Source organism: Schistosoma haematobium, chromosome ZW (genome assembly GCF_000699445.3).
Source record: "Schistosoma haematobium chromosome ZW, whole genome shotgun sequence".
In the NCBI taxonomy this organism is placed as follows: Eukaryota; Metazoa; Platyhelminthes; class Trematoda; order Strigeidida; family Schistosomatidae; genus Schistosoma; species Schistosoma haematobium.
The window spans coordinates 2,976,134-3,110,213 of record NC_067195.1 but is presented as its reverse complement, the minus strand read 5'-3'; the positions used below and the strand labels follow the sequence as shown (position 1 = coordinate 3,110,213).

Sequence of the window (134,080 nt, the reverse complement as noted above, 5' to 3'; positions counted from 1 at the left end):
AATCACTGTTTTACTCGACTTCTCCCTCTTTCCCTTAGAGAAATGAGAAACAATCACCATAGAACTCATCAGTGAAGTATGTTCGACAATGAACAGTGGTGTTATTCAACAACGAGCAATCATAATCATCATCAACAATCACCGATGAATACGGGAGACAGCTTTTATCGATTTCCAAGAGATCTCAATCGATTTATAACTGTTTAAAGAACGCCTTCATAATAAGGGATTAATATATGAACGAAGACTATCCTTTATGCCAATTTTTCTTCAGGTCCTACACTTGTATATCGAAATGAATAATCGGAAAAATGGTTAGGTTATGGTGGAAGTACATCGTTCAAAGTTATGATGTGTGAATTTCAGATTTTCTGACACTGATGGTCAGTTGTGCTCGGACATGTGATTTTCAACGTCTTTGACTACGAAACTGGGTGATACGTGATTGATTCTGTCGATGAGCATCAATTCGCTCACGCTTACAGGCACACCTTATTGAAGAGTGCTAATTTGCAAGAAACCTATGTGCAGGGTTTTCTATTTGCTACTACCAAACACCATGGTAATCTGCTTATTGTGTGTTTAGTATTCACGAGTTGAATGCTTGTGAAACAGTAATGTTGCCTATCTTGTTCCGACGATCGTTTATTGTAATCGAGTATATTATTATTATTGTTATTATTATTATTATTATTAATAGTAGTAGTAGTATTAGTGTTATTGGTAGTAGTAGTGCTAGTAGTAGTAGTAATATTTGTTGTTGTTGTCATTGTTGTAACTAGGTACCATTGTATTATGCTTAATAGACGACAAATTTGAATTTCATCACCTAATACTATAGTTCTATATATACAAGCTTGAGAAAAAGTACTTTTCCATCTTCCTAATGAAACTGATTCATTTCAATGAACAACCAAACGTGATTGAAACCATGTTTCACAGTGGGAAATCGTTTGCTCTTTCTCTTTTCATTATTTTAGAAGAAAACATTTTGCATAATAATGAAATAGGTTTATTACTGAATAATCAAAATGATTGAGAAATGTTATTTATATATACCAAAACATTCTGTAAGGAACATGTTGATTCAAGTTATCGTTTCATGGTATTTGTATTTTATGGGAGATCATTCAACCAAGATTTTAGAAATTGACTGAGTTGTAGGGCCTGAAATATAAAAAGTACAGTTTAGTTTTTCAAGCTACTTACTGAGAAGAATAAGTAGTATAATTGATGTTGGTATTATTTCTTGTGATATCCATGAACTACCCCTCATAATTTCTGATTAGTCTGTAATGTATTCATACGGAAAATTTACCAATCACTTTCTATCGTGCTACTACATCTATGGTTTACCGACAGTTGGGATGAGGAATCGAGGCTACTTGATATTGTTATTTAGAGTACATGATATATGTAAATTGACAGTATTTCTATGTAAGATAATTCTATGATACGATATACATATATGCTTAGATGATCAAGTGTAATATTTGTTTACAGAATGATGGTGATGTAGAGTTTTGAGGAGAAAATGTTGACGAAGCTTTGAGAAGCCTTATTAAATGGAGTATTTCTGATGAATAGAAATTGCTATGATTATCGTTTTGGAGAATTCATTACCGGTGTTGCTAATGGAGTCCGATAAAGTGCCAGCACTTTAGTATCCGCGACACTTTTCTCATGCGCTTTAAATCATTCTTTGATCATTAACACATTGGCAATGTAGACTCAAAGACGTCAGCATCTAAGACGGTTTCAAGTGGATGTACTCTGGTCTTTTTTCTCTGTGATACACACCAACATTAGTGGCGGTCATTAATTCGGAAGGGCCCTCTTGTATGCTGATAACTTGAAGGTACTCTACCTATACCACAGAGATGAAGTACATAACACGACTAATTTTATAGAGCAGAAATTGAAAAATCCGACAGTATGTTGTAGGTGACAACTTTTTTTAGTATAAAAAAAGTACAGCTGGATTAGTGTTGGATGCAGTGGATGGCATGTTAATATACTAGTGCAATACTGTCTTAGAACCATGTCAATCACATTGTACTCAAGTAAACCTATGGGTTGTATGTCTCGTAATTTTTACGTGTAAGATTAGGTGCATACTATATATAAGTTTTTTATCCGCCTAGTACCTGAATACTCGGTAGCCTTTGTAGAAGCAACATTTTCAGAATCAGATGAATGCAGAGATACTATACAAGAAGGACCTTATTAATGTATCGTGGAGAGAGTTACTTTTCACGATGTGGTACATTAGGGCTGGAGAGTCAGGTCTAATCCTACATTTCAATTCAAGCTCATACACCAGTAATTACACTCTTTAAACCTAATATTAGGCTTTACCAATATGCCCAATTCCAAACCAAGAAATCACAATAGGTTAGCCAAAGTAATTCATCGTAGATCCAGCGTACAACAGAAATTCTTTTTACATAAGTTTTCTGTCACTTCAAATAAGCTACCAGATGGATTACGGGAAAAAACACAATAAGCCTTTTTGTTCATGAGTCAAAAGACTTCCAGACGACTCCAAGGCACTTCGACTTTCGAAAAACCCGAGATATTTAAGAAGGACAGTGGTATTTTTCCTCTCTGGGTAAATTTTGTTGGTTTGATCGTTTATCACGTATCAAGACTACTTTTCAAACTTTAATTGAATTCATTTCAGTTAGAGTATGCGCTAAGAATATCGTTTTTGTTTCCAAAGTATTTTATCCTCGGTACTTTTGAGTACATTGTTTCTAGTGTATTTGTTAGCACTTTTGGTCCTAAAAATTTGGTTCTTTACCTTTTTGGTCATAAATTACTTTTCTATCTGATTATTATTGTGTCTAGTTTCTTTTTGAAAACCTGTTTGATGGCTGAACAGTGCAACAAAAGCAATTGCCAACACCCGGGCTATCGATACCCCGTCGAAAGCAGTATGCACTATGATGATTGCAAAGACTGGTACCACGAAGTTGGCACGAATCTAACGCCTTTGGCTTTCAAACGGTTTAGTAAATATTGTTACATTCGGTTTTGTCAGCAGCGCTGCTCAGACGCAAACAGCTTGTTAGCCGAGACCATTTCAATCGTTGCTACTCCAATGGAAGTTGATGAGTAGGCACAGGTCAAGAACAAGAAACGACATAACGCTATTAAAGAAAATCCAACCTCCCAAAAGTAGCCGGGAAATCAAAGACTGATCGCAGCGACAGGTCAGTTACCTTTCATAGAATCAAAGAGAGTGAAAGCTGAGAACCTAAAACTCGTTTTGAGCATGAGAGTGGGCTGATAAAACAGCTACTGAATCAACTTAAACCTAAGGATATCTTCGGAGTCATTTTGGTAAAGGTGTATAAACTAGATAGCCAAACGAACTTGAAACAAAATCAAACCAAGCTTCTGAACGTAGCACTCAAATCTCCCAATGAACGGGACTTAATATTACAAAATGGACATAAACTAAAGGGTTCAAAAACTTTTGTCCGTAAGAGTTTGCAGCTGCCAGACCGTGTAGGAAAATGAGAAGCCAAAAATGAACTGAAGCGTAGGTTAGACGCTGGCGGGGAGGACCTAAAATCATAAGTTTTCGAGTTGTGAGGCTTCGATAGAGCAGAAACTAGTTGGTGCAGTTGACACAAGTGCCTTAGGGCAACATGTGAAAGAAGTGACTAGGTACGACCCGGGCTATGAATCATCCTTACTAGTTCTTATATTGACCCCCTATGAACATGACGTCATGAACCCCGATTATATGCCACCTCTAGGTAAAGGTGATCATGCAGTTCTAGCCTATGACTTCCATATAGCCGTCAGAACCGAGCACGCGCCATATCAACCCAGACCTAACGTTTGGGAAGCCAATATACACTCAGCATCTTCAGTAGATTGGAAAATAGAGCCAGTCCCCAATCAAAACAGCTTGGGGTGTGTTTCGAAATTTATACCTAAAAGTTACTGCATCTCATATCCCTTAGACTATACCAAGGGGTCTGAAAAACTATCCACCATGGTTTAGTGGGAAGGTTTGCACCCTTTTCCGTAAGCGGAGAAAAGTGTGGAAAAGAATTAGCCTACTGGGTACTGATGAAACAAAATCTCAATATCGAGAAGCTAGGAATACTTTTATCTCGACCCTTTTCAAGTCTAGAAGGTTGTGCGAAGAAACAATTGCTAAGAAATCTATAGAATACCCCGAACGCTTGTATTCATATACAAACCAAAGGACTAAAATAAAAGGGAATATTCCTGCAGTAGGGGAGGCAGTAATGTTTCATCATTAGTAGAGGATGACCATGGTAAAGCTCAAGTATTCTCAAACTACTACTACACTGGACAACGTAACCATTAAAGAACTCTATGTATTTGGTCCGCTAAATAAGAATGATATGGGCAAGTCTATATAAGTTAAGAAATGTCGTGGTTGAAGGCAATCTATTATTGTGGATAAAAGACTTTCTAGTTGTGCACCAACAAAGGGTTCAGGTAAACTCCAAGTTGTCTACTCGGGAAACTGTGCTTAGCAAAGTGCCTCAGAGTTAAATTTTCAAGTCAGTGTTATTCCTCTTGTATGTAAATGACCTTCCTTGCCTCCTGTCATCACCGGTCTTGGTACTGCTGGGCCCTTAGTCACGATGATACTAAAACAGTCTTGAATTTGTACACAGTGCCCGTACGTCTCAAACTTGAGTACAAGCAGCTAGCCCCTGCTTAAAAAAGGACAGTGTGCTTTTGGAAAAGTTCCAAAGAACAACAAATAAACTGATTGTCGGAATAGCAAAGCTTCCATATGATGCTCCACTGGCTAAACTAAATCTACTCCCGTTGCCATATCGGAGAACTAGAGGCGACTTGATTACAATTTTCAAATTGCTTAGTGGTAAATTTGCACATGATATACACTCATTTTTCTTGTCTTTCAAAAACAGAGAATTTTCGAGGACACTCTAAAAATTTTAAAAGCCCAGAACAAATAACTTGTCAGCTGACTATCGACTTCCACATCAAATGATGAGCGAGTGGAATTCATCACTTCAACACGTGATCGGGGCTCCATCTGTCGACTCTTTCTAAGTAAAATTGGACCAACTAAGAGATCATCATTGTCAACACTAACACAGGCCGACAAGCCTATATTTCTTTCGAAACTGAAGACAGTCAGTCAGCCGAAACTGAAACTTGATAAGCCAGCAGTGTACTCGAACCACAGCCCTTTTGAAGATATGCTTGACCCAAGCTATGTATAAAATAACCTTACAAAACCTTTTCAAATATTAGTGCACGGCTACTAATCACCTCTAGAAAAGCTCTCTAAGAAATTCGTTAATACTTCGCTCCATATACTATCCAAACAAGCACAGTACCTAGCATGAATCACTAGCTTACCAATATCGAAATGACAGACTTTATAGAAAAACCAGTCAGAAGAATATGATAAATGCATAGTATGTTTTATGAGACATCCGAATACTTTTGGGCACTTGCTGTTATCGCTTCTTTTTTTATGGACGGATATACACTATAAACGGAAAAAAATCGAACTAAAGCATATCATTAGCTTTGTCACTCCGTGGTGTTGGTATAACAGTGTCCCACAACATTGGGCGTTTGGCAGACTACAAGCGGTATGCAATCGTCGGCGATACTAACCTCCCGGGTATAACCTAAATTTAATACTCGTCAACAATACTGCTCCTGAACTGTTAGGCCCGTTTTTCATCCAGAAATTAAACGTTTTTACTGCAATAAATAACATAACATATATGACAATTTGATCATGCTCGTAAATTGCCACTCCTCAACATTCACAAGGGGGAAAGTGAGATTCAGAGTTATGGCGCAACAAACAGGCCAAATAGGAACTGTTGATGAATCTCTCCAAGAGTTGTAAACTTTTAGTTACTCGGTAGTTTCGTCGATAAACAAGGATGATCGGATATAGATGTGAACTCACTAAAAAAATGCCACAATTATTCGAAGTTTGACAACACCTTAACCAGTAACGTCTTTGTGATTGAAGTATGCCAACCCAACCAAATCAGAAGTTAGAAATGAAGTTCAAAGATATATTTGGAAGGCTATCGGTCTGTTGGGGAACGTTTGTTCTAAGCTGACTAATGGTTGAAAGAGGTGTGTAGAATGGCGTACCCACTAGTGATTCGGTGTGGATGCGTGACCAAATGCTTACAGCCAGGTGAGTTCAGTAAAACTAGTGAGGTCAGCCGCAAATATCGTAGACTGGCAAAGCCATTGATTTTGAAGATATGTTTACCGCTACAGCAAGAATTTTTAAAGCAAGAAAAGTATTCCTACAATTGAAGAACATCTGGGAATTAAAAGAACTGTTACTGAAGACCAAAGAATTATCAACAACAACGTTAAAACAGTGATATTGCACTCAGCTGAAAGGTGAGAGTCTCCCAACACAATAATCAAAAATACACATGTACATATATTTAGTTACCTGTGTATGTCGCTCCGCGTCCATTAGCCAGAGATCATCAGCAATAATTTACTATGGCTGGGAACCAACTGGCTAGCACCTGGGAAGAAAATTAGGAAGGGAAACTGAAGGTGAAAATCATTTAATTATATCACAAAATATGCTTTGACACGGAATCCTTATGATAAAATGAAAAGAAATTAACCAATGGACCATTATAGTCAGGATGTGAAAGTGGACAACAAGAGTGTGGATAGCGGTTGACAACTCATGGAAAGGAGAGGCCAGTTGATGGTTATTAGGAGATCGCCTGTTGGCTGATTGTTCTGTAGTGTGAGTACCGGGCCCAGTTGGGTAATTTTGTAACCCGGAGTATATTATTAAGTCACTGGAGTTGCATCATTGTAGGTTGTATCTTGAAAACAAGTTTAAAATATAAACCTTAAAATCACTGTCGTAAACGCACGACCCATGCACTCGTCAAAACTGTAAGAAACATTACTCTTAAAGGGTTATTTAAGTACTCAAATGGTATCGAAATGCTCTCTGAAAACCTTCACAGTATTGTGATGTTACTTATGTCTCACAGATTTATTGATAGAAAGCGAAGTGTGATGTGCTTTTATATATCGGACGATATATATACAGCCTTCACTAAATTCGGTAAGCCTTCAGACACAATCCCATATTACAAGATCTTAGTAATGTTATGTAATATCGCAGTCAGTTGTAACTGGCTTTGTGAGTACATGTGTAAGATCCGTTTTGAATGTTTTGTGTGTGTGAAAATCCGTCCATGTACACACTTGCACTTTGTTTCTATTGATTCCCTTAGTTGTACATTGTTAGTCTTTTGATTACATTTGAATTGTTAATATTTGTATTTTGTATTATAGTTTTTATTTTTCTTACACCTTCACTAAATTTTTGTGTTTCTTCCAGAACTGCATTTATGTTGTTTTACTTGATACTTGTCCTTGGCGGCAGCCATATTGATTTGCTCCTCCTTTTGTGCGTGTTCTATCCAGTCAGGATAGAATAGCGTTCATTCGTTGTGACTGGTAATTTTTCCCGCATCTTTTATCAACTTCTTTATTTATTGTAATTTAGATTTGGTTGGTTCAACAATTATTGGTTGAATAGCCGGGTGGTAATAATTGTTTAGGTAACGATGTACATTTAAATTTATGATGAATTATAGAACCGCTATTTACCCGATTACTTGTTTTGATTTTGACGGGCAAGGGCGCGTGTCTAACCTACCTGAAAGGCTATTCTTCAGTCCAAACCGTAGTTTGGATTCTACAACATGATCTGTTAATTGTAAACCAACCCAGGGCATGGATTAACTTTAAGTTATATAGCTGGAAAAATGCACTTAGTGAAGTGTCCTATAATACTGCTTCAAATTTAGAATCGTTCTTGCGATGAACTTAGCTTTAAGATCATTGGTCGTGCGAAGCTCTAAGGATATAAATGTTATATCTTACATATTCCAGCTATGGAATTGAAGCTGTTTTCAGCCATCTTTATTTGATGGTAAAGAAAAGCCGATTGCTCATATATCCCGAACTCTTGACTCAGCTGAGCGAAAATATAGTTAGATTGAGAAAGAAGGATTAGTTTTTGCAGTAAAGAAAATTCATAAAACTATTTATGGTCGTCGATTTACACATCCAACGGATTATAAGACGCTTTTATCTTTATTTGGGTTGAAGTCAGGTATTCCTGCATATACTGCGAATCTATTGCAACGCTGGGCTATTAAATTACTTGCTTATGATTTCTAAATTCTATATAAATCAACTGAAAAGTTTGAAAAAGCTGATGCTTTATCTCGACTAATTGAGAATCAGAAGCAGGAAAGCGAAGATTCTATTATTGCAACAATATCGCTGGAAGAGGATATTCACCAAATACTACAAGTTACTATAAAATCACCACCGTTATCCACTGAAGATGTTAAACGCCATACTCAAGAAAACGACAAGCTGAAGCGGATTGTTAGTTACCTCTAACATGGTTGGCTCGCTCATATGGACAACAAAAACATTGAACAATATGCTACCTATCCATTGTGGTGGGGTGCCTGATGTTTAAAAATCGAGTTGTTGTATCCACAAATTTAGGCCGCAAGGTGGTGTTAGAACTGCATGCTGTACACGCAGGTGTGACACGGGTGATATTGGCGGAATATTAATGCCCAAGTCGAAGAATATGTTGCGAGATGTTCCACGTGTGCAAAAGCCATCAAGGCACCTCGCAAGACAGAAATGCAGAGCTGGGGAACACCGACAAATCCGTGGTCGACAGTGCATGTAGATTTCGCCGGTCCCATAAACGGGAAACAGTTCTTGGTGTTCTCTGATGCATTCTCCAAATGGCCAAAGGTCCACTACATGAAGCCTGTCACAACAAAAGCTACTATCGAAAACCTGAGACAATTATTCAGCTGCTTTGGGTGTCCAGATATATTGGCGTCAGATAATGGACCACAGTTTACCTCTGCTGAATTTTCGAAGGTCTGAATCGCCAATGCCGTTAGGCATATGAAGACACCGCAGTTTAACGGTTTAGTCGAGGGGTTTGTGAACACGCTTAAAATAGCACTACTTAAAGCCGAGGGAAAAGGAACAATAGAAAATATGATTCAAAGATTTTTACTAACCTAGAGCGCAACACCAACCCAGCAACCAATAATCAATAAAGTCCAGGAGAAGCAATTTTTGGAAGAAGGTTTAGAATACCTATAGAACAAATGAAACAATAACCTGGAAACAGCCTCCGCAAAAATAAATGAATGGAACAGCAATTCAACAAGTGGTAATAGCAAGAAATTTTTCAGGGAGTAAAGCCAACCTGGAAGTTAAGCATCATGATCCCAAAAAAAGGGAAGTTACCTATGAAGATATGGGTACGACATGCAGACCAGATACAGCCGGCAAGATAAAAGTGGGAGACAGGAAGTGATATAAAGCAGGATATACCATTAAATATATTGCTTGAATCAGATAATGGAATTAGAAAGGACCCGAACAACGAGAGAACGTACACAACAAATTAACGAGGGGGATTTTGCGGAAAAAATATACCACAATTGGTGAAGTAGGTTTTGGAAAGAAACAAGCTATAATAGTTGCCTATGGGTTTTGGAGTCAATATTTTTATTATTATTAGCAGTAAAAATGGAAATTTCTTTAGAACAGTCGCAGTTATAATTACAGAACCAACAGCAACATTACCAGCAGATGTTAGCCTTTCAACAGCAACTACTTAAAGCAGTTTTAGGCAGACTTTTCACTCAACCAAAAAATAAGGAATCCATTTATGATGCAGACAATGGTACAGTAATGGACATTTCAGAAGCATGACCTGTAGAGGGTTTAAATCTGTTTATACCTGAAGCAAGTTGTAATATTGGTAAATTACCCGGCTCACAGCAAGACAATATCTTGCTAAATGCACAAGAAGCTGTGACAGTACCAGATGATCAAGAAACAAAAGATCATGTAGATGAAGCCCTGGATCCAGAATTAAACGAAGCACTAGTGGCTCTGTTTAACTCTGAAAATAAACTCCAACCAGGAGTGATATTGGTCGATACTTATACCCAGAAAATAACTGGAGCAGTACGACGAACGCAATTGTGCAAAATAAAACCGAAAATTAATGAGAGACAGAAGCTTATAATGAGCTAACTTCTTGTCCGATTTCTCATGTCAATTTACCAGATATGGGTTCTCATAATGATTCACATAATTTCGATCAAATTTCTTATAAAAATGGGTTAGCTATATCAGCTGAATCAAATTATGGCTCAAAATCTAACCCCATTTTGTTAGATGCTGATTTTCTTAGTGACACTTTACCCACCAATGAAATTCTTAATGAATTGGAGGAAAGTGTTTGAAAAGAATCAAACCGTAATAACTTCAAATCAAATGTCGTTCATCATCACCATCTAATCATTTCTAGTGCATCTTCATTCAATATGAGAAATGTTTTAAATGAAGTCATACTTATTGTAAATTTGAGATATGAGGATCTAACATTATTTCGTTGGGGAGGATAATGTTCAAGAATTTAAAGTTAAAGACAATTTTTTTAAAATCAGGATCTAAACTTCGGATCTTCATAAAAGGGGAGGTGTTGTATGCTAGCGATGATCAAATTACGAGTAACTTCTGAGAACTATTAGCGATCTAATATTATCTACATATTATTATTGTATAACTATTCAGTAACTACATTGTGTATATTTATATTCATCTTATTATAAGCTTCATTTTGACCTATAGATTATTATTGTACAATCTACTGTTCTTATGTTCAGTTTACTGATTACAGTCTCCCACGTTCACGGCCACATTTGGCTTTATATTGTATAAATGTTATTTCTAATTTTATTATGCGGTGCAGTTTGTTTAGCTGGTATATAAACCAGGTATGTCTGAAATAAATGATTCGCATAATGGAAGCTGTTATTGGTGTTCTGGACTCAAGTGGACGGGTTAGGCGAACAAAGGACCAATAAGTACGCTAGGCTGATCAGACCGGTCGAACGTCATTGGTTTAATACAGTACGGGAGTGAATAAGTCACATTTCGATTGGCGAATAAATCACGTGACAACTAGCTGGACTTAAAGTCACAACAATAAAGATATGAAGAGTGACACAAAAAATGAACGATATAGTCAGAACCCTAGAAATGTCTATACAAATTAATCATTTCAATTCAATGCGGATACAAATCTATTGAGGAATCTCAAAGCAGGTTATAAAATTAAGCAAAAGTTCAGTAAAATTTTGTCCTATGACCAATTTCTTTCATGTAATTCATGTGTATTTCTTAATGCTAAATACTCTGAATCTGGTACATTTGGACACATATAGGCGCTTTGTAAAACTGCTGTAAATTTTACCACAGGCAATACTAAATTTTATCATTCGGATCCTATTAATTAGGTTAGTTCTAATGATCATATATTATCCATATTTACAACCAACAATAATTCACTTTATATTCAGAAACGATCATATCTGTCCAGTGGTGCTATTCATGATTTTATAGTTGAAACTAGCAGTAATAAGTCCATTATTTTGGTTGGTAAGATTAGATCATTAAGTTCTGACGCTACTATTATGCTTACCGAAGTTTCCATTTTGAGTATAACTGGTCATAACCCTTCTATTCTTGGATGTTGTAGTCTGTTGATCAGAGATAATAGATCTTCAACTATAAGTTATGGATTTCTCATCATTGAGTCTGGACCGTCTATACTATATGTAGAAGAGTTAAGAATGTTTCAGGGTCAACTTTCTTTATTGACTACTGGAAACGATTCTAATGAGGTGTTTAATAGATTGCTGACTACGGAGTCCAAGGGGAGAAAATTACTCACAACTTCAAAGTCCCTTCATCCTCATTTGCAAGCAGCAGATTTCAAAACTTTAAAAACAAACGTCATTTCTATTACTGCTAAAAAGTTCAAAGACCCGGAGAAAGCATAGAAAGGTTTTCAATGAAGAATTACTAGATTGTACTCGAAAGAAAAAATGATAAAATTGATTAAATGAAATAATTTTATGGAAGGACTTCTTTTCAATAATCTATGGAAGGTCTGCTAAAACAGGCCAATAAATCTGTGGTTCATATAAGAGCTCGTCACAACGACCTAATGCGTCACAAGGAACCAGGTCAGTCTGTAGTGGCATTAATTAATAACCACACAATTCTGGAAGCTCGACATATAATTACTGAGAACATTGATATTTAACATGTAGCATTTGGAAAAGGTCCGTGATTGTGAATGCGGAAAGATTCAATCGAAATGGGTTGTGTCGATCATGCAGGCATGGTCACATTGCCTCTTGCCTTTCGTATCAAATATATTACTCTCTTCCCAGTTCAGATGTGTTCTTCAAAAATGCTAAACGACGTATTGTTGATGGTCATGTAGAATGAGTCAGTATATAGAACAATATAACTTCCACCTGAGATCTTATAGATTAGGTAGTCACACCATGATAGGTCTAAAATTTTAAGATTATTTCTATTATTATAGTAGCACTAGTACCAAAGCAATTAATAATTCTACGAATCTGTTTCAGTATCAGTTGTTAATCCTAATACTAATGAGTATACTCTAGGTAATCCAGAGTGTAATCCAATACATTGCCAAACAGACACGATGGACCTAAGGGTAAGAAATACAGTTGATTGCAGAAATTTTGATTCTCAAGTAAGCTGTGGCGGATGTGGCATTTGTACAAAACAAGAATTCCTTTGTACTTAATTACTCACTGATTACGAATCCCAAAGACAATACGTTCGCTTGTGCTCAACTGGTTCTGCAGTATTTCAGAAATTCCTAGTTATTATCAAAATGGCAGTTTGTGGAGAATGTGGTAATTTTAACAGTTGAATTCATGAGTCGATATAAGCTAGATCACCACTGAAAACCTGGAAGCAATGGATGGCCATTTCATCATGGTATGGGCTGCTTCAGCGCGAGACCGAAGGTCCTGAGTTCGAGTCTCGCATGCGGTATCGTGGACGAGCGCTGCTGAGGAGTCCGGCATTATTTTACATAATTCTAACAACCAAAAGTACATATTGGTTATCGAGGTAGAGATGCAGACACAATGACTAGTAATGAACTGTTCGTTGTTCGGACACAATGATCTAGATGTATTTACTAGCCTGGACTAAAAACTTCTGCGTGCTACCGTACAATAGAACCCTTTGGTCGTTACTTTTGGCTTTCATCCACTTTCATGTGAAAAGATTTTCTGGCTTTATACATCGTTCTAGTCCGGCTAAAACTCAGGTACTGCGTACAACAGCGAGTTCCTCTCTAATCGAAGATGAGTTCTCAGGAAAGATTACAAGAACATCAATTAAGCTGGTTTATGTAATATGTCAGCTAACTTATGACGAAAGACTGACCGAACCCAAACTAGTTTGCTCCAGTATCATTATACTGTTACCGAACGATAATGGAATATATGAAGTATAAATCTTACCTAACTTTGTATACATTCTGTCGATTGAGTCAATACAACGTAGAGATGGCGATTGAATACGAGTAGTTTCGGAAAAGCATGTTTCAAACTTCCATTTATGAAGTACACTGTAAGGGGAGCAGAGATATTAAAAGCTTTCCTGTCTGTTACATGCGTTAACATAACCCAAAAATGACAACGTACTGTGTGACCAAGAAGGCAGGCATTGGATAAAATAATAAATGTACAGATATAGGCAAACTAACACAAGACGTATGTGTGTGAAACTACAAGGACACGAAAAGAAGAGGCATATTTAGTGAAGGTTGTAAATTCTTATGGAGCGAACGAAGTTATTATGAAAGGCGAGAATTAGTCAGCGGTTACACTCTGTCGAAGTTACAAATGTTTATGTTGAAGCTATAATAAATCATGTTGGCGTATAATGGGAAACAATCTGCTAAACGTACTTCACTTGCCACTTGTCTGCTAGGACAAAAATTCACGGACTCACTCGATGATCATTTACTACCTCTGAATAAATTACTTATCAGGCGACTACCGACTATGTCGTCGCACTGTTAACCAGAGTTAACCTCTTCCCCAAAGCATAGTCATAGCTCCGTATTCCGACACACTCGGATCAATTTGGAGGTAACCAACCGTTATTAATATTACAGGCTATCAATCCAAATCAAATTAAATCTGTCTACCATACACAGGTCGCTCCCTACAGGTATGCTATCCACGGAGTTTAGCAATCTGGTTGTACAAACCTGTCAACGACCGACGTTATACAAACATAAAAGTTAATAGGGATTCAAGCACTAAGCTCATTATGATTACAAGTTAAGTACATAAGAAACAATAAATTACCGTAGTATGACAGAAGCTAGCTTTTTGAATACTGGCTCGATACACGCTTGATGTTTACGTCACCCAAGCAATCTCCAGTACAAAATTACAAATGACATAACATAAGACTGTTAAATACCATATACGCGCTGAAAACATTGAATGATAGACTTACCTTGAGTCGTTCACAAGTAAACGTGGTTTGTTTGTTTGACTGTGCGACTTTCCCCAATCAGCTGAGCGAATGTTTGGGATGTGCGGGCTTTGAACAACCGTCAAGTTAGGGTCTAGGCGGTTGTCTTACCATCTTTTGTTGCTTCACATGCCTCGTTGATATGAAGCATAAATTATCAACCTGTGATTCTCCATCATCCTTTAAACTTCGCAGGTTGGAAGGAGGATGCTCACGGATCCATCATAAGGGAAACTTAATCAACTCACTACTTGACCTCAGTGCTAGAGTTGTAGCTGAATATCTACCGTTTGAATATGTGGAACGCATGTTGGTTCACATACCAGAACCTGTACAGGAGAAAATCATTTACTACTCTTTTCCTCAAAGGGATAGTGATATTTATACATATGCATCCTTTCACTCGAAGACTGATAAAACCCGTGACAAGATTCCATATTATCAAGGACTCGAATACTTCCTGAATAACTATGTGGAAAATGTTATTCAGATCGGTATGTTGCTTACGAAATCTTATAATTTACAGGATTTCACTTGACTGGATCTGTGCGGCAACAGCCTACAACATGCATTTCCGAAACGGAAGGAAACAAATTTAAAGTTTCTATAACTTTTGACAGGTGATTTGAATTTATCTTTACGAATTAAGTGTAGATGCAAAATAATATCGGTTTGCTGCGACTGTGGTAATAAAGGGTTGTCATGGTGTCCTCATGTTGTTGCTCTCGCCTTGTTCCGAATAAGACAGCCCCATCTCGTGGATTATCGTTCACCTATTTCAGGTAATAACATTCGTTCAAGGCCTTTAAATTTAACGTTGCTTGCCACTAATTATTTGAAACTCATGTCATAACATAGAACCAACAGTTTATGTATTAAGACTAATTTAATTTTATATATTTTGAAACTAGTGAATTGTTTCTTAAATGAGATTCTAAAGTTTATTCAGAATTATGAAATAAGTATTGTTAGGGCACAAAGTAGATCATACCTTTCTTATCAAAGGTTCTTGACTTCGTTTCAGTGACTGTAGTATTTAAATTTTCTTTGAATCTATACGACAATCATTCCTTATATCATCAGTGTAGCTAGTTTTTAACTAATCGATACGAATTCTATCGGTGTACGTTTATCTCCTTCATACATTTTCAGAAGATAATCGAGGGGTCAATAATACCTTTACCCACAAATAATTTCAAGTCCTAAAGAGCTGTGTATTGTCATTTTGAAGTCTGTTAGCCAACCCCACTGTCTTAAAGTCAAGTTAATGTAAAGGAAAAAATGAGACATTATTTGCAAGATCATTGTCATCTTCAAAGTCGACACTCAGGGGGTCTTTATTTTATTAAATTAGATACATTCCTACAGCTGTACGTATCGTACTTCAAGAGCGTTTATCCAACGTATGTTCCAAATCCACTCATCGTTTAAAGAGATACCTGTAACTGACACTAAACTTTTTATGTTCGTGGTAAAAATGTAAGTGTCACTTCAGGGCGACATAACTAAGTACAAGGATCTCATTTCTATACTTCTAAGTACTTCCAGGTGCCTAAAGATACTTTAGCAATCTTTTGTGATTTTCCAGGTGTTGATGTAGTACTGAGTTTTGAAGTAAAAATTTCATTTCTAAACCTATTCTCACTATTAGTTACGTTTGTGCTGTTCAGCTGTTTGTCTTAAGAACTAGGAAAAATCGCTATGTTCATTTTAAACTAGTAATATTCTTTGTTTATACTCCTGCTAATTTCGATCCAAATGACATTATAGATTGGTTATCATAAGTATTCTCTACCGCCCTCAAGGGGCCAGACGCTCATATACTGTCGTATTAGCAGGGAACTTCGTCATTCAAGTGAGCATACAAAAACATGAAGAGACTGATGTAAGGCTTTTGACACAACAGCCCAGCAAATATAACTTTTCTGTAACTATATTTTGGCAGCCAATCATTCCTAGAAAGTAGTAACTATACTATTAAATGATGTTTCACCTGCTAATTACTGACATCGGATCAGTAATAGATATAAGTAGTCCGTACTATTCATTTATTTGAACACAAATGTTGGTAAAAAGGGGCACCGAACACATGCGCCACACAAGTCACTTGATTTGTGTTTTGGCTGTGGTACTGCTCGGGGTGCCCAAACCGAAGCATATGGTTTTCTCAGGTGGCCACACCCCGAGTCTTCGATCTAAAGGTATAGTCCACAAGGTAGTGGAGCAACGTAAGGAGATGCAATCTCATGGTAGCCGGTGACCAATAATTGGCACATACGTCGTTTGTTCCTTCAGGGTACTGGAGCCCATGTGCACCATTGGTTTGGAATGAGGATTTTCCAACTTCCCTAGGTGGATCCTCCATATCGGCCAACCCGGTTAAAGCATCAGACATTCACTTATCGTCCTCTGGATTTTGTAAACAACAGTGATGCCGCGAGAAGGCAGTAAGTAGGACTTCCCTGGCAGTAGTTTCATGCACATGGCCATGTAAGAGCATTTCGAGATGTAGATCTAACTCGCTCCACCCTCGGCAGTACCAGGGCTTTTGGGGGCAGTCCATACTACCATTAGTTACATAGAAGAATCAATAGATATACCGTCACTCCCTTTGAAACATGCACTTAAACTCTAACAGTGCTCTAGTATGAACACGTTTATTTTGCCACAGCAATCACAACAGCGCTTTATCTCTGATTTCAGATCAAGAATGCTCTTGAAGGAAGAATCGTGTATGAATTAAAATTTTATTCCAAGTTAATCTAGAATAATATGTGAACATCGCCTCGAGTTGCTATGCCCTATTAGCACAGAGGAATGAAATTGTCAGGTCAAGTTCCAGAATAGTAATAGTATGAGTGATTTAGAGAAAGGCCAGGCATCGAATATATGATTCAAGGAAATATAACTTAGTGAAATTAAGAAACTTGGTGAAAATTGTAAATTAGTTAATTAGTCTGTGAATCTTTATCGACTGAAGTATGTGTTATAAATATTCAACCATCGCCTACTCCGACCTATGGTGGTCGTTATCGAAAGCGTTGCTTCAAGAAAGGGTGAGAGCGGTCAAACTAAGTATGGTTTCAAACCTTGAACTCACTAACTTTTGACTTAAGCCAGGTTAGTAGGTACATACTTATTGGTCAGGTCTCTCAACAACTATTGGTCTTAAACGACATGAAATCTGACACATATGTGCATCGGCTCAAGTTTCACACCCCCTTCAACACAACGATATGAAGTTATCACAATAAATGCCGAAGTAGTAAGAGTAATAATGGTATCAGGAGAAGTACTAATCGTTTGATTTTCTACTACCATCACTGCTGGGATTTAGATTCTTTTGCTTTCTATCTTTTTATTTTTTTCCCTTTGTACTTATATAAAACGCAAAAACTCAAAACAATGTACATATGTCTCACGTTGCACATGGTTCATGAGTAGCTGTAGATTTCGTATGAATTTATCAGCACAGTGTATGTTTGTATATATATTTTGGTCGGAAAAATAGGTTCGTTATATTATGCGATCTTACATTACCCTAACTCGATAAGTAAGGTTAAGCTTTTTAAGTGAAAGTATAAAAACAACAAGTCAGTGACCTGTGGCAACTAAGGGACGAGTATACTGTGCGGCATTTCGTTCTGTTTTAATTTACGGCTGCGAAACATGGCCATTAAGAGTAGAAGATGCTTGTAAGCTACTAGTATTGGATCACAGATGTCTTAGAAATATTGCTCGCATCTGCTGGGGTCACTGGGTAAGTAATAGGGAGGTCAGACAGCAGGGTATTAGGGAATGATGGCGAATCAGTTGATGAGGTTGGGAATCTTCATCGACTGAGATGGTTGGGCCACGTGTTACGTATGCCTGAACACCGATTACCACGACGCGCAATGCTGACTAGTGTTGAAGACGGTTGGAAGAAAGTTAGGGGCAGTCAAACCAAAATGTTGCATCAGTGCTTGAAGTCACTGACTTCTAGTCTTAGTCAGGTTGGTAGATGCAGACTGCTTGGTTGTGGTCCGCGTGACTATCGTAACTAATGGTTGGAGACTCTTGGTGACATGGCTCAGAATCGATCACAATAGCGTCGGTGTATACACTCTCTGTCTTCCCTTATACTATGAGATTAAAATCATTTCATATCTTTCTTTCTACGAACTAATTCTTTCTTCCTGTATTATATCCTTATTGCAATCTTTCTTTTATATATTACCACCATTGAGTTAACTACTATGAACCCGGTGTTCATCGTGTCGTGCTAATGAGGTGTATCAACTTGGACCAGTGCATATATATATATATATATATATATATATATATATATATATATATATATATATATATATATATATATATATATATATATATATATATATATATATATATATATATATATATATATATGCCTGGTCTTACGTTATAACTGACTGTGGCATGTGTCGGTATAATTATCAAACTGTAGGTATATACATGATGCATTTCTAAGATTTCCAACTCTTTTTATTGATTTCATGATATAACCTCTAGAAATTATGCTATAGGCAGGAAATCTTAATATCAATTTAAATAAAATACTTATAATGGCGGTCATTAATATCAATTTTTGTGTATAGTAAATTAGTCTTTGTTCAATAGTAATAATAATAATAATAATATTAATGAAGAGAGTTTTTGTTTTCTTAAAAAACATCTGAAGTTTACACCTTATGGGAATACATTGCCATTCCTATTCTTCTTCCATGCCTTTAAACTACTGCGTCAGTCTGTTTTTGTCTTTTCCTAATGTACCATCATTATACGTAATTTAAGCGTAAAATAATTGTATTTGTAATTTTCTTTCTTTTCTAAATTGCTTAATTGTTTTATCTTTTCTTAATATGTATCTATGTGTCTGTGTATTTGCTCTAAATTCTATATATATATATATATCTATGGTATTATTGATTAGTCTAACATTCCTAATATTCCTAGTTTAGAATTTGTTCTACCATGATCATTGTCTTATATATATATATATATATATATATATATATACATATATTATTAGACACGGATAGATTCCTACATACTTGCTCTGTGTTGTCTGTATACTACTTCATTTGTGTTTTTATTCCATTCTTCATTAATACATTCTACACTTAACATCATTAGACTTGAATTGAACTAATTTTGCAATTCATCTTTTAAACGGTTAATAATGTCTTCATTCCTCCTGTTAGTAATGCTGGCAAATAATCATATATACATTTTTACCATTTTGTTGTTGTTGTTGTTGTTGTGGTTGTGGTTGTTGGGGGTCTTTAGGTAGTAAACAATTCGATTATGTTTAATATGCGTATATATGTAAATATATCACGTGTACATATCCGTTTTATTATTTTGGTGATGATCTAAAATAGACAATATTCACTTCGTGACCTATATTCATTTTTTTTGTTTACTATTTTATCTTTTGTTAATCACTAAACATTGAATAGAATGTATTAGTGGGGAAAAAAACTACTCCTCAGCACTGTGTTAAAACAACAGCATCTAGGTACAGTATATACGCACATCAGTGATCGTACCCTAAGTTAGTGTCTCTGAGACGGACATATTTTTGTGCATTATATAATTTGTGTTTTTTTGTTTGTAAATAGTATCGTGTATTAAAGGTTGATTGAAATCGATCATCTAAACCATTAGTAAAGCTACATCGTAAATGTTCGATTTCAGTAAGGTGTATGCATATGTTGTCCAAAGTATTACATTATAAAGTCAAACAACTGTCTTCATATTATTTCTTAAATGTTTGTGGAATGATTAATTCAAGCTTATAACAAAGGTCATCTTCTCTATTCACCATCACTTGCTAGCCAATAAGAAATTAAACATTCGGCTGTCATTAATTACTAGTTTTAGATTGATGAATCCTAGGACTAATCAAATTCTTTATTCTATATCAGTGATGTTTAATATTGTAGACACATAGAACTAAAAAGTTTGTTAATAGAGTATGATAAATATTCAGTAGTTACTTACTTCCTCTCCATATATGTGATGGTTCGGTAATTAAAACATTCGTTTTTCAACAGCTAATTCTCAGTTTTCTAATCCCGTTCCACCTATGTAGCCTAATAGTAACAATAACCCTCAGACTTAGTGTGACCTAAAGCCTAGCAAATAAAACTGAAGTAGTTGGGATATGCATTACATATCCAAATCACTCTACCTCGACATTCATTTATAGTTTTAAGAAAGCTAGAGGCCGTCAAACTAATTAGCATTAACCCATAAAGTCATTGACTTTTAAACTAAGCTATGTCAGCAAATACAGACTACCTGATTGGAATCAGCGTTAATATCGTTGTAAATGGTTGAAGTTGTCAATAAAATATGCACAACTCATAACAATAATGATGACAATTTATTCGTAGGTCACTAGTATTTGATCATAGGTGTCTTCGAAACATTGCTCGTATATCCTGGGACCATCGAATAAGTAACGCAGTTGTTAGGAAACGGGTACTAGGTAAGGATGGCAAATCAATTGATGAAGTAAAGAAACTTCATCAGTTGAGATGGCTGGGACACGTGTTGCGTATACCCAACGACCGATTGCCTCGACGTGCGATGTTTCATGGTATAGCAGTAGGTTGAAAGAAATGTAGGGGCAGTCAGACCAAAACATGGCTCAAGTCCATGAAATCACTGACAAGTGAACTGAGTCTTGTTGGTAGGTGTAGACTACCTGGTTGGGGACCGCGAGATGATAGCAACCGTTGGTTAGAGACCCTGAACGACATGGCTCAAAATCGTTTGCAATGGCGCAGGTGCATCCACTCTTTGTGTTCTCCCGAATTCTAATCTCCTAATTCCTCCTTGTCTCTTTTTTCTCTTCCCAAATTTATTTCACTAGATTATACTCCTTGAATAATATCTTGAAACCCTAATGTTTTCGATTACTGCTTATACTCTTACCGCCTCTATCACTACGGGATTTGAATCGACGACTGCATCTCTGTGCTAATGTGGTGTGGCAACTCGAACTGATGTACGTACGTAGGAAGTTCTACGTTGTTACTAACTGATTTACTTGTATGAATTCCTATTTTTATTTATAGCGAATTAATATTCAGCAAAAATGTCCTCAGAGGGAATCAATCACTTGATGACTGTACTATTATCACATAGTCATATAGTGTTATATAGTGATATATTATACCCATTCATGTATCTATGCTTGTATACATATATACATACATAGGTGTACGTGAAATCAATAGATTGAAAGCAAACATTGTTCTTTCATGATTTATTTTCTCATTTGTGTGTATATATAGTCATGAGAAACTAATCTCCGTTTATACATACATATTACGGAAAATGAAACCTATTCTTATTTTGTTTTTTTTTCTTTCACACAATTTTACAACTAATATCTACTTGTAATTTGTATAATTTATCATTCAATAAATTAACCGGTTTAATGTTTTAAAGGGGAACTCTTAGTACATTGTTTATTTTTTAGATATTTAAAGTGTAATTTAGTGAATTACATTTTTTAATCATTAAGTCAGTTATATGCAATGTAAAATATCCTCACACACATATATATATGTGAATTAGTTAAAGTTACTATGCTAAATTAACACACAGGAAAATAAAATTATCAAAACAAATCGTAGAGTAGTTAAAAGTAGTAACAGTATTAGTATTAATCATTCGATTCGATTTGTGTGAGGGCTGGGATACTGCCCGGATGCCCAGACCGAAGCAGGTGGTTTTCCTACGGGGCCACACCCCGAGCCTTCGACCTAAAGGTCTAGCCCACAAGGCAGTGGAGGATGGTGAGGAGATGCAGTCCCATGGTAGCCGGTGACCAACGGTTGGTTCACACGCCATTTGTTCCCGCAGGATACTGGAGCCCATGTGCACCATTGGTTTGGAATCCGGTTAAGGCGCCGAATATTCGCTTTTCGTCCTCTGAATTTTGTAAACAACAGTGATGCCGCGAGAAGGTAGTGAGTAGGACTTCACTGGCAGAGGCTATATACGCGTGGCTATGTGAGAGCATTTCGAGAGGGAGGGCAGGTCCACCCCACTCTCGGCCATACCAGGGCATTTGGGGGCATTAGTATTAGTAGCAGCAGTAGTAGTAGTAATAGTAGAAAAAATTAAATCTGTTGATTAATGAACTTTTAATCAGTGATATTCTCTCCATAAGAATTGATAATAAACATAGACTTGAATGATTACAATGTGCTGATAAACATTAAACTTGGATAAAACAATAACCAATACTATCTGATTACATAATTAATTCTTCAACTGACTACATATATATATGTATATAAGCTATAAAATCACCCCTGTATATATCTTCTCAATAAGGTAAACATAACAGTTGATAAATCAATCATTTTATAGTATATATGTGTAAATCAGCTTAAATTTATGCTTATTTTTATTCGTCCAATTGTGAAGGATATGATACCTTTTATTTATTTATATGTACACATGGTAATAGAGGAGGTATCATTGAAAAGCGAGAAATAGTACAGAATGTATATATTGCATTTTACACTTTTAAGTGATGTTTTAAAAAAAATAAAAATAAAACTAACCATAAATAGATGTGTATACAGATTAATTGTTTACAATGATTCCTATTTCCCTCTTCTTAGTTCATCTCGGTTTTTATCTACCGTATAAAAGTATCAAATATAAATAGTATTAATGGTTTTTTTTCCTCCAGTTTTATCATAGTTATATTAGTGAATCACACTTATATATAATAATCTCAATATCTTATTCTTGTTATCATCATTATTATTCTGTTTTAATAAATCTTATATTTTATGGCAAGAAAATAGCTCCCAAATGCCCCTGGTACGGCCGAGAGTAGGGAGAGTCCGCTCTCTCTTTCGAAATGCTCTCACATGGCCACGCGTATATAGCCTCTGTCAGTGAAGTCCTACTCACTGCCTTTTCGTGATGGGGGTGTTGTTTACGAAATTGAGAGAACGAAAAGCGAACGTCCGGCGCTTTCACCGGGTTCGTGGACATGGAGAGTCCACCTAGGGGAGTTTCAAAACCCTGATTACAAACCAATGGTGTACATGGGCTCCAGTATCCTGAAGGAACAAATGGTGTATGAACCAATTATTGGTCACCAGTTACCATGGAACTGCATCTCGTTACGTTGCTCCACTAACTTGTGAATCAGACCTTCAGATTGAAGGCTCCGGGTGTGGCCCCCTAATAAAACTACCTGCTTCAGTTTAGGCACCCGGGCAGTATCACAGCCCTCACAAAAATCGAATGATTTATGTAGCGGCGCATATGTATTTGGTGCTTCTTTGTACTAATATCTATGTATTTAAATAAATAAAATAGCGAGGAAAAGAACACATGCCTGTACATCTCAATTTGTCCGTCCTTAAAACATATGTTCAATATTTGATAGGACATTTATTGAATTATATATTGCTTTGTTGAATTTTCTATTCACGTGCTACTGTTTTGTACATGTTTAAAAAAATCTTTTGTTGTTGTTGTGAAAACAGTTAACATAATGATTAACAGTTTTTTTTGTAGACCTATAGGTCTTAGACTCGAATCTCGCGAGGTAGAATCGTGGATGCACACTGCTGAAGAGTCCCGAAATAGGTTGAAACGGTCGTCCAGTGTTAAAACTATAATTTCTGAACGATTTTTAAGTGATCCTAAATTGGTTTTGAGAAATTTCGATCAACTACTAGTATAAGGAATTGGAATCATCAGTTTAAAGTTAAAAGTTAATGTTAAGGATTAGAGTTAACGTTTTCATCACGAACTAACATTAGTTATAATGCTAGAATTCAATTATTTTTTTTTAATCTTAAATCTAATTAATTATAGTCCCATCAAAACTATATTCTATACCATTATTTCTCTTGAGAATTTATCACTTCATTTATAAATAATGTTTACTCCACTAGAAATGAGATAAATATTGAATAATTCATAGAGCCTCTTAATATTGGTAATATATATAGTACTTGAAAATGATTTATTTTCACTAACAAATGTAGAATATTATTTCAACATATAAATATTAGTACAAAGGGGCACTGAATACATATGGACCACAAAAGTCACTTGATACTACTTGGGTGACCAGTTCGAAAAAGATGGTTTCTTTAGGGAGCAACACTCGAAGCCTTCGACATAAATGTGTAATTTACAAGACAATGAAGCAACGTAATAAGATGCAGTTCCATGATAACTGGTGACCAACAATAGGTTCATACACCATTTGTTCCTTCAGGATACTGGAGCCCATGTGCACCATTGGTTTGTAATCAGGGTTTTGAAACTCCCCTAGGTGGATCCTCCATATCGGCCAACCCGGTTAAAGCGTCAGACATTCACTTATCGTCCTCTGAATTTTGTAAACAACAGTGATGCCGCGAAAAGGCAGTGAGTAGGACTTCCCTGGCAGTGGTTTTATGCACATGGCCATGTAAGAGCATTTCCGGAGGAAGAGCAGGCCCTCCGTACTATCGGTCGTACCTGGGCATTTAGGGACAATGTAGAATGTATTACCAACATTCATTCGTAAAACGTTTTTATCCTATGTGTTGCAAAAATGTGCACTAATTTTTGTTAGTTGGTTTAGGATTTACAGATTCTCGTTCCTGATCTCAAGCTACACTTCAAATGTGAGAGTTGATACTACTACTACTACTATCCGGTTACCCAAAGCAAAGTTATTGATGCTGTGATGTTGCAACCTGTGATTTATTGTCTGAAAGTCGAACATCACCACCAGTCCACTTTGTGCCATACCTTTTGCGTGAGAACTAATACTGCTTAGATTGCTCTATATAAAAGTTGGTGGAACGGTGGTAGTAATGATGAGCTGATAAGAAAACTGGGTGACAGTCAGAATGTTTAGCATTAGTAAATATATGAACATTGGTACAAAAGAGAACTAAAATACACATGCTCCAACCTAACCCTTACCGCACCAGGTAGCTTTCCTGGAACACCACTCTCCGAGACTTTGACCCAGATGTCTAGTCTACAAGACAGTAGAATAACGTTAGATGTAGTTTCATGACCAAGAATAAGTTCAAACGTCATTTCTCTCATGATCCTGTAGCCCACGTGGACCATTGTTTTGAAATCAATGTGTTTTTAGGCGATCGGTCTCGTTAGTTCGTTAACAAATATAAATTGAAATAATCTGTCTTCAACATACAAATGAACGTTGATAATTATGTCAAGTATTTAAGACTGTTTTAGTCATGAACAATGATATAAGTGGGTAAATGATTAATAACCTGAAAGAGTGGTAATCTACAATTACGATGCTTTCAGCATTATAAACTAGAAACTCCAAATCTTAGAGTAGATTAAAGAAAAGAAAATACTCAAATTTCACCTAGTAATTGGTTTCCTATGCGAACACTGTTGTACGTCATTTAGTTTGGACAGCCGAGTAACTATAGTGTAATTAGTCTATATATTTATACTTGGTAGAGGTAGAGTTGAGTTACATCAAGTTTTTAGAGTGAGCATGTTACTTTTAGACTACAGCTATATCTAAATTCAATAGACAATATTCAATCAATCCTATTGTATGTTATAATAGTGGCAACAACAATGCACATAATGTTAGCGTTAAAAAAATTAAATTTTAAGTTTATGCTTGTTTCTCCTAATCTTTCATCTAAGTATATGAATGAATCATGTGTTATTAAAATGTTTATTACATATGTTAAGGTATTTATTTCTTTACATCTTTTCTTCCCACTTCATCCCTTTAACCGTAAAATTGTTCAATACTTCCTTTTTGAATAATTTCTCTCTCTCTGTGTGTGTGTGTGTGTCAATTGGTTCATGTGTGCGAATGCGTGCATGTTTGTTTATTTACTAATAATCGTACTGTTAGTGGTTAAGTGCTCGCGCGCGAAACCAGTAGGTCCTGGGTTCGAATCTCGCAGGGGGCGAGGTCGTGGATGTTGATTGGCTGTAACAAGTTATTTATCTAAATATGAATTAATAAGTCAGGTAGTTGGGACATGTGTTACGTATAACTAATCACCAATTACATCGATGGATGGTGTTTGTTGGAATAGGAGTAGCTTGGAGAATAGTTACGAGAGTCTAAAACGGAATGTGACGTCAGTATGAAATTATTAACTGTTGCCCCAAGTCATTCTAGAAATAAAGACTAACTGGTTGGGGTCTGCAAGATAGCTGTAATCAGTGGCCAGAGATTTCAATTGATATGTCTCTGAATCAGTTATAGTGGCAGAAATGCCCATTCACTCTTCAATTTATCTTTTCTTCAAACTTAAATTTTAGTATCTTCTCACACATGCCTTCCCACCCCAGTCTTTCTGCACTATATTCCCAAGGTGAAGTCTTTCTCATTACCGTTGCTACCATTTTATCTCAATCTCTTTTACCATACATCTTGTTAATTTGATATTGCAACTTAAGCCAGCATAGTCATGCACCAAGGTATTCTTTGGTCATAACTGATTGACTGATATGATAAATGAATCATTTAGTTAAAGTGGTTTCAGGTGATATCGCAGTTTAATTTCATTTGTGGTAACAATGAAAGCTGGGGAGCATTGAATAACTGTTTCGCTCTAGTATAGGAGGTCATGTGTTCCATTCCTGCCAATGAGTGTGCACTGTTGAAGAGTTCCATACTAGGGCAAAACAGTTGTGTTTTCCTCTATTATTTTCAATGGCATCCCAATTGAGATCATAGTTGTTTGTTTTTTCCATCTCTAATAAACCTAGTGAGATATATATAACGTATGTTATGAAAAATGAGCTTAAGGATAGATTCTTTTTCCTAATCTCTCTGTATCTAGTCCATTAGAAAGAAAACCGGTCTCAGTTAGACAATTATTATTCAGTCTCATTTTTCTTCCATACATTTCATTTATTTAATAAAAGAAATTATGTAAACTGAATAACAATTACTCATAGCGTTCATTGTATCAACTTTATGTTGTTTGTTAATTAATTTATGTTGTCCAATCTTAATACTTAGCTATGCGATCAATTCTAGTCATATTAATTTGTTGTATGCTTTATCCGTTGAGGTGTAAATGCCTTGATATAAGCAACTGATTAATGATACATACGAAATTGAGAGGACGAAAAGCAAATGTTCGGCGCTTTAGCCGGATACCAAACCAATGGTGCACATGGGCTCCGGTATCCTGCGGGAACAAATGGCGTATGAACCAATTGTTGGTCACCAGCTACCATGAGGCTGCACCTCCTCACGATGCTCCACTGCCTTGTGGATCAGATCTTAAGGTCAAAGGCTCGGGGTGTGGTCCCCTAATAAAACCACCCGCTTCGGTTTGGGCACCCAGGCAGTATCACAGCCCTCACACAAATCGAATGATTTATGTAGCGGCGCATATGTATTTGGTGCCTCCTTGTACCAATGTTTATGTGTTTAAATAATAAATAATAATAATAATGACTATAATAGAAAATATATAATTGGACATGGTCATTTATCCTTATTTTCTCTGTCAATAATGGCAACAAGTTTTATTCATCATCCATAAGAATAGTGATGTGTTTATTTTCTCCATTTTTCTAATTTGTAGTTAGTCAAGCTTAAAATTGCATTTCATGTCTCATCTTTAAACTACATTCATTCTAGTATTTTTCGTTAAACCTTGAATCACTACAGAACCTCATTTTGATGTTCAATGGATGTAACTCATTCAGCAATTGTTTGACCTTTTACTTAAATTTGTATCGCAATGATTTTGTCTCAGAAATTGCTAACTCCAGCCGTATTATAGTTGTCAGGACGATTGATGCTTTCCAACTGCCGTTATTAGGGAAGAGTTTTCTTCCCTAGAAATTCGACAAAAAAACTGAATTAGTGAAGGCCTTACAAATATGGATGAATAACCGAAGAGCTCCTTGAAATCAGTCACATGTAGAGTCCTTTTGTTAGAGGTTTTTGATGTATTTGGTTTGGGTTTTTATAGCTTTACCACTAGTATGTTGGAACTCTGGGTTATCGTAATATAATTTCACAATTGAGCCTTCCTCATCTTCCTTGTTAAAATATGATATCGCTAAAAATGCTGGTTATCAGTGGGAAACACTACTTCCTTCACATCCCAGTAAATTTAATAGTTCATTTTCACCTTCCAACTAAAAGTGTACTACTTTTAAACTTATTACCCTCCAACTAATTTCAGCTTGGTAGGATCTAGAAGAACAAGTATTCCAGACAATATACTAAATTGGACCAACCACCTTGTCGTACCAGCTACAGTCAGTACAATGAAGTATAATGACCAACACATTGTATAAGCGCTCGTGATGTTATCCGGGCAATTACTGAAACCTATTTCAAACTGCGTTAAACTCTCTAACTGTATGTTATACATATCAGACGGGACTTAATATCTCGACTTGTTGTGTTAGACTAGACCAATAGGAGATGATTTCACTAACTGATCTCAACATTTTGTTTTCATGTCCTCAACCATGATTCCATGGTGTGGTGGACGCCTATTTATAATTATAGAATATTAACATTTACATGTTTTCTAATGAGCATTAATAGTGAACATAGTTTTTGTTATTTATTCCTTAATTTATATGAGTATTAAAACAAATGCGAATAACGGAAATGTTTCAAATCTGGTCAAGAAATAATTTATTTAGTGTACCCAAAAAGTTATAAACCGTCTTGTGCTACTGTTTTTCTCCACTGTCTAGTTCTTTCCTAATATTTGAATTATTTTTATTATTGTCGTTAATTCATTCAGCATTGTTTTCTTGTCCCATTGATATATCTATCTATCTATATTTATAGATGCTTTGGTTCGTATGAATCGTAGTCAACTGCAGAAATTCGCTCAATACTTAATTGCTTCACATCCAAATAAAATTCTACCAAGTGCACAACAATTAGCTGATCAATTACTTCAACCAGAATCAAACATCAATAAAACATCGGGTAAGTTGTATAACTGATTTTTTTCTTTCTTTTGCGTCTAATTATTTTAATCTGTTTTTCAATGCAATATGTGCTCAATCCTAGTCATATCCGATAATAATAAATAATAATCCTTTACAATCCACTTAGCTGAATCTATTTTGTATATCAAATCAGCTGTGTCTTTTAAGTGTGTAATATATGGTCTGTAAGCGATCTAAAAGTGACCAATCAGAAATGTCCAAGATAAAGCTTATTTTTAATTGGTTGATTGACACAATTATTTCTTATCACTTGGATACCGTTGTAATATTCACTGATTGTTCCTTTTTCTTACACATTGTTTATGATGATAGTTTTCACTAGTATTCTCTCTTTCAATTTTCAACTAAAACACCACTATGTTTAGTTTTTTGTTGTTGTGTATATTCGTTTGTACCATTTGAAATTGTACACAAGATGTGTTTTGTAGATGAATCATTCTTTGTTTGTGTGATTATAAACCTACCTACCTACCTACCTGTCCATCAGCTTTTATTATATTCATAATTCATGACGTGTTTTTATCACATATGTTCTTTAAAATAGTTTCTCACCCTAATATTAGATACGATATTTCCTCCTTGTCATATGTGTGTATATATATAGATTGGTTTGTGCGTGCTTCCATTCATTGTAGCGTACATTAATTATATAAATAAATTCTAAGGTTACTTATTATTTCTCTTTTGTCCTATTCCCACCATTATAATTTTATCTTGACCTTATCAGAACGCATTAAATACATATATATTCTGTTAGTGACATAAATATATATATATATGTGTGTAGTACCAGTGATAAAATCTTAATTAGATTGAATCACTTGATAGTAGTAGTACAATCATTTATTCGATGAAAAGATCTTTCATTTATTAAGGTCATAATTATTGTATTATTCAACAAAGACATCTAGAGAAGTTGTTGCTTGTCAAACATGATTGTCGTCGTAATCGACCCAATTTATATAATTCAATTATATTTGCATTCATAAAGGTGCTTTTTAGTTTTTACTTATTTTGTATGTGAGAATATACTCGATTGTTTAAAACAAAGAGATTTACTCCAGGTACCTTTAATATGACTGAGTTAAATATTAATATCTTGTGGTTGTAAAGTTGCTTATAAGCAGGTACTATTACTTCTGTTAAGTTTCACTAAAGCGTTCGTATTTCAGATTCCACTGTATATCGACAATTCGATCGCATTCCATCTCTATATGTATATGAGATCATAGATTATCATGAGTTTACCTTGTATGCTCTATTTCAGTGTTAACATGTATTTCCATTTGTCTTGACGACCCACCATTCACAAATGTACACACATAACTGAGATGTTAAGTATGAGTCTACGGAAATAGATGATACAGTTTCGAATCTGCTGATGATTGCAGATACACTTTGCTGACTAGTACCACCTAGTACGAAACCTAAGCGCAGGATATCATAATGACAAAGGATGTCTACTCACTTGAACTAGCGCCATATTACATTTTTTTTGATAGAACTCAATCAACACTAAAAGACTGGGCACGATCATGGCATTTGCCATGCATTTCATTTACTATTGATAGATTTAAAACTCAGCTACAAAAGTACATACTTTCAGAATAAATAATAGTGATAGGTTGCTCAAATCAAATGTAAATGTAACACGAAATCGATCATCATTTATTATAATAGTAGTTTTTTTTTAATTTCTCACCAACTGACCGGTTAGTATTATTGGTATCTACAAGCAGCGATATGGTCTATGTGTGTGTGTATGTCTCTTTCATGTTATTAGTTGCTATCATTTCCTTATACCTACTGATTGCTTACTGATGACAAAGCACATGATTTTATGTTTATAAAACAAATTCACTATGTGTATCCTGTCAATCATTTTGACTAATTGGTTGATTATTTATTTGGTCAGTTGATCAATCATCAGTTTAATATATTAATAACTAATTTATTTAAACACAAACGTTGACAAAAAGGGGTACCACAATATATCTGCACCATACAAAGTTTATATGAGGGCTAAGATACTCCCCGGTTTCCAAAACCGAAATAAGTGGTTGTCTTAGGGGGACACTCCCTGATCCTTTGACCCAGAAGTCTAGACCGCAAGGCGATGAGGCAAAGGAATGAGGTAGTCGATGGCCAAGTATGGGTTCGTACGCCACTTATTCCCTTAAGATCCTCGAGCCTATGCACACCATTAGTTTGAAATAAGGATTTTCCAACTCCTCTAGTTGTATCCTTCGTATCCATCAACGTGGTTCAAATGCCGGACATTCGCTTTTTGTCCTTTCAATTTTTTAAGGAACACCCCTGCTGCGCGAATGTGGCGAGTAGGGCATCCCCAGCGATGACTTTATATGCATGGCCATATGAGAGCATTTCGAGAGGAAAAGTGAACTCACCACTCTCGGCCGTACCAGGGAATTCGGGGTCAATCAGTTGTCTCTTTTATGTGTTCGGTTTTGTACATGTATTTCTTCACACAGACTACAAATGTAATGAAGTCGAAAATTACACACAGTGTGCAAATTTATTAGACAAGTAATCTGACTACCATTATTATTATTATTAAGTCAGCTAGAATAAACTCGATTTTACTGTTTAGTCAAAAGGATCCACTAATAAGTTGTATACATTTGGGAGATTTTTTTGATAATTACACTTTTCTACGTATATAATTATAGATTTTCTCTCAAGTAATTTATAGATTCCCTCTTTGTAGCGTATTTATCAGATTAGAAGTATACATGTACATCCTATTAGAGTGTTAAACACTTAGATTAGAAATCGATGGTCAGGCTTAAATGTAATTAGTTAATAAATAATTACCAATTGTCTTGACAACTCATCACTATCCTTTTTAGCCTTAGTGACTACTAGCATGCCTGTGCGTGCACACACAAAAGAAGTGCGCTTGACTAAATATCATTTTCTCAGGCTTTCAATTATACACAAATGTGATTTTATCTGTACATAACTGTTGATTTTTTTATTAAATTTGCTACCTTCAACTAATATTTAGATGATAACCATGGAAATTAAAATTGATGGTTGGTTAATTTTGCTTGACAAACTGTTGACATTTTATGGGTACGCGTCCGAATTAAACAGTGTATATTATAACTCTGAATATATAGCGGTTGATTATTTCATTCGTAGACCAAACATTGTACATGATTAGAGTAAGTGTGTTGGTCTATCCTATACAGAATTCCAGTGGTACGTTAGCATAATGGTTAAGATATTCAGCTCACAGTCACTAGGTCACATTTTAAAACTGCGCATCCATTTATTTCTGTCTGGAAAGCTGGTTAATATCAATAACAGTCGTCTATGAAGTGTAGGTTAAAGTCCTAAGTGTATAAACATGTACATAGTGTGTATAAGTTACATCAGAGAACAGCATAAATTAACTTCATTTCAGGTACCAGTTATTATCAAGTTATGTATGTGACGACTAAAAGTATTTTGGGTTTTATATTTCAAATTCTTCAACTCTCTGGACATATTCTACCCTATTCGTAGATTACTAATACTCGACCATAAGTGTCTTCGAAGCATCGCTGGTATATTTTGGGACCACTATGTGAGTAATATGAGGGTTAAGCATAGAATGCTATGAAAAAGTGATGGGTTGGCTGATAAGATAGTAGCATGCCTAACCACTGCCTGCCTCGACGAGGAATGTTATCTGGTGTAGAGAAGTCGATTGGAATGAAGCTAGGGTCAGTCAAACCAAGATGTGGTATCAGTCTGTGAAGACTGTTAATATGAACAGTTTGGGTTGGTGCAGATTATTATTATTATTATTTGAACACATAGATATTGGTACAAGAAGGCACCAAATACATATGCGCCACACAAATCTCATTTGATATGTATGAGGGCTGTGATACTGCCCCGGTGCCCAAACCGAATCAGGATTATACGGTTAAAGCGCATGCGATTACTTTGACCAGTGGTTAAAAATGTTAGTTATCATAGTTCAGAATAAGTCACGATGTCTCAAATGCATTCTTTCTTTTCCTTCGATCTTGAGTTTCAAAATCATCCTACACTTTATTTTCCCAATTCATTCTTGAATCATATTACCTATATCTAATGTTTTCTATTACGACTAATATTGTTACTATATCTACAACTCTAAGAAATATCATGACTATACGGATGTGCAGTTGTGCCTGGTTTAGTGTTCCTTATAACTGACTAACTGATGTTCCAGTGATCTTTAAAGATCTTACCAACACCAAATAAATGAATAGAATCTTATCACAAAATATCAAATGAATATTTTTCTCATACGAAAAACCTTATTGTTTACCAAAATCCATTTGATGTGTTGTTTTTATTGTCCACTAATAATACTTGCAACCATTTATTTAAATTATAAATATATGAATTATACTCTTAAAAATTGTTCTTTCAATGAAATAAAAATAATGAATAGGCGCTCCTGATCCAACAGCTGGTGGTAGTCTACAAGATGTTGCTGCATGGTATCTTGACGAAGCAGGTGTACGTGAACAACTACGTGTGGAATTAACTAATCTTGCAAGTAATGGATTATATGGAACAAATCATAATGTAAATAATTTACGATTATCATCTGGTGGACGATGTAATTCACCAAATGGTGTTTCAAACTTCAATTCTGCTGGACAACAACAACAACAGAGTAATACCACAAACAGATCATCAACATCATCTTCATTTATACAAAGATCTAATAGTTCACATCGATCATATCCTAATTCGTCCACGTCACTTGGTATCGATTCAGGGATGGGAAGTCAAAATGGTAAGTGTCGTTTTATCATTTAAAATTAGTTGTTAGTCTAGGAAGTTGCTCCCGTGGATAGTAGTTACTTTCAGTTCTCATAACTCAAAAACCCATCTTGCTAAATATTCAATTGACAAGTTCCAAGCTGTTTTTACACTCTTCTACTACAATTTATTGCTGTCAGTGTTATACACCTCGTGTTATATATGACCTTGTTTGCAGTCGAATCCTCTTTATAACCCAATATCATGGTCAGAAATGTTACTACTCCACTATTCGAACCAGAGATTCACTTTGTGTTTACTTCAATTTATCATGACTTGTTGGTTACTACTCTATGGTAGGTGGTGGTTAGTCAGTCAGGATTCGAATAGTTTAGTGCCGTGATTTTCTTTAACCGTTATAGTAAGTAGTAACATGAATTCTCTACTCTCATCAAAAGCACCACTTGTCTTAAGACTACAAATACATTCGTTAGTACAAATACTAGTTAGAACTAAACTAATGAAACAAGATATCCTACTGATTTACTCCTAACCACCATATAAGATCAAACATTGTACCCTGTAAAGTTATTTTATCTAAACTATTCATTATGTTAGAAGTCTTGATTGATAGAATTTAATCAGTATTAAAAAGATGACATTGGTTTGTTTGTTTTTTATCGTACAACAATTGAATGGATTAAATAATAATGTTATTCTTTATAAAGGGCGATTACAGTTATGTTTATTGTTGTTATCATTATTTAATAGTAATGTGTAACAAACATTAGCAACAAACTTATTCACTATATTCAACACCAATTTTATAAATAAAGGTCAATAACAGATAATTGTGTTTTCAGTTAATCAACTATATCGACAATTGCATCTCTGTGCTAATGTGGTATGACAACTCGAACTGATGTACATACGTATGAAGTTCTACGTTGTTACTGATTGACTATATACTGTTAAATGTTGCAAGCTGAACTAATGGGATATCGATTGTGAATGAATAAATGTATTTAATGGTTGTTATATGTGTGTATTTTATTATTTTGGATTAGATCAATGCTTTGTTGATGATATATAAATAAAATATCTTTACTCGACAGTGTTTTTGTAGTGAACGAGAATTCAGATATGAAAATCATACATTAAATACATCATTTGCACATCTTCCTTCAATTGTCTTTTATCATGCCTCATGATTCTTTCAATTCTGTTATTATTACAATTGCTTTCTGTGTTACCCTTGTCGTTCACTTCACTTCAATCTTCTATTGATAATAAACATTCCACTTTCGATTGGTGCTACATACTACTTATATTTGTCAACATAAGTAGCGCATACACCACAGTATATCTCTTTAGATTCTTATCTTTTATAGATTACTGATATACGCATATATTGGATAAATAGATGAAATAGTAATGTGATTATAAGACAGATTTCGATTTGAACTTTTATGTTAATGATAATTTCAATAGTTCAAGCGTATGATTTATTATCATTATTACTGATCACGTTGTCTAGACTTCAACGAATAGGCATAACTATTTAATTAATTAATTGATTAACAATAATCTAGAATAAATCAGGAACAACAGCATTATTCACTTATTTATGAATTACATAAATACACGTCTTACTGTTAATGTTTGTTGAGCAGTATAGGGTTGTGGAGATTGTTAAGTTTAGATTGCTATCATGAATAGATCAATGCTAGACCATCATTGAAAACCTAGAAGCACTAGACGGTCGTTTCGTTCTAGTATGAGACACCTCAACAGTGCGCATCCATGATCCCGCGCGCGATAAAAAGGTCCTGCGTTCGAGTCCCGTCCAGGTTTTGAACGGTGTTCTAACATCGATCCATTCATAATATCAATTTAAACTTATCTATAATTAGTGAAGATATAAAACAATAATAAAAAATACTTATCAGTCTGTGTGTTAGTAATCTCACTCTATATATTAAGTCTTTAGATTATTCTATTTTATGTGTTACACACATAACCGTATGCTTTTGAAATGATGGCGAAGATGAGTATCTAGGATTGCGAGTTTACATAGTCTACACACATCTGATTGGAGCAACCGAGTAATGGTTATACTAAAAGCCATTGTAAGCAAAGAGTCGATTACATATATTACACATTAGGTTATTAAATCATAGTAAATGAAAACGGAGTATATTTATAACACTATTTGGTTTAGCAGTGCATATTGGCCGCTCCACCTTTTAATCTCTTCATCTTAATTGATTATACAGAGATTTCTTTTTTATTCCAAACAATCTTCAACACAGCTCGTCCACGGTGTATACACGTATACATATTAGAACATATAAGCTTAGGTGGTTTGTTTGAAGGTTAGTTGGTTGTAACCTACCTTCAGATGCTCAAATTGAAGTAGCTGAAACGGTGTTCAAATATTTAACTAATCTAGTTTTTACTGTTTTATGTAATATAATCGAAATAATCAATAGTTTCAAGTCACTGTGAACAATACAACTACAATACATCATCTCTGTATGATTAGTTGTGTTACATGTCACCTGTATAAAGTATATTTGTAATTTATAAGTTTTTGTATGTTTCACCTTTCGTTTTCTTCAATAAACTATTTCTTTCTAGATATTGATTATAACGATTCAACTGAAGTTGGCTTAGACTGGTTACTTAGATATCGTCGACTAACTTTAAATCAAAATCTTCTTATTGGAGGTGGGAATAATAACACATGTACCAATTCTTATACTCTAAATGGCTTAGATTTAGCCCTTAATAACTATATACCATTATCAATTGATCATTCACAATCATCGTCTACTACATCAAATAACACTACTACCAATCTTAATACCAATAATAATAATAATAACAATGATCATAACAATAATCATACTACTAATAATAATCGTCTTTATTATTCATCAACTTCACCATTTCATCATTATTATTATTGGCCTAATTCAATAGATACACAATTTGATTCTAATTTACATCATTGTGATAATCAATTAAATAATGGTAACAATTGTAATGGAACACAAATTCCTGCTATGTTTGCTAAAGTTCGTGAATTATTAGCAAAACGTGATTCAAATGGTCCACGTCTATTAAGTTTAATAACAGAAGAATTATTAAATTGTTCTAAATTGCCAGTAAGTTTATGATTGAATGACTTTGTTGTTTTTTTTTTATTATATATATTTCAAATGAAATAAATTGGATAGTAATAATAATTCGACTAGTAGTTGTTTGTTTGTTTGTTTGTTTGTGTCAAGTTCATTCGGCCATTTAGTAATCACTACATATAAGACATGAAATGAATATGTTTTTATGTTTAAGTCATTTTATATGATATTACAAACAATAAAATAAAACAGAGAAAGTGAATATTTTGATGAAGTTTTATTCTCTGAGCTGGATGGTTTAGTCGTAGAGCCTTTCATCGTTCTTCTGAACGACATCAGCATCAGCACAAACTTCAGATAGAAGTGTGAAGTGTTCGAATTTCTCCATATGCGTTTCACAGTTTGTTCTGTACACCTCGACGTTAATTGGTTCTTATTGACCTTAAATTTATCATTGTCATTAAGAACCAATCAGCCATCCAGTTCAGAGAACAAAACTTCATCAAAATCATCCACCTGAGCTACAAATCTTCTCCACCATCTCAAAGTGAATATTTATTTATTTGAATACATAAATATTGATAAAAAAAGGGGCACCAAATACATACGCGCCATACAAAAGTCACTTGATTTGTGTGTGTGTGTGTGTATGGGCTGTGATACTACCTGAGTGCCCAAACCGAAGCAGGTGGTTTTCTTGGAGAACCACACCCCGAGTCTTCGATCTAAAGGTTTAACCCAAATGGCAATGGAGAAACGTCGGGAGATGCAGTCCCATGGTAGCCGATGACCAGTAATTGGTTCATACGGTATTTGTTCCCTCAGGATCCTGGAACCCATGTGCACCATTGGTTAGGAATCAGGGTTTTTTAACTACCCTATGTAGATCCTCCATATCCACCAACCTGATTAAAGTGCCGTACATTCACTTTTCGTTCCTTCAATTTCGTAAACAACCGTAATACCACCAGAAGGCATTGAGTAGGACTTCCTTGACGATGGCTGTATACGTGTGACCATGTGAGAGTATTTCAAGAGGGACAGCTAACTCTACCCCTCTCCTCGACCGTACTAAGGCATTTGAGAGCTCCCTAAAAACCATAATTGAACAGAATAAATATCGTTTAAAATATAACGTAAAATTGTAGTATGAAATGTATACAGTAGATTTACACCATATCACTTATTATATATGTTCAACCAAAATGTTTACACTTATTAAAAATATTTCTTAGATTATATTATGGATTTGACTTTGTTCTTTGTTTGTCTGCTTCTCGTTTCGTTCCAAAATGGCTTTCAAATCAGATAACAAAATGAAATATAGTTAGATTTGTGTATTCACTTATTTCATTCACTTTTAGTAAGTGAGGGTTTAAAGTTTATTTGTTTTTACTGAATAGCCTACGTAATATCAAACATATCTAATAATGAAGTACAGTATAATAAATATATAACTTGTCTAATTTATATTTTCATATAACCATAACACCTACAGAAAGTCATTATCCTTAACTGAAGCATCAAATGGACCAGCATATTTAAAAACTTCTAGAGCCCAATAATTAGAACCAATTGCTTTCTCTTTCTCTCTTCAAATTAATTATGGCTTCGAATTTTGTAACCGATTCAAGGCTCAATATTGATCTTCTGTTTATACTATTGAAGAGTAGTAGGTCGATGTTAATAAGTTATACTGTTCATCAATGTTTTACTTAGTTTGATAGTAGATGATCGTGTTTCCACCTTTTTCAGAGATAGTTTCACTCACATCTGTTTTTTAGTCTCAGTCTTCACAATGAGTTTAAATATTACCCAGTGTTTTCTATTACCTTTTTCATCTTAGTTACCTTAGTTCCCCATTTTTACTACAGATTATTGCCCAGGCTCTCATCATTATTGTCGTCACTCTTTTTTGTATGGGGTCTCTACCTGATCTGTTAGTTTAGTGAAACCTTTCAAAATCTACTGATCTTTCCTATCTTTTGGTTAGAATTACTAACAGATGTCATAACTGTTTCTACAAAAGATTTCGTAATATCCCAGGTTGAATATTCTTTTCATAGTCCACTAAAATACCCACCTAGCTAGTACTACTTCGAATATATTCTTGATATTTCCATTTTAACTGAAGTTGAAAAGGTTATTTGTTTTAGTTTTACGTAATCCATTGATGCGTAGCCGAATTAGTTCTCGGAGTCTAGACATATACTCTTTAAAAAGCTGTAATCGGGTAAAGTTGTTATCTGAAATGTGAAACGTATTTGTCCATGTCAATTTATGAAGTAATATTGCTCAATGTACATGTGATAAGGCAACTATTATTTTCTAATATTCCATTAGAATTGTTAAATGCCTTTTTTATAAATCACCGAATATATTCTACTTGTCATTCCTTCTAATTTCCAGGTGATAAAATCCAGACGTAATCAAAGGAATGCAACAATTGATGTACCTAGTCGACTACAAACGATTGCTACTCCTCGTGTATCTCATGGTCAACAATCAATAACTGATCGTCAATTTCCCGGCGAAGCGCTATCAACCAACTCGGTTAATACTGGTTATAATCATAGTTCATCTACTTCTCTTAATCAATCTCCACCATGGACTGTACGCTTATGGGAAGAAGTCTGTTTATTATGGACATGTGTAGTGCTAAGCCCTGATTGTAGTGTTGAAACGAAAAGACAATGGCGTTATCGATTTTTGACTTGGGCACGTGCTAATCGTTGTCCTCGTGACGAGTCCTATTCAATTCCTAGTCATTTCCTTACATCTATACATGAATTAAACGATGTAGATGATGATGTTCTCGGACAAAATCAACAATCACAGCAAAATCAACCATCTTGTCAACAATCAACTCGTCCTTGCAGACGTGCTTCAGTCTTTCGTTTGCCAATTGAAGCTAGTTATATGTCTTGGGATGATGTCTGGTGGAATCATCTCTCTATTCATGATATGAAATTAAATAAACACGAACATGAACATCGTGAAGATACAAATGGAGGTCGACAAAATCACTCAACAAGCGTCTCTGTAGATGAGAGTAGTAGTGATTGTGGTAGGATATTCCGACGACCATCTTCAATTACTCCTAGACGATCGATTGGATTCAACAGTCGATCATTTCAATCAAACTCTTCTCCAAGAGAATGTCAATGCCCTTATTGTGATCATTCAGGACCACTTAATGAACCATTTCCATTATTGTGTTTACGTGTAGCAGCATTACGAAGTAATGGTTATTTAAGTCAAGCGTTGCAACTTGCTGTGTTTATTAGTCAACGTTTATTACGTTCGGTTAAAGTGAAAACTTCATTGGCTGCAACTTCAATTATTAATAATGTTCAACGTAGTCCTCCACAAACATTTCCTTCACATACATCATGGAATAATAATTGCCATCCTAATGATATTGTAGCACGTCGTATGTTGTTCAATACACCACCAAATGGACAAGCACTTCGGGTAAATGGTATAAGTCCACATAATGTAATGCATAATTCTGGATCACGATATTTGTCTTCACGTAAGTTGCAGTTATTATTGGTTATTTTCACTTAAAAATTGTATAATTTGACAGCTGGTGTATGATTACTATTTAAGTCTGTATCTTAGTTGTAGAACGTCTCTGCAGTTTACCAGTAACAAACTCTATGCAGACAGATATACGTTTGGAATTATAAAGATGTATAGTAAACGAGATCGAAATAATGTAATTGGAATGGGAATGATGAAGACTTTACCTTTGCGATATGGTTCAGAAGTACAGGGTGGAAAGGTATGTGTGAAGGGATAATAACGTTTAAGTTCGAAGGGGTGATACAGAGTGAATGCATCTGTGTTACTATTACCGCTTCAGAGATATATCACCCAAAATCTCTAGCCATTTATTATGCCTACCTCGCTGACCCCAACCAGGTAGTCTCTATTTCTAAAATGGGTCGGTCCAACAATCGATAAGTTCATGGATTGATGTCACGCTTCATTGTAGCTTAGTATATATATATATAATTTTGATGGCATTTCATATTATTTTATTGTTTTTTTGAAATAGCAAATATGCCTCCTTCCCCGTCAATGATACCAAATCACGGGAAATTCTCTCCTTCCAATCGGCTCACATCACCGAGACCAGCATCATTATCTCCACCAGTGAATGTCACTCATCATTCACGTCCTGTCTCTACTAGACGTCATGGTCTTTCACCGAATTCAAATCCAAGTCCTGGTCCATCTTGCACTAATCATCAATCAGTTATTATCAATAATAATAATAACAGTAGTGGTGGTAGTAATAATAGTAACAATAACAATACCAGTAATAATAGTAATAATTGTTGGTCTAATCAACCGTCTTATGTATATAAATCAACTTCATCCTGTCAACAATATGTAAATCAATCGCATCCATTTGGTTCACCACATTGTTCACCTATACCGCCTGCATCAATCTCTCCAGTATCATTTCATAATCCTTATCAGCCTACGACCACAAATCATCATAGCTATCATAAGCATATACCCCATACAAATTCGCCTTATTCGTCTTATTCGTGTCCACCACCACCTCACGGTATCGGGAGTTCAATTGGTTGTGCCAATGGTAGCAGTAGTAATAATATAATGATGATGATGCATCCTAGTCATCATAATCGTTCTATAAACTCTCCAACTCCAATGAATAGACACGTTAATGCAAGACCACTTCCTTTGTCATATTCAACTAATCCTAATGTGTTTGCCGGTGAATTCTTCCCAATCACTGAAACTGATATTAATTGTGGTTTAATTTCAACAAATTGTCCTAGTCATACAGATGTTGGTTGGATTGGTCTTCCTGGTCGTCCTATACTATGTCTTGTTGAATGTTTATTAGATGCAGCTGCAATTGTTGTTGAAGCGGCAAATCATCAAACACCACCAATTGCTTTACCATCGTGGGGTCATATGGAAAAGGCATCATTCTATTTATGCTTAGCGGTTAAAGTAAGTTATTCAATGTTTAGTCTATTTTCTTATTAATTGTATAGATTCATCAATGTAAAACTCAATTCAAAAAAGGCACCAATTTGAATTTGTGTTCTACAAGTCTTATTTTAGTTTGATCTACCATTCGAGCAAATTAGAGAAATGTTTGAATTATATTATTATGCTTACAGTTCATATTATATTTTCTGTACGAATAGAAGCGAATATCGCATGATCAAGTCAGTCAACTTTTAACTAATGTAGATAGGTCACAGGTTCTTTTCCTGTATCATCATACGTATTCAATGCAATATATTGCTTGAAATCTATTATCAGAATGGGTTTTGTGGAGATTTTTAGAAGTTTCACTGGTTGAAATCTCTACAAAACCCATTCTGATAATAATCACCTGTTCACCAGTGACTGACTTCAAGAAATACTCCTGGAGTTCTAGTGAGAAGCCATTACCAATGGAGTTCAACCAGGTCTGTTGTGAGATATCAGCTCACTAAAAACAATGATGGATGTGTCGGTCAATTTTATGGATTAGTTGAAGTTAGACATTAACACCGTTGGATGCCGACCGGCTCAGTGGTCTAGTTGGTTAAGCGCCTGACGCGAGACTGATAGGTCCTAGGTTCGAATCTCGCGGGGGGGGACCGTGGATGCGCACTGCTGAGGAATCCCATGCTAGGACGAAACGGCCGTCCACTGCTTCCAAGTTTTCCATGGTGGTCTAGCTTCAATTGACTCATGATTTCAACCAGTAAAATCTATTCTCAATAAATAGATAACATTAAAGTCTCTACTATATATGCATAGAGATATTGAGTGTAATTACTTATTATTATTAATCGAGCATAAATTATAATGTCTATTGTTCATGTATACATTGTCTTAATTCTGTTCTTTCTTTCTTTCTCTCTCTCTCTCGTCTGATTTCCATGATTATCTATCTTCTATATTGATACATTTCATAGTCTATATATTGTCACTATCCTCTTTATTCTTCCTATCAATTTATTATCCTATTTATGTGTCCTAAATTCATTGACTTATCTATTTTAATGATTATCATCCTTACAACAGTATATGGATAGATACGTGTATATGTGTAGGTTTGTTTGTTTGTTTATTTACTTATTCATAGCTTTATTTATCAGTATGGGTGCTTATCTATCATATTAATAGATCATAGAAATCAATATACACCTATCCATATAGATATATAGTTTGAATGAATGTTTACATACATCCTTTATCTAAAATCACTTTTTTTTCTTCATAAATTTTACGTTTGTGAACTTTACCTCTCTCTCTCTTCCACACACACACACACACACACACACACTTGTTCTATCTATCCATGTATCTAACTGTAATTTCATTTCATTTTTCTTGATGTTATTACAATATATGGTTTCTGATAATTTAATTTGTTTATCTTGATCTTGTTCGAGAGAATGGGAAATACCTAGTTAGTTGTGCATTCATTGATTTATTCACCTTTTGTTTTTTTTCTCTCTCTCTCTCTCTCTCTCTCTCTCTCTCTCTCTCTCTCTCTCTCTCTCTCTCAGTATTCATTCAATCATTTAATTTTGTAATATTTATATTCATTTATACAGTTGAATAATACTACTAACTTTCCTATATATACAGTTCAGCTTAATCGAGCTGGATATATTATAATTGTGAAACGTTCATTGTTTTTTCCAGACATACTCCTCTTTGATATATATATATATATATATATATATATTGATGATGAAAGCTTTACAACTTAAATCATGCTACACAGAGAATACAACACCTTTCAAATTCTTATTTACAAATATTTACTTACTGCTGTTATTCCCAATGGAGCATAGACCGTCGATCAGCATTCTCCAAACCACTCTCTACTGGGCCTTCTTTTCTAGTTCTATTCAATTGTTATTCATTCTTCTCATGTCTGTCTCCATTTCCCGGTGTAATGTGTTCTGCGGTCTTTCTCTTTTCCTTTGGCCATCAGGATTCCATGTGAGGGCTTGCCTTGTGACACAGTTGAGTGCATTTCTCAATGTGTGTCCTATCCACTTTCAGCGCTTCTTCCTGATTTTTCGTCCACTGGGATCTGGTTTGTTCTCTCCCATAGTAGGTTATTGCTGATCGTGTCTGGCCAACGGATCCGAAGTATTTTGCGTAGACAATTCTTAATAAACACTTTTATGTTCTGGATGATGGGTTTCGTAGTTCTCCAGGTTTCCGCCCCATACAGTAGAACTGTCTTGACATCTGTACTGAAAATTCTGACCTTGGTATTGGTTAAAAGACAGTTGTTTTGAGTTCCAGATGTTCTTTAGTTATAGATATGTTGCTCTTGCTTTGCTGATCTACGCGTTTACATCTGCATCAGATCTACCGTGTTCATCAATGATGCTGCCTAAATATGTAAAGGTTTTTACATCCTCCAAAGCTTCTCCGTCAAGTGTGATTCGATTGGTGAATGTTGTGTTGTTTAAGAGAATCTTTCTTTTCCCTTTATGTATGTTGAGTCCTACTGCTGCTGAGGTCGCTACTACACTGTTCCCACTACCTTGCATTTATTGTTGCGTGTGCGATAAAAGAGCCAAATTATCTGCCAAGTCTAGATTGTCCAGCTACATTCTAGCTGTCCATTGTATCCCATGATTTTGATGGAGTTTTGTTGTTTGAACTGAATAGTTTGGTCCTGTACACCTGTACATTTCCCATTCGTTTGGAAGATACAACCAAATATTACTATTGCAATATACATATTTCCTGACAAAATTCATATCTCAGTCTCAAATATCAATATATACCAAAGTATATTTATAATATTCTATTTAAAAAATCCTTATTCATGCCTAATGATAAAATGTTAGGCTTATGGGAGTAAACGTATTAAATAATCATTAGTTTTGTTTATCCTAATCACTATCATCTATGGACTTTGACTAAAGAAAACTTATTTCTTATACTGTTTTCCAATAGTGACACTAATCTATCAACCTTTTGGTTGTTAATCAAATTCTATCGAACAAGATGCATTGTAGCTATAATGACATGATACCACAGTATATTGTATTTGATGTATTATATGATAGTGGTGGTAGCGGTCAATGTTTGTCCGTAGGAAATCAACCCTGACTAATTTCAATTTCTTCAATCTGTTCAGCGTTAACATGATTACTATTATTATTGTCCAAACTTAGTGATGGACGGTGCATTATACCACATTTATTGTTACTGCATCCGTCCGTTCACGTATATATGTGTGCATGCGTACTAACTGGTTATCTGGCTACTTGTACCAATGTCTTTTGAAAATTAATAACCTGATAATAGAAAAATAATGTTCAGACAATTGACCTATTTATTTTTATTTTAGGAAAAACAATAACTAAATAATAGTTTTACACTGAAGTACATTCACATTTACACACATCAAAGTATTTCATATCTCTCTCATGCATAAAAAAATATTGTTGTTGCTGTAGAGAGAATTTGTGTCTTCTTATTTTCTTACTGTTGTTTCTATTGTTATTCTGATGAATTTTAAAAGTCTTCTGATACTATTTCATTGATATAGTGATATGCCTTGTCGTTTAATATTACTTTTTATATCTGGTCCTCACTAATTGTAGTGTTAGAAACGCTTATCATTTATATTCGAAACGAGGGACCTCTTCAATTCCCACGACATGAAAGTAAGAACACAAGACGGGTATAAGTGAAGATTTACTAACTCCCAAAAATACAACGACAACGACGATCAGATATAAAAAGTAGCATTAAACGACAAGACATATCAGTGGCGATGGGCATGGGATTCGAACCCATGCGGGAAAACCCCAATGGATAGATATAATTACTAATAAGTTTTAATGTGATATTTTTTTTCTTATACATAAATTTACTAGAAACTGAATGCATAGATATTTTCATTCTTCAAACTGTATAATTAATTTATGGTTACGCTGTTATTCTATGTCAATCAAATTCCTGATTAAAGCATGTTCCCATGTTTGTTCTTTTGTGTGTGTAGTAGATAAGTTTAGGATTAAGTATTTATAAATCCTGTTTCCCGAAATTCTCATTTTTTTTTTTATTATCTTCGTTGATTTTCTACTTTACATTTAGTGATAATAATATTCATGATTATTATAAGTTTAATCAGAGGTCATTGTATTTTTTTTAATGAAGTGACCTGAAAGCTATTCATAACCTATGGATTAGCGAGCATACACGCATATATATATATATATATATATATATATATATATATATATATATATATATATATATATATGCATGAAATAATAGTCTTATCGTGATGGACAGTTAAGCTGTTGAATAATGAAAAAAGCCTACTACTTAATATGCATTGATCGTGTGGGAAAATGTTTTATATTATTAAGTATAAAAGATATTTTCAATAAGATTTATTTAAGTCTCTCTATACAAAAAATACTAGTCGATAATTATAGATGGTGGTTGGAGGTAGTCGACAGTAAAACCCTGGACCCAGGTTTCGTGCTACTTGGCACTCGTCAGCAAGGTGTACCTGTAATCTTGAGGGAACTGGTGTTCCCTGGCGGATTCAATCTCGTGTAATAAGGACTAGACACTCATGAGATTGATCGCCACCCAGTGATCAATCAATTATGACTAGTCGATAATATCAGTGTGAGGTCATCATGTAAATTGAATGATCCTGGATTTGACTAGCAAATGTACATATGCACATGCATACACAAAAAAACTCAAAATCAAATGCTTTTTTTGGCTTTCATCATGTTTTTATTCTGCAACAAATAATATCAGATCAGTGTAGTTTTACATTTGAACATTGTTAACTGAACGAACAATAGTAACAAGGAAGTTCTTCTTACTCTTGTGTTTTTCTACTCCTTTGTTTAGCATTAGCTAGATGTTTAAGCGTAACACGATTCAACACTATTTTCAATGACTTAATAATTACTTCGTTATTCAATGTATTTTGTCAATAGTCAATTTTCTATTGGAGTTGATTCAATCTCCTTTCTTCTTATATTCTTCATCTTTATGCTTTTGCCTTTTGTATGTGTTAATGTATGAGATGAAATGTGTGATATTGGGAACCTTTGTATGCTTACATTTATTATAAGTCTATCGTATCCATTATAACCGACTGATATTGGAAGGTTGGTTAATCACAACTATGTGATCGTGTGTAACATTGATTGATTCACTGAAACAATTTGAACGATAAAGAAGGAGAAGAAAAAATGCTTAGCAATAAATAGGGATTTTTTTTAACTGAAAAGTCTTTTTCTTTTTGATATTCAAATGTGAAATATTTCTCCCCCTTTTCTTTTAATTATCTTCATTATCCATTATATCATATGCTAGAAAACTGAATTGTTGTCGAAATTATCCTCTCTCTCCTTTCTTGAAAGAAAAGTATATATTTATTGAAATGTTTCTTTCATAACATCATTATCTCATTGTAACGCATCTCTTAGTCTAAACAACAAATGTTATTTTTGTTTTTGAGTCAAAGTCTATTATTTTTTTTAACCCCTGCTGAAAAATGTAGAATGGAATTATCGTATATCTTTTCTATGTTTCTTCTTTTCAGATCAGTTTGTTAAGTTTGTTTCAACAACGTCGTCTTGTTGGATCAATTAGTCGATTATTAGCTTGTCAACATCAAGAAACACGTCTGTTAACTTTATTAAATACAATACCAAAAGATGTGACTACTGCATTAACAATGTGTGAAATTCTTTGCCAATTATTAGGCCCACCCATAACATCATCAACATCCCCATCGTCTTTGTCATCATCATCATCATCATCATCATTACGTATATTAAATAAATTTGATTATCATTCCACTGCATTGATGAATCTATGGTGGTGGTCATCACTTGGTATAATTGTCCATTCAGATACTTATCCAGTTCATTCTGTCGCTGAATTTGTATTAAATTATTTATTGGATACACAAAAAATCAATCAATTAGTTTCATTCAACACATGTTGGACAAATTCGTTTAATAATAACAATAATGGTGGAAGTAGTAGTAACAGTAGTTGTAGTAGTAGTAGTACCAATAATAATAATAATAATATTTCCTCAATTCGTATTGATGATATGGTATTTACATTAGTGACAAGAGCAATGAGGTAAGTGTTAATTACATGTTGGACAAATATAATATCTGTAATTATTAAACGTATGTGGAATTTTATCACTAACTAACCTTAGTTAGATTAACATTGTGAAAACGTGGAAGCACTGGACGACGGTTGTTTCTTTCTAGTATACAACTCTGCAGTCAATGGATAAAGATTGTTCAATGCTTTAATTGAAGTTAATTGTTAATACCGTTGGATACCGGCTTAATGGTTTAAAAGGTAAGCGCTCGCGCGCAAGACTCTAGGTCTCATGTTCAGGGTCATTGATGAACACTGTTGAAAAGTCTCATACTAGGACAAAACGGCTATCCAGTCTTCTCAGGTTTTGAACAGTGGTCTAACTAAAATCAGCTTTTGATTTAAACTATGAAAGTTCTACAAACTCCCCAATTCCCCGTGTACTGATATATGGGGCTTATAAAATACTGGATGTGATGAGTTCAATATTTATTATTGTTATTATTGTGAGAGTTAATGATATTCTATTAAATGACGTTGATTGAACTAGTCAAAACTAGTTTCTTACCTGAAATTAATTGCTTCTTTTCACTAAGATACCGTTCGCCGTTTTGTATGCTTGTGTAGGTGCATCTTACATGAAATACTCTTAGTTTTTAAAAAAATGTAATGTTATGAAGGTATCAACCATGTTACTTCATAAGTTAGTTATACAGTGTAATACACAGGTGATAATTGTAAGTTATGAGTTAATATTCTATCTAGATGGGATATATGTTACATATCTGCAACCACTGCCTACCTCGTCACTTAATATTGACTGGAGTATGAATAGATTAGCAGAAACCTGGGGACAGCCAAATTAAGATAGTGATTACTTAGTTGGGTTCCAGTCGGTACTTTCGAGCATTAGTTGAAGATGTTTAGTGATGTGACTTTGAACCGATTAAAATGGTGCAGAGATCACTACATCTTGAACTACAATATTGTTTCATAATATTTGTTCCTCAAACTCAACTCTATTGACTTCATCTCATTGTGTTATTATGGTATGACAACTTGTACTAAAGAACTTCTTATTCCAGATCCTATATTGATTATAGCTGACTACTAATTGATTAGATAATCATTGTCAATCAATTTATTTTCAACTTTTGTATCCTTTAAACATAAATTTCTCCCATACATACGATCGAATAACGTTGAAAGTAAAGATTATTGTTTAAGTTCAAATTGTTACCAGTATCCATTTTAATTTGTTTCCTACATTTTCTCTCCATTTCCCCCTCTTGTTTGTTAGATTTTCTGTTCTTGAAAATTATTCATTAATGGATAATTCGAGTATGATGGGAACTCATTTGACACGAAGTAACAGTTCGCCACAACTATTATTAAATAATAATAATAATATTAATAATAATAATAATAATCCCAACACCAACGGCATTAATCAAGGCTGTTTGCATTCTCAACGTATGAATTACAATCATCATGGTTGTTGGGATTATTACAATAATCTTAACAATAGAGTTTGCAATGGTGGTGGTAGTGGTAGTGTGGAAACTGCTCTTGCTGTAAATACAGAAGTTAGTGATCAAGAGTTTGGTATCCCTTCATTAACAACGGCGACAGCGTCAACGGGAACAACAATAATAACTGGAAATATGATGGATTCATCGTCACAATTCACTGGAAATATGTATATGAATGCGAATTATGACAATCATCAAAGATATTCACACCCACATAGTAATAGTAATAATAATAATTCATTTCGATGGGACCAGTCACAACAACAACAACCAGTTCCGGATTATGATCGTTGTATGATTTCCATACCGAATGTATCTGTACCACCGCTCCCATCTGTATTCTCTATGTCTACACAGAATTGTTTGAAATTTAATAATAGTAATAATAATAACCCACCTGTTTATCCAATGTTTAATTTACAAAATCTTGACAGTAATCGTTGGTTCACATCACCGTTATCTTCAGTTACAGCAACATCATCGCCGACAGTTGGACTACCAACTTCTATGCCTACTAATAATAATCCTGTTCATTCTACTTTAAACAATAGTAATAACCGATTCGCAACAATCGATGATAGTCAGTTGATTGTAGGCAATAATATGAATAATAATAATAATAATAATAATTTATCATCAAATCAAAATCCCCAATATCGTCGATGCTTAGAAACATTGAAATTACGTCAAACTAGATTGGCTGTTGCATTGATTCGTGTCTCAAAATCACATATTCATCGATTAGATCAAATTGTACAAATTTGTAATCAAAATATTCATTCAGCTGTTAGTTTATTAGCTATTTCTCAACAGGTAAATAGTGGATATTTTTATCATGTTTAATATTAATTTTTCCACAGAAAATCATTCTCTTTCATGTGTACATAATACGATTTGATATGCCTAGTAAAATCGGTGAAACTATAATTTATGGACAACCTTTGAGCGAAACTGAAGTGACCTTGATAGTGTCTACCTAGTTACTAGAGCTAAATGAGGTTTATAAAGCAGTTTAAGGAATAAGGATTATGATTTACAGTTGATGGTTAGGGTTAGGACTTAGATTTAAGGTTCTCATTACGAACTGACATCAGATACAATGCTAAAACTCTATTTAGCCAGATGGGTGAATGAAGTTCGCACCAAAATTTCAGACCTGTTATCGTAGATCTGATTTATTAACACTTAGTACAAAAAAAAGGAGAATATTTTGATAAAGGGAAATAAGATGTGAAGTAAGTACACTGTCTTTCCTGACATCCTAATCGTTCGTGTAAGTCTGTTAAAATCATCTCCATAAGTAATCTCCCAAATACACAGTTCTATCGTTAATTTTATATAGTATCAATTTGTCTATTGGAAAGTACAAGACATTGCACACATTCACATATCAACAAATAAGTTATACATTCATTTCGTTGTTATTAAGTGAATTGTAATGCAGATTTTTTTTTTTTTGAAGATCCATTACTACCACTACTAATAATATTACTAAAGTTGTCTGATTATTGCCAATGTGGAAATGTAGCCTAAAGTTTACGGCATCCAACTTTTGATTACTTTCAATTCTAGGATTGAACTCCACCTCGTTTACTAATTCTATTCAAGTAACCAGCTTGTAGTATCACTAACCCTCATATTTATAGTGTGGCTAATAAAATAATTAAGTACACACCAACTTGATGAATAAGTGTAGATCAATAACAGTTTTTAATAATAACAACTTTAATCAACTAGTAAAACATGATTATTTAATTGTTTTTTTCTTCGAAAAGTTAACAGTATGTTTGTTAAGATTAGTTTGTCAAAAAATAAATGACGATCTATGATCATATGAAAAGATGGATAGTCGCTAGAAGTGGAATCCAGTTTGACACGCGTTTCGTCCTATTTGGGACTCGTCAGCTGCTAGCCACTATCCATCTTTGCTTATAATGCATGTGAATTAAGGCAATACGCACAGTATACACATATACCAATGAGAGATTGATCAATTACAGTTCTAAACATCAATCGGAAGATTCAAGTAAATAATATCAAGTGAATTTAGATCTATGATTATGATTCAAACTCATGATTGATTTGTGAATAAAATTATCGTTTTAGAGATTATATCTATAACCTTTTATTTAATTCATATTTGTATTGATTGCTTGAATCTCCCCATCTTCTGGTGCTAATGAGGTATGGCAACTTGGATCGATGCATATATGTGCCTGGTCCTAAGTTGTAGCTGAGTGACTGATTTGAATCTTCCCATTGATGTTTAAGACAAAGTCCTGGAGTGGACGTCAACTCTGAGATGCAGGTAAATTCAGCTAACGAGTCCCAAAATAGAACATAACCCGTTTCCTGAATTCCACTGCTAGGCATCATGAATGCATCTCTTCTTATAATCCTTTATCAGTCATTTTCTATAAATAAATAAAAATTACACATATACGTTCATGTGTTTTGTGTAAGTATCCTATTCAATAATCGTTAGTACATTAAACTGTTATAAACAGAAAAATGATTTTCATTGGATTGTTTCATTTTATTTCTGTGTATACGATATATGTGCTTTTTTGTTAATATCACTGTTTATTCGGTAATTTGAACAGTTAACTTTCTATCTGTATTGAATGTTCACTTATTCAATGTTTTTTTTCTTTCACTTCTTACAATCTAAGCAGCTGTGGTTAGTATTACCAGTGTAATAAGCACATGTGTACACTTGGCAAATAAGCTTTACATTCATTCGTTAGTAATACTTTTTCCGGCACATTGTCATCTGTTTCATTTATTTATTTTAACACATAGATATTGGTACAAGGAGGCACCAAATACATATGTGCCACACAAATCTCATTTGATATGTATGAGGGCTGTGATACTGCTCGGGTGCCCAAACCGAAGCAGGTGGTTTTCCTAAGGGACCACACTCGGAGCCTTCGACCTGAAAGTCTAATCCACAAGGCAGTGGAGCATCGTAAGGAGATACAGTCCTATGGAAGCCGGTGACCAGCGATTGGTTCACACACCATTTGTTCCTTCAGGATACTGGAACCCATGTGCACCATTGGTTTAGAATCAGGGTTTTCCAACTCCCCTAGGTGGACTCTCCATATTCACCAACTCGGTTAAAGCGCCGGACGTTCGCTTTACGTCCTCTCAATTTCTTAAACAAAAGTAATGTCACGAGAAGGTAGTGAGAATAGGACTTCTCTGGCAGAGGCTATGTACACGTGGCCATTTGAGAGCATTTTGAAAGGGAAAGCGGACTCTCCCCACTCTCGGCCGTACCAGGGCATTTAGGGGCTATCTGTTTCATAAATACTAGGACTTGAATACTTAAGTATTTAATGAAACTTGTGAATAAAATCTATGGACTGCTTGATGATTGTTTGTAAAGATAATTCACTAAACGAAACAACTCACCTTTGATATACCAAATGTTTCAGAAAGGGCTATGAAGATAGCAAAATGTAATAGGAAGCAAGGATCTAAAATTGTCGATTTGGCGAAAGAGTGCAGCCTTTTGTTTGTGTGTATAGTTTCCAACCTAGAATAAATCACTATCCCAATCCTTGTTGATAAATTCAGTTGGAGCAAAATATTGGTATACAAATATTCTAATAAAATCTAGAATGAGTTAGAAACTAAAAGCCTGTTTGTTTCTTTTATTATTATTTATTTATTTTAACACATGCATATATTGGTACAAGGAGGCACCAAATACATATGTGCCACACAGATCTCATTTGATATGTGTGAGGGCTGTGATACTGCCCAGGTACCCAAACCGAAGCAGGATTTGTTTCTAGAAATATTTCTAACAATATAAATGTGGATATGATAAGAGTACGGCAAAGTAGAACCGATGGTATCTATCATTTTTATCACACAAAAAAAGAAGTTTGTGTATTTATTGGACAAACAACGTCCATATAAGATAATTCAATTGATGTGCTTATCTTTGTAGTTATTTTGTAAACATTTTATTACCATTATTATTATCTTTTTGGAATGTTTATTTTCTCTTATCTGTCGTAAGGCCAGTAACAATTTAAAAAAAAATTTTTTTCTTGGTTTCATTTTGTATTTTTTAGGTATTTGCAGAAGCAGTTGGTTGGAAATTAAGATCACCAGTTAATCGTAAACCTAATAATACCAATTTATTGGAATCTACTTATAGTGAATGTGGTTGTTTGTTAAATTCTAATCCTCCACCTGGTTTATTGTTACCGACTGCAACTAATCCAACAATTGAATCATTTTATACACGTGATCGTATATTTCTTATTAGTACTGCATTTCATTTAGCTTTAATAGTTGTTCTACGTACACTTAGCCGATCAGTACACTGGCGTCGACGTGAAATGTTAGCATGGGCAGTTACAACTGCTTTACATGTTGGTCCACCTGCTTGTTTATACTTAATTTATCATTGGTCATCTTATGTAAATCCAAGAGAGGCTGTTAGTTGGCTTGCTCCAGCTTTACTTACAGCTGTCGGTACACTAGATGTAAACACACCAACTAATGTTACTCCACGTATGTCGAAATCTTTGTCAACCAATAAACTTTGTCCTACTGATCAATCAAATCCGTCTACTATAGATAATCCAATGTGTTTTGATCATTCTTCACTATTCTTCGGTCTTTCTAATTGGGATGATGATTCTTTAAATGGTGGTTGTGCCAGTAGTGGTTTAATGATGAATATGAATCCTACACCTGATACAAATTATTCAATATGCCCAACATGGTATTCATTTTGTCCAACTTCATTTACTTCAAGAAGTCATAGTCATTCGATTATTATGGCGGCTCAACTACTTAACACTGCTGTGCCTTACTCAAAAGCATCACGTGAACAAATTACCAATGCTGTACGACATATGGCATTGCAAGTAAGTTAATTTTAGTAACTTTCTATAAATATAGTTAATTTTTAGTTAAAATTACATAGAAACTTTATCTCGTATGTTTAAGCAGAGATATATGATAGCTAACCGTGGAATCTAAGAGATGGCTTTCGTCCTATTCGGGACTCATCGACTGGATGCACTTTCCAAACCAGAGTTGATGTTTACTCCGGGACTTGAACCCAGTATTGTTCTCTCTGATGACCATCCCGTTATCCACATGCCCACTAAGTTCAGACACTCATTGGTTTATATACATAAAGTAGTAGTTAGATTACTTGATTTTCAAACATCGGATTTCAGACTCGAACCCCATTCAAATCTGAGAATATCATAACATCTACTGGAACTGCTATAGTTGCTTTAAATCTGTTTACTTAAACAATTGGTAATAAGTAGATCAGTCCCTAATGTAATTTTTATCGTATCGATCCTTCAATCAATCGAGATGAATTTAATGTTCGAAACCAGCACAATATGTAACATCTTGTTTGTTGTTTTGACACAAACATACATATATCATTCTTATGGAACTATTGTAAAATCTCATAGGAGTTGCCTATTTTTTTGATATATGACTCGTACATTCTATTTCGTTTTCGATTTTCTCTAACTCTTACAACATTTATCACTGGAAAATTCATTGTACACCGCCACTTTACATTTTATTTTATGTCACTTAACTCCTTATCCTCTCGCCGTTTTCCCATTCTTCTACTAGTTCAATTCATCTTATCACAATAAATGTACCAACATGTATTGTATTCTCCAATCAACTGACAAGTCCCAAAATAGATGAGGCTAATGATTTTTTTAAGTGTATGTAGTGATATTTTAGTAGTTAGAGTATCTCATTCAGTAGAATTCCTACTTCGCTCTATTTCAATTTATAACCAGTCAAGTAATATCACTTTTCTTGGTGCACATAATGTTGTAACTCCTAGCACTCTTGGTAGATCTTCTTATATAACTTTAGTGTATATTTATATAAAAACCTTTAGTGAGTGAATTATTAGTCCTTAGGATCTATAGTTACTATGTAATTATCATTATTTTTTTTTTAATTTTTATTTTCACTACATTCTTATCTTCTTTGTAATGCTTTATGAGGTCATATCCATTAAGGATTTGGATTGTTTTAAAAAGTTTCTTAAATATAAAAAGAAAGATTCCATCATAACACAACTAATATAGTTTATTTCATTTTGCATATCTACTTTTATGAATCCAGTGTTCATCTTGTTGTGTTAATGAGGTATGGCAACTTGGACCGATGCATATATGTGCCTGGTCCTACGTTGTAGCTGACTAACTGACTGACCGACAATAGTAGTATTAGTAGTTTCACGTATAGATATTTTCTTCTTTTATGGAATAAATGTGGTAATGTGTAAAAAAAAAGTATAATACATAACGTTATCTAATACGGAGTAATAGTATGCTCACATCTTATTAAGCAGACATATATCTCATTTGTAATATAGACGGTGTGAATTTTTGTTAAAAAAAAGTATCATACCTTAATTTTTTTTGTACGTGTTGAGATTTTGTCCGCTTGAACTGTTGATACTTTCAAGATAATTCAATGAGTCAACATTCCTTATTTCATTACTGTCTGTAGTTAAACTTGGCATTAACTTTAAAGTGTCCTAATGTAACATTTTGCAGTTATCTGAAGAACTCAACCCAAACATTAACACATTTTCATCTAAGGTGTTTCAGAAGTCTATGCAATTTATCAAAATCGTTGTCATTTCTATATTCTGAACCGATTAGAACTATTAAAGGCTTAGCTAAAAAGATAAACTTGGATAGAACATCATTCAAAGTAACCAATCATAGATCACAGTAGATTACAAGCTATGATTTCAATAATAGTATTTGAATCTAGGACCTTTCAGTAGGTTACTGTAGTTCTTTGCCATGAAAGCTATCGATCGATCTATAGTCAATAGTCATTGTAATGCCAGGGAACACTGTACCAATTAGTGGCAATTGTCCTTAGCTTATTCACTAAATCTGTCACTGAGTAAAGATGAAATCAGAACAACTGCGGTCTTTTTGTTGCCTTCCAGCCGTTAATAATAACAATATAAAAACCAATGGCATGACTATGACCTTGACCACTCGCGTCAGAATCCCCCCATAAACCTATTAAGAACACATTGCGACAGCCTCAGTTTTTCCTTACCCGATTTTCAATGTTGGGCAGATATATTTAGCCGGAAACCGAAGCTCCTTTGCATTTGAGTCTGATGGTTTTATCTAATAGAAAACATCATCCTTGAAGGTTATTAATTCATTATTCTAAGTTTATTTCGTGATATTTAGAACTCATTTTGGAACCTTTCAACATTTAGTCTTTTAGTTTTATTTTGAATAAATATCAATCTAGGGTATTTATATTCTAATTCACAACTCATCGTTTCCGTTGGTGCATTATTCAGAATGAATTAGTAAAGATCAACTAACTACACATCAGTTGTTCTTCTTCAATTCTTTTCTTTCTTTTTTTGATGGAGTTTTGTTCTCTGAGCTGGATGGTTTGGTCGTGGAGCCTTTCATCGTTCTTCTGAACGACATCATCAGCACTAACTTCAGATAGAGGTGTTCAAATTTCTCCATATGCGTTCCACAGCTTGTTCTGTACACCTCGACAGAGAAATTCGAACACTTCACACTTCTATCAGAAGTTTGTGCTGATGATGTCGTTCAGAGGAACGATGAAAGCTTCACGACCAAATCATCCAGCTCAGAGAACGAAACTCCATCAAAATCATCCACCTGAGCTACAAATCTTCTCCACTATCTCTTTTCTTTCTTACTGATATTAACTCAAACTAGAAAATATTTCTAAATTGTTAAGAAAGAGATATTGTATAAAATGAATTAATTGTACTACAACTAATAAAGAATACAATTTATAATGATTGCCGGAGGTAACTTCATCACGAGAGTTCATTTATTTCTCCTATATATATATATATATATATATATATATATATATATATATATATATATATATATATATATATACTTACATAACATTATACTACTGTCACATGGATACTACAGCACAATCTTATTCAATATAAACTATATATGTAACTAGACTTGTCACTCCCACTCATTCCATTTAAATTTCATTGGTCCATTTATTCTCTAACCTTGAATAATAATGATAATAAGTTTTATCACATTATCATCTGTTATTATCTCTGATCAAGTATATCATAATGTAATATGATGAGTAATAAGAATATGTATTTTATTTATTTAAACACATGAATATTACCACAAGGGGGAGCACCAGATCGAGATATGCACCATACTTCATCATTCAATTTATATGATGGTTGGGGTACTGTCCAGGTGCCCAAACTCTGAAGTAGGTGGTTCTCTTAAAGGTCCACTCCCCGAGCAATTTTACGTATAGGTTTAATTTCCATAGTAGCCGGTGACCAACAATAGGTGTATACGCTATATTCATTAACACGGTTAATGCATCTGAAACTCACTTTTCGTCCTCTGAATTTCGTAAACAACACCCCTACCATGAGAAGACAGTGAGTAGGATTTCCCTGATCAGTGACTGTATACGCGTGAACATGTGTGAGTATTTCAAATGGAAGAGCTGAAATTCTCCAGGGCGTTTGTGGGCGAATAAGTAAATAATAAAGATTAAATTATGACGAAACTATAATTTATGGGACGAACCAATCAGATTTAGGACAACAGGTGTTTTATCATGGCGCAAAATTCACTCATCCATTTGGCCAAATAATGTTCTGGCATTTTAGTTGATGTCAGTTCATAATGAAAAACCATAAATCTAATTCCTAATCCTAACCATCAACTCTGAATCATAATCGTTATTCTTCAAACTGCTTCACAACGCACATTTAGTTAGCCCTAGTAAGTAGGTAAACACTCTCAAGGTCACTTCTGTGTCGCTCAAAGGTCGTCCATAAATTATAGTCTTATTAATTGTTTAAATCACACAATATGTTTTTAATACATAAATTTTAATGTTGATTTTTTTTATCTTTCTCCCAAAGGAGAATAACAAAGAGGTTAATATTACTAACGATTGTGTGTTAGTTTTATGAGTACATTATCATTGCTTAGTTAGTTTAAGAGAGGATTTAGAACTAAAAAGAAGTAGAAAAAGTAGTTGGATCATATAAATTTGTAATACTCTTCGATGAACCATTCATTGACATTTTCATGGAATAATTTTCGAATGTGTTTGAATTTTTTTTGGAATTCAGTCAGTCAGTAACAACGTGGAACTTCGTACCTACGTACATCAGTTCGAGTTGACATACCACATGACAACAGAAATGCAGTTGTCCATTCAAATCCCATAGTGGTAGAGGTAGTAAAAGTATAAACAGTAATCGGGAAGATTAGGGTTTGGAGATGTTATTTAAAGAGTATAATCCAGTGAAATGAATTTGGAAAGAGAAAAAAGAGACAAGGAGGAATCAGGAGATTAAATTTTGGGAGAACACATAAAGTGTATGAGCCATGTCATTTAGGGTCTCTAACTATCGGTTGCTATCATCTCACGGTCCCCAACCAGGTAGTCTACACCTACCAACATGATTCAGTCCACTTGTCAGTGACTTCATGGACTTGTGCCATGTTTTGGTTTGGCCGCCCCTATATTTCTTCCAATCTACTTCTATACCACTGAACATCGCACGTCGAGGCAGTCGGTCTATGTAACATTAAGATTTGCTAAAGTTGTTGAATTTCATACTTCACCTAATGGATTATTGACATTAGTTAGAAAATCATTGAAAATCAGAAAGTACTAGATAAGTGTTTTATCCTAGTGTGGTTATGGATGCTTATTGCTAATCATAATGATTTGGACACCAGTGACTAATTGTGAACGTTTATTCCTAGAGTCTGTGAAACTATAACCATTCAAGTTCATCCATGTTGGAAATCAGCCAGTTACACATTAAACACAGCGGAAGATAGTTGTGAGCTATTACAAATTAACTAAAGTTAAACAATTCAAATCATTTTAGAAACTGATTCAACAGTGTAAGGATTAAGTACTTATTATCAGAACTGGGTTTAATCATCAGTGAGATCATGAATTCACACTGCTGACTACTCCTAAAATACTAAAATGAAACATCTTAGTTCTAGTTCTTGATTTTTAGTAGAAAATATTTGAAATAATGTCTAGTCATGACCTTGGTTACTAAAGTACAAAATTTATCTGATTTAAATCATTAGTCAATTGAAGCTAGACCACCATGGAAAATCTGGAAGCACTGGATGGCTGTTTCGTCCCAGTATGGGACTCATCAGCGGCGCGCATCCACGATCTCGAACCTAGGACCTATCAGTCTCGCGCCAGGCTCTTAACCAACTAGACCAGTGGAGTTCAACCAGGTCTAGTGTGAGATATCACCTCACTGAAGACAATGGTGTACAGTGGCGCAACTTCGTGGATTGGTTGAAGTTAGACATCAACATAGTCGGATGCGCACTGTTGAGGAGTCCCATATTGGGACGAAACGGCTGTCCAGGGCTTCCAGGTTTTCCATGGTGGTCTAGCTTCAGTTAACTTATGATTTCAATCCGTGAAATTTCTAAAATCTCCACAAGACCCCTTCTGGCACAAAATTTATTTCAATGTCCTGTAGTTTTCATTCATCATTTATTCTTTTTGTTTTTAAAACCCAACTATCTTGTGTTTCCTTTCTATTTTCTTCTTCTTCTTCTTCTTCAAATAATCAATAGTCTTGACATCTTTTTCTTACTATTGATCATATTGATTTCTTCTTATTGTGTTGATCCATATAAATTTGTCATAATATTTATTAATATAGTCCCATCTCTAATGGTTTATAACTAAGTTAATTGTAATTCTAGTTTGTATTATTACTCTCTGATAGACAGAGTCATTTCCACTTGCACACACACACACACCCATAGATGTATATTATTATTATTATCATTATTATTATTAATCATTCATCAAACAATACCTCTAAGTTATAAACATAGAATTAATGGAAACTTTGTTTATACTTCCAATATAGAAAGAAACCTTAAAATTGATTGATCGATTGAACAATCTATGTACTTTAATGAATGAATGAATAATGTTGCTGTTGTTGTTGTTGTTGTTAATCATGATGATGATGATTCATCGGGTTATTAATTATGTTTGTACATAGAAATTCTACACACAAACACCAACTAAGTTATAAAAAGGAAGCAAACAAACAAATCTCTATATTCATCTGTCCCTATTCATAATATCATTATGTTCTGTTCTGTTCTGTTCTGTTCTGTTCTGTATTGTTTTTCGTGTGTAGTGATGTTTGAAACAAAGAAATGACCTTGTGTATCAATCATTTAATGAAATGGGAAGCTATTGTTATGTTGGTTTTCTTTTTTTTTTTTGAAAAAAAGTTCTCTCAATCTATACTTTTCTATGAAATAATTACCCCCTTTCTTTTATTTCCATGCTGTGCAAACATATCTATTTACCATACACACACGTACGCACACACGCACACAAAAGTGTGTATGTATGTGTATGTGTGTTCATAATTTGCACTTAAATAATAATTATGTATCATTATCCGGTTACTATACTTAACTAACTACCATTGTTGCGAGAGAAAAAAACAATATGTATGCTTATTTTAAATATATAGTACCTAACAGAATGAGCAGTATAAACTACTGATATACATGATGGATAATTATGGAATTAGAAAAATCTGAAATGAGGATTAGTTCATTATACTCTCTTTCCATACACCTTTTATGTAATGCGTGGAAGGTTCTTGTGTTTCCCTTCTCCTCATTTTGTTTCACTTAAATGAGGTGTGTTTTTTTTTTAAATAAAGCGATTGTAGGTTTTTTTTCTTTTTATGTATGTTTGTATCTATGGGGGGGGTATCTTATAAATAATGCAAGATTATTTTGAAGCTGTTTGCATTTGATGACTGAAGTTATCCTCAATGTTTTCAATGTTTACCAGGTTTAGTGTAACCAGGAAATTCAACTATTTAGTGGATGGGTTTTGGGATATTTGAATATAATTTCCATCATAGATTTTATTTTAGACAATTGCAATCATCTATGATTGCTTGCATTGTACGTGTCTATTGTAGCGCAGGTGATCAAATACTTGTAATATCCATCCGATAAGTAAAACGAAAAGAGATAATCAATACTGTTAGTGAACATTGATGAAAAGCGTTCCTATTAATCTTAACTTACTTATTTAGATTCTATTTAAATCACGTATTTTCTCCTGTATATTTTATTGTTTATGTAATGAGTTGAGATACTTTCCTTGTTAAAAAAGAAAAGAAAGCAAAACAATGTTCACAATATTGTCATTATTCTTTATAATGACGTATGTTGTATATTTCCTGGGTGACATTATTTCTATATGTAAATAAATTGTACTGTTCAATTACTCAGTAAAGAGCCCCCAACTGCCCTGGTATGGCCGAGAATGGGGTAGGCCCACCCTCCCTCTCGAAATGCTCTCACATGGCCACGCGTATACAGCTTCTGCCAGGGAAGTCCTACACATCGCCTTCTAGTGGCGGGGGTGATGTTTACGAAATTGGGAGGACGAAAAGCGAATTTCCGGCGCTTTAATCGGATTCCAAACCAATGGTGCACATGGGCTGGCTCCAGTATCCTGAAGGAACAAATGGCGTATGAACCAATTGTTGGCCACCGGCTACCATAGAACTGCATCTCCTCACGATGCTACACTGCCGTGTGGGTCAGACCTTCAGGTCAAAGGCTCGGGGTGTGGCCCCCTAAGAAAACCACTTGCTTCGGTCTGGGCACCCAGGCAGTATCACAGCCCTCACACATATCGAATGAGATTTGTGTGGCGCATATCTATTTGGTGCCCTCTTGTACCAATAATTATGTGTTTAAATAAATAATAAACTCATTAAAGAGGTTTACATGCTATTTGTTTCCCATCAGATTAGTTAGATTATTACTTATGTCTCATTAATATTGAGAGTTTTTTTTATCGCTTTCCAGAGACCTTTCTTGTTGTTGTTGTTGTTGTTGTTGTTGAACTGTGTTGTATTCTTTCCCTCACCCCACCCCCACATACACAAACACACTAAAAAGAATCTACCGTTAAGCTTAACAAGATTATGTCAAATTAATCAAGATCAAGGAAGTATATTTAAGGTCATGAGAAAAAATAATCTTCAACTAACCTATTGACTATCTCAATTGTAACAAAGAGAGAGGGAGAGAAAGAGAGAGATCACATCATGAAATACTTACAAACTATTAAATCGTTAAAAAACATAAAACATTAGCTTATATTATTGTGATTCAGTGATGTACCATCCATAACAATGTTTAATAAGTTTAGGATTAAAGTTTAAAATGACAAATAATGGGGTATACAATTTTACAATTAAAGTTTAATGTATTATAATGAGCTAAATCCTAAATTCTAATTGTTAAGTCTTTTAAAAATGTCCATAAATTCACTATTATGACCGAAGATGCAAAGAGTTAGTTCTCTTTCTCCAAATACTCTTACTGATTACTTTCTCGTGGCATGGATGTTGTTTATGAAACTGAGAGAACAAAAAGTGAATATCCAACGCTTTAAACAGGTTGGTAGATTGAGAGAATCTCTGTAGGGGGTTGGGAGTTTGGAAACCCTGATTTCAAACCAATGTGATGCACATATAGGGTCTAGGATCCAAAAGGAATAAATGGCATATGAACCTACATATATATTTGGTGCCCCCTTACAATAGTTCATTAATCATGTAAAAATACGGTATTCTGTAGAACTAATAATTTCTTCAAATTGTTCAATAAATATCTATATTCTTATTATAATTACTTTCTTTCTTTCTTTCTCTCTTTCTTTCTTTCTCTCTCTCTCTTTTTTTTTTGTTTTTCAGGCTGCAGCTAAAGATCCAATTAATTGTTCATTACCTGCATTAAATTTATCAGTGAAAGATCCAATTGCTTTTGATGCAATTTATCGTCTTGTATTAAATTCCGCTGAATCTGGTGGTCTTGGACCAATTCAATTATTTTCATTAGCACGTTATATGGATAATTGTGGTTGGACATGGAGAGCATTTCCTTTTGCATTACATGCTACACGATTATTTGTTTTGTCAACAACTCAGGTAAAAAATAAAATTGTTAGTATGGGATGTTTTTTTTTCTTGGAAATTATTGTTTTACAGCTTATATCATGAGCTGAATTTCGTTAGATAAACAGTGAATCACTAGGCAGTTTTTTCGTCCTACTAAGTTACTCCTCAACAGTGTTCATCCACGAATCCTCCGGGTCGTATGTGACGGACCTTAAGCAGTTGTACTTTGGGCTCTGTGATCACACTCTCAGGTCACTAAGACCACCCCTAACCCAATCTCCTTTTCAGGTACCTCCAGAAGAACTGGGAGGTGATAATTGCCTTCATACTTCTAACAACACTCATGGTCACTGACATCTAGAAACGATATACTATTATTCTGTTTTTCCTCTAGTGTAAATTATCCTTTTCATGTTATTTTTCTAATACTATGGAAGTATCATCTATACAGCGACAGTGTTACATGACTTATTGTGTTTAAAGTTATCCATTTTCCAGGTTTTAAAGAAATGTCTGCCAGTAGAGGGCCCGTTAGTGACCTCATGGCTACCTCATCTAATTGTCTACAGTATTCATAGTTAAATCGTCAGTGAGCATTTATCATATATCTAAGACCTAACAGTTTATTACGGATGTGAGAATTAAGGTTTCTATGCACCTCTATGTTATTTCATTACAAATGAATGATTTCAAATAGGGGAATGTTGGTGGTATGTCAACTCGAACTGATGTACGTAGGTTCGAAGTTCGACGTTGTTACTGACTGATTATGCGACAGTTTGTTGAGTTAATAATGACTAGAATTAACCGTATTCAATTATTTTCCTACTTTTAATACTTCTTTAAACATCACATATACATACATATATCCATATTTTATCTACAATATTTAAAGGAAAGTCATCCAGTTGGTAATGATGTATTATGGGCATGTCTTTTGGGGCATCGACTTGGTCCAGGAGCATTACAAGAAATATTAAATCATGTTATACGTAATATACATTGTCCAACTTTATTGACAGATATTCTACATCGTTGTCGATCTATACCATGTGGAATCCATGTGAATTCGACAAATTGTAATTTAAATATGAATAATAATAACAATAGTAATATAAATGGAGTAGATTCATCATCATCATCATCATCATCAATTATGATGAATAACAATATGACTAATTCAATACCATCAGTTGGGCGTAAGTTGTTCGTGCAATTGATTTTTTTATTATATAATGTGTAATTTAATCTAATGTACTAATCAAATCTAGATCCATTATATTATTTAAACACATAAACATTGGTACAACGAGGCACCAAGTAGATATGCGCCACATAAATCATTCGATTTGTGTGCGGGCTGGGATACTGCCCGGGTGCCCAGACCGAAGCAGATGGTTTTCTTAGGGGGCCACACCCCGAGCCTTCGACCTAAAAGTCTGATTCACAAGGCAGTGGAGCATCGTGAGGAGATGCAGTCCCATGGTAGCCGGTGACCAACGATTGGTTCATACGCCATTTGTTCCTTCAGGATACTGGAGCCAGCCCATGTGCACCATTGGTTTGGAATCCGATTAAAGCGCCGGAAATTCGCTTTTCGTCCTCTCAATTTCGTAAACATCACCCCTGCCACGAGAAGGCAGTGACTAGGGCTTCCCTGGCAGAGGCTATATACGTGTGGCCATGTGAGAGCATTTCGAGAGGGAGGGTGGGCCCACCCCACTCTCGGCCATACCAGGGCATTCGGGGGCCCAGGGCTATAAAGCCTACGGTTTGTATGTTCAGTTTAATAGAGTGATACTGTGCTACTGATATCGAAATATATTTTGTATATATCACCAATCGAAATGCCTAACAAAAGGTTGAGAAAATCGATGAGAAGTGAACGGGAGTGATTGGTATATCAATGAGGTCCAAGACAATTGATTGACATTTTACAAACGAAGTATTTGCTGTATGATTGTCAGATTTTACTATGAGATTCTGTAGTTTTGTATTTGGTTATACCCCAACCCCCGTGTTCTCGTTCACTACAGTACTATTATCCGGTTGAATAAATCCCATGACAGGTTAGGATTAATACCTTTCAATTTATAGCTAAATATTGACTGCTTTGAATTCCTGTAATTCAGTAATCAAATATAGATTCATGTACTTAGCTTAAAGCTACACTATTTTATGCAACTAATCCAAAGTAGACGAGACATAATTGAAACTTTATAGCCAAAGAGTTAAAAGTCGAGTACTTCAAATGTTAAATTATTGAATTTCATATTATATAATAAACCAGTTATGAAGTTGTCAAGTGTTGTGTTGTGAACAGTACTTCAAAAAATTGTTTGTAGATAATCATGTATTTGATTTTATAATAGGCATCATTTGTTATAGGCTGCAATAAATCGAAGTAAGTAGTGGGTAAAATCGGTTTGAACGCTCCCTCTCGCTCATCGACTTCGATTTCAGCAACCAGTTACCATTAACAGACTATATACAAAGGTTTGAATTAGTAACTACGTTCAAGAATTATAACTGACGAGTACCAAGTCGGACGGAACGCCACATTCTGTCAATTCTATATCAAGTTTTGTCATAATGGGTATATAGGGGCAATTTGTGCAGGATAATCATGCAGCAACCAAGACTGATCAAATTCCATTTGGAACGGGATGATCTAAGCCATTTCAAATTGATCTACAATAATCTATAATTTGTCAAGTTATATTTATATTTAAGATACCTACTGTAACCGAATAGTGTTGACTTCGTCAGTTACATAATAGAGTAAATAGTGAATATTCTTAGGAGATATCGAATGTTTGGGTGTTTCTGTTTACAGACTTCCACGAGCACTAAGAGAGTTTTATTCTCCCAAATTTGATCATTTCATTTTGTACTAACTACTAACAAGTAGTAAGTTTGTTTAAACGTAATCATATTAGTTAAGCGCCCGGCGCGAGACTGATAGGTCCTGGGTTCGAATCTCGCGGGGGGCTGGATCGTGGATGCGCACTGCTGGGGAGTCCCATACTAGGACGAGACGGCCGTCCAGGTATTCCATGGTTGTCTAGCTTCAATTGACTCATGATTTCAACCAGTGATATTAGTATTAGTTAGCTCATTTCATTCTGTACACGTTTACATTTTTTTTCAGGTGGGAATTCGTGTGCAACACACTTTTGCAATCCAACACCACATTATATTAACAATAATAATGGTACCGGTGTATCGGGGTGTACGGGTAAAATGCTTAGTTTAGATCGACCACCATTGAAAGGATTATTAGATGCAGCTATTAATGGATTTGTTATGGCTACACATATGCGATTAGCAAATATTAGCCCACGTCAGTATGCAGAATTTGTTGATTTTTTAACCCGAGCCAGAGACACATTTCATTTACTTCGACCAGATGGACCATTACAATTTCGTAGTTTGGTTGAATGTTTAAGACAAACTTATCGAGGAAAACGAAAATTGGTCTCATTATTGTCTGAACGTTTCGGCTGATGAGTTATTGAAAACCGTATATATAAATAAAATCTAGTAAGTGTCTATCCTGTTTGTTATTAATTGTTAGGGATGCCTACTTTTGAAAATGTATATTCTAGTTAACATTTTAAACTGAAACGACTCAGTGACAGTGTTCAAATCTCATAGAAAGCATCAATTACTTTGTTAACGAGGGTCAGCTAGCACTAAACCTCTAGAACAAGGTTTTTGTGCTGGCTTATTTACATAAACATTGGTACAAGGAGGCACTAAATATATATGCACTACGCTCCATCATCCGAATTCTTTGAGGGCTGGGATACTCCTCGGGTACTGAAACTGTAGCGGGTGGTTTTCTTGGGAACTCACTCTCTGAACCTTTGATGTAGAGGTCTAATCGTCAAGGCAATGGAGCAACGTTAGGAGATCCATTTCCCATGGTAGCTGATGACCAACAATAGGTTCATACGTCACTTCTATCCTCAGGATCTTGGAACCCATGTGCACCATTGGTTTGGAATCAGTGTTTCCAAACTCCACTAGGTGGATTGTCTGTACCATGCTGGACTACCTTTCAATCGACCAATAAATCAACGAAGTGAATTGTGGTTAGACGTGCGTGATACTTTAAGGAAAATTGACTATTCAAATATTTATCAACAATAATGTACTATTAAAGATTCTTTTCCCTGTTATCCCATACTCCTTATCATATTCATTGATCAACTTTACATGAGATATATTTCGAAATTAATTTGTTTAGTTATTCAACGCCGTAAGTGTTTGAATGTCCTTTTTTCTGTGGAAAAACACTCACTGATAACATGGAAAATTGTGAGAATCATCACTGCCGAACATACTGATTCTTGTTCTGGAGGTAACTGAAAAGGAAATTAGATTAGAGGTGGTTTTAATGACCGGAGAGCGTGACCGCAGTGCCCTAGGGACAACTGCTTGAGGTCGGTCAGACATGAACATTTTGTGGGTAATTTTTGTGTTAGCTCCGTACTTGTTGAGATCTTACCGCCGAAGATATCCGTGGGATAAGGCGAGGTGTGCATTTTTAGGGTCGACCTTTTCGAACCCCACTCCTCCTTGTGGGAAGGCAGCATCGCTGTCCTTCTGGTTGTCTGAAAGAAACACCTTACTGCTGTCACACCTCTGTACAGTCAGCAGTACGACTTCACCTTCGGAACTTAGACTTGTTGCTTTGTCTTACCGCTCTTCAACCGATCTGTCTGACATGGTAGGACCTTGAGGAACGGTTGTTCCAGCCAGTATAGCTCGGTTGCTTCATCACGATAGGCAAGCCCGATCACCACTTCAAGGTAGCAACAACGGTCGGGACATACTGATTCAATGCAGACCAAATGAATATTTGTGTTCTTTTAAATATCATATGACTGGCAGTGATACGTCGAACGATGTGAAGATTCCAAGCTAAAAATTCATTTGACAAAAAAAAACTAACATTTGTTTTCACTTCATGTGAAGCCTCAAGGTATACTCTAGATGTATCCATTTAACACATTCTTTCTTAGAAGTCAGTCAGCTACAACGTAGGATCAGGCACATATATGCATCGGTCAAAGTTGCCATACCTCATTAACACAACAAGATGAACACCGAATTCGTAAAAGTAGTTAATTCAGAGGTGGTAATATATAAAAGAAAGATTGCATATAAGGATATAGTACAGGAAGAAAGAATTAGTTCGTAGAAAGAAATATATGAAGCGATCTTAATCTCTTAGTTTAAGGAAAGACAGAGAGTGTACACATCGACACCATTGTGATCGATTCTGAGCCATGTCACCAAGAGTCTCCAACCATTGGTTACGATAGTCACGCGGACCACAACCAAGCAGTCTGCATCTACCAACCTGGCTAAGACTAGAAGTCAGTGACTTTGTGGACTGATGCCACGTTTTGGTTTGGCCGCCCCTAACTTTCTTCCAACCATCACCAACACCGGTTAGCATTGCACGTCGTGGTAATCGGTGTTCAGGCATACGTAACACGTGACCCAACCATCTTAGTCGATGAATATTCATAACCTTAGATTTTAATCAACTTATAGATATATATTTCCAAGGCATATTCCCATACTGTGATATACTCTAGTGTAAATTGCATTACACGTGATTTAAACAAACAATAATCTTATTAAATGAGATTTGATAATTAAAAGTATTATCATACTGAAAGTTTTAAAAGTTCATCTAATCTAATAACGAATGTTAAGGGGGATAAGAAACAGATGCCTTGAATATCATTGTAGAAATATGTGTGTACACTTAATTTTGATGATGGAATTAGTTTTGATTATGATGATAAAAACGGTAATAGTAAGGAATGTATTATTTATTAATGTTGTACAGCTTGCAGATCGACCACCAGATCTCTTGGAATAGTCGACTAATCTGACTGTACATTAAAAAAAAATTTTTTTTTTTACTGTATCCCATATTTTATCATTGAGCCATCGAAACAAAAACGATAACTCGATGGAAAAATGTGGGGAGAAAAAAACAAACAAACAATTCCACATGTACTACTCACTAAACACACCACCCTCTATCAATTATATCCTTCCATTATATGGCGATATATTTATACAATGTTTGTCAAATATATATATATATATATATATATATTTCCTTTCATTTTTTTAGATCTACTTTTGTCTATACACACATATAATGATGAAGAGGATCAATTGATTATTGATCGCAATACAATTTGTAATACACTACTGTCACTACTACTACTACTACTATCACTGATCAAATGTAACACTGACTGACATGTTATATATTTATTTATACTATACAACTCCCAATTTGCCTCGAATTTGTATTAAAGAATCAGAAATATACATAAATAAACCTATGAATATATAAATATATATATATCCATGCATAATTTGTGGATTCTGAAAAGATTACGTCTTTTTTGTTTTGTTTTTGTCTTATACAGTTCTAATGACATTTTTTAGTTACATAATATAAGCGGTTATTAGATGGTGGTTGGAGGTAGTCGACAGGAAACCCTGAATCCGGGTTTCGTACTACTTGACACTTGTCAGCAAAGTGTACCTGTATTCTTGAGGGAACTGGTGCTCCCTGGCGGATTCGATCTTGTATCATACAGCTTCACAGTCAGAGATGTTACCACTGAGCTATTTGAGTCGCGACTGACCTCCTGTGCCTACAGTGTCCAATCACCTAGACTGGTGGCCACATTGCAACATGATCTGCACTAATAAGGACTAGACACGCATGACATGGATCGCCACCCAGTGATCAATCAATTGTGATAAGCGGTTATTACATACTGTTACCGTTTAAGCTGTAGATCATTCTAGATGTAAAATTAATCAGTGACTACTTGGTTCATTGTATCTCGTTCGTCTATTTATCTCTCTCTCTACTGACTAACCTATCTATATATTGAATACCTACCCACATACACGTATAGACGATATCAATGTTATTTTAATTAAAGATGACAAAACACAAATGATAATGCAGAAAAGTTGTATGTACAAAGAAACAGAAAAAAAAGCAAAACAAGTCTCAATACAATGTGAATGATGATGATGATAAAGCCTGAAATTCATGGACATATAGTAATTCATCTCTTCTTTCCTTCCTCACATGATTCTTTTTTTTTAAAAAAAAATTTTAAATATCATTAAGCCGTAGGACTATTGATCATCATCCTCGGTGCAATCGACATTGACATTAATTCTTGGAATAATAATTTACAGGCATAGGGTAATTTCACTAAAGAAATCTATTAAAAGCAATGAAAAAAAAAACAAAAAATAATGAAAATGTTTCATCAACAATTATTATCAGTCAGTAACAATGTCGAAGTTCGTACGTACGTACATCAGTTCGAGTTGACATACCATATTAGCACAAAGATGCAGTTGTCGGCTCAAATCCCATAGTGGTAGAGGTAGTAAGAGTATAAGCAATAATCGGAAAGATTAGGGTTTGAAGATGTTATTGAAAGAGTATAATCCAGTGAAATAAATTCGGAGAGAAAAAAAGAGACAAGGAGAATTATAATTTGGGCGAACACAAAGAGCAGATGCACCATTGCAAACGATTTTGAGCCATTTCATTCAACGTCTCAAACCATCGGTTCCTATCGTCTCGCGGATCCCAACCTGGTAGTTTACACCTACCAACATGGTTCAGTTCACTTGTTAGTGACTTTATGTATTTGTGCCATATTTTGCTCTGGCCGCCCCTACTTTTCTCCTAACCTACTCCTAAACCATAAAACATCGCACGTCGGAGCGTTTTATAAGTAGTAGTTTTATTTAAATAAAAGTAATGCTTAGCTAAGTGAATTATGTGTTACTAATCCCATATTGAACATTGTCTATAAACTAATTGAGCCTAAGAGATTTGGATAGACTAAGAATTCAAAGAATCATCAAATAAATAGTCTTGAGATTTGGTGTTTAAAAACAAAAAACTGAACTGGACTAATCCGAATATATCATGCATAACTAACTATCATCGTAAGCACATAAAGTAAAAAAAAAGGAATGAATTACAGAACTAAGAAATGTACAATTGTGAATTAGTGGACTATCGTCCACTAATTGGTTAATTCAGAAATTCACTGTCAAAAGACAACTTTACAATCAAATCAGATCCTTCTCTTATATTGTAAAACTAAGTGATCAATATGCCTTCTTTCCTTCCTTACAATTCTCATTCTTGGGCTCAAGAACAATATACATATCAGTCAGTCAGTCAGCTACAACGTAGGACCAGGCACATATGTGCATCGGTCGAGGTTGCCATACCGCATCAACACAACAAGATGAACACCGGATTCATAGCAGTGGTTAGGTCAAAGGTGGTAATATATAAGAGAAAGATTGCATATAGAAATATAGTACGAGAAGAAAGAATTGGTTCGTAGAAAGAAAGATATGAAGCGATTTTAATCTCTTAGTTTAAGGGAAGACAGAGAGTGTATACACCGACGCCATTGTGATCGATTCTGAACCATGTCACCAAGAGTCTCCAACCATTGGTTACGATAGTCACGCAGACCCCAACCAAGTAATCTGGTTAAGACTAGAAGTTAGTGACTTTAAAGAATGATGCCACGTTTTGGTTTGGCCACCCTTAACTTTCTTCCAACCATCTCCAATACCGGATAGCATTGCACGTCGTGGTAATCGGTGTTCAGGCATACGTAACACGTGGCCCAACCATCTCAGTCGATGAAGATTCATAAACTCATCAACTGATTTACCATCATTTCCTAATACCCTGCGTCTAACCTCACTATTACTTACCCGGTGATCCTAGAAGATGCCAACAATATTTCTAAGGCATCTGTGGTCAAATACTAATAGCTTACGAGTGTCTCCTACATACATACATATACATATATGCCCTGTTTATCCTTTTGTTTTATCTATAAAGGGAATTTCATTTGGTAAACATGCATAAAGTTATGTACAGCATATATACAGGTAATTTTTAAAAAAATCCAAATAATTAAGTTTCCCCTGTTTTAATCAGTTTATTTACGCTATATGATGCACAGAAAATCTGTCATATGCTGCTAAAAGAATATAGGTTATTGTCATGTTCTGCTTGATCATACACTATCAACATATAGTTCTTTCTTGAGGAACAAACTATGTTAGTGATAGATGTATTGACTTCAGGGCACGATCACAAAGAGTTGTTTGAGATCGATCATACACGATGTTATGGGAGTAGTTTCTAATCTATCAGTCCTTCACTTTCCAAACCATATCATGGGCACTAACAATTCGTAGGATCAAGTGGACTGTACCATATTTAGTCCCACTTATTGCGCAAAAGTAGCATTACTGTAAATGTTGGTTGTCCGAGAGGAACACCTTATTGTTATTGTATTTTAGTACACTTAGCAGAATCACTTCGTCCTAGGATCTTGGGTTCGCTGCTTGAAGCCACTTACCACTTCCACTTGACAATGGAAGATCTAAGATAACTATTGTCTCAGCTAATAAAGCTTCACTGAGCTATCACGATTAACAAACTTAACGATCGTGTCATTGTGGGATAGAGTTTTCCAGATGAGAATAACATAACATTTATTCAATGTAGAAAAAAACAAATACACACACTATTAATATTAACTAACCTGAGTTGTATTTTTACAGCTTCTACATTCATAAGTTTTATTACGTTGATGAGCAATTGCTATAAGACCGCATAAATTACAAACATACACTTGATATGGATCACTAGCAAAAAATAAACGTTCACGTAAAAATTGTGCTGCACCATGTGCTATTTGACAATCACGTTCCATTTCACCAAAACGTAGACCACCATCACGACTACGACCTTCCATAGGTTGACGATTAAGTATTTGAACAGGACCACGAGAACGACTATGAATTTTATCATCAACCATATGTTTTAAACGTTGATAATAAGTTGGTCCTAAGAAAATTTGTGAATTTAATTTTCTTCCAGTAAATCCATTATACATAATTTCATTACCGGTATGTTGATAACCATACTCTTGTAAAAGTAATGAAATTTTACGTACATTTACAGCATCATTAAATGGTGTAGCATCACCAATTTCACCTTTATTTGCACTAACTTTACCCTAGAAATAAAACAGTCACATTGTATGAATTATTAAAGAAAAAAAACAATGACATCTCTGTAAGTGGTTTTGTTTATTATTGATTTGAACACATAAATATTGGTACAAAGGGGGCACCAGATACATAAACACCACACAAATCTCATTTGATTTGTGTGAAGACTGTGAAATTGCCCAGGTGCCCAAACCGAAACAGGTGGTTTTCTTAGGGGGCCCCACACCCGGAACGTTTGACCTAAAGGTCTGATCCACAAGACAATGGAGCATCGTGAGGAGATGCAGTCCTATGGTAGCTGGTGACCAACGGTTGGTTCATACGCCATTTGTTCCCTCAGGATACTGGAGCCAGCCCATGTACACCATTGGTTTGGAAGCCGATTAAAGCGCCGAACATTTACTTTTCGTCCCCTCAATTTCGTAAACAACAGTGATGCCACGAGAATGCAGTGAGTAGGACTTCCCTGGCAGAGGCTGTATACGCGTGGCCGTGTGAGAGCATTTCGAGAGGGAGGGAGGGCCCACCACACTCTCGGCCATACCAGGGCATTTGGGGGCTATTAAAGATGGGGTTCGTAGTTAGGCGTTCGTATTGAGCAACTGAATAGTATCCCAGCCTTCAGACAAATTGTGGTACCTCTTTGAATTCATGTTTATGTTTGTTTTTTTTTAATTGTGCAAGTATTTGGAATTGAATTAACCTTATTTGGATTTAGAACAGTTCTGTCAATATGTTATACGTAAACATACATAGAAATCGTTCTTGAAACATGATCAAGATTATAGAAACAACAATCCATTGCACATTTCAGTATGTTAAACGCATAAATAGCTTTACATTTTAAGTAACTTGATATTAAATGTTTTAACTACCAGGTTACTGTTTCGACGTACCCTTGCGTTCAAAGTGACGAATTCCTGATATTATCAACTTGCTTTTAATCATGAATGCAAGTATTGCGTGACAAAGTACAGGAATAACCAATTACTGTAAAAATAAAGTCGACAGAACGGGACTCGAACCCGCGACCCATCACTAACAATCATTACCAACTCGTGAGAAATACATTAGTTGTAATACAGAAGATTAAATATTTACAAAACAAAATCACTTACTTGTAAACATTCAATTAAATGTCCAATAGTCATACGACTAGGAATAGCGTGTGGATTAATAATAATATCTGGTGTAATTCCTTCACATGTGAATGGCATATCTTCTTGACGATAACGAATTCCACAAGTACCTTTCTGTCCGTGTCGACTAGCGAATTTATCACCAACTTGCGGTGCTTTTGTAGTACGTACACGTACTTTACAAAATTTATTGCCTTCATTATTCCATGTGACCATAACTTGATCAACTATACCATATTCACTACGACGCATAAATACACTAGCATCACGTTTAGTATATCGTCGTTGTCCACCTTCCATCTAAATGATGTGTAAGAACAGTTAAACAAGAATATACATCAAAAACTAAATCATGTTAACTTTTCTAAGTGAAAAAAAGTTGTACCTGTGTATCTAAAACAAGAACCCAGTATTAAATGATCATGAACAAAAGAAACCACGTAGTCCTAGTCAGTCATTCAGCTACAACGTAGGACCAGGCATAGATATGCATCAATCCAAGTTGCCACACCTCATTAGCATAACAAAATGATCACAAAATTCAAAGAAGTAGTTACTATAATGGTATCAATATATAAAAGAAAGATTGTATATAAGGATATAGTACAGGAAGAAAGAATTAGTCCGTAGAAAGAAAGATATGAAGCGATTTTAATCTCATGGTTTAAAGGAAGACAAAGAGTGTATACAACTACGCCATTGTGATCAATTCTGAGCCATGACACACACAGTCTCCAACCATTGAGCAAGATAGTCATGAGAACTCCAACCAAGCAGTCTGCATCTACCAACGTAACTCAGACCACAAGTTAGTGACTTCAAGCACTGATACCGCGTTTTGGTTTGACCGCCTCTAACTTTCTTCCAACCGTCTCCAACACTAGTCAGCATTGCGAGTCGTGGTAATCAGTGTTCAGGCATACGCAACACGTTGCCCAACCATCTCAATCGATAAAGATTTACAACCTCATCGATTGGTTCACCATTATTTCCTAATAACATACGTCTAACTCCACCATTGCTTACCCGGTGATCCCACCAGATGCGAGCAATATTTCTAAGGCATCTGTTGTCAAATACTAGTAACTTACGAGTATCTTCTACTCTTAATGGCCACGTTTCGCAGCCGTAAAGTAGAACAAAACGAACTGCTGTGCAGTATACTCGTCCTTTTATTGATAGACGGATATTTTGCCTTCGCCATAGGTGACGTAAGTTGGCAAGAGCCAAACGAGCTTTTCGAATCCGTGTTGAGGTTCTGTCAGACACCAACCCATTAGGGCTGATCAGACATCCAAGGTAAGTGAAGTTATCGTCGTGTTCTACTACTTTACTCCATATCCTTAGTTTAGGTGTTGACACAGGTCAATCCTGGAATAAAAACTTGCATTTAGAGGGTGAGAAACGTATCCCAAACATTCTAGTATTGTTGGTCAGTGTTACCAAAAGAATCTGCATTTTATTAGAGCCGTCATCAAACAGGACTATATCATCTGCGTATGTTAAGTCAATAAATGGACCTCCTGATAGAAGATCAATGTTCCAAAATTTAGTCGATAAGAACTTAAGTTCCATTAGTAGGTCTATAATGAAATAAAACAAAAAATGGAAATAGTGAACACCTAGTCCTTACTTACAATCTGATGAAAATCTATGCACTTTGAATCTAACTATATGAACAGACGTAATAATCATTGAAAGTGTTGGATAAAACAACATACACTTCATTACCTTCAAAACTGTAAACAAACAAATCTTTAAAAAAAAAGAAACTAACAGATGTATTCAGTCAGTCAGTCAGTAACAACGTAGAACTTCGTACGTACGTACATCAGTTCGAGTGGCCACACCACATTAGCACAGAGATGCAGTTGTCGATTCAAATCTCATAGTGGTAGAGGTTATAAGAGTATAAGCAGATGTATTTTTGTTGTTGAGATCATGAACGAATTGATGTTAAAACAACCGTTGGAAACCTGGTAGCACTGCACACTGCTGAGGAGTCCCACAATAGGATGAAATGGCCGTTCAGTGCTTCCATGTTTCCAATGGTTGTTTTAACATCAATTAATTCATGATCTCAATCACAAAAAATTAATCATCTCCACAACCCCCTATACTGGCAAATGTTTTTTTTTCTTTCTAAATCGATTTGTCGATATTGAACATCTTCAATAGTTCAATCACCAACAACAACAACAACAAGAACAACAACAAACAACAAAAAGAAAGAAAGAAAGAAAAAAGCAATTGAATAAACGTATAAAGATAAATGACAAGATGTAAAAAATACATTTTTAAAAAAATCAAATAAGAGACAGACATATTCATCATTGTCATTGATGATAGAAAATACTCTATAGGAGTAGTTTAGGAAAAAAGAAGAAAGAAAATTACCAAAAAAGAAAAAAAGGAAAGAAAAGAAAAAGAAAAGTTGAAATCTAAATGACTCATTATAATTATACTCTGTTAATGGTATATTCATATTAAACACTAGATATCTCTGTGTAGAGTTTTTGGGATATGAATCATAGAGATTATTAACAACATATATATATATGTACATATAATGAGTTGGAATATCCATAGAATCATGTATGGAGGATAAAAGAAGAAAAGATAATTATCTATGTGTAATTCATATTGAATTGATGATTGGTTTTTAATGATTATGATAAATATACAAGGATATTCATCATCTATCTAACTATCTATGGGTATTTAGATGGTGGTTGGAGGTAGTCGACAGGAAACACTGGATTCGGGTTTCGTGCTACTTGACACTCGTCAGCAAGGTGTCCCTGTAATCTTGAGGGAACTGGTGCTCCCTGGCGGGTTCGATCTCTTGTTACCCAGCTTCACAGTCAGAGACCTTACCACTGAGCTATCCGAGCTGCGACCGTCCTCCTGTAGGACTGAGATGTAATCACAATTGATTGATCACTGGGTGGTGATCAATGTCATGCGTGTCTAGTCCTTATTAGTGCAGATCGAATGCTATCGACGGCCACATTGCAACATGATCGACAGCATTCGATCTGCACTAATAAGGACTAGACACGCATGACATTGATCACCACCCAGTGATCAATCAATTGTGATTATCTATGGGTATATATATATATTAATACTGGATAAATGAATAACAGGGCATTTGGTAGCAAAAAAAATCACCGAATATGCAGCACATATGTTAGACATAGAGTTCAGTCCCACCTAACAACGATCCAAATAAAGTACAATACTTCAAAGGTGAAAAATGTTTGATCTTAAAAGTGATCACTAATCTTTTTTTCAACATTTATGTTTCTCATTTTATTCTAAGAGTGATAAAAATAGAATAAATACCGTCATAATTAACTCCTTATATATGAACACAAGCAAGTTAATAAACGAAATGCCCGAATGGATTAATTAATTGTGAAATAAATTTACGCACACAAATTTAAGCTACTTAGTAAGTAGTATATTATTAACACATGACGAAAGAAAGCGATTGAATCATTAAATTATTAAAGACAGTTTTTAACGAAGAAAGCTTTCTCTTGAAAAATATCATTTACTCAAGCTGTATGATCTTAATTATGATGAACTAAGAAACAGTTGTAACGTCAAAATATGAGAAAAGATCATTAATTAAGTCAAATAAAATGCTAACCTAACTGAGATTAGTGTGTGATATATTTAACCTATAAAGTAAACTGATCTTTATAAAACCACCTTAAGTAAACGATAATCATCAATTTATTAATGACTTACTCCAAACATTTAATGAGATTTTAGTGTTACATCATGACTGCAGAATTTCAGACAAGTCGGAAATAAAACACTTGCCATCAATGGTGTTAGATGATCGTCTACCTAAATCACAAATTGATTGAAGTTGGAATTACACCACCATTGAAATTTAACTAAATAGTTTTAATGGTAAGGTGGTGTCCACAGCGAAAACCGAAAATCTTAGGTTCGATCCCTGGCAATGTCAAGTGTACGCATTGTTGAGAAGCCGTATACTAGGATAAAACAATTGTCCAATACTTTCTGGTTTTCGATGGTACCATTCTAACTATAACTAATCAGTGACGCATATCCCATACAAACTAAACCAATCTCCACAAAACCTCTTTAACTAAACATACAACAACTATTCAAAAATAAAAGCTAATAAAAAAGCAATTTGTTGGAATGAACCTTTTACAGTATGATCTTCGTTAATTCATTCACAGATGCCCTGGTATGGCCGAGGGTGGGGAGAGTCAGTTCTCACTCTCTCGAAATGCTCTCACATGGCCACGCATATAATGCCACCACCAGGGAAGTCCTACTCACAACCTTCTCGTGACGGGGTATTAGTTACGAAATTGAGAGGACGAAAAGCAAATGACCGATGATTTAACCGGGTTGGTGAACACAGAGTCCACATAGGGGAGTTGGAAAACCCACATTCCAAACCAATCGTACACATGGACTCCACGATCCTGAGGGAACAAATGGCGTATGAACCAATCGTTGGTCACCGGCTACTATGGGACTGTATCTCCTGACGTTGCTCCATTGACATGTGGATTAGACCTTTAGGTCAAAGGTTCCGGATGTGGCCCTCTAATAAAACCACCTGATTCGGTTTGGGCACTCGGATAGTATCACAGCTCACACAAAAATTAAGTGATTTGTGTTGTGCATGTGTATCTGGTGCCTCTTTTTACGAATATTTATGTGTTCAAATAAATAAACATTCACAGATGTACTACCACTGACAGTATTCTTCGCTACCTATATACACGTAAAGCACTGAATATATGAATAATCAATTACTTTGAGAGATTTCTTGTCAAACGAAATCCGTTTACCCTTGTATTAAATTATCAGCTTTAAGATGATTGTTTTACAATGTACAAAGATGACAGTAAACCATATGAATTAACAAAAAAACTAAGATTTCTGTAATCTGATAAGTGGATAAACAGTTGTCTTAACGATTGCAGTCGCTTTAACTACATACACTTGTAGAAATATTTTGGCATCTTCAGTGAAATGTTTATTATTTATTTGAACACAAATATTGGTACAAGAGGGCATCAAATATATATGCGCCACACAAAACAGTGAGAATTCCAAGAGAAAAAAAGAACTATAACGGACAGATTAGTGAAAGTTAGTGTAATAATAATAATAATAATAATAATAATAATAATAATAATAATAATAATAATAATAATAATAATAATAATAATAATAATAATAATAATAATAATAATAATAATAATAATAATAATAATAATAATAATAATAATAATAATAATAATAATAATAATAATAATAATAATAATAATAATAATAATAATAATAATAATAATAATAATAATAATAATAATAATAATAATAATAATAATAATAATAATAATAATAATAATAATAATAATAATAATAATAATAATAATAATAATAATAATAATAATAATAATAATAATAATAATAATAATAATAATAATAATAATAATAATAATAATAATAATAATAATAATAATAATAATAATAATAATAATAATAATAATAATAATAATAATAATAATAATAATAATAATAATAATAATAATAATAATAATAATAATAATAATAATAATAATAATAATAATAATAATAATAATAATAATAATAATAATAATAATAATAATAATAATAATAATAATAATAATAATAATAATAATAATAATAATAATAATAATAATAATAATAATAATAATAATAATAATAATAATAATAATAATAATAATAATAATAATAATAATAATAATAATAATAATAATAATAATAATAATAATAATAATAATAATAATAATAATAATAATAATAATAATAATAATAATAATAATAATAATAATAATAATGGGGAAACGGAAGGGTACAATCAGAAGAAATCTTTCAGTTAAGGAAGAAACAACCACTTCTTATGAAGAAAGTAAAAGAAGGTTACAGCACGATCGCCACTGGCTTCTATTCTGAGCCATATCTGATAACGTCTCTAGCCACTGTGTAGCACCATCTCTCGAACCCCAACCAGGGAGTCGTGAGAGACCGACACAAGCCAGTCCTTTGCAGCTTTCTTTCATACCACGACACCATGTCATGCACTGACCACCTCTCCGCTTCTTCCAACCAGTCCCAGAGTCGGCAAATAATGCACGACGTGGAATTCTCTGGGACGACATTCGTAGAACATGTCCAAGCCACCGAAGTCGGTGTTTCAAGATGGTGACACCAATTGCATTATCGTCTCTGTGCCCGAACACACGATGTAGAACCTCTGCATTACTAACATGGTGTTGCCACTGAATGTCAGCAATCCTTCGGAGACAGCGATGATCAAACACAGCTACCCAGATACACGAACTTCTCGACTACTTCTATCTGCTCACCATCCAGAGTGAGTACAGGATTGGGATCCTGCCAGTCTTGTAGAAGTACTTTGCACTTCGAAGGTGCAAAGCACATATCATACCTACGGACACTGATTGCCAACTGATTAAGTGCGGATTGCATGCCTTGGGCATTATCGCACAGTAAGACAATATCGTCCGCATACTCAAGGTCGAGAAGTCTTTCTCCAGGCAACAGATCCACACCACCATTACTTACATCCATCAGAGCTGTTTCCAGAATGTCATCGATGGCAAAGTTGAAGAGGAATGGTGAGATTGGGCAACCCTGTCTAACCCCACTGCTCGAATGGAACAATGGAGAGAGGTGGTTGTATGCCCTCACTCTGCCTGTGTTGTTGGTATATAGGGCCTTTAGGATGTTAATAAACTTCTCAGGCACACCCTTCTTCAATAGACAATCCCAGAGAACAGTCCTATCCAACGAATCGAAGGCCGCCCTGATGTCAAGAAACACTACGATTGTTGGCCTTGATTCATTCGTCTTTCAAAATTCATAGATAATCTAAAATTATCATTAGAAAATGATATCTTTTCTGATCTACATCGCATTATATAACCACTACTACTACTACGACTATAGTTGAGTTGGGAGAGGATAGAAAAAGAAACTAAGGATGATCAGATTAAAATGAAGTCAGTCACTCAACTATAACCAACACTGAACCTGGTACATATGTGGGTCAGTTCAAGTTGCTACACTATATTAGCATAGTAGGATGAAATTATAAAGATAAATGTCAGAGTAGTAGAATAAAAATTATAAGAATATTTTAAAACTCAACATATAAGAGAAGTCAAAGAGTGAATGTATCTGAGTTATTGTGACTGATTCTAAGCCACATCATTGAAAATTTTCAGCTATTTGTCACGATAATCTGATAAATCTTAATCAAGTAGTCATTACTTAACCAACACATCTTAGTCAAGGAATTAATGACATGATAGAATGATGGCACGTCTTAGATTGACCACTCATAATTTTTTTGTGACGACGGACCACCGGTGAACTCGAGGAAGCTGTAAGAGGCTCAGAAGGAGCCGAAGATATTCCATCTAATCACCTTTCAGAAGAATATTCTAGAATTCACCGTGTAGCCTCCTGATTGGTCAATGCTAATAATCCCATGTACGCGGATTGGTGGGCTGTAATGATGATTTCGTTCTCACTAAAAACCATAAATACCTGACAATTTTGTACTATGATTGACACTGTTTGGAATAATATTCCTTTCGTTAGTCTTCTGTCTTCTTATTGCGACTTGGAAGGGTTTTGGTGTTCTAGTGCTCTGCTATACGCGGTATATCGAGAAAATCAGCTTTTTCAAGATATAACATTTTTTCTAGCCTACTTCTAGGCCAACTACGATTGGATATCGAAGTGGTCAAACAGATATAATATAAGTTCCAGAAACTTCAATCGATGAAGATTTACAGCTTCAATAGATTTCCCATTTTTAACTAGTACTATGTTTCTAAACTCAACATTTTTGTAATTCATTTACATTTTCTCGGAAAGTTTCTTCGATGCCTTATCTTTTCTATGATCACAAATACTGTTACTACCTCTATTACCATGGGATTTTACCAGGAAAACTTCATCTCGCTATGCTAGTGAGGTATGATAACTTGAACCGATGCACACATTCCCCAGTTTCTACATCGCGTTTGACAGACTGAACCCCAATACTACCGAAAATATAATAATATCACTTACCTCATCTTCATTCTCTGGTAAAGTAATTGTTTTGCCAATCAATACATCATCACCAGAAACTCTAGTACCAGGTGCAATCAATCCATCATCATCTAATTTATCATAGATAGCATGACGCATTCCTTGACAATTTTGTGGATTTGGTTTTTCAAACACTTCCTCTAAATCCATACCATGTCGTGTTTCTTGATCTTTATAAGTACGATAAAATTCTGATCGAAAGAAACCACGTTGTATAGCACTTTCATTGATAATCACAGAATCTTCTTGATTATAACCGGTATATGTTGCAATTGCAACAATTGCATTGATACCTAAATATAAAATAAACCACGGTAACAATAGGGAGATAGAAAAACCTAATAATTTACATAAGCAATATTTTTTAGAAATAATGACTAGCGGAATAATATCGGTGTTGGATGTGAGAAAATTATCAACCACAGCGAATGGATGGTGACTGAACAATATAGTGAATTGGCTGAGGTTAGACATTAGAACCGTTGGATATAGGCTCGGTGATCTACGGTCTAAACGTCCAAGCGCGAGACCGAAGGTCCTTCAGGGTTAGATTCTCGCATATGAAGTCATGGATCCTATACCAAAACGAGATGGCCGTTCAGTGCTTCCAAGTTTTTAAGGGTGATCTAGTTCAGATCAGTCCGTGATTTAAACTTTGAAAATATTAATTTATCCTCAAGTCACTACACAACCGATTGTCGTTATCAACTTTATTTTTTTGCCAGGATAAGTTCATTAATAAGGGATCAAAATGGTGGAAGATCTGTCTTACGAAAATACATAGATATGCCTATTTATGCTATCTTATCGCATATTAAAACATGATCTAATACTGACTTACAGTAAGTTGAGTGTTCGTGATATCAACATATCTAATTCTTCTATTTAGCACGGATGATCTGAAAGAATATTCTGAGAAAGTTCGAGAACTAAAGCCCAAATGAGTTTACATCTGAAGTTTTGTCTTTCTCACACCTAGTCATGAATTATTGGAATTCTTTATCATAAAAAATAGTATCACGACAATCTGTCAATACGTTTAAAGAGAGGTTAGATTTTTACAGTACTACTAATCGTGAGAATCAGGTCACTCAAAGCTAATTCAGCAGAGAAATAAAAACATTTTGATTAAAACGGCACTCAAGTGAAACAGTTTTGAATCGCCCCCCTAGATAAACAAGTTGTCTTAGAAATGAAGATACATCATAATTAGAAATAGACAATCAAATGAAACTTCTCTACTATCCTTGCATGATCTTAGAATTTTATTTATACAGCTTGGATGATATTCAGTTTATTTGTCAATATAAGAAAAGAAGGTGAGTATAACTTGTTCCATTCATAGAAAATCAATAGCATGAAGGAACCACTAAAATATTCTTCAATGGTGTAAAATAAACTTCTGGCACATATGATTTACTGAGATTAGATAGTGGTTGGAGGTAGTCGACAGGAAACCCTAGACCCGGGTTTCGTGCTACTTGGCACTCGTCAGCAAGGTGTCCCTGTAATCTTGAGGGAACTGGTGCTCCCTGGCGGATTCGATCTCGTGTTACCCAGCTTCGCAGTCAGAGATGTTACCACTGAGCTATCCGAGCCGCGACCGTCCTCCTGTAGGACTGAGATGTAACCACAATTAATTGATCACTGGGTAGCGACCAATGTCATGCGTGTCTAGTCCTTATTAGTGTAGATCGATTGATTGTCTCAAACTACTTATTATCAAACAAATCAAACATTATGTTTGTTATACTGGCTAAACAACAACGTAGTCGATATAAATCGATCAACACTGACTACACGGCAAGGTATCGATTAGGTCTTAGTGATTGGTTAATGTAAATCTTTATGGGAAGTTTAATAAAATTGCCTAGAAACCAGAACAGATTTCCATCTTTTACTTAAAATAACCCATCTTCTTTAAATGATACAACTATGAAAATGAAGTTAGTTTTAAATGATTGATATTATTATATCGATTATTAATATTCACTAGTATTGGTTGTTTGCATCTTCTCAGTGATGTTTAGGACTTCGATTGATCAATTTGTTTTGGGCATATTTGCATTGTATGCGTATTGCCTTGATATTCCCGTTAAGCCACAAGCATTATAAACATAGATAGGTTGTGTGTAGGAGTGGAATCCATCAAGTGCTTTCCGTTTACTCCTACCTACCATGCATCGATTCTCAGAATGCATGTGACATAATGATGACAGATATCTATCTGTTGATATCTAATGACAGAGTGATAAATTACTGATTAAATGATTCCGGTTTCAACCATTGTATAGCAGGTTTAAGTTTCGATTCTGCCCGGAAAACTTCAGATTATGTAGTGTTTTAATTGTTAATAATTAGTAGCATGATGAAGACCTTGGTAACGTTTTCCAAATTCATATTTCTCCGCTGACCTTTCTTGTTATCTGACTGCTTGTTTCCACCTTTAATTTGCTAAATTTCATTGTGCCTCAAGTTTATATTTGCCGCAGTACAAACAGAGTTATTTCACTGTAAATTTAAACTCATTGAATAGCAAGCTTGTGAATCAGTTGTCCCGCCTATCCAGTTCGCATAGATCCTGTTCGTTGTAGAAGAATCTCGCAATCGTTTATAATTTAGAATAACTATCATCGATCTTTAAATTATAACAAACTTATCTCGTTTAATTTATGCAACCAAATAAAATAATATTATTAGTCTTCATGTAAAATTTGTAGCTACTCGAAACTAAATAACGTATATACAAATACAACAGCAACAACAACAACAACAAACAGTACTCACCTGCTGGAAGTTCTCTAAAACGTAAATACTCCATAGATCGTGTAGCAACTAATGGTTTTTGTGGATAATATAATACATTAGCTAATGTATCCAATCTTGTATGAAAATTACTAATATACACACCCATAGCTTGTTTACCCATAGCACTTTGATATGTATTTCTTGGTGATTGATTATGATCAGGGAATGGTATAATACTAGCACATATACCTAATATCATACTTGGATGAATTTCACAATGTGTATGTGTTTTACAATAATTTACAGCAGCTTGCATTTCTGCTGGACCCATAGCAATCATAACAGTTTCTTCTTCTAATGTATCAATATATTCAACTACACCACTGAGTACAAGATCTTGCCAGCTAAATTGAATAATCATGTAATAATAATAATAATAAATGTTATAGAAATATAAGGCGATCTTATTAATATGCACATTCATCAAATAAATTGTACAGTGGTGTTCTATACAGACAGAAATAAACTTCATTAACATAAAAAGCCGCGCAAATGTGCAATGGTTCAAGTAGACATGCTAGAGGTGTTTTGTATACAGATATTTAGAGAAAGACTATGCATTCATGACACATTAACAAATACTATTAATTCTTAGTTGTTGTATTCACCATAATGAATTCATAAGCGATTAGAATATGCTAACTGGACTTAGGACAAAATGATTTCTCAATGGACTCCACGATCCTGAAGGAACAAATGGCGTATGAGTCGATTATTGGTCACCGGCTTCCATGGGACTGCATCTCCTTACGATGCTCCACTGCCTTGTGGAACAGACCTTCGGGTCGAAGGCTTGGAGAGTGGCCACCTAAGAAAACCACCTGCTTCGGTTTGGGCACCCGGGCAGTATTCTAACCGTCACACAAATCGAATGATTTATGTGGCGCATATCTTATTTGGTGCCTTTTTGTACCTGTTTATGTGTTTAAATAAATAAAATAAAACTATTCGTTCAGATACGGGGTCTTTAGACAAAAGACCTCAAATTAAATCTGAGAATTATCACTTTAAAAGTAATAAAAGAGGTCGGGACAAAGCTAGGAGCGGTCAAATGATAAATTCAATAACAACTGGCTTAAACAGAAACTTTCTTGTTGAGATACAACCAATAACTGTAATATCAATAATTGAAGATATTAGTTGATAATGAGTCAAAACCGACCATAGTGATACATCAGTTACCTTTATTTGTTATTTTCCTTTCATAGCCTAAATGTAATTTCACTACATACTTTCTATTCTTTAATCTCATTCATTCCTTCTGAATCATACCTCTTATGTTATTATTTTATTGCTTTAATTACTCCATCTTTTGAGTTTATTTCTCTCGTTGTGCTGCATGTGAGGTGTTAGAAATTGGGCTGATATGTATTCGTATCAGATTGTTTGTTGTCTGTGATTGATTAATAAGTTATTCCAGAACCAAACCTCAGATGTGTGAAATTGTCTAAGATAACTGTATTACTCATGAGTAGCTAGCTTTCGTTCGTATAATTTCTTCCTTGTATTTTAACTGCTTAATCAAAAACATATTTCATCGGCTGCTTACTTATGCCTGTTACACCTCTTGGAGGATCGGCACACCAACATTCTCTATCTAACTCTGTCGTGGGCAATCCTTTCCAGTTACTATTTATTCTATAAGGTTAAACACATTTTTGTTTTATGAGGGATAAATTTACGATAGGGATATGTATTTTCTAGGATTAAGGACTTAACAACACAAACTCTCTTCTAGTTGCTTAGCGAAATTCAGTATATGATATCGAAAATAAAGGGGATTGATTTGTTGCTAATAATTTTGACCAGCCTTTGCTTTTGTAAACAGTGGGAAATTCTATTTCACAAACGAAAAAAAAGAAATCATAGAATTTTACCTGTAACGATTATACGCTTTATCTTTTAAAAGTTCAATGTGACTACGTTTTAATAGTAATTTGCCTTTTTCAACAATAACTAATGGACGACAAATACGACCAGCATCTGTATAAATTCGTATCTCTTGATCACGATAATCTCGAATCATACTGACTTCACTAACAATGACATCAACTTGACGACGTAGTTTTCGTAGAGTACCCATTAAATGATCTGGTGAACTATGGATACCAACCCAACAACCGTTGACAAATATTTTACAAGTCCTAGAACAATAATAAAAGTAAATAAAAGATTTAAGAATTTGATATGAACAATAAGTAATCAGAATTACGATTTAAAACTAAACTGATTCATGAAAAATCACTTACTTCCCAATAGCCGAAGGAGCGATTTCTTCCAAATTCTCCATACTCCATTCCTCTAAAAATTCTAAAATAGGTGATGGTTGACTTCCAACTGAAATATATGCCATCAGTGCAAGATTTTTCACCAATCCCACAGCATGACCTTCAGGTGTTTCAGCTGGACAAATCATACCCCATAATGTGTTATGCAATTGTCTAGGTCTTGCCAATTTTCCATCTCTTCCAATAGGTGAATTAAGTCGTCTTAAATGTGATAAAGTAGATGCGAATGTTAAACGATTAAGCACCTAAAATATATAGATGAAAGAGAACAGAAATGTTACATTCACAATTATAGTTTCATTACCTGTGAAACACCTGGACGTGCTTGATTTGCTTTTTTCTGATCACCCCAATTACCAGTAGCAAGTGAATATTTTAAACCATCTGTAATAATTTGACTACGAATTGCCAATTCTAAATTAAAATCTTTGCCTTTATCTATGAATTTTTGAGCATATAAACGAATTTCTTTAGTAAGATTTCTAAATAATCCACGAAATAAAAATGCAAGAAGTGGACCAGCTAAATCTAATCGTTTATTTCCATAATGATCACGATCGTCAACATCACGACGTTTTAATGCAGCCAATAATAAACGATGAACCATATAGCCTAAAAAATAAGCTTTACGTGTTTCACAAAAATCTGATACTCCAACATGTGGTAAAGTTTCTTTTTGAAGAATTTCTTTAGCATATTTTATACGTTTTTCTTTCGTTACACCAGGTCGTGCACCACGAGAACCAATGAAATTAAGTGCAACTTTTTGTTCCTAAACAATTGGAGGTAAAATGTAAATCAAAACTTACCTGAATTACAAATGCATCATCTAAAGAAGGTTTAATCATTTCACGCATTTCTGTATCATCAAAATCATAAATAATATGTTCTAATATATCACGATCAGCGACAAAACCTAATGCACGAAATACAATTAACACTGGAATCTCTTGTTTTATATATGGTAAAATAGCCACAATTCTTTGACCGATAGTAGCTCGTTTACTGCCATCTTTACCACCACGTGCCATCATATTAATCCATAATGTACTAGCTGGCCGGGAACTATGCTCAAGACATGATCGAATTTCTGTCTTGTAAGCGTATTTACTATCCTTTTGTTTAAAAACATACACTAAAATAAAAATTCCGTTTTAGGTAATCGGATAACAGTAAAACAAACCTGTATTCGTAGCCATTTTTTCCTGTGCTATCAAAACTTTCTCAGATCCATTAATGATGAAATATCCGCCAGGATCTAGAGGACATTCATTTAATTCAGCAAGATCACGATCACTCATCAATGATAAAAGACAATATGTAGATCTAAAAAATATGTGAATTAGAAAAGGTATGCCATTTATTTATAGAAGGATATTTTACCTCAACATAATCGGAATTTTGCCTATAAACTTCTTTTCTAATGGCTTTTCCTCTTCAATTTCATCACGAATTATTTTCTTCATTACATCGACGTAAAGCGGTGCCGCATAAGTCAAGTTTCGTAGTCTTGCATCATTAGGTGTCATTGGCACGGAGGAGCCATCTTTTTCCCAATGAGTAGCTTTACTCAAATAGATTTGTTCGAATTTTAGACGATATTGAATCTAGAAAAGAATGTATGTAAGTTATAGGTCAAATTACAGGATTTTCTAAAATTCCACCACTATGCTGAGCTTCTGCCTGTAACTCGATAATGGGAGAATCTTCAACAATTTTCTGAATCGATGTTTGGATGAATTCATCAAAAGAATCCAACTGTTGTCTGACTAAGCCCTTTTCGTCAAAATAGCTGCTTATAACAATCCAACAAGCTTCCTGCCACATATCTGGCGTGATTTCATCGTCTTCATTACTTTGTTCATCTCCATAAAACTGACGTTCAGGATCATCTTCTTCAAAATCTTCCAGATCCCCTTCAACATAGAACGGATCTAGAAAAAATTAAGCTAAGCTAATTAGCTCCAGAAAGCGTTTCGAAAATCTGTAATTACACGGTATTAAGCCATAACAATATTACGGTTGTATAACTGGAACAATATGATAGTCTGAGATATCAAGAACACAACATTTAGCCTCGACCTATGGACACTAACTATAATATCCTAGAGGGCTTTAAAGGTGAAAATAACAATAGTCGACAGACACGATACTTGGAATTGATATCAGGTATAAGATAAGCATGTGGGGAAAGAATTAGGAACAATTATGACCGTGGTGAAAACTTAGTCAGTATCTAGTATGATTGTGATCAGTATGGAAAAACTTATGGTATTTATTTGAAATATAACTGGTATACATAAATAATGAGGGATCAAAGGACAGAATAATAATATTGCCGAGAGATAGTAGACTATATGTCATAGGAACAATGAAGAACGAGAGGTAAGTTAATAGAAGTAGAACTTATAACAATAAGAATATGCTTTTCTACAGTACAAAGATGTGACTTAAAAGACTATAGTCGTGATTCATTCAAAGATTAGCTCTACCAGTAACAGAATGACGTTTTAATCAAGTCCTACCAATCAAATTAAACAGAATAACAGGAATAACGTAAGCCGTTACATCGGTTCACTTCATATAACGACAGAGGAGACAGTTTCAGGATAAAAGGGCTACGTAGGGATTGAAGTAGTCGAACGCGTCAACAACTTCACTTGTCTTGAAAGTCTGATCAGCCCTAATGGGTTGGTATTTAACGAAATCTCTGTACGGATTCAGAAAGCTCATTTGGCTCTTGCCAACTTACGTCACCTATGGCGAAGGCGAAATATCCGTCTATCAATAAAAGGACGAGTGTACTGCACAGCAGTTCGTTCTGTTCTACTTTACGGCTGCAAAACGTGGCCATTAAGAGTAGAAGATACTCGTAAGTTACTAGTATTTGACAACAGATGTCTTAGAAATATTGCTCGCATCTGGTGGGATCACCGGGTAAGCAATGGTGGAGTTAGACGTATGTTATTAGGAAATAATGGTGAATCAATCGATGAGGTTGTAAATCTTTATCGATTGAGATGGTTGGGCAACGTGTTACGTATGCCTGAACACTGATTACCACGACACGCAATGCTGACTAGTGTTGGAGACGGTTGGAAGAAAGTTAGAGGCGGTCAAACCAAAATGTGGCATCAGTGCTTGAAGTCACTAACTTGTGGTCTGAGCCACGTTGGTAGATGCAGATTACTTGGTTGGGGTCCGAACGACGAGAATATAATTTATGGACGAGCCAGTCAGAAGCGTTTGAGGGGTTTAAAGGTCACAACGCAAATTTCAGTACCTAATGCAAAGTACGATCTGTTTACAGCAGATTTTAGAGAAGACGTGATAATTGGGCGGCTACAACAAATGGGATTACTAAGAAGTCTCTTTATTTGTGATTGCGGTAATCAAATGACTGCTGTACCATGTGCAGACTACCGTGATGACGTCTTTCGATGTTGTTTATGTTGGAGGAAGGACAGGAACGTTTTTCGCTCGATCCAGATTGGGATTAAGGCAAACTATGATAATTGTTGCGAACTGGATAATAAAAGCATTAGTAACACTGGCTGCAACCTTTGCAGATGTTACTGAAGCTTCAGCTGTTCAGTGGTACAAGTACTGTAGAGATAAATGTGCAATAAAAATGACAAGCTTACACAGGTCGTTTGGAAGAGTCGAGATAATCGTTGAAATAGACGAAACAGTAGTAAGGAAACGAAAATTTAACAGAGGACGTATTATTAAAGAAGACTGAGTAAGTAGCACTTTCATAAATTTACCTCAAAGGTCCTTCAAATTTACTACAGGTCATTCCAAAACAGACACTTCCAACGGGTCAGAAACCGATAGACAACGACAATAACACCAGTTATATTGGAATATGTGCAACGAGGCACTACAATATATACGGATGATTGGAGATCGTACAGATGCCTGCACAGACTTGGTGATGTGTATCATGACGTCATCCATAAGCGCCATTTTGTAGACCCAACAACTGGAGTGCACATTAACAATTTTGAAGCTATGTGTTAGAGGCTGAAAGTTTTTGCGACCTTATCATGGCTCCAGAGGCCGACTATTATGGAACCACATGGATGAGCTATTCTACTGTATGCATTACAATTTTAGAACCTCCGAACCTTTCAGACCTTGAAGAGTTTTCGAACCATGTAGAAGGAGTGTATCCACTTTAACTCCTTGGTTTTTTATAATATTCCTCAAAGTCACATAAGATTCGTTCCGAGGTCGTTCATAAATTATAGTCTCACCCTGCGCTCTGTCACCTGAGCATTACTCGACGATTTCTTCATGGTGTGCAGGTGTCAGTTTTTAACATGTCTGTTATTTCCAAATATCACGCCTCAAAAATGTAGATTACAAAGAGAAGTACCTTGTACCTTGTAGGTTACGTGACAGCACCCAGATGTGGGTTCAAGCTTGGCGCAGCACTGAATCTCATTTTGTGACCGTAAGAAAAGGTAGTCAAAAATAGAATCCGTGATAAAGTTGCTGACCTTTCACCGAGACAGATTCGAAGTAACATTCTCCTAAGGAAACATGTGGGTAGCTTTGAAGTCATAATCGTTGCTTGGTCAAGAACGGAAAATTACCTGTAGATGTGAACAGACATATATAAGTGCGGTATGAAACAAAAACTAGAACTAATTACCCGAGGAACTATTTTAGTGATGGAGTGGACTAGATAAAGACTGAGTGGCTATACAAAGCGATGAAATTAACCCACCACGGTATTAACCTATGGTTTGGATTACGAAAAGGTAAAGATTTCCTATCAAACTTCTTAAAGTTCCGAACTTGTCGTTCACGTGAAAAGTCAGAGAGAACAGTAGGTGAGTTTGGAAGTAAAAAAGAAACAGAAACCCTGTAGAGTCATTAGTGGAAAACTAGGTATACAAACATGGTGTGGTGACTTGCACTATAGCGTAAAAAATTACAAACCTGACATTCTGAAGATAAAAATCACCCCACAGTAGCTATCAAGGGTAAATCTGAAGGACGTGTGTGTTAGGACGCCTCAAGGTCATCCAGTCGATTCAAGAACGGCACATCTCCTAACCAAGTAAACTTAAACGCTTTTCATAAAAATATAGTAATCCTTGTGATACATTTATTCTTTAAAATTATTTTGTAAACACTGTACTATCAATATGTGTTTAAAGTAATCTAAAAAGCGTAAGAAATTAGTTATTTGTAAGGGAAATAACCTCAAAGTATCATTCACTTTCAATGATAGCGGCACTTGTGAAGTCATTAGCTGTAAGTTGGCTATAGAATGTAGTACATTTATGCTAGGTGTCATCTATCGCAGCCCAATCTGCCTAGTTGATGACTTTATTTTAGAGCACATTCATCTTTGGAGTGAAAATACCAGATGTTTGATAATAGGAGACTTTAACGCACCTGATATTAGTTGGACTGATATGACCACAGAAGGATCTATAAACTCCTTTGATAGTAAGTTCCTGATGACAATAATGGAGCATGCACTAGTACAGCATGTATCCCAACCCACACGTTTTGGTGTTAACCAGGGTTCTTCTCTGCTGGATTTGGTAATCACTCATGAGACTGAGGATATTTTCGACTTAAATATTCTCCCGCCGTTAGTGAACAGCGATCACGCTGTTTTGTCATTCACGTTTCAAACTAGGGACATGTTGTACGATCAGGTTACACCTCGCCCAAATGTATGGAAAGCTAACATATCAGCCATTCAGGAATGTGCTGCTAAGACAGATTGGTTAGTAGATACTAGCATATCAGTTGAAGAAGCATGGTCTGTATTTAAAGGTAAATTTAGATTAGTTACGTCCCCGTTCATACCATACCTGGTATCGCGAAGACCGAATAATAGTCCACCATGGATAAGTAAGTATGGATAACTAAAACGGTCAGGAAACTCCTTAGAAAAAGGAAGAATCACTGGGATATGTTCATCTCTACTGGCTTAGAACAATACAGATCCAGTTGCTGTAAGATTAGGAATGCCTGTAAAGCGTTAATAAGTAAAACTAGACTATCATACGAAAAACAGTTGGTTAGGGATTCTAGATATAGTCCGAAACGGTTATTCTCGTATATAAAAAGGCGAACTAAGAGAAGTGATGGAATTCCATCACTTTTGATACGAGAAAATCCGTTAATCTTAGCAGAGAATGATGCCGAAAAAGCTGAAGCTTTATCGGAATACTTTAGTAAAGTGTTTTCTATCGGTAATGAGGAACGACCAATGATTCGCCGCGACCGTGACGGCTCGCTGATGGATCCTGTAGTCATTGAGAAAGATACTGTTTTAAGGCTACTTCAGCATCTCAAACCTGATAAGTCCAGTGGTCCCGATGATATTCATCCTAGGATTATGAAAGCCATATCAGATGAAATTGCTGAACCATTAGCGATACTATTCGACATGTCTCTGAGACAGTCCAGACTTCCCAGAGACTGGAAAGACGCCATAGTAAGTCCGGTGTATAAGGCTGGGAGTAGGGATCTAGTTAGTAACTATAGTCCCGTTAGCTTAACTAGTGCAGTTGTGAAATTGATGGAGAAAATCATTCGGATAGCTGTTATAAACTATGTTGAAGGGCAAAATCTTTTCTCCAGGGCACAATATGGTTTTCGGAAAGGCCTATCTTGCTTGACAAATCTCATTGCACGAGAAGAGTGGGCTGCGGCAAAGGATCAGAATGCTCCTGTGGATGTAATTTTCATAGATCTAAGTAAAGCCTTTGATAAGGTTTCACACTCTGGTCTTAAATTCAAGCTGAAACGTTTTGGAATCCATCATACAGTCGTCGATTGGATAAGTAACTTTCTCCATGACAGGAGACAAAGGGTAAGGGTTAATGGGGCTCTCTCCTCGTGGGTACCTGTAAAAAGTGGGGTTCCCCAAGGTACAATCCTAGGTTCTCTTCTCTTTTTACTTTATGTAAATGACTTGCCAACTGTAGCAAAATCACCCGTTCTACTCTTCGCTGATGACATAAAGATTTGGAGACCCATACATAGCATATCGGATAGGATAGCATTACAGGACGATCTTAGCTCATTGGTGGCATGGTTAGATAGGTGGTCACTAGAAGTAAATCCTAATAAGAGTGTAGTGATGCAGTTAAATAACTCTGATGAATCGTATGACTATACACTACGTGGATTCGTGCTACCCAAAGTAAGAAACTATAAAGATTTAGGAGTCATATTAAGCAATGATCTCAAAACGACTAGTCACTGTAAGGCTGCTGCTGCGAAAGGCTATAGGGTATTATGGTCAATTCGTAGGTCTTTCCAGTATTTAGATGATGAAATGTTTAGATTACTATACCCGATTTATGTGCGACCACATTTAGAATACGGGATTCAAGCAGCGAGTCCTTGTTTCAAATATGAAGCAGATATGCTAGAAAGAGTCCAACGACGAGCTACTAAGATGGTACAAGGTCTATCTGGCCTATCTTATGAAGACAGACTGAGACACCTTAACTTATTTCCGTTATCTTACCGTAGAATAAGGGGTGATCTAATATTGGCCTATCGTATACTGAACGATGACCTTGGTATTAACATGTCTTATCTTTTGCTTCCGTCTAGGACTGATCATTTGAGAGGACATTCGAAGAAAGTTCAAAAACCGAGATCAAACCGCTTACGTTTGGAGTTCCGTTTCTCGCACCGAGTAGTGAATTACTGGAATTCTCTACCGGAACACGTAATATCAGCTCCATCTGTTAATATATTCAAAACGAGATTGGACCTCCACATTATTACAAACTGTAAGGATTAATATAGGTCGACAGACCTCCTATCCTTATTACTGAAGACTGAATGTTAATGGAGTAGTGGTTGAAGGGCCTGTATCCGAAACCAGGGTGAGGGTCACAGTTGAGCTCTCGTTCTATTGAAAATTTTGACAGATAGAGCTGCAACCACGTACAGAGATAATGAGTTCCATCTACCGATGACTCAATAGAAAAATCGGTTGTTAGATGAAAGGGAATTCGTACTTGGATTGAAACTCTCTTAAGAGCATCCTCGTTGATCCCCCAGTTCTTTAGCAAGAAAATTCGAATCAGGTTGGTTTCACCAGTTTCTCGTCAGTCGGCAGCTCTGAAGTTTCAGAAATCTAGTTAGTTTTTGTCCATAAGACCTACATTCAGATTTCACTGCCCTTTTTTATCCGAGGACTAACTACTTATATATGACTCTAGAATTTTTGACGAACATGCACTGTATACGCACACTTGACAGGAAGCACAACTAATTGACCAAACGATTGAAAAATTTTCCGCAGCTGTTGCATGGCAAAGTAAAGTCTTTTGAAATCCTACCTGGCAATCCTGAATCATTGTATGGACAAGGAGAAACCCAATATATATTTATTTGTAGCTTGGTGGTCATCAAAAACTACAGTGAACCTGCCATCTAAAGGAAAGTCAGAATGGTAAGCTTTATCACGGAATGTTGTAGTTGATCCGGGAACTAATTGATATTAGTCGTAGAACAGTGAGCAAGCATCTGTGGAGAAAATAAAGCAGTCATCTATCGGTTGTTGTATTGTATTGGGAGTCATGCGAGCTTGTAAAGTCAGGTAGTACCCTTAAGAAAGGCTTGATACTTGTAGCACAGAAAAACGTATGAATGTAGAGCGGTACTCTAGGCAAACAGTTAAATGCTAATTGGCAATTGGCACCAGAAGAATGAGTAAAATGCTAAAGAACTAAGCTGTAAGAGTTTTGAGATCGATATACGAAGTTTAGACAGGGTGAACTTGTTGACGCTAACTGAACCATGTTTCTATAATGAACGCAGCAGAATCAGTTGACGTTATGTAAAGAAGTGAGAGTATTGTGAGTCCCGATTTGTCACTTCCCAGGATGAAGGACCACGAGGTGACTACAGAATAGTTTTAGGGCTGTGCTTAATACTAGTTACTACTACTGATATGAAGTGTAAGTAGATCTTCACAGTTGCAATTATTTATTAGTGTTCACACTTATCTCGTAGGTGGTAGTGTATTTCATCTTTGGCCGCCAACATTGAGGTTTATAAGACTGAATGTGTTGTGTATTTGCTTGTTCTTTCAATTCTCTGGTTTTGGGACCCATCCCGAGAATCCAAGGCAGGCGTCAAAAAATTGGGAAAAAGTCTTAGTCCGCACTCTATTCATAAAATTTCACTGTCTACATCACTATGATTTTGATAACTATAAGAACTTAACTGTAATCAACTCAGCTCGTCGGGTGGTCACAGTTTCGTGGTGGTTGATCGAGACCATTGTTGAAGAGCATGGAATAATATGAGTAGATGCTTTAACAATTTTCTTTTCAAAACAAACTTCTAAAACTTTACTATTTGACAATTGAAATACAACTGATGTGCGGTTTTGTCTAAATGATATTTTACCGTCTCTTAGGGATGGGATTATTAAACACCGTATCCGTTTTTACAGGTTCCAGAACTGTAAAAGTGTTCAAGTTCCCAAAATTGCCCCTTAGTGTAGTATTTGGGACCGTGTGGTAGCTTGAGGTATTTGGATTATAGTACGTACTAAGAATCCCCAGAAATAACGCAGTTTAACGAAGACGTATTAGATGAGCACGAGCAAACGCATTGTATTCGAAATTCGAATTCAGGCGGACCTCATGTAGTTCACACAAACACCACACACCGTAATAATTGTTCTTCTAGCTTATAATACATTTAAGAACTTTGTTTTATGCTAACCGGTAAAAGTTTGGGATTCAATAAGACATGGTGATTGAGCACCCATATCTTTCATCATCTCCACATAAAAAGTTCTATATGAATTCCACTAGGATCGATTACAAAGAGTTCATAATTGTCCTTGGAGAATATTGCGATCAAATTAACATGGCTACGTAAACGTTAAAATACAGTGATGCTGTGGTTTTTGTATGAACTAAGAATTCTTTTGTACTTGATGCGTCTGATTTTGAATTCTAAATACAATCGTTCGTTTATACTCATCAGGTTCTACTATCTGTAAACTGCGTTGTTTCGGGAATTCCTAGTTAGTACAATTAGTCGAATACTTTTATTTATCATATTGGCTTCGTAATGGGACCCGGGATGAGGAAGTTAGATATACATCCAAATTCTAGAGTTTTCGAAGATCATATGGAAAGGTCTAAAATCTGGAGCATGACCACGAAAGATGTTAAGGCTGATAGAATTGTGGCTCAAGGTCTCACACTCATCGAAAAAGATGCCTACAGACTACTAAAAATGTCGGCATTCCCAGATAAACCTTCTTCCTTTACATACGTAACTCTCAAAAAACTACTACTAAACAATGTGTTGGTGTACTAATTTCGAATGTCGTGAAGGAGCAAAGGTTCATAAAATAATTCGTCAGAATAACCAAAAGAATAGAGAATTTACCTCTGGATTGCAGGAACAAGCCACCAAGTGCAACTTTGATGATCAACTTCATGTGCAGTCGCGTGATCGGTTGATTTCAGGAATTAACATACCTGATATGGAATGAGAGTTCATGAAAATGCCAAAGCGTTCTTTTCAAGATTTTAGAAATGCGTTTGTTAATAATGTGGCAGTGCATAATTTAACTCCCATGACATTAAAGTCACTATATTACTTAGTTATCCAAATCCCACGCTTACTCATGTCCATGTAAATAACAATTTATTGAGGAATCGCAAAGCAGGTTACGGAGATGAGCACAAGTTTGGTAAATGTTTGTCCTGTAGCTAATCTCACATAATTCATGTGTATTTCATAATGCAAAGTGCTTTAAATGTGGCGAAATTGGACATATGTAGTCAGTTTGTAATACTACTGTTCATTTCACTGGAAGTGTGGTGTATGCTACTTATGTCCACATAAGTAGTATTTAACGCTAGCCAGGAACAGAATGTCTAGTAGCAGAAGGTTGAGAAGATCGAGGAGGAAAGAACGAGAAGAGAAAGCAGTTGGTGAGGAAATGCAGGAACAATGAGGTCTGAGACAATTAGTGAACATTTTGCATACGAAGTATTGGAATGTGGTTTTTCTATTTTATTAAGTAACTCTGTAATTTTGTGCTTTATATGATAGGTTGTCCTTACCGATGTTCTCTTCACTATACAAGTAATGCTAAACTTTGTCATTCAGATCCCATTAGTTTGGTTAGTTTTAATGATCATATATTATCCATGTTTACAGTTTCCAGTAATTTACTTCATATTCAGAAACGATTATATCTGTCCAGTGGTTCTTTTCATGATTTTATTGTTGATACCCGCAGTATCAAGTCTATCATTTCGGTTGGGAAGTTGAAGCCATTAAATCCTGCTGCTATAATTGTCCATACCAAAGATTCCAATGTTACGGAAATTCCTAGTTAATAAAATACATCGAATGCTTCTAATCATCATAACTATTTATTTAGGAACACCTTTCTCCTGCAGCGTGCTCGTGACACGAGAATTTCACTAAGCTTGCAATAAAAAACTCTTTTATATTCTAACCTAATTGACGATACTCTAACGGTGGTTGGATTCACATCAACAGAAAGTCAACATTTTGTGTAGCGAAGATTTGTTTATGTACCCTGTAGTGGCATTGGACAATAGCCACACAATCCACAAAGCTGTGAACATGAGACTACTCAGAAAATAGATGTTCAATATTTAACGCGGATAAATACCTAACGATGGAGAAGGCGCGAACAATGGGTTGAATGTACTGGAGTTGATCGAGTGGCATGGCTCGGCCATGCAGGCGTGGTCCTTGCTGAATGTTACCTTATATCTTCTATTCATATTAAATATATTGTTCTTTCTCTAGCCTAACCTTGTTCTACATCATGTATTGGTAATTGATATGATACAGTGAGTTGGTGTAGTCCATGGTGTGACTTCCACGTAAGATCTTATAGATTAGGCAGTTATATCATGACAAATCTACAAATTTAGGATTAGGTCTATTATTAGAGCAGTACTAATATCACAGTAGACCATAGTTCTACAACCTACACAAACCATACGGATTTTCAACCAAACGCGCAAGCAAGTACTATAATTTTTAGTATTCAAAGTAATTTACTAAGTAGAAATTCCCGAAATAGTGCAATTTATAGCAAGTGAAACTAGATGGACACAAATGAACGTATTATATTTGGAATCTGTAATCAGGGGGCAATTCAGTACAAGGGAATCGTTAGTTCGTACAAATACCACAGTAAGCCAAGGACACAGAGAAAGAGAGAGGAGTGTTGTTGAACAGTCTCGATGTGTACAAGCAAACTGAAAATGGGGAATTGCCGTATTTTGAAAGGTAAGCTCAGAAACGTACTACTGGACTACTACACCATTGTCAAAATATCAACACACTCTTTTTTAAAGGTCAAGGGCTGAATTTCAAAACCACCTCATGGTAGCACCCAGATTGAAATATGTGGCGTCCTACTTATGTGTAAGGTATCCTCATTTAACAGTTACGTATTAATTTTTACTTCCCTCAGTCACCGCAGTCATGAAAAAAGCTGTAAATAGATCCCCCCAGAGCCATATACTTAAATAATCTCATTAAAGCACAATGGTCCTTATGAGCCGAGTCTTCTTTTTATCACTCATAGTCTGAGATTATATCAGAATTCGAGATATATGAGCGGTGTTTGGGGTACAATTTATACCGAAAAAGAAAAATACCTCAGCAATGTCTCCCCCCTACAATGCTGTCGAGGTTTCCTCTGATACAAAATAAAGTACTACACGGCGGACCCTGCAGTTACCTTCTCGTTTAATCCTACTTTCTTGTAGTATTACAGCCTCAGATTCACTTTATCATTTTCGGGAAGGATATGATGAACAGGAGACAGTTTTTAAAGCTGCTAAAAATAATTATTTTCTTCTGACAGGATGAAGAATCATTGATACAGATGCTGATTAATACTATACAATTTCTGGTAATATAGACAGATGGGGAGAAATATGAAGCAAATATGAGAAGCCAAGCTTGTCAACTTGATTCGATAAAGCATGATTCCCTATTAATGGTCAGACTAAAAAATGAGCTAAAGAAAAGTGGAAAACATATACATAAGATCACATAAAAACGGTCAAGTTCAAATGAGAATAACTGACAAGGTTAAAATAGAGTGAATAACGACTCGGAAAGAACACACTAGTTGGTCTACAGGAAAGGCTAAAATAACTAGTGTTGGCGTGACAGGGAGCTCGATACAACCACCGTAACCAAACTAGACTTATGACTACCCTCCTTCTCTGAATAAACATCTTTCTAATCTCACATACAATGAGATATACTGCTCTTGGCACCCATCATTTTCCTTTTTGTTTTCCTTCAGGGCACTTTCTTACATGAGGAACCTGAAAACTAATAGTGTCTAATTCTGATTTATATAAAGTTATCTTCTTACAAAAAGACATGGTGTATAAAGAGGGAAATTATCCAGATTTTACCACTTACTTTGATTATGAAAATCAAGAGTGCTGGTTGGCCGTCGCGTTCTTATGATACCTGTGTGTAAATAAGTGACTAACATCTAGAAGAATTTCCATAGTCTTGACATGAATCTGTGTTAAGTGGTGACCAAACATGTAAGGTGTTTATCTTAATCCATAAGAGTGAGTCAACCAAATCATCTGACTTAAACGCCCACCACTTAAGACTCATTTAATCTCAAACTGGCTTCTATCATGATTCATTTTATTTGACTACCAGTCATGTAACTACACCAGTTTTTATATAAACATGACTAATCCTCCCATGGACCTATTTTATTATATCGCTTCTAATGTATTGGTAGGTTTATTTGTATAGTCCTTTTTGTAATTAGCCGTGCTACTTTGTGTCTTTATACTGACTGTAATAATCTACATTTTAGAGATCGATCATGATTATTGGTCGCATACATAATTGCCAGTTTTGATGATAGTCCTCCTAAGACATTATGTGCAACAGTATAGGAACTTATTCAGGAAATTTATCTGCTGGCAGAATAAATCCCACACTAGGTATAAAGTAGATATCAAGAATGTAGATCACTAGATTCTGAATTAACGATATGTTATATTGGTCAAAATGAACCATATTTCTTGTTCAATAACTTTTGGGGTATATGTGATCAGGCCGTATAACAGGAGAGCAGTTGTCTTGAGCTAGTCCTAGAATTTTTTTAATCCACCTAGACTGTCTATTTAATACTGCTGACTTTTGACTAACCATTAACACAGCAGAAAATTACACATAACGACTATTAGTCCAGAATGTAGCTTCCGACACTTGGTCGTCCGATAGCCAGAATAGACCAAACCTCAGCACACGAATAACATCTAATCATGCATACAACAATATAGAGCAAAAAACGGTCATCAACATGATTTAAACAATTTACAATGTGGCACTAACACATCAAAAGTAAAAGCGGACTGAGTAATTGGTCCGTAATATACTAATGATAAACCGGGAAAGATAAAACATAACAATAGTTTATGAGTCGACCTAAAGCTTACAAGCAAAGAAATACAAAAGTAAAATGGTTTAAGTATTTAACAATTACACATTTAAAAATATATAAATAGTAACTTCAGACTAGAATATTTCTAAAGTTCAACTTTCTTTAATATTTGTCTAACATAGAAGATATAGAGTTATAATAGGCGCTCGATTGTCAAGAGTTCAATCCTTGAAATTGTCATGGGTTTGCACATATCAATAGCCTCAATAGTAAAACATAACATATATTCACTACCCTAGTTTTTAATATTTCTTCAGTTGATCTCAACATAAGATATAAATGAGACTCTTAATTTACATATAATCACAATGGAAAACATATCAACAAAAGAAACTGATTAAAACAAACAGTTTTTATTAATCCAATATTTCTAAAATTATCATGATATAATCTCATACGAATACTTAAGGTTTTGGTCATTGGATTATCACAATTTCATACTGATTATTATCCGTCATTCTCATAGTTAATAGTTTATTCTACTCACTTATTGAGTCATTAGTTCACATACTTTTGTGTTCCACTTCGATTCAGACCTTCACATTCAAATTAATTTAGACACTTCTCATCTCTCCAGTACAGACAGTACTGTACTAAATACTACTACTACTACTACTACTACTACTACTACTACTACTACTACTACTACTACTACTACTACTACTACTTCTCCTAATACTCCAGCACAGGCAACTACATTCACGTTATGAATTTTAATTTGGACTTTGCAGATGAAATAGCCCTCCTATCACATACAAACGAGCAAATGCAGATGAAGACAGCCAGTGTAGCGGCGGTCTCTACATCAGAAGGCCTCCAAATACGCAAGGGGAAAACCAAGGTCCTCAAATTCAAAGCGGAGATCAGCAGTTCAATCACTCTTGATGGCGAAACTCTGGAAGATGTAGAATCCTTCACATTCCTGGGAAGCATCATCGATGAACAAGGAGGTTCAGATGCAGACGTAAAGGCGAGGATTGGCAAAGCAAGGACAACATTCCTACAGTTGAAGAACATATGGAACTCAAAACAACTTTCAACCAATATCAAAGTGAGAATCTTCAATACGAATGTCAAGGCAGTTCTACTGTATGGAGCTCAAAGTTCGAGAACTACTACAACCATCATCAAGAAGGTGCAAGTATTTATAAACAGTTGTCTACGCAAGATACTCAACATCCATTGGCTGGATACTATCAGCAATAGCCTTCTGTGGGAGAGAACAAACCAGCTTCCAGCTGAAGAGGAAATTAGGAAAAGACGATGGAAATCGATAGGACATACATTACGCAAATCGTCAAACTGCATCACGAAGCAAACCCTAACTTGGAATTCTGAAGGGAAGTGGAAAAGAGGAAAACCAAAGAATACATTACGTCAGGAAATAGAAACAGACAATGAGAAGGATGAATAACAACTCAAAAGAGTTGGGAAAGAATTGCCCAGTACAGGGTTAGATGGAGAATACTAGTGAGCGACTTATGCACCTTCACGAGGAGTAACAGGTGTAAGTAAGTAATATTGTCTAAATAAAAATCTATTCAAAACAAACAAAAGAAATAACATACTTAGATTAAGAGATTAATATTAAAGAATAAAAAAAAATGTTAGTTTATTTACAATTTAATATCATAAGAATTTGGTAAATATATAAGAAATACAAAAATTGATATTATTGTTGTAATTAAATACACTTGAAATAATAATCTATCCACTACTCTAGCAATATATAACCAACGTCTAATGTTTACTTCTTTTGAATATTCTTCATTTGTAACTATGGTTGGATTGTATGGATCAGTATTATTATTATTATTATTATTACTATCAGTGATAGGATCATTACTGTTATGTAATTGTTCATGTTCATTCAAATCTCTTTCATCTATTATACTTTTTCTATAATCTCTTTTATATGGCTTATATGAAATATGATCATTATCTATATAATTGTTATGGTTACAATTAAGATGAGTAGAATATTGATTCATTTTGTTATATGGTATCATTGCTAAATAACCAAATATACCAATTATAAGACGCCATAATAATGGATGTGGTGTTGGACATGGATCATTTTTACTACGTCTATGTATATGTAATACTATGGTAGCAAATATTAATGATATAGAATTTAATGTCATAACCATTGTAAGAAATGTACCAATTAATGGTGTAGAATTTGATTCCGGTGTATTCTCTGCAATCATTACCTGTAGCATAAAACAAAACAAAACAGACAAAAAGGTTTAAGGGAATATAAATTTAAAGATCAAAAGGTATTTAATCATTTTGTGGTATAGATTTCATTTTAGCTAAGACTCGAGGTGGTGGATGAGATGGTCGAGATGATTTGTAACTCGATTGGATGATTTTAATAAAGTTTTGTTCCTTGAGCTGGATGGTTTGGTTGTGGAGTTTTCATCGTTCTTCTTAACGATATCATCATCAACACAAATTTCAGGTAGAAGTGAAGTGTTCGAATTTCTCCACATATATTTCATAGTTGATAATATCATTCAAAAGAACAATGAAATCTCACAACTAACCCGGTTGAACTCCACCGGTCATTGCTTCTTACTAGAACTCCAGGATATACCTATTGGAAGACGTCACTAGTAAACATATGATGATTATAATCAGAGAGGGTTAAAGTTATACATTAACACCGTTAGATGCCGGCCGGCTCAGTGATCTACGGGTTAAGTGTTCGCGCGCGAGACTGATATGTCCTGGGTTCAAATCTTATGAGGTAGAATCGTGGATACGCACTGCTGAGGAGTCCCATACTACGACGAAATAACCATCCAGCGCTTTTAGATTTTTCATGGTGATCTAGCTTTGACCGACTCATGAACTCAACTAATAAAATAATTCTAACTCTTCACACTAGTTTACAACCATTATTTGATCCTAGTTGTTAGGTAGATACTCACAAGGTCACTTCAGCATCATTCAATGGTCATTCATAAAGTATAGTCTCAACGGGAATACTATAAGTTATACATTATTATTATTCATTTTTATATGTCAGAATGTTTTCCTTTCAAAGATAATTTATTGCTATCACTACATGTTTATAAATTAGAATACTCATTATTATCATCATAATAAATATAATTCACTCTTATGTTAATCTCTATGATAGAAATTATTATCCTTACTGACAATAAGAATGTAATTACAATTTACAATCCAATTCAACAACTTAATAATCTCACTTGGTGAAACCACCGGCTTTGGACGGCCGTTCCGTCCCAGTATGGCATTCCTCAGTAGCGCGCATCCACGATCCCTCACCCCACGAGGTTCGAACCCAGGACCTAACAGCCTCGCGCGTGAGCGCTTAACCAACTAGACCACTGAGTCGGCACCCAACGGTGTTGATGTCTAACTTCAACCAATCCACGAAGTTGCTCCACCGTACACCATTGTCTTCAGTGAGTTGATATCTCACAACAGACCTCGTTGAACTCCACTGGTCAGTGCTTCTCACTAGAACTCTAGGAGTATCTCTTGAAGTCAGTCACTAGTAATCAGATGATTGAAGCTAGACCACTCATGATTTCAACCAGTGAAATTTCTAAAATCACCACAAAACCCCTTCTGATAATTTAAATGATCATTCTAATCTAAACTACTTATTTAGTAGTAAAGTGATAATTTAAAAAAAAAAGAAACGGAAATCAAATTTATGAATTACTTGTAGAAAATATAAAAATAGAAATACTGTTAAACCCATATCGATTTTTTTCACATTTCCACTTGGTAACCAAAAACTGAATATTGTTAATATACATAATAATATACTTGGTGCAATCACTGTATAAGTATAGAATATAGCTCGTCTATAAATATGTATTCTTAAGTTAATCTATAAAAAGAAAAAGAAAATTAGAATATATATTATATAATATTATTGAATTATCAATAGTATGGAGAAGAATAAGACCTTCTGACTTCCAGGGCCGAGTCTAAAAGGGTTGAATAATTTTTTCTGGTTAGCGTTCTTTTTTAGCGAGTTAGTTTTCTACAGGATGGGATAGCTAACCTCATACCCAACCCTCCTCCTTTAGCCGGGCTTGGGACCGGCAGTAGCCCCCGGAGGAACTCCAGGCGGAGTTTACCAATAGTATGTATATATGTATTTGTTACATCCCGATAATCATAATGAATGGTAACTTATGGGATCCATTTATGGATCAATACTATACGTATATTTTTATCATATAATTGTTAAGTAACTAAACTATTCATATTCATGTCCCTCTTATTATGAGCTTCATCTTGATCTATGAATGATTATTGTACGATTTACCATTCTTGAATTATGGCCTGTCTATCAATCACTAAATCGCACATTCACATCCACATTTGGCTAAATCTTGTATACATGTTGTTTCCTATTTTATGGTACGATGTGGTCTGTTTGGCTGGTGTATATAAACTCAGTATATTTGAAATAAATGATTCATATCATGGAGGCTGAGATTGGTGTTCTAGACTTAACTGGCTGGTTTAGGCAGAAAGCAGGACCGATAAGGTCTCTAGACTGCTCGTACAGGTTTTGAGCATCATTGGTTCGATCGACAAAATTCACTGCCCTTTATTTGGCGATATCATTACGTTATATATTACCAAGCCACTCAGATTACAAGTTATAATAGTATTATTTGAAGTTCTAATGTAAAAATCCACTTATCTAAAATCGTGACTGTACCTTAGCAAGGATGGTCATTCTAATATATGGTGAACTGTGTGAAGTTGATGATTTTTAGATGAATTGGATACCTACAAGGTGGTTGAATAATATGACTTTTGATCTGAAACTTGAGACACCTGAGAGTACACGGTTAAATCTCAAACGATCGGAAAATAGAAAACCAATATTCTTTGATTTTCAGTGATTCCTTACCTAATATTAATCTATCGTTGGAATAATACAACTGACAAGTTCGAGTTAGGACAAAAAGCACAACCTTGATTCTTCTGTTAACAAATATTTATTAATTTCAAACGTTTACATCATGAAGCCAGACCACCATGGAAAACCTGGAAGCTCTGGACGGCCATTTCGTCCTATTGTAGAAGTCCTCAGGAGTACATATCCAGGATATTTAATAGTTACGATAAAAATTCATGCTTAGTTCTTTGAAAAAAATTTTCTAGAAGCCAAGTAGATTATCGAAAGTACTTTGATCAATCAATATTCTTCAGAAAAGTTTAAATCTGACTTGATAACTGACAAATTCACTTAAAGCTGATGGAATCTGACGATCTCCCTTCATTTTGTGTTTGAAGCTCAAGTATGGAAGAATATCAAAGTCAATAATAGACCTATTCAAATATAAAACACTTAGACCCTACAATAAATTTGGGCAATGCATTGTGAAGATGAAGGTTATCAGAATTATGTCATATATTGGTCAAGTACATTTCGAACAATCTGATCATTATATATATGAAAAATTTAAAGATCAACTATACAAATTAAAAGGTAAGAGGGGAACAAGAATAATAATAATCAAGTTTTTGATGGAGTTTTGTTCTCTGAGTTGGATGGTTTGGTCGTGAAGCTTTCATCGTTCTTCTAAACAACATCATCAACACAAACTTCAGATAGAAGTGTGAAGTGTTCGAATTTCTCCATATGCGTTTCACAGCTTGTTCTGTACACCTCGAAGGAGAAGAACGATGAAACCTCTTCGACCAAACCATCCATCTCAGAGAATAAAACTCCATCTTCTCCACCATAACAATAAAGTATATAATATGAAAAACAATATGAAAATCACATTGGATAATAGATCATTGTTGCCAGTGTAGGTTAAGGGTAAGAATGAGTTGTTTTTGATTATACAAAGATGGTTTCAATATTCGTATAACCAAAGCTTCAATAAACCTTCCTATACGTCTTTCAACACTTTTGTACAAAACTAAAAATGGCTGACTTGATATCAACCTTATAACCGGTCTTAACCGAATGTTTCTCAATAGAGGAAGATATTTGTATATTCTATGATTTTATCTGACCGTTGGAATAGTTTCTCATCTAGTCGCATATTGAAACGAAGACTGACATGAACTATCAATGGGACATTTTATGCACTCAAACTCGTCGTTATCGAAAAGTCAAGGTTTACGTTTCACCAAAAATCCAAACAGTATTTGAACGATTGTGTTATATCTCATTTCGTCTATAAATTTACATGAATCTGGAGAAACATGTACATAGGTAGGAGCAATCGAGTGCTATCAATAAGGGTAATCGTACATATACCTAAATAGCTACAGAAACAAATGAATTCCAATGGTCAAATAAGATTACACGATAGACAAATATCTTCCTCCATTACGAAACATTTGATTGAGACCGGTTATACGGTTGATATCAAGGACGTATAATAAGGTTTATTGAAGCTTTGGTTATACGAAACAATTCATTCTTACCCTTAACCTACACTGGTAACAATGATCTATTATCCAATGTGATTTTCATATTGTTTTTCATATAATATATACTTTATTGTAATAGTGGAGAAGATGGAGTTTTATTCTCTGAGCTGGATGGTTTAGTCGAAGAGGTTTCATCGTTCTTCTCCGTCAAGGTGTACAAAACAAGCTGCGAAACGTATATGGAGAAATTCGAACACTTCACACTTCTATCTGAAGTTTGTGTCGATGATGTCGTTTAGAAGAACGATGAAAGCTCCACGACCAAACCATCCAACTCAAAGAACAAAACTCCATCAAAAACTTTATTGTTATTATTCTTATTTCCCCTCTTACCTTTTCATTTGTATAGTTGACCTTTTAATTTTTCATATATATATAATGATCAGATTGTTCATAATGTACTTAACCAATATATCACATAATTCTAATAACCTTTATCTTCACATTACCTTATCCAAATATAAAATTGTTCTTTATAAGTAAAGATTGATAGTGGTCCTATTTAGGACTTGTCAACTGAATGTCTCTGCATCCCATAGTTGATATTCACTTTGGGACTCGAATCCAGTACACTACCATTCATTTCAAATACCATCGTATTATCCACTTAACTACGAAATTCTGTTAACCATCTGTTTGTACGCAGGGGTAAAGTTGTGTAATTCACTTACAATTCATGATGTCATATCAATAAAAAAAAGATGATTTACTTGAGTAATATTTTGTCCACCAACAGTAATACGATAATCTTTAAATAATTTCAATTCTGGTACAGCTAATTCAACATTTTCAATTAATTTATTTAACATAATTGTTGTATTCATTGATATAATATTTAATTGTAATTGACTTTGATCATATATCCATGATGCTAATTGTATATTACATAATTGATGATCAAATGGAAAATATAATACATCAACATTACAAGAACTACGTATACTAACTGGTAAATTCCAAGTTACTTCACCTTTATAATCAATCATAGAAAAGATAGAGAAAAGAAAAAAAATATATTCGTTCATTTACTAAAAGAAAATATGAATAAGATCATGAGTCAAATGAAGATAGACTATCATGGAAAACTTGGAAGTACTGGACGGCCGTTTCATCCTATTGTGGGACTTTGCAATAGTGCGCATCCAAGACTCCGCCTGGTGGGATTCGAGACTAGGATCTATTAGTCTCGCGCACGAGTGCTTAATCAACTAGACCACTGAGCCGGCATACATCAATAGACAGCTCTTTCGTCCTAGTATGTGACTGTTGGTAAACAGTGCATATCCACAATCCTTCACAAAGGACTCGAACCCAGGACCTTCAGTCTTGCACGCGATTATTTAATCTGTAAACCATTGAGCCTATATCCAATGATGTTCATGTTTAATGTCAATCAATCCATTATATTGTGTAGCTATCCAACATTGTCTTCAGTGACTAACTGCCTCCCGCGTGTGCGATCGTGTGTGGACACGCACTGTTGACAAGTTCCATACTAGGGACAAAACGGCCATCCAATTCATCCAAATTTTCCATGATGATCTAGCTTTTATTGACCTATGAATTCAACTATTAAATTACTACAATCTACACAAAACTCCATTCCGATAAGAATAAAATAGTTTGAAAAATAAATGTTATGATAGACATATGGAAAATGGGACGAGAAAAGTGGATTCTTTGAATAACAGGTATAAATTAATTCTGGAGTTCAAGATCTAAGTGAAGTAAATGAGTGAATATATATGTGAGCCATTGTAATCACTTTTCTTATCATTCAGTGTTCCAAACCATTCGTTAGGATAATCATGCTGACCTGAACCAGATAGTCTTCATCTACCTAAATGACCCAGGTTGACATTCATGGACTGATGACACATCTTAGTTTGACCACCTCTAGCCAATTTCCTCTTACTCGTACACCGATTAGTATCATGTGCTAAGGTAGTTGGTGATTGAACAGACATAATATATATCGCAACAACTTCAACTGATAGAAATTTCACAGCCTCATGAGCTGATCTATCATTTTTACCTGTTATCCTGTGTCTAACGACAACATTGCTAACTTAACACACTAAAAATAAGTCAGCAATGTTTAACATACATTTATATATATCACACGCTAGTAACACACAAACATCCTTCAATTTCATAAGCCACGTTTCATATAGCTGTAAAATGGAGCAGAGTGAACTACCATGAAATATACTCGTTCTTTGGCTGGAAGATGAGCATCTCACCTACAACACAAATGAAGTAACTTAGTAAAAGCTAACTGATCTTTCTGAACAAATGGTGAGACTTTGTTAGTTACCAACTCATTGGGGGTGGTAAAACCTCTAAGATGAGTAGATTAGTCAACGAGTTCAACTATTTCACTCCCTTTGACCAGTCTAGGCGACGATGTAGATCGGTCCTTAAGCAACACTTTACATCTACAAGCAATGAAACTCATACTAAATACTCTTATACTGTTACTCAATACGATTAGAAGATTCTGGATTTTATTACTATCTTCGATAAACAGAACTATATCATCTGCAAGTCAATAAGTGAATCCTCTAGTACGAGAACTATCCAATAAAGAGTCAAACTTTGTGGTATAAAGTAACAGTCTTATTTCAAGACTATAAGATCATAAGTTTGAGTCCTAGTGATGGAGAGTGTATGTGTGTGAATACTGCTAAGAACTTCTTTACTCGTAAGATATAACTATATGCCGTTCGTACATCGACAGGATGTCAACTTAAAAAAGAATTAATAGTTCCTGGTTGATGCCTTTGATTGCAATGATGCATATGAAAAAAATGTACTACCTAAACATTTTTTTGAACTAGAAAACTTAAAACAATCGTATATCACCTAACTGTTCTCTGCATTTAATATTACTGTGGTGTATGCTACTGATGTTGACAAATGTAAATAGTATGTATCACGAATCAAAAGGGAAATTCCCAGCGGTAGAAGATTAAGCAAATTGAAGAGAAGAGAACGGGAATAGAGAGTGATTGTTGTGGAAACGAAGGAATAATGAAGTCTGAGATGATTGTTTGGCATTTTGCAAATGAACTATTTACTGTATGGTTCTCAGATTTTACCAAGATAATCTGTAATGTTGTATTCAAATACATTCGATCGTCCACACTTATGTTCTCATTCAATACACTACTTTTCGTTACATTCGAAATCGTTTTTCATCGGACAAAATGATTTTATCTTATGTTCTAATGATTCTTTGAAATTGCTGTTGATGATTAGTTGATAGTGTCATTAAAATATTGGTCACAATAATCGTTTCCAATGAATATAGAGAATGCTTGACTGCTATTATGACAAATGACTATACCCCCAAATGCCCTGGTACGGCCGAGAGTGGGGAGAATCCGCTCTCCCTCTCGAAATGCTCTCATATGGCCACGCGTATATAGCGTCTGCCAGGGAAGTCCTACTCACTGCCTTCTCGTGGTAGGGGTGTTGTTTACGAAAATGAGAGGACGAAAAGCGAATGTCAGGCGCTTTAACCGGATTTCAAACCAATTGTGCACATGGGCTCCAGTATCCTGCGGGAAAAAATGGCGTATGAACCACTTGTTGGTCACTGGCTTCCACGAGACTGCATCTCCTTACGATGCTCCACTGTCTTGTGGATCAGACCTTCAGGTCGAAGGCTTGGGGAGTGGCCCGCTAAGAAAACCACCTGCTTCGGTTTGGGCACCCGGGCAGTATCACAGCCCTAACACATATCGAATGAGATTTGTGTGGCGCATATGTATTTGGTGCCTCCTTGTACCAATATCTATGTGTTAAATAAATACCTTTTAAGCTTTACATGAACTTATAGCTATTGTTTCGGTACAGTATGCTCAACACTCAACACTACAATTTCATAAATGCATCAAGACTCGAGCCATGAACCATCGATTTCAAAGGGGAGTGTGCTGTCTTTAACCAATTCAGGGCAAATCGAATGGCTTTAACTGTGTAAACGTTCACGGGAAATATATTAATGTATTTCTACTTAGGTATTGATAAATGACAATTCGATCTTGCTGGTTTATATGGAAATATGTGCGTATAGTTTATATTCTTATTAGTTGCTATATCCCGTTAAGTTTATGGAGAATCAGGAGAGAGATGTATCAAGTCAATTAACTTAACCCAATTTTCGAAACAGTTACCATTGAAGTCCCTCTAGAATGATGAACTAAAAATTGATTTTCCACAAATTGATATTTTTGGCTGATAAATATCCATTCGCTTTGAAATGATTAACCCAGATACTACAATCAAATAAGCGCTAAGTTTTTTCAAACATCATTGTCTAATATGTCTTAAAAATAAAATTAGTGGCTCATGAGATTATTGTAAGTAAAGACTAAAGACACAGGTTTGAAGATTGACAACACGTAACAGATCTTTTGAGTCATACAGTCAAATAACTTTGTATCATTAACTGTTAAAGTGAAATTTGAACAAATTCTGAATAGTTCATAAAATATGATAATGAATGAAACACAAAGCCCCCAAATGTTCTGTACCACCGAGAAGAGTCAGCTCTTTCTCACCAAATGCTCTCACATGGCCAAGCGTATGCAGCCACTGTCAGAGAAGTCCTATTCACTTCCTTCTCATGACATTACTGTTGTTTACGAAATTGAAAGGACGAAAAGACAAGTGTTCGGTGCTTCAAATTAGTTGGTGAACACAGAGAGTCCACATAGGAGAGTTGAAAAACCCTAATTCAAAACCAGTGTTACACATGAGTTCCAGTATCCTAAGGGAACAACTGGCATATGAACCTCTTGTTGGTCACTGGGTACCATGCAACTGCATCTCCTTTCATTGCTCCACTTCCTTATGAATTAAACCTTTAGGTTAAAAGATCCGGTTGTGACCATTTAAGAAAACCACGTGCTTCGATTTGGACACCCAGGCAATATCACAGCCGTCATACAAATCATATGATTTGTGCGGCACATATCTATTTGGTACCTCCTTGTAACAATGTTTATATGTTTAAATAAATACAAACTAATGACTTTGATGAACAATTTCATGACTTTTGAAACAATATTTATATTCACAATTCATATTAACTATTCAATTGATGAGATAACCTTCATAAACATTTAAAAAAATTATCAATTTAGTGGTTATGGAGATTTCTAAGCTTTTGATTGAAATCATGAACCGATTGATGGTGTTAGACCATCACTGAAAACCTGGAATCACTATTGTAGGACTCCTCAGCAGTGCACATCCATGATCTCGCTCGCAGGATTCCAACCTATCACTTTCAGTCTCGCGCGTGAACACTTAACCTACTGGACCACTGAGCCGACCGGCATCCAATGGTGTTCATGTCTAACCTCATAATAACCCAATACAAAATGTACACTATAAAAAAAATACCCCACCACCACCACCACTAAAAAAGCTTACCTTTCTGACTAACTCGTACTCGACTATGTGATACATCTAATAAACCATTCTTTCCATCATCTGCATTATTATATACATATAAATCTGGTGTCCATATACGTGATGATGGTAATACAAGACTTGGAAAATAAGTTTTTAATTCATTAATAGTATTGTTTCTATGATATAAATCATATAATTGTAACATTCTTAATTGAATTGTTTCATCAATCCATTTCAATTGTATTAATAAGGATGTATGTAAGATTTGATTTTTTTCATCTAAATCAATAATTTGTTTTAATATAATACATAGAAATATATTTAATGTTTCATTACCATATTGAATTGGTCTACTAGCTATTTCATAATTAGATAATAATTGTTTAATGAATAATTGTTCTGATAATTCATAACATTGACAATCATAATTATATAATAAGAAGATTAATTGAATACTGATCAATAATCGATAAAATAATGATTTTAACATCATTGATGATAAATGGAAATGGAAATCTTGGTCAAATCATATTGAATTTTGAATGATGATATGATATACCCCTCTTGTTTGTTTGTTTGCTCGTTTTTATATAAATAATCAATCAGAATGGACCAATCACAAATTGACTTAGAACATGTTTAATTTGATTGGTTCATTTGATTGAAATAAAATGATTGGTTCATCCTGTTTATTTAGGATTATTGATTTCCGATATTATTATGATGATGATTGTTATTATGAATAATTATGAAAATAGGAATTTTCTACAACAACAAACAATCAATAATAAGATTTTGTTCTATTTATAGGGAATAATTTATTGTATAGGCAATAAAAAGGAAAAAAAAAAGAAGAAAAGGATCCGATTAAAATGTTTTCTATAAAACATTAAAGAAAGATGGGTAGTAGTAGTGGTGATGGTGGGGAATGCGGTGAGATTATAATTTATAAAGAGGAGAAATTTCCTTTCGATTCGTTTTTTTTCACTATGGATTTGTATTAATCTATATTTACATGATATTGATTAAGTTGGACCAATTTGACTTTACAATGGTTGAGATGATGAGTTCATTGAAGTTAGACCACAATGGAAAATTTAGAAACACTGGATGGCTGTTTCTTCCTATCGTGGGACTCCTAAACAGTGCACATCCACGATACCACCTCGCGAGATTCCAACCCACGACCTATCGATCTCACACGCGAGCATCTAACCACTACACCAATGAACCGGCTGGCATACAACCGATCCACAAAATTGAGCGCCACCATCCACCATTGTCTTCAGTGAGTTACTATCTCACAACTGACCCAATTAAAATCCACTGGTCACTGCTTCTCACTAGAACTTCAGGATATACATTTTGAAGCCAATCACTAGTGAGCATATGTTGATTCAAATCAGATGGGACCAATAGCATTTAAGATATTTCACAGTGGGAAATACGACATGAAGGTGACTAGAGCGTCTTCGGCGCGAAAATGAAGACATTCAAATTTTCCAGATAAAATTACAAAATTAGGTTCTTTCCCAAATGAGTTCTGGGGATCTAACGTTCTCAACAAAGATGAGATCGAGATCTTGGACTGCAACACTATTACATTGTTGATCTGTCTGTCCAATAATATACAGGAGGGAACTTGTTTCAATATAGGTTAAGGCTTTGACACGATAAACTAGCTGGTTAAACCTTGAAGTTAGAAAGGGCCTTAGTCAGAGAGACGAAAAACATTCTATCACCTAAATGGTTAACAATCAAGAAAGAGGAAAAGACGAGTCCAATGGAATACTACTCGGTTTATTTCCGATTTCTAGTTCAGGTTAGTGCGATCAGATTCATGAATAAATAGATGATTAACATGATCACAACCCCACAAAAAAATTAGAAAAATACAATTATGTTCAAACTAGGCATTAGGGTAGGAAAATAGAGTAGCAAAGGTTACGTTTAAATTACCATAGCTTTGGAACAGAAAACGATATGGCAATGAATCATATATCAAACGAAAGCTTATGGTTCATAAACTAATCTCAGGTTTGGACTTCGCAGATAACCTAGCCGTTCTATCCCATACACATCAACAAATTCAGATGAAGACAAACAGTGTACCAGCAACCTCAGCATCAATAAGCCTCAACATTCATGATGGAAAAAGCAAAATCTTCAAATACAACACGGAGAAGAGGTGGAAAGTATCACTTACCTGGGAAGTATCATCAATGAACGTGGAGGGTCTGATGCAGACGTAAAGCCGACAATTGGAAAAGCAAGGACAGCATTCCTTCAACTGAAGAACATATGGAACTCAAATCAACTGTCAATCAATATCAAAGTCACAATCTTCAATACGAACGTCAAGACAGGTCTACTATACGAAACTGAATCTTCGACAGCTACTATAACCATCATCAAGAAGATACAAGTATTTGTAAACAGTTGTCTACGCAAGATACTCAACATCCGTTGACCGGATACCACCAGAAACAGTCTACTGTGGGAGAGAACAAACCAACTTCCAGCTGAAGAGGAAATTAGGAAAAGACGATGAAAGTGGATAAGACATACATTACTCAAATCATCAAACTGCATCACGAGGTAGGCCCTAACTTGGAATCCTGAAGGGAAATGGAAAAGAGGTAGATCAAAGAACACACTCCGTCGAGAATTCGAAGCAGATATGTAAAGGATAAATAACAAGTGGAAAGGATTGCCGTTTCAGAAAAAATATTGACCCATATGATAAAGATCATTTAATTTTGTTGTTGTATCCTCTTTACTTATTCTTAACTTAAAAAGAACGAAGAACCATTGCAATCTTTATGACATGAAGAAAGAACACCAAAATTGATACAAGGGAAGATTTATTAAACGATAACCTTAGTTGAAAATACATTCAATCTATATATTGATTGGATACTCATTTTGACTATTAATTAGAATAAAATCACACATATCACATATACTCAACTCATGTTGATTAAGCATCATAATGAGCAAAAGAATCTATTTTTTTCCCATTTAATCCCGTCACATTACATTCTCCTCACATTTTTTAATGGAATACGTAAGAATAAGTTTTTCGTGGAGAGTCTATTTGCGAGATCTCTGCCGACCATAGGGTTGTGTTCCAGCATCTTCTATAATTTGCTCCTTCGTTCAATTCATAAATGATTTTTTGACTGAAATCATGAGTCAATTGAAGCTAGACCACTATGGTAAACCTAGAAGCACTGGACGGCCGTTCCGTCCTAGTATGGGACTCCTCAGCAGTGCGCATCCACGATCACACACCCCGCAGGATTCGAAACCAGTACCTATCAGTCTCGCGCCAGGCGCTTAATCAAATAGACCACTGAGCCAGCATCCATCAGTGTTAATGTCTAACCTCAACCAATCCACGAAATTGCGCGACCGTCGTCCATTGTACTGAAGTAGACACCTGTTGCTACCCGACACGGATTAGCTCCGCTGGTCACGGCTTTTAGGACGAAACGGCCATTCAGTGCTTCCAGGTTTTCTATGATGGTCTAGCTTCAATTGACTCATGATTTCAATCAAAAACTTAACAATCTCCACAACCCCTAAACTGATCATATATGATTCTTCCTGCTCTCCCCCAACGAAACAATGTTAGTTCTTCATATACTCACATTACAAATAATGTGACTTTATTGACCTGAACTATCTCAACACTACTAACACCTTCATTATATGAAAGTATTGGGGTGTGTGGATATTCATAACGGTTGAAGGAACCTTTTATATGATCTTGATATGCATGGCTAATGTTAAACATGGTGATTTTCCAACCTTTCATATAAAGAAATACGATGTCATTATTCCATTCACAATATGAATTATAAACGGAAGTAGTGTTGAACAAGAATTATAATAAGTTAAAAATATGATCTCCTTTTCTCATCCTCTTAACATCAATCTTTCATTGTTATTCTCTGTTACAGAATTAATTACAGAAGGGGTTTTGTGGAGATTTTAGTAATTTCAATAGTTGAGATCATGAGTCAATTGAAGCTAGGCCAACATGAAAAACCTGGGCTGATAGATCCTGGGTTCGAACCTCGTGAAGTGGGATCGTGGATGCGCACTGCTGAGGAGTCCTACAATAGGACGAAACGATCGTCTAGTACTTCTAGGTTTCCCATGGTGACCTAGCTTCAATTGACTCATGATCTCAACTATTACAATTACAGAATTAATTGTTTTATCGGTTCTCATGGAAGTTTGATTTGATATGACAGTACTCAAATATACTGACATTTACGCTGAATAAATCGTTATATATAGAAGTTATAACTAAAACTTTGGGAATATTTGTATCATTAAAAGATTTAAATCTTATCCTAGCCATTTTACCTACTAATATACAAAGATACGTCAATAAACCATTGATTGATATGATAAACGAAATATCTAAATTAATTCGATTTGCTTAGATACAAAAGACTATAGTGGACAAATAGGATGGTGAAATGAAGTCATTAGAACTGTTCCAGTTTGTATGTTAAAGATGACAAAACTCAATCACAATAATTACAATAACTACAATGCTTATGCTTTCACTGTACTACTCATTGATTTATTTGATTGTTTTTATTTGGTTCAATGTACATGAAACCAACATTGAGTGGAACAAGCATCATAAGCAAAGATGGATAATGACTAGTAGTGGTTACCAGTTTGACGAGCGTTTTGTCCTATTTGAGGCACGTCAACTGGATATACCTGCATCTCAGAGTTGGGACTTGAACCCAGTACCGTTCGCTATAAACGCCATCGCGTTATCAACTTATCTACGGAGTCCTGATAGCCAATTGCTTATGAAATGGGTTGAAGTGTTAAACTTACTTGAATCTTCCCATTGATATTGAGGACTGTAAGTATATGCAAGTACATTCAAATGACGAATCTTAAACAGGACGAAACACACATCAAATTGGATTACACTGCTAACCACTATCCATTTTTGCTTAGAATGCTTGTGAATTAATGTGATATCGAGGCAATACACACAGTATGCACATATGCCTATAAGGGACTGTTCAATTGCAGTGTTAAACATCAATGAGAAGATTCAAGTAAACAATACCAAGGGAATTTAATGAGACATTTATAAACTACTTACATATTATAAGTAGTCAATAAACTTTAAGTACATGTTTGCAGATGATTTATCACCATGAGACGATAATTTTGTCATATATCATACATTAATTTAAATTGGAAATGAAGTCACCTTGGTTGAATGAACAAGATAATGATCTTTTTTTTAAATTCTCACAAACTTATTTAACTATGAATTAGGTAACTATCAAAGGAAGTAAAATATTGTTTTGAATGGTTGACCATAGTTGATAATAAACCATTATCTCTAGTTGATTACCCACAAATCTCCCATAGTAAATTATATATACCCCCTGGCTTACATTCACTAAGCTTTATAATTACATTGCAGACTTTGTTATTAGAATTTAACAAGCAATAAGGAGTACACAATATCATTCAACCAGTCAGTCAGTCAGTCAGCTAAAACGTAGGACCAGGCATATATATGCATCGGTCTAAGTTGCCAAACTTCATTAACACAACAAGATGAACACCGAATTAATAAAAGTAGTTAATTCAGAGGTGGTAATATATAAAAGAAAGATTGTATATAAGGATATAGTACAGGAAGAAAGAATTAGTTCTTAGAAAGAAAGATATGAAGTGATTTTAACCTCTTAGTTTAAGGGAAGACAGAGAGTGTATACACCCATGCCATTGTGATCGATTCTGAGCCATGTCATCAAGAGTCTCCAACCATTGATCACGATAGTCACGTGGACACTAACCAAGTAGTCTGCATCTACCAACATGGTTAAGACTAGAAGTAAGTGACTTTGTGGACTGATGCCATATTTTGGTTTGACTACCCCTAACTTTCTTCCAGCCATCCACAACACCGGTTAGCATTGTATGTCGTGGTAATCGGTGCTCAGGCATACGTAACACGTGACCCAACCATCTTAGTCGATGAAGATTCACAACCTCATCAACTACTTTATCGTTCAATCAATTAATTATAGACAACAATGAATCTTGGATTAAGAAATTAAGGAACAGAACAATCAGGAATAGGAATGACAAGACAAATATAGTTTAGAACAGAACAGATGAAATCTAAAAATGTTAAATAAACAAATGACATCATAACCAATACTTCGAGAAGGATGAAGGTTGAATATACCTGCACCATTGTAACCGGTTTCTAATCAGATCTCCAATTTATAACATACAACTCATGATTAGGTATCAGTCAGCAAATCGATACAACTTAGTATGATTCAGTTTAATTGTTAACGACTTCATGAATTGATCCTGTTTCTTAGATTGAACTTCTTTTCTATTATCTAGATGGATTTTGATCATAAGCTAATGATCTAATGGTAGGATTATTTCAGTCTCACAAAATATCAATTATTGATCAGTTTTCAACATTGATCCAAAATGATCTTGATTTTATTGATTTGTTTGTCTTTAATTGTTAATAATTATATTTTACAATTTTTGAAACATCATCCGGAAGATACAAGTGTTTATTAACAGAATGAACATCAACTCTGAGATGCAAGTACATTCAGTTAACGAGTTCGAAATAGGACGAAACGCGTGTCCTGAATATCACTGCTGGCCACTATCTATTACTGCCTATAAAGCTTATCACTTCAGGCAATATCGAGGGGATACCGCATAGGATGCACATATGCCAATAACAGACTGATCAATTGCAGTCTTAAACCTCAGTGGGAAGATACAAGTCAGACAATATCAAGTGAATTCAATTATAGATACCTTCTAATAATCTCGTTATGATTGAGAAAGTATTTGAGAAATTTATTGTTGAAATAATGAATTTTTAAATTCATTTAGTGTTGTTTGTTTGTGTCTTCCGATTGTTGTTTACGATTGTAAACAGCACTACTGGGTTCGAATACCTGAATGAATATCAACTCTAGGATGCAGATACATCTAGCTGGTTGGTCTGAAGTAAGATTAAAACGCGAGTCATGGATTCCATGGTTAAACACCATCCAGTTTTGCTTTTAATGAACTTTTTATTAGATATGTATTGACACTTTGAGTTCCACATTGAAAACTGATCTTAATTACAAAACTGGATAGTTGTTCCATCCTAGTATAGAACTTCTCATCAGTAATCATTCATAGTTACACTTGTCTTCGAACTTAGGACCTTTAGGATTTATAATAGGCCCCTAATTTAATGAAATCATGCATGTACATTGTAAATGAAATCTCATATACAAATAAAATTAATCATCCACTCGTTGTCAGTTATCAACGGTCTCTAGATTCAGTTCATTCAATGTAGTAAAATTATGAAATTCAACAATCTTAATCATCCACCTTTCCTCCACCTCCTACAATAGGGATTTAGATGTTATACAAACTTAGAAGATTATCATTATTATTCATCCATTGAAAATGACCTATTTAATTAGAATCTATTCTAGAAGAATAAACATTTATTAGTTACATTAGCATATTATCAAATAGTCTAATTAATTTAATGAGAGTAGAACAAAATTGGATACATCATTGATTGTTCTATTTGTGAAATTCATTGATTGAAATAGTAACTCACTGAAGAATATGGTGGATGTGTTGCTTAATTTCGCGGATTAGTTGACAGCCGATTGAGTGATCTAGAGGTTAAGCGTTCGCATATGAGACTCATAGGTCCTGGGTTTGAATCTCATGAGGCAGAATTATGGATGCACACTGTTGAAGAATTCTACAGTAGGTTTTCTATGGTGGTCTAGTTTCAATTGACTCATTGTCTCAACTATTAATGGAAATATATTATGACTTTTTAAGCTCAGCTAATTATTATGTCATTTATTCATCAATCGAAATGCAAGTTATACAATCTTGGTACTGTGTTAAACTAATGATGTTCGACTGGTATGAGCAGCCTATCGTCTTTATTGATCCTTTGTTCGTCTAACCCAGTCCAATTGAGTTCAGAACACACTTACAAAAAATTCCAAACAGATACATCATGATGTCTGGCAATGTACATTGAAAAGAATCATTTAGATGTCGATTGACTTGATTGCTAACTTATAAAAGGGGATCACTCAATGTTTTTCGTCAGGATCAATCAAGAAGTAAGATACGGAAACTTGTTGAAATACTTTGTGTTGAGAATTCTATATTGTACGGAGAATATAATATTGAATAACGTCATGAATAATGATAATAATAATAATGCCATATCAATGTCCAACTCCACCTATAGCTCTTCTAGAGTTACTATCGGTCCCAAGTCCGGATAAAGGAAGAGGGTTGATCATGGGGTTAGCTACCCCATCCCGTAGAAAACTAACTCGCTAAAATAACGCTAACCAGAAAATAATTCATATCAATTTCCACGACCTATTTGTAATGAATTGATCTGTCAAAATGTATTTCCTTGAATCATTTCAGTATTTATATAAACATGTATGGATCCGACTGGGAAGGTTAAATTATTTTATATACATCGTAGTTAGATGAATATTAGATGTATACAGCATTAAAATAATTGATTAGAAATATTTAATACTATTAAGACAACACGTATTTTGATGGGGTTTTATTCTCTTAGCTGGATGACTTAGTCGTGGAGCTTTCATCGTTCTTCTGAACGACATCATCATCAACACAAACTTCAGGTAGAAGTGAAGTGTAAGAATTTCGAAATTCGAAAACTTCAGCACCACCACCACCACTACCAGCATTTTCCATCCAACCCTGTCCTGGGTAATCCTTTCCAGTTCTTTTATCCTTTTCATATCCGCTTCTATTTCTCGATGCAATTCGTTCTTTGGCCTTGATGATTAAATAATGGCATCAAGATTTATAGAAACTGTATTATCATCATATATGAAATACTTAATGTTCTTATATGCAAAAGATATTACTTACTTACTTGCTTACTTACTTACTTTCTCACTTAAGTACTTACTGTCATGCCCGATAAACATAATGAATGGTAACTTATGGGATCCATTTATGGATCAATACTATACGTATATTGTTATTGTATATTTGTTCAGTAACTAAACTATTCATATTCATGTCCCTCTTGTCATAAGCTTTATTTTGACCTATGAATGATTATTATACCATTTACCACTCACGAGTTATGCCCAGTTTAGTAATTACTATCTTCCACATTCACAGCCACATTTGGTCAATCTTGTGCACATGTTGTTTCCTATTTTATAGTAAAATATGGTCTGTTTGGTTGGTGTATAAACTCAGTATGTTTGAAATATAATGATTCATATCATGGAGGCTGAGATTGGTGTTCTAGACTTAACAGGCTGGGGTAAGCAGGAAGTAGGACTGCTAAGGACTGTAGACTACTCGTACAGGTTTTATGCGTCATTGGTCCGATCGATAGTTCATTGCTCTCTAATTGGAGGTATCATTACATTATATATTAGCAGGCCACTCAGGCCACAAGTTAGAACACTTACTTACTTACTTACTTATGCCTGTTACCCCCCATAGAGTAGCATAGAACGCTCACCAACATTCCTCATCCAACTCTGCCCTGGGCAATCCTTTCCAGTTGTTATTTATCTTTTTCATGTCTACTTCCAATTCCCGACTCCATGTGTTCCTTAGTGATCATCAATTAACGTTAATTAGTAAGGAAACAAACTTCTTGAATTTCAATTTTTTCCCATGTAATGAATAAACCCATAATGAACAAATCAGAAACCCTTTATATTTAATTAATAATTTACACTGTTTACTATGAATTTGTATAATTGTATTTACCGATCATCATGTGCTTAGTGGACGAAGTGTTTAATCTTCAAACGATATATCATAGATTCAAATCCTGATCCGTTTATTTCAGTTCAAGTAGTCAGGCAGTAATCCTATGATGTGTGCTAATGATGTCAATAGATATAAGTAGTATGTATCATCAGTAGAAAGTGAAATGTTTGGCGGTAGTAGGTTAAGAAGATCGAACAGAAGAGAACGAGCACAGAGAGTGGTTGGTATGGAAACGAAAGAACAATAAAGTCTGAGATGACTGATTAACATTTTGCAAATGAAGTATTTACAGCATGGTATTCAGATGTTACCAAGACGTTCTGTAATGTTGTATTCAAATGCATTTGATTGTCCCCACTTGTGTTCTCGTTCACTATATTTGGTGTCGCTGCCAACCAAGAGGGAGGAAGTGCTGTTCTTATAAAAAAAATATGATTCACGGCTAGATAAATAAACCTGTACATGGTAAATGATTTCCGTCTGCTTATTTAGATGATGTAAATTTCTTCATTGAATAAGTTGACATCTAAATAGTTTTATCTCATAGTGATTACTAATGGAATCCCAGATATTCTCATAAACACGTTTCATCTTAAATCAAGAGTATTATCATAATCAATATCTAATTAATGATTATGTGGTGTGTGCTACTTATTGTCGACATAAGTAGTGTATAATGCCCATAAGAAATAGAATCTATGACAGTAGAAGATTAAGAAGATTAAAGAAAACAGAGCGAGAACAGAGAATGAAGAAACAATAAGGACTGAAACAATAAATGAACATTTTGCAAATCAAGCATTAAACATATGGTTTTCATATTTTTCTTTTCCAAATAACTATGTAATTTCGTGTTAGAGTAGGCTCAGTCATTCTCAGCGGTGATTCTGTTCATTACAGCTACATAAAGGTTTTCTATGATAAAATATCGACATTTCATCATATTTATGTGTGGGCTATGATACTGATCGGGTGCCCGGACCGAAGCCGGTCTTTTTTTCTTAGAGGGCCACACCCCGAACCTTTGACCTAAAGGTCTAACCCACAAGGTAGTGGAGCATCGTAAGGAGATGAATTCCCATGATAGTCGGTGATCAACAATAGCTTCATACGCCATCTGTTCCTTCAGGATACTGGAGCCCATGTGCACAATTGGTTTGGGATTCGGTTAAAGCGCCTGACATTCGCCTTTCGTCCTCTCGTTTTCGTAAACAACACTCCCGCCACAAGAAGGCAGTGAGTAGGACTTCCCTTACAGAGGCTATAAACACGTGGCCGTGAGAGAGCATTTCGAGAGGAGGGGCGGGCCCACCTCACTCTCCGCCATACCAGGGCATTTGGGGTGCATATATATTTGGTGCTTTCTTGTACCAATATTTATGTGTTCAAATAAGTAACCTGTGATAAAATACAAGATCTACACTGAGTGCTAAAGATTCTATCAGAGATTATCTGTTTAATCATTGATTAAATTTGTAATTAATTATGACTCATTTCTTGAAATAAGGTGATCAATTATTGTATAAGTATCTTCTTCAGAAGGAGATTCCTTGATATAGAAATAGATCAAACTATGATGTATTTTATTTATTTAAACATGTAAACATTGGTACAAGGAGGCACCCAATAGATATGCGCCACATAATTCATTCGATTTGTGTAAGGGATGGGATACTAACCGGGCGCCGCAACCGAAGCAGGTGATTTTCTTAGGAGACCATGCCCGGAGACTTCGACTAAAAGGTCTAATCCACAAAACAGTGGAGCAATGTAAGGAGATGCAGTCTCATGGTAGCCAGTGACCAACAATAGGTTCATATGTAAAGGCTGCCTAAATGGACCCTCCATATCCACCAGACCGGTTAAAGCACTGAACATTCGATTTTCGTCTTCTCAGTTTTGTAAGGAACACCCATGCCTCGAGAAAGCGGCGAGTAGGACTTCCCTGACAGTGGTTGTATGCACATGATCATGTGAGAACATTTAGAGAGAGAGAGGGAAGAAGGGAGAGCTGACTCTCCACAACCCCAGCCGTCGACCACTACTCTCCATTCCACTCTGTCCTGGGCATTCCTTTCTAGTTCTGTCCAATTGTTGTCCATTCTTCTCATGTCTGTCTCCATTTCTCGGTGTATTGTGTTCTTTCGTCTTTCTCTCCTCCTTCGACCTTGAGGATTCCACATAAGGGCTTGTCTTGTGACGCAGTTGGGTGCTTTCCTCTATGTGTGTCCTATCCACTTGCAGCACTTCTTCCTGATTTCTTCCTCCATTGTGATCTGATTTGTTCTGTCACACAGTAGGTTGTTACTGATAGTGTCTGTCCAACGGATCCAAAGTATTTTGCGTAGACGACTGTTAATAAACACTTGTATTCTATGAATGATGGCTTTCGTAGTTCTGGAAATTTCCGCCCCATATAGTAGAACTTTTTAGACACAAGTACTATATGAAAGTAAGAAGCTATGATTTAAGATAAATATGTACAAGGGGATATCTGTGCAGGGTTGTGGAAATTATTGAGTTTAGATTGATATCATAAATAATAAATCGATGTTAGAACATCATTAAAAGTCTGGATGGACGTGATGGCCCTTTCGTCCCAATATGGGACTCCTCAGCAGTGATCTGCGACCCCGTACAAGGGAAACGAACCCAGGGCGTTTGATGTCGCGCGGGAACAATAGTGAATGGTAGCACAATTTCGTGGATTGGTTGAAATTAAACATTAACACCGACGGGTGTTGACTCAGTGGTCTAGAGGTTAAGCGTTCGCGTGCGAGATCGAAGGTCCTGGGTTCGAGTCCCTTGCGCGGAATCGTAGGTGCACATCGCTAAGGAGTCCCATACGAGGGCTTAGCGGTCGTCCAGTGATTCCAGGCTTTCTTCTTCTTTCAAATCCATCATCATTAAATATCTTACAGGGATGAAATTATGGAAGAACTATTGTTGGCGTTTTATTGATATGAAGTGATCGTATGTGAAATCTATTATCCTTTTTTCATCATTCCCTACTACACCAGCTTACTTATTGTTTAGTGGATCATTAATAAAATGGTTGGTTTTGCGGATTTGCTGTAAACAATGTGAATTGAAATGAAATTTGATTGATTCATGTGTTATATGAAATCCATCTAGCACTTAGTACATTTAAAACTATCAGTTTTACTGTATAATAACAAAAAGATATTGGCTGATGACTAGTAGCAGAATCTAGGACGCGCGTTTCGTCCAGCCTAATGTACATGCATCGCAGAATTGATTTTCACTCTAAGACTCGAAAGCAGTACCGTTCGCTTTAAACAAACAATACCAAGTGAATTTTTTAAAAAAAGATATATTTTCAGAAGGGATTTGTGGAGAATTTCAGAAATTTCATAGAATGAAATCATGAGTCAATTGAAGCTAGACCACCATGGAAAGCCTAGAAGCACTGGACGGCTGTTTCGTCCTAGCGCGAGACTCCTCAGCTGTGCGCACCAGCGACCCTGCACCCCGCGGACTCGAACCCAGGACCTACTGGTTTCGCGCGCGAGTACTTAAACATTAGACCACTGAACCGACTGGCATCCGGTGGTGTTATGTCTAGCTTCAACCAATCCACGAAGTTGCGCCACCGTACACCATTGTCTTCAGTGAGTTACTATCTCACAACAGACCTGGTTGAACTCCACTGGTAACGGCTTTTCACTAGAACTCCATGAGTATCTCTTGAAGTCAGTCACTAGTGAGCAGATGGTTATTATCAGAAGGGATTTGTGGAGATGTTCTAAGCATTGTACAATAATATTTCCCTAACTTATTTTATGTTGGAAGTTTTCCTTAATTCTCATTTATTCGTCCCTCGGCAAGATTACAATTTATGAACTAACCAATCAGATATAAGATGATAGGTTTTGGATTTTGGTGCGAAATTCATTCATCCATTTGGCTAAATAGCATCTTGGCAGTTTAGCTGATGTCAGTTCGTGGTGAAAAACCGTGATTGTAATTCTTAGCCCTAATCATCAACTGTTGATGATGATCCTTATTCTTCAAACTGCTTTATAACCTTCATTTAGTCCTAGTAAGTAAATGGGCATTCTTAAGGTCATTCTAGAGTCATTCAAAGGTCATCCCTAAATTATAGTCTCACCATTTAAAAAATTTATTCACGAATCAATATCCATCTATTCAAGATAAATCTAATAACATTCTATAGATATCTGTGTATGTATGTGTGTGTGTGTGGATACTCTTAGTTTAAACAAACTTCTATAAGGAAATAACATATTATTATAATCCATAATAATAAACTATACTATAACAGACTAATTGAATTCATGAGTTAATTCAAGCTAGGTCACTATGGGAGACCTGGAAACACTGAACGGCTGTTTCATCCGTTAGTATGAGATTCCTCAGCAGCGCGCACTCACGATCCCGCATGGTGTGATTCGAACTCAGGACCTATTAATCCTCCGTCAGAGAGCTTAACCTCTAGACCAATGAGCTAACCGACATCCAACGGTGTTAATCTCACTAATCATGGATACGCACTGGTAAGGCAGTGTCATATTAGAACGAAACAGCCGTCCAATGCTTCCAGACTTTCCACGGTGGTCTAACAACAATCGATTCATGAATTCAGCTATTAAATTACTATAATATTTACAAAAAAACACCCCCTCTCTGATTCTATTGTCAATAACTCAACATAACAATTTCGATCACTCTTATCTGTCCTTTGCTCAACCACGACGGATGGTACTCTGTTATACAATGATGAATTTGTTGAATTGTACGCCCTATATAACTGGCTCTACAGGAGCAGTTCAATCGATAAATACATATGAATTTGGCGAATTCAAGCAATCTGTCTTTATTGGCCATTCATATTGTGGAATATTGGCAGAAGATAGCACTTAGTCTAGCTGCATTAAATGTTTTTTGTATCACTTTTCTTAGTCTCTCAGTCACAATTTCTTCAGTAGTGTCATTTAGGAATTGTAATTTTATGAACAATACTTTCTTCGAAACGGTAAATATCTTTGTCCTTCTTTTCATCTCCTTCTTATGTTTGTCGATCAATTTTATTGAGCACCCATTCTTACTTAGGTAAGTTATGAATATTAACCAATTCATTTACAATAATGTCATCTGAACAAATCATTCTAACATGATGAATCAAGATCTTTATCAAATTCCTTTTGTATCCATGATGGTCTAACAATAATTGATTCATGAATTCAACTATTAAATTACTATTGTAGACCACCAACGTAGATGATCTATGTCGTAATGATTGGAGGCCTATTCGAGTTAGACGTGAATGGTGTGACAAACTAGCTAATGTCTAAGTCACACCTCGTGGTCAGCACCTTACATGAACTATCCCATTGACGTATCAAGGTACCATAGCTGCTTTGAAGACTGTATAACACAGAGGACGTTATTACAGAAATATATTAGTTAAAGTAGATACAAGCGAAAGTAAGACCACTGTCGCATGGGCTAGTCCATGGCATACGATTAACTGATGCGCATTGGTTGTCCCTGACTTTGACGAGGATTGATGATTTACTCGATAATCAATGACCCCACTACCGGATGATTTGGCTAGGACTTAGTGACATTTCACTGGCCCTACACTATAATATTTACAAAATACACCCCTCCTCTCTGTCTCTCTGATTCTACTGTAACTCATTCAACATAACAATTTTGTATACAATAGATAACATTTCTTTACAGTAAAACAAAAAACAAAAAAACAAAAAAAATGAACATTGAACCAAGTTATAATGATGAATGATAATAATACTTTATTGAATGACATCAATGAAAGGGGTTGATATGAACTATTGAATATTATTCAGTTAATGTTTACTAAATGCATCCATGTTTGTTTATTTAGTTGAGTATGGTTATATTGGTAGTATTAGTAATACTAATAATAATAATGGTACTAATGGTACGAATGGTAATGAATGGTAATCTTCCCAATGAAATTACACATAAAGATGATCATAATTAAGTATACAAATGAATTTTGAATGTATTTGTTTTTATTTGGAAAATGTGTATTCTCATAGTATATTGTTGATTATGTAATAGATGATGGTGATGATAATGATAATGATAATGATGATGATGATGATCATGATCATGATAGTCATTCAATGAATTCTATTCAAATTGTATAATTCATCTAAAAGCTAAACAACAGAATTGTTTCCATTTAGAAAAACAAAAAAAAACACAACAATAACCATAACAACAAGATGTTTAAAAGTAAAAAAAAAAAGAAGATAACGGGGGGATGGATTAATTAATTGATCGATCAATTGATAAAGAATGAATAAGTGATCGATTTTTGTATGATTAAGATAACGTCAAATACATTAATAATGGATCATAACATCAACTTCATTATATTTGATTGAGAAACTATAACAAAGATAGAAAATTTTACGTATTTGAGTAGTAACATTTATCGAGAAAGAAGATAAGACGGAATTGATCGATCGATTAAGAAAGAAGAAATAAGTAATCGATTTTTTACATGCATAAGATCATTACAAATGCATTAATTGATTGATTGATTGATTGATTGATTAATCGATTAACAATCAGTGATTAATCTTGATTAAATTTAATTAACAACAGAATTGTTTCCATTTAGAAAAACAAAACAAAAAACACACACACATTATAATCATAACAACAAGATGTTTCAAAATAAGAAAGAAGATAACGGGGGGATGGATTGAATAATTGATCGATCGATTGATATAAAATGAATAATTGATCGATTTTTGCATGCATAACATCGAATTCATTATATTTGATTGTTAAACTCTATAAGAGTTGAAAAGTTTCAAATATCTCAATAGCAACATATATGAAGAAAGAACATAAGAAGGAATTGATTGATTGATTGATCGATAAGCAACAAATGATTGATCTTGATGAATCAGGAGTAGTAACATATATCAAGAACAAACATAAAGAGGAATCGACTGATTGATTGATTGATCGATCGATCGATTAATCGACAAACAATCAATAATTGATCATGATTAAATTTGATTAACAATAATTAAAAAATAACACCAATAAAAACAATTATATAATACAAAACATGCTGGAAATAAAAATCTACTATATGTATCAATTTCTGATTCAATTAAACCAGGTGGTCGTTTTGGTTTCGTTTTATCTTTATAATCATCAATAAATTGATTAGTTAATAAATGTTCTAATTCTTCACGAAATTCTAATTGTCCTTTAATTAATTGATTTGAATTTTGTAATTGTATTAATTGTTGTTGTTGACATATAGCACACCATCTAGCTAATTCTTCACGTACTATCTCTTTAACATCTTCATGCCATGTTTCAGATTGTTTACGTCTTAATATAGTTAATGCTATAGCATATTCAACTAATACACCAATAACAAATATAATAGAAAATATCATCCATATATCTATTGCTTTAATATATGATACACGTGGTAATGTTGATGATACACTTATAGCTTGTGTTAATATACCAAGTAAACTTAATAAACCTAATGGTACACGTGCTGGTGCTGAATCAACATTAACCCAAAAACTTAACCATGATACCATAATAATTAATACATTTGGTATATAAGTTGTTGCTAAATAACTACCTAATTGTCTTTGTAATTCAAATGTTGCATTTAAACATGTATATTGTCCGGTTGATGTAGAATAACCAGATGAACAATCATTTGTAATAAATTGTTTTGGTGTTTCAAATTCAGATAATTGTAATTTTTCAGCTAATTCAACTGGTTTATTATGATTCCATACAAATTTTAATTCATTTAATGTATAACCATAACTACCAATATTAATATGACAATGTTGATTATCCATTGGAAATGTTTGTAAATGCATTTGACATGAAAATCTCATCGTTATTTTTTGACTATATAATACATTACCATTTGGATGTACACGTAATAAATAATTTGGTAATGTTAATTTATGTAAATAACCATCTTTACCATTACGAAAAAATAAATCTGGTAACCATAATTGTTCTTTTAATTTTGGTGATACTAATGGTTCATTAAATTTTGAAAATTCTGGTATATCATACCATGATAAACGACGATCACGCCATACTTGTCTTAATAATAAATCTATATAATAATCCATTGTACGTACATCAATTGAAAATATAGCTAATACTTTCATATTAACTGTTACTATAGTTGCATTACCACCATCTGGTGGACGTTCATAACTTCGATATTTTGACATAATTAAATTTACTATACGATCTCTCATAGATGTTTTTGTATAAATTTCTTCTTTCAATTGATTTTCTTTATTTTGATTGATCAATTCTGTATTATTGATTAAATTTTGCGTTATTATTGTTGTTGTTGGTGGTGGTGTTGGTGGTGGTGGTGGTAAATAATTTGGATCATTATGATCTGGATCATAAATTTTTATATATGGTCTATTTGGTTGATTAATCATAGATATACTTTCAATATTTTGATTAGTTTGTTTATATAATGAATTTATATTACGATTAGATGGTTTCATAGATAATTGATTAGAATATGGGATATTACAGGTTACATAATAGAATATGGTTACTAAGTGAAATAAAATTAATATACATTGAATCATTATTATATTGAATTTCATGTGTATATTCATTTAAAGGATTATTTTTATCATTATTCTATGAATATAGTTTATCCTAATTGAATGAGTATATCTAATCTACTAAGGAAATAATGCCTATACAATCAATATATATAAATGAGGTGTATAGATGTATACCTATATACTTGGATACATACATACATACATAGGCACGCACCCACACACATACATACACATTAAAGCATATGTACATCTATCAGTAATATATTCTTTACATTTGAGTAGATAGGACTGTATATATATATGTAGTAATAATCATATTAGATAGGTAGGAAAATAGGTAAACTTAACCAGGTAACTAAATAACCAATCAAATTTAAGATTGAAAAAAAAACAAAAAAATATATATCTGCTTACCTGTGATTGGTTAGATTATTCATAAATAAGAATCATCATAATTAAATAATCCAAAAAACAAAAAATTAACCAATCAAAAATAATCTAATTT

General features: G+C 34.9%; 4 protein-coding genes across 4 annotated transcripts; 1 reads left to right on the top strand and 3 right to left on the bottom strand.

Moving 5' to 3' along the window:
- Positions 1 to 14,486: 14,486 nt before the first annotated feature.
- On the top strand, positions 14,487 to 70,577 carry ZSWIM5 (Zinc finger SWIM domain-containing protein 5). Its single transcript, XM_051208568.1, has 15 exons — positions 14,487 to 14,990; positions 15,023 to 15,116; positions 15,151 to 15,278; positions 29,351 to 29,494; positions 33,971 to 34,321; positions 36,928 to 37,457; positions 39,840 to 40,965; positions 41,494 to 42,425; positions 48,031 to 48,581; positions 49,852 to 50,896; positions 54,175 to 54,978; positions 63,942 to 64,175; positions 65,041 to 65,344; positions 67,297 to 67,688; positions 70,309 to 70,577. Exons 1-14 carry the CDS (start codon positions 14,639 to 14,641, stop codon positions 67,650 to 67,652), a joined length of 6,951 nt encoding a protein of 2,316 aa, XP_051070152.1. The 5' UTR covers positions 14,487 to 14,638; the 3' UTR covers positions 67,653 to 67,688; positions 70,309 to 70,577.
- Positions 70,578 to 71,158: 581 nt separating this feature from the next.
- On the bottom strand, positions 71,159 to 93,744 carry POLR2B (DNA-directed RNA polymerase II subunit RPB2). Its single transcript, XM_051210185.1, has 13 exons — positions 93,640 to 93,744; positions 90,334 to 90,623; positions 90,073 to 90,296; positions 89,873 to 90,015; positions 89,499 to 89,824; positions 88,994 to 89,461; positions 88,651 to 88,934; positions 88,279 to 88,545; positions 86,381 to 86,745; positions 83,573 to 83,886; positions 75,398 to 75,718; positions 73,808 to 74,284; positions 71,159 to 71,431 (listed from the first exon to the last, which is right to left on the bottom strand). Exons 1-13 carry the CDS (start codon positions 93,644 to 93,646, stop codon positions 71,330 to 71,332), a joined length of 3,588 nt encoding a protein of 1,195 aa, XP_051070151.1. The 5' UTR covers positions 93,647 to 93,744; the 3' UTR covers positions 71,159 to 71,329.
- Positions 93,745 to 104,766: 11,022 nt separating this feature from the next.
- NACHRA9 (Neuronal acetylcholine receptor subunit alpha-9-I) lies at positions 104,767 to 115,643 on the bottom strand. Its single transcript, XM_012945121.3, has 4 exons — positions 115,100 to 115,643; positions 110,365 to 110,624; positions 106,902 to 107,072; positions 104,767 to 105,411 (listed from the first exon to the last, which is right to left on the bottom strand). The coding sequence occupies exons 1-4, from the start codon at positions 115,572 to 115,574 to the stop codon at positions 104,815 to 104,817; spliced, it is 1,503 nt and encodes a 500-aa protein (XP_012800575.3). The 5' UTR covers positions 115,575 to 115,643; the 3' UTR covers positions 104,767 to 104,814.
- Positions 115,644 to 130,702: 15,059 nt separating this feature from the next.
- GLRA2_2 (Glycine receptor subunit alpha-2) lies at positions 130,703 to 133,506 on the bottom strand (the record flags this gene model as incomplete). Its single annotated transcript, XM_012945717.3, has 1 exon — positions 130,703 to 133,506. One exon carries the CDS (start codon positions 133,504 to 133,506, stop codon positions 131,998 to 132,000), a length of 1,509 nt encoding a protein of 502 aa, XP_012801171.2. The 3' UTR covers positions 130,703 to 131,997.
- Between the last annotated feature and the right edge of the window lie 574 nt (positions 133,507 to 134,080).

Coding starts and splice junctions, on each gene's coding strand:
- NACHRA9 (XM_012945121.3), bottom strand. CDS start 115,574: ATGATGTTAAAATCATTATTTTATCGATTATTGATCAGTATTCAATTA. Junction 107,073..110,364: donor GTGGACAAAATATTACTCAA/GTAAATCATCTT, acceptor TTCTTTTTATAG/ATTAACTTAAGAATACATAT. Junction 105,412..106,901: donor TATTTTTATATTTTCTACAA/GTAATTCATAAA, acceptor TTTATGCTACAG/GTAATGATTGCAGAGAATAC.
- POLR2B (XM_051210185.1), bottom strand. Junction 86,746..88,278: donor AAAGCGTATAATCGTTACAG/GTAAAATTCTAT, acceptor TATTCAATTTAG/CTGGCAAGATCTTGTACTCA. Junction 74,285..75,397: donor ATTTAATTGAATGTTTACAA/GTAAGTGATTTT, acceptor TTTTATTTCTAG/GGTAAAGTTAGTGCAAATAA.
- ZSWIM5 (XM_051208568.1), top strand. CDS start 14,639: ATGAAGCATAAATTATCAACCTGTGATTCTCCATCATCCTTTAAACTT. Junction 34,322..36,927: donor AGGGATGGGAAGTCAAAATG/GTAAGTGTCGTT, acceptor ATTTCTTTCTAG/ATATTGATTATAACGATTCA. Junction 40,966..41,493: donor ATCACGATATTTGTCTTCAC/GTAAGTTGCAGT, acceptor TTTTTGAAATAG/CAAATATGCCTCCTTCCCCG.